Consider the following 144,179-nt stretch of genomic DNA (forward strand, 5'->3'; position numbering starts at 1 on the left):
GCTTTTGCGGAGAGAGGACGCAAGATGGGTGAGCTTTCACCAGGTTTGAAGTTATGCTGTTAAACTTCATGATTAAAGGCTAAGAAGATAAGGAACGCCTTTGTGTCTGAATTTATTACTGCAATTGCTTCACCGCTGTGTTTATCTCTGCTACCGGCAAGAGGGAGAGGCAGGAAGGATTTTTGGATCAGCACGGACAGACAGCAGAGCTGCGCAAAGGGAAGCGTGCTGGACTTCATGTTTGTTTTTCTTGGAACTCATGGCAACTTTGGCCTCTCCGTTGCCATAAGTACCACCTCAGTATGCAGACCTGGAAGAAGTTTTCAGTGAGAAAGAGGCGGATAGACTACCCCCTCACAGGCCCTTTGACTGTCAGATCAACCTACTCCCAGGGGCTCAGTTACCAGTGGGTAAGCTGTACGCCATGTCAGACAGGGAGATGCAGGAGTTGCGGAAGTTCATTGACAAGAACCTGAAGAGGGGCTTTATACGAGAATCAAGGGCGGTGGGGGGCAGTCCAGTGTTCTTTGTGGACAAAAGAGACTCCAAGGAGCCCCGCTTGGTCGTAGATTATAGGTCGGTCAACCGGGTATCGGAACCAGTGACCTTCCCTATGCCCAGAATTGATGACATTTTGGCCAGGGTAAGGAAAGGGAAGGTTTTTACCAAGTTGGACCTTCAAGGGGCATACAATTTGATAAGGATGAGGGAGGGGGATGAATGGAAAACCACGATGTTCACCCCTCTGGGGGCCTTTGAGTACCTCGTGATGCCCTTCGGATTACAATCGGGTTCCAGCACATTTCAAGCTTTCATGAACCACGTGTTGGGGTCCCTGCTGTACAAGAATTGTGTGGCCTTCCTGGACGACGTACTTATCTACTCAGAGAACGAGGAGCAGCATCTGAAAGATGTCAAGAAAGTGCTGAAAAGGCTGCAGGAGCATCAGCTGTGGGTCAAACTGGAGAAATGCCAATTCCACGCCCGAGAGGTGGGGGGAGAGCTTCCAAGATGGCGCCGGCAAGGGCAGCCCTGCTCTCAGCTCCATGCTAGTCGTGCAGTTTTTTATTAGTTTTTAACAGTTTTATTAATTTCTTTTTACCTGTTTTAATTGCTAGCTAAGGCATTTAAACCTACAAGTGACACAGCAATTTGTCTCCCTTGTTGGAAGGACACTGAATCACCGGCTACACAAGGAACTAGAAGGCAAGCGTTGGTTAAAATTACTCCCGGGCACTGGATCACCGCTGCTGTAGCTGTAGCCTGGAGACAGGGTCTGAGCGGAGTCTCAATACTTGGGGAAGGGAAAGAAGCCAAGCCGAAGTTTTGAAGCCAGGCCAGGGGAGGACCAGAGGAGACCATAGGAGTCCTCAGGTGCCTGGACAAGCAGCTGAACCCGACGGGCTTGAGGACCCAGCCTCCCTCCCGAGCCGCTTTCTCCAGCTGCACTTCGTCATCCTACCAGCTAGTGTGGAAAGCTGTGAGGCTGTGAGGCTTCGGGTTGCTGAAATTACACTTTGAGAGGCGAAGAAGAAGTCTACGGCAGAGAGAGGTGAGAAGAAAGGAGACGGAAGTTCCAATTAAACAAAACAAAAGCCTGGAAGTTCGCAAAGCGGTGAGACCCTTCTGTTTTAAGTAAAGCCTGCCTTCACTTACCCCAGAGACCGAATAGGGGAGGGACGGGGGACCGGATAAAGATTTAAATTGAGAGCCCTTGACTTGTATAATTAACCGTGAAGAGGGCTGAGCTGGAGAAGATTTACTAGAGCCCTCAACAGGAGTAAATCTCTATCGGAATTTTACTCTTATTATAGCTCTTCAACGAACTGTGGAGAAATCCCTGGAGTTAAATACTCAGCTGCACAGCTAAATCACTGACTGTGGTAGGAAGTTCCCTTCTTCTCTCCTGTATTATTTATATTATTTAGTTCATATCTACTGTGGCTATGGGCAAGAGGAAACGCCTCAGAGAAGCAGAGGAATTACTGCTTCTCCCTAGCCCCAAGCTACAAGCTAAGGGAAGAAGAGTCCAGTCAAATCCTCAAGCAGCAGTTACTACACACAATAGATTTCTTCCACTAAGTGACTTGGATGTAGCCATTCCCAAGCCCCAAAATACCATCTTACACACTTGTAATCTAACGAGCACTCCCATTAAAGGTGGGTCCGACGTGGATGGAAAAAAGATCCAGGATAAAGAGAACCAGCTGGGAAATGAGTCCTCCCATTTACAATTAGTCATTAGGACACTGGACTGTATATTTAAAAAGATAGACTTTCTGACGTGCTCAATTTCCAAGCTAACTGAAAAAGTGATGGATATGGATGCCAAAATTGCCCTCAAAAATAACTACCAGAGGGGACCTCCACGGATAGCCCCACCAAAATCTGGGGCAAAGGGGATGAGAAAATACAAACTAAACAATCTCATGTGTAAGCAAAATCTAACACTGCAACCAAAGAAGGTGTGCCTAACGATAAGGTCAGAGATATGGGACTTGTCAAGCTTAGAAGGAGCTAAAATTGCCCTAAGTAAAATCCTGAGAATAAGCACAGTTCATATCGATCTTCGTGCTTTACTTCCGCTAACTCAATCAAATGGCCCTTACAAAGTTATTTTAGCCTTCCATTCGCTGAGATTACCCTTATTAATAATAAGAGAAAAATGGAAATTCATAAAAACAAAAATCATACCCACAAGGGTTTTTGCGGACAGCATAGTAAATCCACTACTTGTGGAAAAAGGGAAAGAGACATTAGATTCAGAAACAAGCTCTATAAAATCGCCAGACAAAGAGATCTTGCTCTCCCCACAGAGAACGGAGGAGATCGTCTGCAGCCCACAACTAGGAATGAATTTGGGTAGTTCCAGAATATCCAGTGGTGAAAGCGCCCTTATGAATTCATTTGATGAATTACAATCACAAGAAAAAGAAAAAATAATAAATAAATTAGACAAATTAAGAGAGAAGATGTTTCAGGCCAAAAGTAAAATAGGAAACAAAGAAATTCAAACAAACAGGGCCATTGAAGGCTCGGTGGACCTTCTCCAATTTAGCCCACAGCCCCAAAATAGGTCTATAAAATCCAAGGCAACGATACAGACAATCGTCCCGCCACCTTCATTAGTTAATTTGGAACCAGCTCATCCTGTACCAACCGGAATGGATATATCTACTAAAGAACAGCAAAATGTAAACAAAATTTCGACACATTCCTCAATGCCTGACCTGGAGTCATCATTATCGGACGGAGAATCCCTAGCTGATGATCTAGAAGTTCAATCTGTTATCGATACGGACTGGACAGAAGACCCCTTGGGCCATATAAATAAGATGATATACCCATGGAAGGAAAATCTAATAATAGCTAAAACTTGTACCGACCTAATCTCTGCCCCCCTAGGTGATAAGCTCTCTGATAAAACAAGGGATTTCAGAGAGGAGATCAGACCAAACCAGGACACTACCCCTATAGGACCGAGCGAGCAGAGCATAATTATAAACAGCTCAAGAGGCACACCTGCGTCAAAAGGAGAGAAGTCATCTACTATTAGTCAAAGGAAAATTACTGACTTCTTTAAATCTGACAACCCAAGATCAGCGTTCCCCCCTTCTCCATTGTGACTACCCAAACCCCAGTCAAATCTCTCCCCCCCCCCCCCCGTTCTCCTTTTTAAGCTGGAACATAGCAGGTTGGAAGGGGAAAAAATCTGACCCGGACCTTGTAAAACTAATAAACTTACACCAAGTAATTCTTTTACAAGAAACATGGGAAGAGGGGAGAGTAGATATTAATGGTTTTGATGTTACATCATTACCGGCATGCCCGTCTACTAAAGGAGGCCGGCCTAGTGGAGGATTAGTTATAGCAATTTCCTTGAAAATACAGGCAAAACTCACGCTTGTAAATGCTTCCACCTTTGCAATTACAGCCCTGATTACGGGGAAAAATTTTGAACTTGTTATAACAAATGTCTATCTTCCTCCTGGAGGCAACACTGCAGACTTATACAATAAATGGGGAATTTTGGAGGAACATCTTACTCTTTGTCTCTCCAAATACCCCAATATACCCAATGTTATAGCAGGGGACTTCAATGCTCGCATTGCAACAAACTGGGAGTCTTTAATCAAAGCCAAATGGTGGATAACTCCAGAATTCATTAATGACCTCGCCCTCCATACTCAAAGACTTTCCAAAGACAAAAGGGTAAATGAAGCAGGAACCCTTCTTTACCAATTGGTACTACGTCTAAACTTAGTGATTCTAAACGGGAACTGCCCGCCAGACGTACCGGGTGATTTTACACACATAAGCTCCTCTGCAAACAGTGTCCTGGATTATATGTTAGTATCTCATGACATTTTCCCAAGCATATTCAGGCTTAATTGAGGACTACTACGATTATGACCAAACTCTAAGACTATTCTCGAATCTGTCAGAAGATCTATCGTCCTTTTTCTCTGTTCCGACGCATAAAATAAATCGAACACAAAGGAAGATAGGTGCATTGTGGTTCAATAGTGCTTGTAAACAGGCTAGACAACTTCTTGGTAACATCTACAAAGAATATAAAGCAACGGTCCTGCCAAAAGAATATTTCCAAGCAAAATCGGCCTACAAGCAAATTCAAAAGGGAGCTAGACAGGAATGGCAAGTGAATCAATGGCGGGCAATCATAGAAGCCTCATCATTACGGAACTCCAGACAATTTTGGCTCCTGGTAAATCAAAGAACTAAAAGATACCCTTTAACTATTATTCCTGCCCCGGTTTGGGAATCATACTTAAAAAATTATTTTGCCACAACTGACTGTACTGCTAACACAAGAGATGAATTTCAAGAACAGCTTCCCCTCTGGCCCCCCACTGATCCGGAGGACATCCATGATTTGATCGTTAAACTCAAAACAGGGAAAGCGCCTGGGCCAGACCTGATCCCGGCAGAAGCTATAAAATACCATGCGGACTGGTGGGCTTAAGTCCTGGCGACCATTTTTGATGCCGTTAACAACTCTGGAATGATCCCGGAAGTATGGAAGGACGCTATTATCGTTCCAATCCACAAAAAGGGCTCACCAGACGACCCAGGAAATTATAGAAATATCAGTCTGCTCTCAATAGTGGGGAAACTGTATGCCCGCTTCCTGTTGAACAGACTTACCCAATGGGCCGAAGAGAAAAAATTAATTGGGCCCGAACAAGCTGGATTTCGCCCAAAACAGTCAACAATTAATCATATTCTAATTTTACAGCATCTTGCCTGGAAATATTCCACCCCAAAGGGTGGCCAACTCTGTGTGGCATTCATTGATCTAAAGGCAGCATTCGATAGTATCCCCAGGAACATCCTCTGGGAAAAACTCACCCGCTGGGGCATCGACAGAAGGCTTCTCTGGCTAATAATTAAACTCCATGAGAACTCAGTGGCCAGAGTGAGACTCACTCCGGAGGGCGATCTCACCAATTCAATTCCCATTAACAGAGGTGTCCGACAGGGCTGTATATTGGCTCCATTCCTGTTTAATTTATTCATAAGCGACATGAGGACTCCCCTAACAGAGGCTCAAGAAAGGATTCACGCACCCCGCCTAGCACTTTATCGTTGCCCTCTGTTAGTATATGCGGATGACGCAGTCATCCTCTCCTTTTCTAGAGTAGGTCTCAGGAGGGCCTTAAAATTTTTTGGATCATATTGTAACACAAATTCCCTTACGATTAATTATGGAAAATCTAAGATCCTAGTTTTCTCAAAGAGCCGGAAACTCCATAATTGGAGAATTGATGGGAGAGTCATCGAACCAGTTTATAGATTCCAATACTTGGGAGTTTGGTTACAACATAACCTTAGATGGAAGGCCCATGTAGCTTATGTTACAAACAGAGCCAAAGCTATCTCCTTGGCGATCTTGCGATTCTTCTTCACCGATGGAGCCCTCCACATCCCATCGGCGTTGAAAGTGTTCAAGGCCAAGGTGATCCCGACAATTGCTTATGCCATCTCAACTTGGGGGACTTTTGTCAACCTATCTCACCTACAGGTTATTCAAAATCAGTTTTTAAGAGGGATATTGAAACTGCCCAACTGTGTAAGTAATACAGCGTTACACATGGAACTCAATATTGTATCCCTGGAAAACGCCCTGTGGAAGCACATACTCTGTCACTGGTTATCTCTATGGCACAATCTCCCAAACTTGTATTTGATACAATGTATGTGGAGAGATGATTTCCAGAGCCCATGGGTAAAAAATTTACAACTGAAAATTACGGCAATGGGAATCTCCCCATCTAAATTACTAGAGCAGGACATAGTTCCAGCTAAAAGAACAGTAACCTGTAAACTAGAGGAGATGGATTTGCAGCAGAAAATGGTGTTGGGCAATGGTACCTGCTCACCTCAAAACCTTGGTTTATTACCCCTCTTAAGGCTCCCAAACTATTTGAATTCCTTAACTTCTTTGACTCATAGATATGCCTTTATAAAGGCAAGATTCAACGCCTTCCCATCGAACATGCTGAGAAATAGATTTTCCAATGGACAGATATCGCTCTTATGTGATTGTAATTGTGGGGCACCGGAATCGTTGCATCACATAATCTTTGATTGTGCTTCTCACTCATCGGCCAGGAGCAAGTTTCTTGATCCATATCTAAAGGGAATCGCCGATGATTGGAATGAAGCCAAACTGAGATATCTACTAAATGATGAAGATCCCCTAAGATCACTCACGGTTGCCAGATTCTTGATCAGCGTCCTATCCCTAAAGAAGAAAAACGGACTCCTGTGTGGCTCGGATGACCCTTTTAAACCATGATATATGTTTTAGGATGTAACTAGGTGATATCACCACTGATGTCTTTTATTAATTTATGAGCAGAAGACGATGTCTATGTTGCAAATTTATTGTAATGTATGTTGTTGGGTCTTTTGCTTATTTTGCTTTGGTTCTTGTCTGTTCTTGTAAGTTTTTAGCTGTTTTAAATTTGGAGGTTTAAGTATATATATGTTGGTGGGAAACTGTCGTGTGACGGGCCAATGGCCGTAATAAATATCAATCAAGAATGGAAATAAAAAGTCCATTGTATAAAATACATTTGAGGGTCACTTGAGCAGGAAGCACGTGAGGCGCAGCAAAACACAGGCCGATAAACAGTAGACAAAGCCCATCTTTCCCAAACATCGCAGGAAAAGGCCAGAATTTACGAAGCGCATGAACCATCACAGCTTTCCTCAATGATGAAGCAATTGCTAATATATAATCATAGAACTAGGGAGTTTGAAAGGGCCACGAGGCTCATCTAGGCTTACCCCCTGCAATGTGGGAATCTTTGCCAAAGAGCTTCCCTCTTGTGGCTCATCCCCACAACAGATACTGACTTTGGGTTTTAGTCAAGCAAACAGTCTAATCCAGGCATTCCCAACCTGCGGCCCTCCAGATGTTTTTGTCCTACAACTCCCATGATCCCTACCTCACAGGACCAGTGGTCAGGGATGATGGGAATTGTAGTCCAAAACATCTGAAGGGCCGATGGCTGGGGATGCCTGGTCTAATCTGTCAGTGCCTAAATGATCTCAAGTGTCAGAACAACTTGACTGCCATCAGGAAATTTCCCACCGTCCCATTTCGACTCTCCAGCACCTGATCTGCATCACCAAGCAATCCCAAAATGCTGACAGCTTTGAACCTTGCAAGATCAAATGTCTCGCCCTGGACTGGACTCGAGGGACGATTCCGACAGATTCCACATGGGAAACGCTCATGTCCCATGTAGCACCAAATCAGTAGTGCATGTGCTTTATAAAAAGCCTTGAGGAGATGATTGTGTTGTTGTTTAGTCGTGTCCAACTCTTCGTGACCCCCTGGACCAGAGCATGCCAGGCACTTCTGTCTTCCACTGCCTCCCGCAGTTTGGTCCAACTCATGCTGGTAGCTTCGAGAACACTGTCCCACCATCTCGTCCTCCGTTGTCCCCTTCTCCTTGTGCCCTCCATCTTTCCCAACACCAGGGTCTTTTCCAGGAAATCCAGGAAATGCTGGGTGAGATCCCATGGACAGTAATACTAAAAGGAAAGGGAGTTCATGATGGCTGGGAGTTTGTTAAGAGGGAGATAGTAAAAGCACAACGTCAGGCAATACCAATGAGACGGAAACATGGAAGGTGCCTAAAGAAGCCAGGGTGGCTATCTAAAGAACTTTTAACTGAGTTAAGATTAAAAAAGGATGTGTACAAAAACTGGAAAAGGGGGGAAACCACCAAAGAGGAATTCAAACAAATAGCCAGCACGTGTAGACACAAAGTCAGAAAAGCTAAAGCACAGAATGAACTCAGGCTGGCTAGAGAGGTTAAAAGCAACAAAAAAGGCTTTTATGGGTATGTTCGTAGCAAAAGGAAGAACAAAGAAACAGTGGGGTCACTCAGAGGAGAAGATGGTGAAATGCAAACAGGGGACACAGAAAGGGCTGAACTCCTCAATGCCTTCTTTGCCTCAGTCTTCTCCGATAAAGAAAACAATGCCCGACCTGAAGAATTTGGAGCAAATGACTCAGCAGAGGAAACACAGCCCAGAATAACTAAGGAGATAGTACAAGAATACTTGGCTAGTTTAGATGTATTCAAGTCTCCAGGGCCAGATGAACTTCATCCAAGAGTATTAAAAGAACTGGCAGATGTGATCTCAGAACCACTGGCAGTCATCTTTGAGAATTCCTGGAGAACAGGCAAAGTCCCGGCAGACTGGAGGAGGGCAAATGTTGTCCCCATTTTCAAAAAGGGGAAAAGAGAGGACCCAAATAATTATCGCCCAGTCAGTCTGACATCAATACCAGGGAAGATTCTGGAGCAGATCATTAAGCAAACAGTCTGTGAGCACCTAGAAAGGAATGCTGTGATACCAATAGTCAGCATGGATTTCTGAAAAATAAGTCATGTCAGACTAACCTGATCTCCTTTTTTGACAGAATTACAAGCCTGGTAGATGAAGGGAATGCAGTGGATGTAGCCTACCTTGATTTCAGCAAGGCATTTGACAAGGTGCCCCATGATATTCTTGTAAAGAAGCTGGTAAAATGCGGTCTTGACTATGCTACCACTCAGTGGATTTGTAACTGGCTGACTGACCGAACCCAAAGGGTTCTCATCAATGGTTCCTCTTCATCCTGGAGAAGAGCGACTAGTGGGGTGCCACAGGGTTCTGTCTTGGGCCCGGTCTTATTCAACATCTTTATCAACGACTTGGATGATGGATTCAAGGGCATCCTGATCAAATTTGCAGATGACACCAAACTGGGAGGGGTGGCTAACACCCCAGAGGACAGGATCACACTTCAAAACGACCTTGACAGATTAGAGAACTGGGCAAAAACAAACAAAATGAATTTTAACAGGGAGAAATGTAAAGTATTACACTTGGGCAAAAAAAATGAGAGGCACAAAAACAAGATGGGGGACACCTGGCTTGAGAGCAGTACATGTGAAAAGGATCTAGGAGTCTTGGTTGACCATAAACTTGACATGAGCCAACAGTGTGACGCAGCAGCTAAAAAAGCCAATGCAATTCTGGGCTGCATCAATAGGAGTATAGCATCTAGATCAAGGGAAGTAATAGTGCCACTGTATTCTGCTCTGGTCAGACCTCACCTAGAGTATTGTGTCCAGTTCTGGGCACCACAATTCAAGAAGGACACTGACAAACTGGAACGTGTCCAGAGGAGGGCAACCAAAATGGTCAAAGGCCTGGAAACGATGCCTTATGAGGAACGGCTAAGGGAGCTGGGCATGTTTAGCCTGGAGAAGAGGAGGTTAAGGGGTGATGTCCTGCTGTTGTCCTGCCGGTGAGTCTTGGGGAGGACCGCTCCCCCTGCAAGCCCATTCTCCACCTTGGGCCTGGGGGCGGGCCCCATACTCCACCTCAGCATATAAGGCCCCAAGGAGGCCTCGGGACATCGCTGCTGCCGCTTTGCCGGTGAGTCTTGGGGAGGACCGCTCCCCCTGCAAGCCCATTCTCCACCTTGGGCCTGGGGGCGGGCCCCATACTCCACCTCAGCATATAAGGCTCCAAGGAGGCCTCGGGACATCGCTGCTGTTGTTCTGCCAGTGAGTCTTGGGGAGGACCACTCGCCCTGCAAGCCCATTCTCCATCTTGGGCCTGGGGGCGGGCCCCATACTCCACCTCAGCATATAAGGCCCCAAGGAGGCCTCGGGACATCGCTGCTGCCGCTTTGCCGGTGAGTCTTGGGGAGGACCGCTCCCCCTGCAAGCCCATTCTCCACCTTGGGCCTGGGGGCGGGCCCCATACTCCACCTCAGCATATAAGGCTCCAAGGAGGCCTCGGGACATCGCTGCTGCCGCTTTGCCGGTGAGTCTTGGGGAGGACCGCTCCCCCTGCAAGCCCATTCTCCACCTTGGGCCTGGGGGCGGGCCCCATTCTCCACCTCAGCATATAAGGCCCCAAGGAGGCCTCGGGACATCGCTGCTGCCGCTTTGCCGGTGAGTCTTGGGGAGGACCGCTCCCCCTGCAAGCCCATTCTCCACCTTGGGCCTGGGGGCGGGCCCCATACTCCACCTCAGCATATAAGGCTCCAAGGAGGCCTCGGGACATCGCTGCTGTTGTTCTGCCAGTGAGTCTTGGGGAGGACCGCTCCCCCTGCAAGCCCATTCTCCACCTTGGGCCTGGGGGCGGCCCCCATACTCACCACCGCCACAACTCTAAGGACACTGCTGCGGCGGCAGCAAATGTTTAAACGTTTTATATATTTTAAAGTGTTTTAAAAGTGTTTTTATTTTTTACTCTGTTGTGTCACCAGAAACGGTGGTTTTTATCCATGTATTTTTATTTTGTTTTGTTTTATTTTGGGTTGGGGTGGGATGGTTGCTGAGTGGGGTGGGGATTGGTTTTGTTTTGATGTAATTGTTTCTTTGTTTGTTTGCTTGCTTTTATAATTTGTAAATGGAGGCGAGTATGAGGCTTGGGATTCCTACTGTGGAGGGGCGAGGGAGGTATGGCGGTGGGGGCAGATGTCATAGGCGAAGGGGATCGAGATACGGATATGCTCGTACCCCTTCCAATCTGCGCCCCATCCCGAGAGACGAGGGTAGGGTGAGCAAGGATTACTCACCTCCGTCACTGGTGTTGTGCAATGCCAGGTCTATAGGCAACAAAACCGCCACCCTGCGAGATCTCATCATCTCGCAGGGGGTCGACCTGGCTTGTGTGACGGAGACCTGGGTGCGCGAAGGGGATACTGTTACCTTACGAGAGATGGCGCCCCCGGGTTTTTCCGTCCTCCACCAGTCACGGACTGTGGGCCGGGGGGGAGGGGTGGCACTATTAATCCGGGAAGATTGTTCTTTCAGGGCTCTACCACCGCCATCGATCCCCGGCATTGAATGTGTTGGCCTAGTGTGGGGCTCCGAGGTGAGCTTGGCTGTCTGGCTGGTGTACCGGCCACCTAGCGCACCAGCAGCCACCCTGTCAGGCCTGCTAGAGGCGGTGGCCGGCTGGGCCTTGGAGTTCCCTAACCTATTGGTATTGGGGGACTTCAACATCCATGCCGATGCCACTCCCTCCTCACAGGCTCTGGACCTGGTGTCTTCCATGGCGACACTAGGGCTCTCCCAGTTTGTTTCGGGCCCCACACATCAAGCAGGCCACACGCTGGATCTGATCTTTGGCGTCGGTATAGATGTGATCATGTTTCCTTCGATGAAGGTGCCATGGTCTGATCACTACGCTCTGAAAGCCAGGATTGATGTTCCACCCCCACCCTGCTTAGGTGGTGAGCCAATTTGGGCTCGCCCGCGGAGGCTGATGGACCCTGAGAGATTCCGTCAAGCCTTGCGGGACCTTTCTCCCCCTGGCGACTCATTGACTGAGCTTGTTGAGGGCTGGAATACCCAGCTCCTGGCAGCCATCAATGAGATCGCACCTAAGCGCCCTCTGCGACCCCGCAGAAACCGGGCTCCCTGGTTTACTGAGGAGCTCCGGAAAATGAAGCGGGACCTCAGACGGCTAGAGCGAGTATGGCGGGGTGCCCGTGACGGAGCCTCAAGAACATCTTATAGGGTTTTTATGAAAACCTACGAGATGGCAGTGAAGGCCGCTAAGAAGTCTTACTTCTCGGCCTCCATTGCATCCGCTAGCTCTCGCCCGGCACAATTATTTAGTATAATTCGGTCTTTAACGTCCCTCGAAGGACAGCCAAATTTAAATAACAATTCGACACACAGCTGTGAGGCATTTGCGAGCTTTTTTGCGGAGAAGGTCCTGTCGCTCCGCCATGACCTCCCTGCCAATTTGGATACAATAAAGGAACTGGAGGCCCCTCGACTGTCCTCGGGTCCAGTATTGGACCACTTTGACCGGATATCCCCAGCCGATGTGGACAGATTCCTCCGAGCTGGAAAACCCACCACTTGTCCTCTCGACCCGTGCCCGTCTTGGCTGATTAGAGCGTGTCCAGACGAGGTGCGGGCCCCCCTGGGGGATATCATCAATTTGTCCCTTGGCACCGGGACATTCCCAGGGGAACTGAAGGAGGCAGTGGTGCGTCCGCTCTTAAAGAAAACATCATTAGATCCCTTAGATCTATCCAATTACCGCCCAGTTTCGAATCTTCCATTCCTGGGTAAGGTGATTGAGAGAGCGGTTGTTGAACAGCTTGGTAGGTTTCTGGATGAAACATCGGCTCTGGATCCATTCCAGTCCGGCTTCCGCGCTGGTCATGGGACCGAGACGGCTCTGGTCGCCCTAACAGATGATCTTCGTAGACAGCTGGACCGAGGCGGGTCGGGGCTGCTGATTCTTCTAGATCTGTCAGCAGCTTTCGACATGGTCGATCACGAACTTCTGGACCACCGCCTCGCCGACGTGGGGATCCAGGGCGCAGTCCTTCAATGGCTGCGCTCGTTTCTCTCTGGTCGGGGACAGAGGGTGGCGCTTGGGGGGGAACTGTCATCCCGCCACTCCTTGGTGTGTGGAGTGCCTCAGGGTGCGATTCTCTCCCCGATGCTTTTTAACATCTTTATGCGCCCCCTCGCCCAGCTTGTCCGGAGTTTTGGGCTGGGCTGCCATCAGTATGCTGATGACACCCAACTCTATCTGTTGATGGATGGCCATCCTGACTCGGCCCCAGACACACTGATCAGATGCTTGGAAGCTGTGGCTGGATGGTTACGTGGGAGCCGGTTGAAGTTAAATCCTTCGAAGACAGAGGTCCTCTGGCTGGGACGGGACGATATGGGATTGAGGGGGCAACTCCCATCTCTTGCGGGGGTGCAATTAGTGCCAGCACCGTCCGTTAAGAGTTTGGGTGTAATCTTCGATACCTCCCTCTCCATGGAGGCGCAGATTGCAGCTATAACAAAGGCGGCATTTTTTCATCTCCGCCAAGCTAAGCAGTTGGCTCCTTACCTCTCTCGCCCTGACCTAGCCACTGTGATCCATGCGACGGTCACCTCCAGACTGGATTATTGTAACTCGCTCTACGTGGGGCTGCCCTTGAGACTGACCCAGAAACTCCAGCGGGTGCAGAATGCCGCAGCGAGACTCCTTACGGGGTCTTCGCTGCGGGATCACATTCATCCGGTGCTATACCAGCTGCACTGGCTCCCGGTGGAGTACAGGATCAGGTTCAAGGTGCTGGTTTTAACCTTTAAAGCCCTATACGGCCTAGGACCCTCGTACCTACGGGACCGCCTCTCCTGGTATGCCCCACAGAGGAACTTACGGTCCTCAAATAAAAACATCTTGAAGGTCCCAGGCCTCAGAGAGGTTAGGCTGGCCTCAACTAGAGCCAGGGCTTTTTCGGCTGCGGCTCCAACCTGGTGGAACGCTCTGTCCCAAGAGACCAGGGCCCTGCAGGACTTGACATCTTTCCGCAGGGCCTGCAAGACAGAGCTGTTCCACCAGGCCTTTGGCCAGGGCACAGCCTGACTCCCTCCTTTGGCAATCTTTACAATACTTTAGTTTATGGTTGCCATCAATTTTGATTTTAATTAATTCTTATGATGTTTTTATAATGTGGCACTATTTTAGTGTTGTTAGCCGCCCTGAGCCCGGCTTCGGCTGGGGAGGGCGGGATATAAATAAAATTTATTATTATTATTATTATTATATGATAGCCATGTTCAAATATATAAAAGGATGTCACATAGAGGAGGGAGAAAGGTTGTTTTCTGCTGCTCCAGAGAAGCGGACACGGAGCAATGGATCCAAACTACAAGAAAGAAGATTCCACCTAAACATTAGGAAGAACTTCCTGACAGTAAGAGCTGTTTGACAGTGGAATTTGCTGCCAAGGAGTGTGGTGGAGTCTCCTCCTTTGGAGGTCTTTAAGCAGAGGCTTGACAACCATATGTCAGGAGTGCTCTGATGGTGTTTCCTGCTTGGCAGGGGGTTGGACTCGATGGCCCTTGTGGTCTATTCCAACTCTATGATTCTATGATTCTCTTCTCATGAGGTGGCCAAAGTCTTGGAGCCTCAGCTTCAGGATGTGTCCTTCCAGTGAGCACTCTGGGCTGATTTCCTTCAGAATGGATAGGTTTGATCTTCTTGCAGTCCATGGGACTCTCAAGAGTCTCCTCCAGCATCATAATTCAAAAGCATCAATTCTTCGGCGATCAGCCTTCTTTATGGTCCAGCTCTCACTTCCATACATCACTACTGGGAAAACATAGCTTTTACTATACTGACCTTGTTGGCAAGGTGGAGTCTCTGCTTTTTAAGATGCTGTCTAGGTTTGTCGTGAGATGATTACCCCTCCTTTATTGCCTGTTCCGGGTTGCCCAACCACTACCCCAGAGTCCTCTCTTGGCAGATCAAGAGGAGCAGGTGACGGCAAAGGCGGCCGGGTTTTGAGCTGGGGCAGTCAGAATAAGGTCCACTCTCGATTCAAAACCCTCAAATGTATTTGATATCATTGATTTTTCATTTCTATTCCTTGCAGATCATCTCGTTGTTTTATTGCTACAACCAAGGGCTGATGCAAATTAAGAGGATAATGATAATAATAATAATAATAATAATAATAATAATAATAATAATAATAATAATAATAAACTTTTATTTGTATCCTGCCCTCCCCGTCCGAAACCGGGCTCAGGGAGGCTAACACCAAATATGTAACACTGGTATAAAATCAAGCAATAACGAAATTACCTCCTGAAAACAAGCCAGGATCAAATTCAAATCCAATTAGATGGCTTTCCGCAGGATTAGGGTTGGGAACAGTAAACGCTCATCAGGCCCAACTCTTATATGGGCCTGTGAGAACACTGGGAGGCCTCTTTCATACTAGTCCTTACACAAAAAGAGAAGGGGAGTCAGGTTGAACCAAAGGCCCGGCGGAACAACTCCATCTTACAGGCCCTGCAGAAAGATGTCAGATCCCACAGGGTCCTGATCTCTTGTGGCAGAGAGTTCCACCAGGCCGGGGCCAAGGCTGAAAAGGCCCTGGCCCTGGTCGAGGCCAGCCTAATCTCCCTGAAGCCCAGGACCTCTAACATTTTTTTATTTGCAGACTGTTAGATCCTCCGTGGAGAGGCGGTCCTAGGCTGTATTCATTCGTTTGGCCCAACGTGGGGCTCGTACCCATGACCCCAAGATTCAGAGTCTCAGCGCTCTGCCGCCTGAGCTACTCACACAGCTGCCCTCTTGTGCACCTCACCTCAAATTTGTCCGAATTGTGCATGCCTGGGATTGACTGCATGAGATGGGAGGTGGGGTGGTTCCCAAAGTCAGAGCTCATGTAGCCAACGCGGAGCCGGCCCTCACTGCCTTTCAGGTCCTTGGGGTGCTCGTAAGGCGGCTTGTGGAGCACGTTGATCTAGCAAGGGGATTCAAGAAAGCCGGGTTACGGAAATGACATGGGGGTGGGGGACATGAGGCCACATCTTTGAAGTTGTTCCAATGTTACAAATATACATACCTTTGACTTGACAGCCCAAGAAAGACACGCAGAAAATCTATGCTTTAACCGACTCTCCTCATTCCGCCATTTGAACGAATTTGGGCTCCACCTCCCTCCATGAGCCAAGAAGCAGGAAGTCATGTAGGCAGCAGGAACAGGGCATCCCGCCAGAATTCCCCAAGCCTGAGAGCACATACACGGCACCCCACCGAGGGAGGGACCAAGGGGGCAACCATAGACATCTGCCAAGGCAGTTTAGCAAGGCAGGTGTTCTGAATGCCCATCTCCAGACAAGTCCAGTGGGAAAGGACGTGTCAAGAGTTTTATTGTTCTTTCAGTGATGGAGATTTAAGGGGTCTGATAAAGGGACCTCATAGTGAATGCATAACCCTTGTATACCCCTCCTCATTTGTGATGTGCTAGTGATGTAGTGATGATGTATCAACGATGCTGCTTGAAGTGTATTCTGGGGGGAAGAAGGAAGTTTTAAAAGTTGACATTGCCCCATGCTCGGGGTTCTTACTCCTGGGCAGACCTGTGGTGCAACAGTAAGAATCATGGTCTACTGACCACTGTTTTGCTCCAAATTACCGGGCTGGGACTTCCTCCTTTTACTGACAGCATGGACCCATGGGGGAAAAGTGCCCCGGTGAGCTAGGCTGTCAAGGAGTCACTCACCCTGGAATTTTTTCGCTTAACAGCCATTGGCGCCAATACAGAGCAGGCTTCCTAAACCTTGGCCCTCCAGCAGTTTTCAAACTACAGTGCCCATCATCCCTGACCACTAGACCTGCTAGCTAGGGACCATGGAGCTGTAGGCCAAAAGCATCAGGAGGGCCAAGGTTGAGGAAGCCTGATAGAGAGCTCTACCTCTCTTTCAAATCAGAGCCGGCAAAGGCGGTGGAGTTCCTGCGCGGGTGCCTCGAGGCGGTTGGAGGGTGGATGGCAGCTAACTGGTTGAGGTTGAATCCTGACAAGACTGAAGTTCTGTGGTGTGTGGGCGGGTGGGGGGGACTCCCTGGTCCTGAACGGGGCAACTGTGCCCCTGAAGGACCAGCTGCACAGTCTGGGGGTCATTTTGGACCCATGGAGGCACAGGTCTGTTCTGTGTCCAGGGCAGCTCTATCTGGGATGCAGGATAAGACCCTCCCTGCCCACGGACTCTCTTGCCAGAGTGGCGCATGCTCTTGTTATCTCCAGCTTGGACGACTGCAATGCGCTCTATGTGGGGCTACCTTACTGCAATTAATCCAGAATGTGGTAGCCAGACTGGGGGCCGTGAACAGCCGCAGAGACCACATAACACCAGTCTTGAAAGACCTGCATTGACTCCCAGTACGTTTCCGGGCACAATTCAAAGTGTTGGTGCTGACCTTGAAAGCCCTAAACAGCCCAGCAGATGAAACTTTCCTCTGGTTGTCAATATTAAGAGGATGCCAGCAAGATCAAACCTTTCTGTAAAATAAAGGATTTAAATCCAGTCTGACTGAGACCACATACCACCGGTCCCAAGAGATCTGCTTTGGCTCCCAGTACGTTTCCAAGCACAATTCATAGTGTCGGTGCTGACCTTGAAAGCCCTCAATGGCCTCGGCCCAGTAGACCTGAAGGAGCATCTCCACCCCGGACACCGGGGTCCCTCTCCCGAGGGCCTTCTGGCGCTTCCCTCCCTGCAAGAAGCCAAGTTACAGGGAAGCAGGCAGAGGGCCTTCTCGTGGTGACGGCCGCCCTGTGGAACGCCCTTCCATCAGATGTCAAAGAAATAAGCAATTATCTCACTTTTAAAAGACATCTGAAGGCAGCCCTGTTTAGGGAAGTTTTTAAATATTTAATGCTGTCTTGTGTTTTTAATATTTGGTTGGCAGCCACCCAGAGTGGCTGAGGATACCCAGACAGATGGGCAGGGTAGAAATAATAAATTATTATATATTATTATATATCCAAAGCCAACATGAAAGCATTCAAACTCTGACAGAACGGAGCGGCACACACCTCTTCACAGCATAGACCCACCTTGTCCAGGCAAAGGTTCCCATGTCTCTCGGCAATAGCCTTTCGGAAGCCGTGAGACAGTGGATACAGCATGCTGTGATGCGGGTGCACCGAAGGGAGCCGGTTCTTCTCCAGCTGGTCAGCCACAATACTGACAAGCTTCTTCATTCTCTCGTCATAATCGGTCCAATCACAGACGATCTGAAAGGGGGCAAAGAAAACCAGGGTTCTAGATTCAGGTAGGTAGCCGTATTGGTCTGATGAAGTCAAAATATATTAAAATTGTCCAGTAGTGCCTTACAGACCAACAAAGTTTGTTCTTGGTATAAGCCAGGCACCCCAAGCCTTCGGCCCTCCAGATGTTTTAGACTACAATTCCCATCATCCCCGACCACTGGTCCTGTTAGCTAGGGATCATGGGAGTTGTAGGCCAAAACATCGGGGGGGGGGGCGCAGGTTGGGGATGCCTGATATAAGCTTTTGTGTGCATGCACACTTCTTCAGATACACTGAAGCGGAAGTCCCCAGACCCTGATATACAGAGGGAGAAGTCCCCAGACCCTGCTATATAAGAGTAAGGAGAAGCCCCCAGACCCTGATATATAGTGGGAGGGTGAGTTGGGGTTTTTCTCCGAAGGGTAGTAGGAGTCAATGGGTATGGTCCACCTGCTGGCAACTGTGAATGACTGAAAAAACAAGGGATGGTACACAGATGACCTGAAATAGTTTTAGGATATGTAATGAGACACAGTCGTCCACAGGTTGACCATACCGATTGAGTCCTACTACCGTTCAGAGAAATACCCCGCCCCACCCTCCCTCTAAATATCAGGGTGTGGGGACTTCCGCTTCAGTGTATCTGAATAAGTCTGCCTGCACATGAAAGCTTAGACACAGAACAAACTGAGTTGGTCTCTAAAGTGACATTGGACAATTCCTGAATTAGGTGACGCTTTTACCATTACCGTGGTACCTTGGGACTCAAACGCCTCGGTTCCCAAATGCCGGAAACCCTGGGAGTGTTGGTCCTTAAAACTCTGCCTCACCTGCAAACAGTGCGCCAGGTTGCAGTAAGCGTCAGGAAAATCCGGCTTCAGTTTCAAGGCGGTGCGATACGAAGCAATTGCCTCTGGGATGTTTCCGGAATCCTAGAAAGGGAGGGATATTTCAGCAATTGCCACTAGCTTTTTTTCTCAACCATCAAAACCAAAGATGAAGAACAGACAGAAGGCACGATGATCCACACCTGGTAGACTTATAAAGTAACATTCAACAATCATTGGAATAGAACAGGGGTCGGCAAACTTTTTCAGCAGGGGGCCGGCCACTGTCCCTTAGACCTTGTGGGGGCCAGACTAGATTTTGGGGAGGGGGGAAAAGGAACACATTCCTATGTCCCACAAATAACCCAGAGGTGCATTTTAAATAAAAGGACACATTATACTCGTGTCAAAACATGCCGACTCCCGGCTAGATTGAGAAGGCCATGGGGCCGTAGTTTGCCTCCCCATGCTATAGAATAATATTGAGTATCAGCATGTAAAAATTCAATAGAAACCTACTCTTAACAATTACAATAAATTGTAATTAATCGTACAATAAATGAATATTACAATGAATGATTATTGTAATTGATCATAGAATAAATGTTACAATAAATGGTTATAAAACAATGGCAAGTCACAGTGTCTACAATAGCCGCAGCGAGAATCTTAACAGACAAAGGATGGAAAGGAGAATCCCATCCCTACTAAGTTGGCGTAGCTAGCAAAAAGGCTAAAATACGCAGAATTAGCAAGATTATAATACAGGCAGAATTACGAGAGGTTTTGGAAGAAACATTTCATAGAGAACAGGACACTTGCAGAGTACAGTGGTACCTCTGGATGTGAATGGGATCCGTTCCGGAGCCCCGTTCGCATCCTGAAGTGAATGCAACCCGCATCTGCACATCGCAATTCGCCGCTTCTGCGCATGACATCATTTTGAGGGTCTGTGCATGCGGCGAAACCCGCAAGTAACGTGCTCCGTTACTTCTGGGTCACTGCGGAGCGCAACCCAAAAATATTCATCCTGAAGCATATTTAACCCGAGATAGGACTGTATTGTCTAAATTTACAGGGGTGCCCAAATTTTCCCAAAGAGGGCCAGATTTGACATGAGGGCGGGGCAAATTTGTTGAGCTGTTTTAGGATTTAACCCCAAGGTTGTTGAGCTCTTTTTAGGATTGAAGTTGTTGAGCATTTGGGGGGGGGGTTGCCCCAGTAAGTAAACCAGGTTACGCTCCCCGGCCACACGCTGGACATGTGTGGTCTAAAAAAAAATGTTGGGAAAATTTAAATTCTTTGGCAGGTGTGGATTGACAAAGGACAGCAGGAAATATGACAAAACCTTGGAAGCCAGGAGGTCCGTTGGCCCTCCGCCGTCTCTGCCCAGAGGGCAAGGGAGCTGCCTCCTGGTCTCTAAGGACACTTAAAGTCCTTCTGATCCGAGTCACGGCACCAGAAATGAAAGGGACTTCAGAAATACAGACCAGGAATGTAAAAATCAGGCAGCAAAGTTTCTTAAAGAAAAAGTTTTTTATTTGGTTTTGTCAGACAAAAGCAAATGTGGGTGCATTTAGGAAAATGAGAAAATGCCCACCTCTCCTTGGGGGCAGCTTACCTATATACCTTTCTGCAAAGCATAGTTCAGCCCCTTGGCATCCCTTTAGCCAATGATTGACAATTTCCTATGGTCATTGATGCATATTCATTAAAGCCCAACCAATTAATAAATTGGTGTGTCCTTTCGGTTCCAAGTTGCCTATTCCACTAGGTGGCGCTACTGGCTTATAATCTACTTAACCTCTTTACTAATTCCAGGAAGTACCCCTGAACCCCTTGCTTCCAAGAAATGTACTTGTGGTTTAGCCACTTCACACCTAAGAGTTATATCTGGACCCTGGCGGTCAGCAAACATCCTGCTACTTGCCTTTGTCAGGGGTCGTTTCTCAGAAATGGCTTAACCTCAACTGGCAAACTTCCTGCAGGGGCAAGCTAGCTGCACCTGCAGAATCTACTTGCTGTTTGCAAAGCTTGCTGTTTGCAAGGCAAGAGAGAGAAAAATAGTTTTAGCTGCTTGCGTTTATGAAATGGCTTTTAGAGGTTAAACCTGGCTCTGGCCTGGCTCTCAACTGGTCATTCTGACCTTCACCCCTCCATTCCCCCCTTTCCATCACGAAAATGCTGACCGGTCACGGTTCTCCATTTTCGCTTGATGGACCTATAGGTACAATATCATAGAGAGCCAGGATATAGGTACGTGTTGCTGCATTAACTGAGCGGCTTACCATTTGGCGTACAATCTGAATAAGGCAAGGCAAAAAGCATGATAAGAGTAATACGGTAACGAAGAGAAGTAAAATCACAAGCAAAATCTCTTTTAACCATGACCAACCTGGGAGCTAAGAACTAATTCAACTACATACACTGGGGAGACCTGCACCATCTAGACTAATTTTGTGGTACAAATCAGCCTGTAACACTCAGACCTGTTCAGGCTCTTAGCTACAGCTGTTGTCATATTCAGGAAGGTGTTTTCCTTCCACCCTGTGGCCATTTGAGAGGTGAGAACCATCAGGAGGCAGGGTATGATCCACATCCTGATGCGAGGGATGTTCGGTGCCCCAGAACAAAGAACTGTACCACCAACACAGAAATACCACAAAAAGGGTAATACCACAAGCCAAAGGGATGGGGGCCCACGAAGGCCAGGTCATGTGGGCCTCTAACTCCTGGCCCTACTGAGGCGTGAACAGCGTCTACACACAAAACGTTCCCACTCTACACATGGAAAAGTGGCCGTCTGGGACTGATACACTGTTAGGCCTCGGGAGCTATAGGGATGGCAATAGACTCTGTAAAGTTCAAAGGCTGGTCCTACTGGGTGGAGGTCACCTACGTGGTCTCTGACCAGGGCAAATGGAGGCTGAAGCCTGGGGTGGCAACCCTTATGTAGCCACAAGAATACCCTACCACATTCAAGGGTATTATGTGTGGAGTTACCAGGCCAGGTATTCTTCTGGGATTATGGGAGGCTCGAGCCACCACGACAACCACAGGTGGGGCTGCAGGATTTACTGGCACTTGTTCAGCAATTTCAATGCACACCTGGTTCAGGCTCCCTCCCCTGCAATATTTGCATTAAGATAGGCTCTGTCCCATGCAACACCTGGATTAAGATTAGGACCTGGTCTACCAGATGGGGTTGGTACAGTGCTCTACCCCCCCAAGTGACAGTTGGTTACCCCCCCCCCACAACAGCAAGAGCTGTCCAGAACTCGATAGATTTCGACCGTCTCTGCAACTTCCCGTAGGAGCAGTACCCATGTGCGCTGGACAGTGGTGTGGAAGAGAAGCCACAGTGGGGTAGTGGGATGTTTCAATACGGCAACCTCATCAAAGCCCTGTTCCCAATAGCCAATGAGCACGCCATTTCTTACCACTGGCAAGACGATCCAGTCATAGCAGAGGTCCGCAGGCCAATAGGGTCGGTATGGCTCAGTGGGGTCAGGACAATAGGACATAGAGCAAAAAGGGCAGTAGGACATAGAGCAAATCAATACAGAACATAATAGAGAAAAGGGGAAAGTCCTTGTGAAAGTCCTTGTGATGATCAGTCGCAGGATCTTGTTGCCCGTGGCCCAACGCGTTCCCGGTAGCGTCAGACACAAGGTGATGATCAGACGCGTGTGATGCACCCAGGGAATCACGTCGGCTACTCTCACCGCAGTTGGGATGGAGAGGAGGACGGTATACGGGCCTCGCCACTTAGGGATGAGGGGGTTGCGCTTCCACGCTGTCACCCGGCTGGAACTGGTGGACCGGCTCAGCGAGACTGCACGGTGTAGCCTCGAGGTAGTACCTGGAAAGGGAAGCAAACACACACGGGGACAGGAATTGCACTTGTTCCTGAGTGATGTGATCTCCCACCCGCCCCAAACTGGCGGGGATGTCTCGGACGAAAGGGGTTGGTCTGCCATACAAAAGTTCAAAGGGTGATAGTCTCAGTCTCTTGGTTAGAGCGCTCCGAATCCGAAACAAGGCAATGGGCAGAACATCTATCCAGTGTAGTCCCGACTCCTGGGTCAGCTTGGCCAAGTGGGTCTTCAAGGTGCGATTCATACGCTCAGGTTTTCCCGAACTCTGGGGTCTGTAGGCTGCGTGTAGCCTCCAGTTGGGTATGACTTCATTCAGCAGTTTCTTGGTCACCTCACAAGCCTTCTCTATCCTAGTGGGGTACGCCTCTGTCCAGCCCGTCAGCATGAAGACAAACACAAGCAGGTATTTGATACCCCTAGCTGGAGGCAATTCAGTGAAGTCCACAATCAGGCTCTCCATAGGGGTGAAGCCCACGTGTTGTACGCCCGGCGGAGGGAGGTGGCCTTGTCTGGGGGTGTTCTTGGCGCACAGGACACACCTCTGGGATATAGCAGCAACTAGTTGAGAAAGGTTAGTGATATAGAAAAGTCTCCCAAGGTGTGCTCTGGCAGCTGGACCCCCTACATGAGTGGACTCGTGGTAATTCTTCACAATCACGGTAGCCAGATGTTGGGGCACAAAAACACGGTTTTCTGGTAGACGGAACCATCCCTCCTGGAGTGTTGCTCCTTCCTGGCGTGCCCACTGTTGCTCCTCCGGTGTGTAGCGTGGTTCCACATCGTCTGGAGTGAGTTGTGGGATGAGGGCTGCGTTGAGTGCTGGTGGAGGTTTCAAAGCTGCTTCACGAGCTGCGTTGTCTGCCTTCCGGTTGCTCCTAGTGACCATGTCCCGGCCTCTCCCATGGCCTTTGCAGTGCATCACGGCAATCTCTTCGGGGCCCCATACTGCTTCCAGTAACATCTCAACTTCTGGATGTTAGCCTTGCATCTAGCTGCCAATTGCAGGGCAATGCCTTTTGCTGTTGGACTTCGCCTCAGAGCACAAACAACTCTTGGAGACTTTGGCTTTCTTAGAACTCTTGGAACGGCTTGCCTGGCTTGCCTGGCTTGCACCCCCACTTCTGGGTGCTCTGCTGCCTGAGGAACAACTTGTAACTGCCTTCCTCTTCCCAGGTCTCAGCCTCTCTCTAGCCCACAGTCCATCATACAGATTTATTGAAGCGTAGAAACAGCTTCCCAAAACAGCCTCAGCCCCCTCTGGGCTTGGTACTTTTTCTGGGCATCCTCTAGTCCCCTCTGGGCTTTCTGGGCGTCCTACAGCCCAGCCCCCTCTGGGCTGGCTGCCACTGTGGCCTGACATGCTGTCTTCAGTTCCTGCCACGCGACCCAGGGCTTCCTCCCTTGGAGTATTGGCAACAGCCAAGAATCAAGGCTGGCCCTTAAAATGGCTAGGACCCTTTGGTCTCTCTAGACCATCAGGCACGTCTGTTTCACAAACTTCCACTGCGCCTGCAGACTTCTCAATGGGTTGGGCAAAGCCTGTTTCAGCCTCCTTATATTCCATAAGGGTGAGAACCGAATGGGGAACATTCACATGCATCTCCTGGCCAGACATGAACTTGTCTGCTTCTTCCACTAGTGTGGCGGTGGCAGTGACAGCCCACAGACAGGGTGGCCAGCCTTTCACTGTGGAATCTAATTGCTTGATAGTCTCAAAGGCTTCTTGTTGGGCCGGTCCCCACTCAAAGGGGTCTCTTTCCCTTCCTCTGGTAACTTCATTTAGAGGTTTTGCTCTTTTAGGGATATCACAATCTCTGCCTTTTCTTGCAGTGACCTTTTGACAATTTCTAGATGGTCAGTATGTTCAGCAAGTTGTCTGGATAAATTAGCTAAATCTTCATCCCCTTTTTTTGCATTTTGTAAAGTGAACTGGTTGTGTGAATCTTTCACTGATTTCAGTTCATTCACAAAACTTTGTTCTTTGTTTTTCTTTTAATTTTAGTAACTTGTTCAATTTCTCCTTTACAGAGATATGTTCATCGACCTGGGATTTAAGATGGTCTGTTCCTCCTTACATTCTATTTCTGTTTCTTGCAATTTTTAGCTGATTTACTTATTTGTTCTTTAAGCAATTTAATTTGTGAGTCACACTCCATGAGTTTGTTGTTGTAAGTAACATCACAAGTCTTAATTGCAGAATGAAGATCTTTAACTGTTTGGCTAGTCTCTTTGATTTGCCTAACAAATTCTTCATTCTCTTTTGTTTTACTAGCGTTTTCAATTTTTTTTTCCTCAGCCAGTTCTGATTTTATTGCACTTAACTGTTCAGAAAGTTCTGAAAGCTTTCTGCCTCCACTGTTCACACCTTTGGTTTGTAGATCTTTCAGTAACTGGACTTCCCTTTCAGCCTTAGACAACACTATTTCCCTGTCTTGCATTTCATCCTCTTTGCACTTGATCTGACATTTCAGAATATTAATCTGCTCAGAATACACATTTGTATTTGAAATAATAGCAGAAATTTCTTTGTCTTTCTCAGCTAAAACCTCTCTGAGGTTGTCAAATTCTCTTCCATGCCTCTGGAGGTCTTGAATTAGTTGAGACCTCTCTTCTAAATGACTTGTGTTTAATCTATTAAGTCCTTCATTTGTCTGTTCAAGATCCTGTTACATTAATTCTATAGCAGCATCCTGTTTCATGCTCTTTTCTTTTATTTTCCTCTGTTAATGCAGTAATAAGTGCTTACTGTTCTGTACACTCTTCTCCATAAACACTGCACTTCTTCTGGACGTCTTCCCTCTCCAAAAGTTGACATGAGGGAGCTGTCCCTGTCCTCCCAAGGGGGGGGGCCACCACGGCCTCTGGAACATATGGGGCTGGGGCCAGGACTTCTGCCTCGGGTCCCTGATAAATGGGCTTCTTGAGACATCTTCCTGCCTGCCCTCCTCTAATTTCAGCCCTAAGGGCCATGACTTTGCAATGTTCAGTCCTGCATTTCTTCAACCGGGGGGGGGGTGTCATCTACCACCTTCAGTCAGTTGTCTATATAGGGGATCTGGTCAGAATGTCCCCCCTGGTCTATGCCATAGTCTCCGCTGAATCCTTTCTTAAAGTTGTTTAACATGCATTGAAGGGGAATTACTGGACCTTTCAAGGCTTTCGAGCCTCCCCCTCCCATTTTCAGTATGGCCCTGTACAGCGTCCCCACACCAAACACTCACACATTCACTTCGCAAGGAGTACTTATTGCTACGACCCCAGGGGAATGCCCTGGGGTAACACACATACATGCACAAAATGCCTCTTTCGCTGGACGGTTGTACCATACGCTAACCACCCTGTGCCCCCCCTTTCTCTCCTTCCTAATACTAAAGCGTGGGTGGTTGTCAGGGGTCAACCCTTCTCCTTAATGCCACTATCCACGCTGGAGATTTGATCAGGATCTCCCTTCTCCTTAATTAAAAGGAGGATTTCCTATCCCCTCAGGGCTTGTTGCCATGTACTCACCCCAGCCGGCTGTTCTCTGCCCTGTCCTCCCAACCTCGGCTCTTCAAATCCGTTGTCCTCTGTCCCAGGATACAGCAAGAGGGTCAAGTTGCCTTCTGTCCCCCTCCGAAGAAAAAGTTCGGTGTGCACTTGGAAGCCAGGAGGTCCAGGACCAGCTGCCTCCTGGTCTCTAAGGACACTTAAAGTCCTTCTGATCCGAGTCACGGCACCAGAAATGAAAGGGACTTCAGAAATACAGACCAGGAATGTAAAAATCAGGCAGCAAAGTTTCTTAAAGAAAAAGTTTTTTATTTGGTTTTGTCAGACAAAAGCAAATGTGGGTGCATTTAGGAAAATGAGAAAATGCCCACCTCTCCTTGGGGGCAGCTTACCTATATACCTTTCTGCAAAGCATAGTTCAGCCCCTTGGCATCCCTTTAGCCAATGATTGACAATTTCCTATGGTCATTGATGCATATTCATTAAAGCCCAACCAATTAATAAATTGGTGTGTCCTTTCGGTTCCAAGTTGCCTATTCCACTAGGTGGCGCTACTGGCTTATAATCTACTTAACCTCTTTACTAATTCCAGGAAGTACCCCTGAACCCCTTGCTTCCAAGAAATGTACTTGTGGTTTAGCCACTTCACACCTAAGAGTTATATCTGGACCCTGGTGGTCAGCAAACATCCTGCTACTTGCCTTTGTCAGGGGTCGTTTCTCAGAAATGGCTTAACCTCAACTGGCAAACTTCCTGCAGGGGCAAGCTAGCTGCACCTGCAGAAACTACTTGCTGTTTGCAAAGCTTGCTGTTTGCAAGGCAAGAGAGAGAAAAATAGTTTTAGCTGCTTGCGTTTATGAAATGGCTTTTAGAGGTTAAACCTGGCTCTGGCCTGGCTCTCAACTGGTCATTCTGACCTTCACCCCTCCAGTACCTTATTACTGCACTTGACCTTGCCAGTTCTATAAATTCAATTAGTTTCTTTATCCAGTCATCCTTTGTGGGTATATATTTCCTGTTCCAGTTTTGTGCAAGGAGTAGCCTTGCTGCAGCTGTCGCCTATAAGAATAATATCTTCCCATCTTGTGGTATTTCTTTACCTCTTATACTCAGTAAATATGCCTCTGGTTTTCCCCTCTAAATTAATTCTGATCATCTTTTTTATTTCCTCATGAATTTTTTAACGTTTCTGTAGCCCCACCATAAACGTATTGGCGTGCCCTTTGCCTCCTCACACTTCCAGCATAAATTCCAATTCTCCCCTTTTTCTTTTTGTGCCCCATCTCGGTTTGGGACGGCTTTTGCCAGTTGTTTTCCTTTTGTAAAAACTAAGATTCCCCTGCTGCCCCCCCCCAAGTTGTTTTTTTAAAATAGATTTAGCAGAGACACAAAGCTTACCTTATGGATGGAAGCGAGGTTGCTGTGGGCATCGGCAAACGCAGGATTTATCTGGATTGCTCTTGTGTAGCATTGCAGAGCTCCCTGGACGTCTTGCATTTCCTTCAAGGTGTTCCCCATGTTGGAATAGGCGTCTGCAAAAGTGGGACTGATTCTGACATGGAGGGCGAGAGAAAAAGTGCCATTTTGGTACAAAAATACTCTGAAGTTACGCTGGAAATGTAAGGGTCAAGAAGGCTCTTTCTATCCTATACGGTGGTCTTTAGGGCAGTTCATTAAAAAAACTTTTTTAAAAAATGCCTTCTCCAAAGCCTTCACAAAATAGGAAAACGTCCAAGAAAACAGCTATTTTCATGGAGGGTTGAGATATTAACTGATATGCACAAAATTTCAGATATAGCTATATAATCCCTAGTGTAGTAAGATAAGACCTTGGGAGCAGGCATCTTCAAAAAAGTGTTTTTTATGAACCACCCTAGTGGTCATGTGAGACAGTGAGACCTTGGTTCTCAAATGTTTTTTATACAGGTTTCTTTATACAGAAGGTTTTTTATACAGAAAGGTTCAGCATTGTGGCATCCTCTTCATACGGACAAGCAGCACTTTCCTTTTGGGAAATTCCATGCTCCTCAATTCTGGCAATTATTAATCACTCTCAATTCCACCCTAATAATTGCCACCTGCCCGGATTTTAACTTGTCTGAATTAATTTTTATTTGAATTACTTGATGTCTGCTTTTAGGCTCGTTGTGTTGTTTTTATGATGTTAGCTGCTCTGAGCCCAGCCTTGGCCGGCGAGGGTGGGATACAAACAAAAACAAATTATTATTATTATTATTATTACTACTACTCAAACGCTTTGGTTCCCAAATGCCGAAAACCCAGAAAAAGTGTTCCAGTTTCCAGGCGTTTTTCGGAAGCCAAACATCAAATTTGGCTGTCAGCTATTCTTTCTGGGGCGCCTGCACCAATCAAACAGACTTCGGGAACAGATTAAGTTTGGTGCTTTGGTTTTTGCAATTTATGTGGTGTTTTTGTTTCGGAGGCTTTTTTGGTTCATTTGTTTTTGCGACTGTGCGGATCCCAGTTTAGTTACTGATTGATTGATTGATTGATTGAGTGATTGCAGAAACGGATAGAAGCCCCGGTCCCCATCCGAACAATGACTATCATCAGTGCAGGTGAGGAAAAAAAATAATTTTCATTTTTATCATTTACAAGACTGTTGTATTTATTTTAGAGTACAGTACATGGATGACTGCTTTCATTTTAGGGATCAGTGGTCTCGTTAGATAGTAAAATTCATGTTAAATGGCTGTTTTAGGGATTGTTTTTCAAAGTCTGGTACGGATTAATCCGTTTTGCATGACTTTCTATGGGAAAGTGCACCTTGGTTTTGGAACACATTCAGTTTGAGAACCAAGGTACCACTGTATAATTAACTGGGGGGGGGGGAGAGAACATTTGTGTAAAAACCAGAAGCCTTTCTAATAGGTTTAACGGGTGAAGAAATACCAAGAGACCTAAAAAGACAGTGTATTCTATTTATGCCAGAATGTTCTTAGCCCGGATGTGGAAGGAAGAGAAGGTCCCAACAAAAGAAGAGTGGATTATCAAAATGACTGTGAAGATCAGACATCAAGATGATAGGAAATTTAAGCAAAGAAAAAAGTTAAAAGGACAAAATGGGGAAAATAATGAAGATGAAATGTGAAAAAGCATGGTGCAAAAACCTTAAGGATATAACCATCGTTAGTTCAAAGATGGCAAAATTAAGGGAGAATGAGATAGGCAGGAGAAGTAAATATTTAAAAAACCAGAAGAGGGAAGCTGGGGGAGATTGGGATTCATCTATGCTGTCTGCAAGAATGATGTTTGTGTTGAATATAAAATGCTAAAACTTAATAAAAACTATTTATATATATAAAAAAATTAAACAAGAATGGGAAAAATTTATTGAATACCTTAAAGATACATATTTAGAAATAATAATAATAATAATAATAATAATAATAATAATAATAATAATAATAATAATAATAATAATAATTGTATCCCGCCCTCCCTGGCCGAAACCGGTCTTAGGGCAGCTAACATCAAATATATAACATTAGTATAAAATCAAACAATAATTAAATTACCTCCTAAAAACAAATCGGGATCAAATTAAAATCGAATTAGATGGTTTTCCACAGGCAGGATTGATATAACATTGATGAAGCCAAAGTAGCAAATAAGGAAATGGAATAGAACGAATCATTGTAATTACATGCAAGAAAAGATGGCAAAATATGGAAACGGGGGGTGGGGGGGTGGGGAAGAGTCCAAGGGGTTTGTATAATCCCAGTATTGTATATATTGAAAATGTTTGGAGTGTATGGAAATAAAATGATAAAATAAAAAAACTGAATAATAATAATAATAATAATAATAATAATAATAATAATAATAATAATAATAATAATAATAATAATAAATTTTATTTATATCCTGCCCTCCCCAGCCGAAGCCGGGCTCAGGGCGGCTAACAACAATCAAAATAGTCCAACATTTTAAAACATTCATTATAAAATTAATTAAATCAAATTAAAATCAAATTAATGGCAACCATCAAGCAAAATTCTGTGCAGGTTGCCAGAGGAGGGAGTCAGTCTGCGCCCTGACCAAAGGCCTGGTGGAACAGCTCTGTCTTGCAGGCCCTACGGAAGGATGTCAGGTCCCACAGGGCCCTAGTCTCTTGTGACAGAGCGTTCCACCAGATTGGAGCCGCAGCCGAGAAGGCCCTGGCTCTAGTTGAGGCCAACCTAACCTCTCTGTGACCTGGGATCTTTAGGGTGTTTTTATTTGCAGACCGTAAATTTCTCTGTGGGACATACCAGGAGAGGCAGTCCCATAGGTACGAGGGTCCTAGGCCGTATAGGGCTTTAAAGGTTAAAACCAGCACCTTAAACCTGATCCTGTACTCCACCGGGAGCCAGTGCAGCTGGTACAGCACCGGATGGATATGATCTCGCAGCGAAGACCCCGTAAGGAGTCTCGCCGCGGCATTCTGCACCCGCTGGAGTTTCTGGGTCAGTCTCAAGGGCAGCCCCACGTAGAGCGAGTTACAATAATCCAGTCTGGAGGTGACCGTCGCGTGGATCACAGTGGCTAGGTCAGGGTGAGAGAGATAAGGAGCCAACTGCTTAGCTTGGCGGAGATGAAAAAATGCCGCCTTTGTTATAGCTGTAATCTGCGCCTCCATGGAAAGGGAGGTGTCGAAGATTACACCCAAACTCTTAACAGACGATGCTGGCACTAATTGCACCCATGCAAGAGATGGGAGTTGCCCCCTCAATCCCATATCGCTCCGTCCCAGCCAGAGGACCTCTGTCTTCGAAGGATTTAACTTCAACCGGCTCCCACGTAACCATCCAGCCACAGCTTCCAGACATCTGGTCAGTGTATCTGGGGCCGAGTAAGGATGGCCATCCATCAACAGATAGAGTTGGGTGTCATCGGCATACTGATGGCAACCCAGCCAAAAACTCCGGACAAGCTGGGCGAGGGGGCGCATAAAGATGTTAAAAAGCATCGGGGAGAGTATCGCACTCTGAGGCACTCCACACACCAAGGAGTGGCGCGATGACAATTCCCCCCCAAGCGCCACCCTCTGTCCCCGACCGGAGAGAAACGAGCGCAGCCATTGAAGGACTGTGCCCTGGATCCCCACGTCGGCAAGGCGGTGGTCCAGAAGTTCGTGATCGACCATGTCGAAGGCTGCTGACAGGTCTAGAAGAATCAGCAGCCCCGACCCGCCTCGATCCAGCTGCCTGCGGAGATCATCTGTTAGGGCGACCAGAGCCGTCTCGGTCCCATGACCAGCGCGGAAGCCGGACTGGAATGGATCGAGAGCAGATGTTTCATCCAGAAACCTACCAAGCTGTTCAGCAACCGCTCTCTCAATCACCTTACCCAGGAATGGAAGATTCGAAACCGGGCGGTAATTGGATAGATCTAAAGGATCTAATGATGTTTTCTTTAAGAGCAGACACACCACTGCCTCCTTCAGTTCCCCTGGGAATATCCCAGTGCCAAGGGACAAATTGATGATATCCCCCAGGGGGGCCCGCACCTCGTCTGGACACGCTCTAATCAGCCAGGACGGGCACGGGTCAAGAGGACAGGTGGTGGGCTTTCCAGCTCGGAGGAGTCTGTCCACATCGGCTGGGGATATCCGGTCAAAGTGGTCCAATACTGGACCCGAGGACAGTCGAGGGGCCTCCAGTTCCTTTATTGTATCCAAATTGGCAGGGAGGTCATGGCGGAGCAACAGGACCTTCTCCGCAAAAAAGCTCGCAAATGCCTCGCAACTGTGTGTTAGATTGTTATTTAAATTTGGCTGTCCTTCAAGGGACAAAAAATAAAATAAAAATAAAAATAAAAAATAAAAAATAAAAAAACCTAAAAGAAAAAGAGAAAGTGCTTTATCCACAAGAGGAGTAATAATAATTATTAACAACAGCAACAATAATTTATTATTTATACCCAGCCACTCTGGGCGGCTTCCAGCAAAAGATTAAAATACAGTAAGGAGGAGCTCTTTCAATCTATTTTCCCCATGGCTTTGGAAGCTCACCTGATGGCCTCCTTGTAGTGCATGAGGGCCTCCTGGAGCTTCCCCTGCTGTTGCAAAACACTGGCTAAATTTGAATGCGCAGCTGCAAACTCCGGGAAGACCTGCGGGGAAGAAGCTCACTCTTAGTTTCCCTGAGAAGCATTCTAAAGAGACGGAGGCTGCTCTTTGAGGCTCAAAGGTTGTGGGCGTGAAATAAATCCTCATTTGGATTGACTTGCAAAAATTAAGGAGGAGGAGGAACCTATGGACTGCCTTTTTAGCATGCATAGGAAATACTGTTGGGAGATCAGACTGTCAAATGACCAATGCCGTATTTTAAAGAGCCCCTCTTTGATGCTCAAATGTGGCAGGGGCTGGCTGCAAAATAAATCACCGTTTGGAATGATTTGTGGTAATGATAATAATAATAATAATAATAATAATAATAATAATAATAATAATAATAATAATAATAATGGGCCTATGAACTGCCTTTTTCGTACGCATAGGAAATACTGTTAGAAAATAAGACTGTCAGGGGTCAAGCTCAGCCGACACAGAGAACAGCATGTGCCCAGCTTTTATTTCAATTTCTGTACCGTTCCTTAACACCTTGCATTGTTCTTCTGATGAAAAAGCAGATTTTTGGTCATTCCAGGAGGCCTAGGAATATAAAAAGGGGGACAGACCCTCTTCCTTCCAAAAGGGACTTATCGGACCATGCTTTGTCGAGCCTCAAAATGCTACTTCACTTTCACTTCTTCACCATTATTTCCGTTATTGATCAAGAAAAATTTGATCGGCGATTTTTAAAAAGACCCAGACTAGGAGTCCAGGGTACGCATGCCTAACCCTTATATGTCAATTTAATTGTTGTAATTCTCCACGCACGTACCTCAAGAGCTTTCCGGTAGAGGCGGACAGCCTTCTCGATATTCCCTTGTTCTCGCTTGATGTTCGCCAGGTTATTAAGAGAATCCGCGTGAGTCGGACATAAACGGAGAGCTGTATTGTAGCATTCCTCGGCTTCGGCAACCTTCGAAACACAAAACAGAGTTTTTACACGAATATTAGTATGTCTTTCACAGGAGCCCAAAAGGCTGCTCTGTGATGTGATGGCTGGATTGAGGTTTGATACGGCCCCTCAGCTCCTGACGGTAACTTGGTATTAGAGCGGTTCATAAAAAACTCTTTTTTTGAAAATGCCTGCTCCAAAGTTCTTCTCTTACCAACAGTAGAGATTATATAGCTATATCTGGAATGGCATGCATATCAGTTAATATCTTTTATATATATATGCCAGCTGTCCTTTGTCAACAACCAATTGTTGCTGTTTTTTATATTGAATATATGCTATATGGTAACTGTTGCACCTCATAGGTAACTCAAGCCTTCTGCACGTCACAAAAGATGTATTTTATCAAAGTCATTGTTGAACTGAAATACAATTAAGAAGTATATTAATAGTGAAATGCAATTAAGAAGAAGCATATTAACAGTAAAACCCCACAATTGTTGAGCCTTTTTTAAGGATTTGACCCCAGAGGTGCTGACTTTTTTTTAGGATTAAAGTTCTTGAGCTTTTTGGGGGGAAGTTTTGCCCTAGTAAATAAACCGCCACGAGGGCCGGATTAAATCGACCAGAGGGCCAGATTAGGCCCCTGAACTGGACTTTGGACATGCCTGGTCTAAAAGAACATTGGGAAAATTTAAATTCTTTGGCAGGATAGCAGGAAATATGACAAAACCAATGCATTTTGAGATCTAGGAGAGATGGGTGGAAGGCCCCCAAAGTGGACTTTGGACATGCTTGGTTTAGGGGAACATAAATACAAGAGCAGACTAATCCGATTCAAACTCTCTTTCCCGCACACTTACCGTCTTTTGCAAGATGTATTTAAGGAAGACAGTAAGGGAAATGGTTTTGGTCATACTAAATCAAAATTAAGAGACAGAGTTGCTAGATAGTAAAAGAAAATCATTGCCAAAAACGTATAAGAATGGCATACAAAGGATGAAGAAGTTAAGTCGGTTATGATTAAATGGGCTCAAGATTTTGGTCATAACATTGAATTAGATAAGTGGGAAAGATTATGGGCAAAAACAATTTATTGAATGTACAGCACTAATTAAAAATTTAATGAAGGTGACGTATAGGTGGTATTTGACGCCGACTAAACTTGCTAAAATATATATAACTCAAGATAAGGCACGCTAGAAATGCAAGGAGAAGGAAGGGAATTTCGTCCATAGGTGGTGGATGTGCACTAAAGTCAAAGTCTACTGGGATATGATTTACAAAGAATTGAAAAAGATCTTTAAATATACTGTTATTAAAAAAACCAGAGGCTATTCTATTGGGTATTGTCAGGGAACTGCCATCGGAGCATCAGGTGGTGGAGGGGCTCAGGGAGGAAGAAAGAGACTCAACAGCTGAAGCAGGAACCAGCAGGGGGAGGAGTGGATCTCTGAGGGAATGCGAGCAGGAGGGAGGGCTCAGAGACGCTTCCAGCGAGAACAGTGGGGAGGTATCTGAGTCTCCCATAGGGAGACCCACACCTCGCCGGAAACTGTCACGCCGTGAGTCCAGGAGACGCGTTTCCGTTAAGGAGCTTCTTTGCTGGAAGCGCTTCCGCAGACAGCCACTGTCAGACTCTACGAGTGACTAAGAGCAGACATGTTTGAGGAGCTCTGTCACACACAGAGGTTTGTGGAGCCGCACAAACTCTGAGGGAGCACGATTTTACGCACAAGCAGCTAATCATCCCATTACAGCAGTCTGACAGTGTCTGTACGCTGCCTGTGCAGGAGAAAGCATCATGAGCGACCCAGCCGGAACCGGAGGAGCAGGGGTTGGAGCTGGTCCAAGCTTGGAAGAAAGATACCGAGCGTTGGAAGTCCAACTTGCGCTGCAGACGGCGAGGCTTGAGGAGAGAAGGGCTCAGGATGCAGACAAGAAGGGGAGAGCCACTCAATTCCCCAGAAAGGTACCAGGATTGGTGCAGAAGTTTGGGGGGGACCCCAAGGATTACCATGCCTTTAGGACAGAGATGCAATATGCCATTAATGTGCAGTTTGATGAGTTCCCTGATGAGGAATCGCGAGTTGCTTTCGTAATTGGGCATCTTGAGAAAGGGGCGCGGGACTGGGTTCGACCCCTAATGGCAACGCACAATGACGTCCTAAAGGACACGATGAAGTTCTTTCGTGCAATGGATATCATGTTTTCCAGCGATATTGAGGAAGGGGTGGTGCGCAGACAGCTAATGGCTTGCAAGCAGGGAAGCCGATCTGTCCGTGAGTACTGGACTGAGTTTACCATGCTGGTTCACAGATTGGGTTGGGATTTATCGGCGGCACCCATTCAGATGCTATTTGAAGAAGGTCTTTCTTCGGCTGTGAAAGACGAGCTGTCCCGGAGCCCCAGGGCGGTGTCTATGGATCAGCTGACCAAATCTGCGCTGACCATAGGAGCGCGTCAGGAGGCAAGAGCCTTGGAAAGGCGGGAAGGGAGAGGGGAACGTTGGAAGGAGTTCCGCATTCCAGACATTCCTGAGCCAGCTTTCCCGCCGGCAGAGCCGATGGAAATCGGAACAGCGCGCGCGCGCGCATTTTCAAAACCCAGTGAGGGGGCTAAGAAGGAGGGAAAGGGCGCCCGGAAATGCTATCTCTGCCAACAGCCAGGCCACTTTGCCAGAGTCTGCCCCCAGAGGAAGGAATGGCAAGGGATGGTGGGAGCTGTTGAGGGAGGAGAGCAGGGAGAAACAGAGCAGGTAAAAGCCAACGCCTGGTTGCCACAGTCGGGGCACTGCAGCCAGGCCAAAGAGCAGTGAAAGTGCCCGTGCCAGACGCTCCTCAACCTGCTCTAGTGATTGAAGTATCGCTAGAGCTGCAAAATGGACACCCCCTAAAGATAAAGGCGCTGTTGGACTCAGGCAGCTCCTGCAATTTTATGAGCAAGGAGTTTGCTGCTGAACACCAGATACAGACGATCCCTTTAAGCAACCCCCTGCAGGTGACCACGATCGATGGCAGGGAGTTGTTGGGAGGAGGAGTCAGCTTGCAGACCGTCCCAATGATAATGAGGGTGGCAAGGCACACAGAACTGATAGCGTTTAATGTGGCCACCTTGGGAGGCGCTCCCATTATTTTGGGAATGAGCTGGCTAGCGCTACATGATCCGCTGGTGGGCTGGCATCAAAGAGTGGTTTCCTTTGGTTCAGCACATTGCTTAGAACTCTGCAAAGGGGAAAAGGGTTCAGCAGGGGCCCACGCCACCCTAGCAGGGACGGAAGTAATGGAGAAGGTGAAGGTACCACCACAGTATGCAGATCTCAGCGACGTGTTCAGCGAGAAGGAAGCTGACCAACTACCCCCGCATAGGCCCTTTGATTGCCAGATCAATTTACTCCCTGGAGCACAGCTTCCTGTAGGCAAGTTGTATGCCATGTCAGACAGAGAAATGCAGGAGTTGCGAGAGTTCATTGACAAGAACCTGAAGAGAGGCTTCATCAGAGAGTCCAAAGCAGCGGGGGGTAGCCCAGTGTTTTTTGTGGATAAAAAGCACACGGACAAGCCGAGACTTGTATGTGATTTCAGGCGGTTAAATGCAGTGACAGAACCAGTGGCTTTCCCTATGGCCAGGATTGATGATATTTTGACCAGGGTGCGGAAGGGAAAGATTTTTACAAAGCTGGATCTAAGGGGGGCGTACAACTTGATACGTATAAGGAAAGGGGATGAATGGAAAACCACCATGTTTACCCCTTTGGGGGCATTTGAATATCTCGTTATGCCTTTTGGATTACAAGCAGGCTCAGCGTGCTTTCAATCTTTTATGAACCACGTACTGGGTCCTTTGCTCTACAAGAATTGCGTGGCCTTCCTAGATGATGTATTGGTGTATTCGGAGAATGAGGAGCAACATGTGAGAGACGTCAGAGAAGTGTTGAGCAGGCTGCAAGCCAACAGGCTGTGGGTGAAACTGGAGAAGTGTCAGTTTCATACCAAGGAGGTGGAATTCCTGGGGTACCGCCTGTCAGACAAGGGATTGGCCATGGATCCCGGCAAGGTGCAGGCAGTGCTGGAATGGAAAACACCCAAAACCAAGAAGGATGTGCAGAGGTTCCTAGGGTTTGGAAACTTTTATCGTAAGTTCATCCGAAACTTCGCCCACCTGACGGCGCCCATTACGGACTGTCTCAGCAGTAAAAAGAAGTTTGTATGGACGGCGGAGGCGGAGCGAGCGTTTGAGGAACTGAAAAGGGCCTTCGCCTCAGAAGAACAACTTCTGCATGTGGATTTACAAAGGAAGCTGAGGGTCGAAACAGACGCATCTGACAGAGCCATAGGGGCGGTGCTTCTTCTGCAGCCGGGGAAGGAGGAGTCAGAGTGGCGACCGTGTGCCTTCTTTTCGCGAAAGCTGAACAAATCCGAGAGGAACTACACGGTGTACGACCGGGAACTTCTTGCTATTCATGAGGCTTTCCGGAAATGGAGGCACCTGCTAATTGGTGCACAACATAAGGTGCAAGTGTGCACGGACCATAAGAATCTAGAGTATTGGAGAACTGCGCGAGTGCTCAACCAACGGCAGTTGAGATGGGCCCAGGAGTTCTCCAAGTTTAACTTTGAGATTTGTTACGTGCCAGGCCCAGAGAACGTTAGGGCGGACGCTCTCTCACGCAAACCTGAATATTTGGAGGGGGAGGGAGCACCCGAAGAGACCCATGTCATTCCAGAGGACCGCTGGGTGTGTGGGGCGGCATTGGTGGGGCAAAGGGAATTGGTAGAGGGAACGGTGCATGATGAATACGCCCAGGACAAACTCAGGGGTCTCAGGAGGGAGGGAGACAAACCCGGAGGTTTTGAGGAGAGAAACGGGGCATTGTACTACAAGGGAGCGTTATATATACCCGAAGGGGAATTGAGGGAGAAGGTACTCAAGCAACTGCACGATAGCCCCACAGCAGGGCATTTTGGGCAACACAAAACCATGTGGCTGGTTACCAGGGAATTTCGGTGGCCCAAGGTCAGGGAAGATGTGCGGGAGTATGTGAGAGGGTGTGACCAATGCCAACGAGCCAAGGGGGAGAGGCGGGCACCGGCAGGTTTATTAGAACCACTACCCACACCTGAAAGACCATGGGAAGCAGTGGCAATAGATTTCATGACTGATCTGCCAAGGTCTAGAGGGAAAACAGCCATCATGGTTGTGGTAGACCTGTTAACTAAAATGGCCCACTTTATAGCCTGCTCACATGCGGTCACAGCAGAATAAACAGCTAAATTGTTTGTAGAAAATGTGTTTAGGTTGCATGGCGCCCCCTTGAGGGTGGTTTCAGACCGAGGGAAACAATTTACTTCCAGGTTCTGGAGGAAGCTCATGAGCTTACTGCATGTAGAGGTTAATTTCTCAACGGCCCGTCATCCAGAAACCAACGGGCAGGCGGAAAGAGCTAATGGTGTTCTCCAGCAATATTTGAGGTGTTATGTGAATGACAGAGAGAATGATTGGGTGGAGAAGCTGGCGTTGGCAGAATTTGCCTACAACAATGCAGAGAACGTGTCCACGGGAATGAGCCCCTTTTTGGCTAATCACGGGTGCCATCCTAGAGCCTTCCCAGGGGGGGGAGGGGAGAACTGGAGCGTTCCAGCTGCAGAACAGTTCGTTGAAGAAATGGAAGCGATCCATCGCCAGCTCCAACTCAACTTAAACAGGGCTAAGGAGGAATATAAGAGGCAGGCAGACAAAAACAGAAGGGAAGGTGAAAGCATTAGGGTGGGGGACCAGGTGTGGCTGTCAACCCAAGGGTTGCCATTCAAAGGGGGTTGTAAGAAGTTAAGACCCAAAAGGCTGGGCCCATTTGAAGTCATGCAGCAGGTCAACCCAGTGGCTTTCAGACTCCGGTTACCGAACCACATGAAGCTGCACCCAGTTTTCCACAGGTCGTTGCTGTCACCGTATAAAGGGGACAGAGAAGGGAGGGTCACTAGGGGGCCAGCAATGGAGGAGAAGGAACACAGCTACCATGTAGCGGAGATCCTCGATTCCAGGTGGAAGGGAGATCAAGTAGAGTATTTGGTAATGTGGGAAGGGGAACCGGAGTCGGAAAACACCTGGGTTAGGGCAGAGGATGTCAATGACGAAGTTTTAATAGAAACTTTTCATCAGAGGTTCCCACGTAAACCTCAGCCTGTAGCGAGGTTCCGGAGGGAATACTTTGCCACCACCGACGAAGAAGAGGAGTTGGAGGGGTTCACAGATTCCGAAGAGGAGGAGGATTCAGCGAGCCAGGACGGCGATCGATGGAGGGAATTGTTCGAGACGTCTGAAGATGAAGAAGATTCTTTTCGGGGTTTTAACCCTTCACCTCCCAGAGGAGAGGAAATGGGAGGGGGTGAGGGGGGCCCTGGAGGGGAGGTGGATGTCAGGGAACTGCCATCGGAGCATCAGGTGGTGGAGGGGCTCAGGGAGGAAGAAAGAGACTCAACAGCTGAAGCAGGAACCAGCAGGGGGAGGAGTGGATCTCTGAGGGAATGCGAGCAGGAGGGAGGGCTCAGAGACGCTTCCAGCGAGAACAGTGGGGAGGTATCTGAGTCTCCCATAGGGAGACCCACACCTCGCCGGAAACTGTCACGCCGTGAGTCCAGGAGACGCGTTTCCGTTAAGGAGCTTCTTTGCTGGAAGCGCTTCCGCAGACAGCCACTGTCAGACTCTACGAGTGACTAAGAGCAGACATGTTTGAGGAGCTCTGTCACACACAGAGGTTTGTGGAGCCGCACAAACTCTGAGGGAGCACGATTTTACGCACAAGCAGCTAATCATCCCATTACAGGTATTGTGGGAGAAGAAATTCCAAAAGTAGACTTATGTATGCTACCATAGCTGTAAGGACATTTTTAGCCCAGAAAGGCAAGCGGCAGGAACTTCCAATTTTGGAAGAATGGCAGACAAAAACAATTGAATATGCAGAACTGGCAAAGCTGGCAGTGAAAATCCGAAATCGGCGCGACAAACTGTTTGAAAAGGACTGGAGTAAATTTATAAAAGATGTGAAAGAACATCTGAGAATGTTTGCTGGTTTGATTTAAAATATTTTGTCATGATAATTTTTGAAAGTGATTTACAAATGCGGAAGTAAATTGTTTTAAGTAGAGTAAGAAGGTAAATAGGGCGATATATGTTCAGGTAGGCAGCTGTGGTGGTCTAACGCAGTTGAAATATATAAAAAATATATAAATTGTCCAGTAGCACATTGCAGACCAACTCAGTTTGGTCTTGGTAGAAGCTTTTGTATCTGAAGAAGTGGACCTGCATACAAAAAATTATACCAAGAAGAAGCCAAGTTTAGCAAGCCCTGTTTAGGGAAGCTTTTAATGTTTGATGGACTATTGTATTTTAATATTTTGTCGCCAAGAGTGGCTGGGGAAACCCAGCCAGATAGGCGGGGTATAAATTTTATTTTTATTATTATTATTATTATTATTATTATTATTATTATTATTATTATTATTATTATTATCATCATCATCAGGTGCTACTGGACAATTTTTAAAGGGTGATATAGAAATGCTAAGAGGATCGTGACTGCTTAAGAAAGCCAGGGAGTGGGAGCGGGGGAGGGGGGAGGGGAGTCGACGCTTGGTATGAGCAAAGTTGTATGTGACGATATGACAAAGGAAAAAATAAAAGAGGACTTCTTCTAGGTTCTGTACCCCAAATCCCCCCCCCAAAGAGCCCAATTTCGAGGTCACCATCATCCGGAAGGCTTTTTTCAGCAAACCCTCTGACATACAGAAAGCAAAAGGGACCGGTTTCATTTTCTTTTTTTAATTTTTATTTTATTTATAACATAGTCCACAACAACTCATACATACAAACAGACCCACCACCATTGACTAATTATCAAAATTAAACTCCTATCCCCTTACACAAAGAAAACATAACATAAAAATAAAAGACTTTATTCTGTTAAATGGCCGCCTTATTTACCTCTTGTATACTATTTCTTTTGTATGGGATTATTACAATTTTTCCTAATTATGACTTAAACCACAAAGTCTCCTGTAGAAATTAATTGAAACAAGTCCAAGTGTATATTTTGGGGCACTGTTTGGTAAAGTATTCTCTGCATTTTCCCCATTCCTTTTGGAATTCTTGTCTGGGTTGTGCCCTAATTGTCTCTGTTAATCTGCCCAATTCAGCATGGGGTAAAAGCCTAAGAAAAAGCTAAACAACTTCAATCCTAAAAAAAGTTCAACAATTTAAACCCTAAGAAAAGAGCTCAACAACTTCAATCCTTAAAAAAAGTAAACAACTTTGGTCGGCCCTTATGGCCCTTCACTTCATCAAATCTGGCCCTCTTTGAAAAAAGTTTGGACACCACTGCCTAATAGGAAAGTTTCTGTATTTTTTTTTCACAGGCCCACCAGAAATGTATAAGTGTCCCTTCTTCTTTACTGCACCTCCAGCACAGTTTTTTTGTTTTATACATTTTAGCTATTTTGGCAGGTGTTAAGTACCATCTATAAAACATCTTTTATATAGATGTTCCCCCCACCCCAAGGCAAAAGGGACCAGTTTCTTACGCTGCCTTTCTCTTTCAGCGCGTTGGCCAGGTTGCAGTAGGCGTCAGGGAAGTGGGGCTGGAGCTCAATGGCCCTCTTGTAGGTATCGATTGCCAGATCGATCAGCCCCTGTTCGTAATACACACATGCCAGGTTGCCGTGGACAACAGCGTGGTTGGGACTCAGGCTCAGGGCCCGTAGGTAGGCTGCAACGGCTCTGAAATGAGATCAAGGACTGGTTCAGTTTCATTGTCACCAGGGTGGATAAAAATCTGTTTTTTAAAAAATAAAATGCTTTGGGAGGACGATTAAGAGGATCGAGGCGGGCCGGGACTGCTGATTCTTTTAGATTTGTTAGCGGCCTTCGACATGGTCGATCACAAACTTTTGGACCACCGCCTTGCCAACGTGGGGATTCAGGGCACAGTCAGACAATGGCTGTGCTCCTTTATCTCAGGTCGGGGACAGAGGGTGGCGCTAGGGAGGGAGTTGTCGCTGCGGCACTCCTTGTTGTGTGGAGTGCCGCAGGGCACAATCCTTTCCCAGATGCTTTTCAATATCTTTATGCGCCCCCTTGCCCAGATTGTCCGGAGTTTAGGGCTGAGTTGTCGTCAATATGCTGATGACACCCAACTTTATCTGTCAATGGACTCGGCCCCAGACACACTGACCAGATGCTTGGAAGCCGTGGCTGGGTGGCTGCGTGGGAGCCAGTTGAAGTTAAATCCTTCGAAGACAGAGGTCCTCTGGCTGGGTCAGGACAACATGGGGTTGGGGGGCCAACTCCCATCTCTTGTGGGGGCGCAATTAGTGCCAGAGCCTTCTGTCAAGAGCTTGGGTGTAACCTTCGATGCCTCTCTTTCCATGGAGGCACAGGTTGCAGCCACAGCAAAGGTGGCATTTTTCCACCTCCGCCGTATTAAGGAATTGGTTCCTTACCTTTCTCGCCCTGATCTGGCCAGTGATCCATGCGATGGTCACCTCCAGGCTTGATTATTTTAACTCGCTCTATGCTTAGACTCACTCTGACACCCTATATGGGATTTGGTATATAAATTTTCCCGTGGCTTTTTTGCTGGCCCATGTAGCACCAGCATGGATAGCTGGCTTGGGTGAATAGCTGATGTTTCCTCCCTTTGTAGTCTTGATGAGGCTGCATTTTAAGCTGTATTTTAATTAACTGGGGTTTTTTTCTATTCTATTTTATTGTAATTTATATTTGGTGTTAGCCGCCCTGAGCCCGGCCCTGGCCAGTGAGAGCGGGGTAGAAATAAATAAATAAATAAATAAATAATTCGGGGAAGAATTATTTGTTTTAAGTTTTTCATGTGTGCGAAAACTCAGTCCAAGTTTTTCTTGGGGAAAAAATGTTTCAGCACATCAGTTAAGCAACATGGATACATATGCTACCATGTTACTGTTTTAGTGAAATAAATTGCTTAAATTGTTATGAAGGAAATGTTTCTTTTCTCCTTCCAATCAAGTACAGCAGAAAAGTTGTTCAAATAAAAAGTGTTCACTTATTAAAACTCACCATCATTTCGTCACAATCGGGCTGTATATAGCAGAACCAAATCATTTTGATATAACTGTAGAAAAGACTCTGAAGTTAGGATTCCAAAAAGGAAACCTGCCTCCGATTGTCAATATTAAGAGGATGCCAGCAAGGCTGAACCTTCCGGTAAAAGGGGGATTTAAATCAAGTCTTATGGATTTGGGATTTAAATCAATTTGCTTTAAATAAAATCAACCCTCTAGGCAACAATGGGAGTTAGTTTGGGTATGGGTGCAACCACTAAACTGAGAATATAAGACGTAATGTGATTATACGCAAAACCAATAAAAAACATTTATATAAAAAAGAGAATATAAGCTCTATGCCTATTTGCTTACCTGTCAAATATACGCGCCTCCTTCAAGACGTTCCCCAGATTAATGTAAGCATCCAGGAAGTTGGGGTCCAGGGTCACCGCCTGAAAATATTTAAGATAATAGATTTTTGTTACTAATACAGTCATACCTCAGGTTGAAGTAGCTGCGGATTAAGCATTTTCGGGTTGTCCTCCGTGGCGACCTAGAAGTAACAGAGCGCGTTACTTCCGGGTTCTGCAGCTTGCGCACGTGCAGACACTCAAAATGATGCCACACGCATCTACGGAAGCAGCAAATTGTGACCCGAGCATGTTCGCTTCAGGATGCGAACGGGGCCCGGAACGGATCCCGTTCGCATCCAGGGGTACCACTGTATAACAGCATGGTTACTTTTAAATAAGTGGGTCAACTTTGACCTAGGCTGCCTCCTACCTACCTTCCTACCTTATCGATCTACCGACTTTATCTTATTATCTATCTACTTGCCTACCTATCTTATCTATCTATCTACCTACCCTATCTATCAAATCTATCTACCTACCTACCATCTAATCCAGGTGTGGCCCAACTTGGCCCTCCAACCCCCATCATCCCTACCTAACAGGACCAGTGGTCAGGGACAATGTGAGTTGTAGTCCCAAAACAGCTGGAGGGCCAGGTTTGGCCATGCCTGAATCTATCTACCTACTCAATCAATCAATCTAACTAATCTATCTATCCATCTACCAACCTTTCTTATATATGTATCTATCTAATCTACCTACCTAATCTATCTATCTAATCTAATCTAATCTAACTATCTATCATCTATCTAATCTATCTATGCAAGGAATATCAACTGTACGAGAAATGGTACCAACTAATGGTACTAACAGGACACCGGAGGCCCATTGCAGCTGAAAAAATGCCTCCAGTTTTAATATAAAAAAGAATGGGAAACGTTTATTGCATATTGACAAAAGCAGTGCACACAGGTTAATACATTAGCAGGATTAATTTTTTTAAAAAAACCCACCTGTAATGGTTAAATTTAAAGTAGAATCATAGAATCATACAGCTGGAATAGACCACAAGGGCCATCGAGTCCAACCCCCTGCCAAGCAGGAAACACCATCAGAGCACTCCTGACATATGGTTGTCAAGCCTCTGCTTAAAGACCTCCAAAGTAGGAGACTCCACCACACTCCTTGGCAGCAAATTCCACTGTCAAACAGCTCTTACTGTCAGGAAGTTCTTCCTAATGTTTAGGTGGAATCTTCTTTCTTGTAGTTTGGATCCATTGCTCCGTGTCCGCTTCTCTGGAGCAGCAGAAAACAACCTTTTTCCCTCCTCTATGTGACATACTTTTCTATATTTGAGCATGGCTATCATATCACCCCTTAACCTCCTCTTCTCCAGGCTAAACATGCCCAGCTCCCTTAGCCGTTCCTCATAAGGCATCGTTTCCAGGCCTTTGACCATTTTGGTTGCCCTCCTCTGGAGTAAGGACAGTCCCCGGATTTACAAATCAGTCCCCATACAAAATCCATTTAAGTTGAAAAGTATCCCCGGACTCATTGAAAAAAAATCTGATAACCTTAAATTAGTGATGATGATTTTATTGAAGAAGAAGAAGAGTTTGGATTTGATATCCCGCCTTTCACTCCCTTTAAGGAATCTCAAAGCGGCTAACATTCTCCTTTCTCTTCCTTCCCCACAACAAACACTCTGTGAGGTGAGTGGGGCTGAGAGACGTCAGAGAAGTGTGACTGGCCCAAGGTCACCCAGCAGCTGCATGTGGAGGAGTGGAGACGCGAACCCGGTTCCCCAGATTATGAGTCTACCGCTCTTAACCACTACACCACACTGGCTCTCCAGTGATGATAATGAATGATGATAATACAAAGGAACCAGGGGAGGCAAGTCAAATAATCCCATAATGTGGGATTAACATTGATTGTGTATACAGTTGTTTTTTAAAAAAATATTATTTAATTTAATGATTTGGTTTTTTGTGAAAACTAAAAAAATATTATACAGTGGTAGCTTGGGTTAAGTACTTAATTCGTTCCGGAGGTCTGTTCTTAACCTGAAATTGTTCTTTTTTTAAATAATAATAATAATTTTTATTAAATTTTCCTATTTACAAATTCGCCATCCCAAACAGTATTCACAAATTTCAACTTTTTGGACTTCCACAAGCTTTTCCACCAATCCATATTTTCTATTTTTATGCATTCTCTAAATTTATATTGCCATTTAATATTATCCTTTCAGTTCTATTTCTTTTTTACAATACATCTTTAACTTTCACAAAGCCTCTTTAAATCCCACTAGCGTTGTCTGTTCGTCACATATGCTTTTCCGATAATCTGTAAACTTTCCCGAGTCCTCGATGAACTTGTGATCCCATTGATATCTAATCTTCCCAGTCAGTTTATCCAGTTCTGCATAGTCCATAAGTTTCATTCTCCACTCTTCAAGGGTCGGTAGCTCCTCTTGTTTCCATTTTTGGGCCATTAATATTCTTGCCGCTGTTACTGCGTATTGGAAAAGTTTGTAATCCTTTCTATTTATCTCTCTTCCAGTTATTCCTAACAAAAAGGCTTCTGGTTTCCTTACAAATGTGTATTTAAGCATCTTCTTCAACTCATTATATATCATTTCCCAGAAACCCTTTACCTTCTTACATTCCCACCACATATGGAAAAAAGATCCTTCTTTTTCTTTACATTTCCAACACTTATTACATGTTTTGAACATTTTTGCTAACTTAACCGGTGCTATGTACCATCTATATACCATTTTCATAATATTTTCCTTTTTCCATTTTCATAATATTTTTCCCAGTCAGCCAATTGTATATTATAACCAAAGTCTCTGGCCCAATGTATCATAACCGACTTTACCTCCTCGTCCATCGTTTGCCAATCCAACAACATTTTATACATTTTTGACAATATCTTATAATCATTGTTTATCATCTCTATTTGAAATTTCGATTCTTTTTCCGTATATCCACTCTTTTAAATCCTTTTTAAACATTTCATTTACCTGAAAATAATGCAACCAATCAAACACATGTTCTTTTACTTGTTCATATGGCTTCATTTTCCATTTCCCCCCTTCTTTAATTATTAGCTCTCCGTAAGTGATCCAATTCCCTCTCATATTGATTTTCTTTACACTCATAACCTCTAATGGAGACAACCAGTGTGGAACTTTGGGTTCTAATATATTTTTATACCTATCCCATATTTCTATTATGGAGCTCCTGAAAATGTGATTCTCAAAACCCTTGTGACTTTTCTTCTTCTCCAACCACAAATACACGTGCCACCCAAATCTATTATCAAATCCTTCTAACTCTAACAGTTTATTGTTTTTTAATTTTATCCATTCCCTTAACCAGCAGAGACAAGACGCTTCATAATATAATTTCAAATCTGGCAGCGCAAAGCCTCCTCTTTCCTTTGCATCTGTCAATAACTTACATTGTATTCTTGGCTTTTTGCCCTGCCAGATATATCTTGAATTTGCCACTCTTTGAAAGTCGTTGTCCCCCTAATTATAGGAATCATTTGGAACAAAAATAACATCTTTGGAAGCACACTCATTTTGATCGTTGAGATTCTACCCCCAAAAGAAAGTTTCATCCTTCCCCAAACTTACAAAACTTTTTTGATTCTGTTCCACACCGGTATATAGTTGTTTTGAAATAAATCAATATTTCTTGGAGTTAACCATATTCCCAGATATTTTACCTTCTTCGCCACTTCAATCCCTGATTCTCGTTGCATTACTTCTATTGCACTTTGGTCCATATTCTTAATCATTACTTTGGTTTTTTTCTTATTTAATTGTGGGAGCCAGGAAGTCATGGAAAAGGTTTGTAGTGCCACCTGGTGCCTTGCTGACCTCGGTGACCAGCACTCTGAGCTTACAATGTATTAGAATGTATTGACCCTATAAGGAGTTAGGTTCCCCCCTCTGGGCACTGTAACCCTATATGGTTTGTGGGTGGGTTAAAGCTTGACCGGATGAGGTAACGTGAGACATTGGAATGCAGCCATGCGGCTGGAGAGAACAAAGGATAATAAAATCGGAGGAGAGAGAGGAAGGAGCTTTTTTGCCCTCCGTCCATGGAGACATTTGCCTTTGTGTGTTTTTTTTCTTTGCCTTGCACCCCAAAATGACGGCTGGTTTCCGTCAACTGGTTCCCACAAGTGGTGCCCTCTCTGAGGCAGAATGAAAGGATACGGCTGAGGTTTTTAAAAGGGAAAAAAGAAGCAACTGGAAGCAAACAGTCTGAGGCAGACTAAGAGGATTTTAAAAGAAACTGTGAGAGGATTTTTGATCCAAGCAGTGGTTATCATCGACTCACTACGTCCGGCAAGGATTGCAAAGCGCTCTACATCTTTAAAAAAGATCCCGGTGAGTTCGATCCCTTCTATTATATTGATTTTTGAAAAATGGGCAGCTCTTTGACTACTGCCCAACAGAAATTTTTAAAAGACTTAAAATTTCTCCTCTCCTCCAACAAACTGGAAGTTCCCGAGGGTGATTTGATACAGCTCATTCTGGCCATTGATGAACATTCTCCCTGGGACTTGGGTGTAATTGCAAATGGGACTTGGGAACTGAAACTTTGGGACAAGATTGGTGAACATTTTCATGAGCTCCCCAGCATCAGTACTCGGATTTTAAATGCATGGTGCAAGGTTCATTACGCTATGGGCTCTTTATCACCAAAAAATATCTCCCTGGCTGCATTGCCATCACAACCTCCAGCTTCTTTAATCCAGTCTGCTGTGTTAGAGTTTGTTCCAATCCTTGCCCTGCCAGCAGCTCCAGAACCCAAGCCTCCAGATTATAGTTCCTCACTAGAGGACCCAATCCTGCAAAAATATCGTGGTCTGGCTGGAAATGACCCTGCTCTTTCAGCAGCAGAACCAGCTACCCCCTTTCAACGTGCAGCCCTTGCCTGTTCCTTATCTCAGGATACCATGGCATTCCCTGTTATTGTGCCCCCTGCTGGTGCTCCAGCAGGAACTCAAGCCCAGCACCAACCTTTTGACTTTAAAATCTTGAAAGAGCTCCAATTGTCAGTCAGGACAAATGGACTGCAAGCACCATTCACACAGGCTCTTTTGGAAGCCACATTAGCCCAGCTGTTGGTTCCAGATGACATCAAGCTTTTGGCACGTACAGTTTTACCTCCATCAGCTGGTGTATTATTTGCTCATGAATGGGAAATCGCCTGTCGTGGTTATGCTCCTGCCTTACTGCAACAAGCAAGAGGGAATAATCCTAATATTACCCTCGCAGATGTGATGGATGCTATGATGGGGCGTGGGCCCTTTGCTCAGGCTTCAGTACAAGCCACACTGCTGCAGATTTTATTGAGGGATACTGCTCTTGCTGCTCAACAAGCAATGAGAAAAATCCCAGAACCCACCAGTATTCAATCAAGGTGGGGTTCAATCAGGCAAGAGGCAAGAGAATCATATTCTTCCTTTATGGACAGGCTGATTACAGCAGTGAGTAGACAAATTGAAAATCCTGAAGCCAAACAAATAATTATCAAACAATTGGCCTTTGAATATGCCAAAGAGGATTGTAAGGTTGCGTTAAGACCGATAATACACAATCCTGCCACAGACACAGCAGCCATGCTTCGCATTTGTCAGTCTGGTGATACAGCCACCCACAAGATTCATCTGCTAGCAGCAGCGCTCAATGAAAACCAGCCTGTAGCCACCGATACAACGTTTCCAGCATGGCAAACCAGGATCACCGATACCTCAGTGTGGGTAGAACGGTGGCCTCCACCAAAAGAAAAATCCGCAGCAATGGCACCATCCTGTTTCTGAACAGCTTATCTCTGAACAATTGACTTTCGGCCACATTGAACCATCTTCATCCCACTGGCTCCAGCAGACAAGGAACAGTTTGCTTTTACATTGCCAGTATATCACGATTCGCAACATTATCAGTGGATTGTCCTCAAGGCATGTGAAACTCCCCTACACTTTGTCAACATTTTGTGGGTGAAGCATTGAAACCTTTCCACATGCGCCACCTAGAGGTGCTGCACACGAGCTGCACCTGGCCGTATTTGCTACATCGTTGCCAACAGGAATTTTATATGCTCAGGCGGAACAAGAAGAAGACTATCTGCATTATAGAATGGTTACATCTACCACATACCCCACCAAAGAACATTTATTCAGTAATTGAATCCACATCAGACATTGTTATCAAAGGACGTTCACGTGCAAATTGCTTTAGCTGATTTTATAGGTGTCATCATTTTTAACCCTCCAAAGGATGACCGTTTGACATTTCTGACACAGGTCACCTATGTTTGGCTACCCCCTTGTCTCTCACACCTCTCCCCTCTGCACTAACCCTCTTCACGGATAGAACAAGAAGTAGGGGGGTGGTGACATGGGAGGAGGGAGGAAAATGGAAATGTTTATATACCCCTCCACAGTCTTCTGCCCAGTGAGCTGAGCTAGCAGCTGTGATTCTTGCCTTTCAATCCTTTCCTACTCAACCTTTCAATCTTATTGTGGATACTCAGTATGTATATCGCCTTTTTGCTAGTTTACCAATATCTTATATAACTCCTTCCTTGGATTCTGACTTGTTTTCCTTGTTTCTTGGCCTGCAGGCCTTACTTCAGCACAGAGAGTTATCTTATTATGTTGCACATCTTCGCTCCCACACATCACACCCAGGGTATTTAGCAGAGGGCAATGCAAGAGCAGATGTGGCTCTGAGGGACATTTCTACCTTTTCTCTCTTTTCTGACCCTATACTAGGTCATAACACCTTTCACCTTCCTGCGAAAGCATTGGCAAAGCATTTTTCTATTCCTTTGGCCCAAGCAAGGGATATAGTTTCCCAATGTGCTTCTTGTTCTAAATCTCAGCTGGCCATTCCTTTTGATGCTGTCAATCCTAGGGGCACGTCTGCATTGGCGTGTTGGCAGATGGATGTCACACACACACCTGTGTTGGCTCCACTCTCCAAGGTTCACCTCACGGTGGACACCCACTCTGGATTCATATGGGCTACGCCCATGAGGGGGGAAACAGCTTGGCATGTCATTCAGCACACTATCCGCTGTTTCTCAGTCATGGGTAAACCTGCGCGTATCAAAACTGATAATGGTCCAGCATATATTTCTAAAACATTTTCGGAATTTTGTATGTTGTGGAATGTGAAATTAACTCATGGCATACCCTTTAACTCCACAGGTCAAGCTATAGTGGAAAGAGCACACCTGACGTTCAAAACACTATTGCTTAAACAGCTTGGCGGCCGAAGCATACCAACGGCAGATATCCCTTCGGCTGTTCACCAAGTTCTTTTTGTACTTAACCATCTTTTATATCCACATAATAGGACCCATACTCCCGCGGAATTGCATTTTAGGAAGGAGGAGGCACTCCCCCACCCCTTGGTGGTGTACCGACGCTTGCCTGATCCCGCGTGGCATGGACCTGTTCCGCTGATCACGTGGGGACGAGGGTACGCGGCAGTGGACGTCGAGGACAAGCCTTTGTGGGTTCCAGCTCGATGCGTGCGGCCATGGCGAGTCCCTTCAACTACAGAAGTGCCTTCCTAACCATTTGCCTTGCCATCTTTTGCTGCATCATTATACAAGGAAGAGAAGCAGACGACACAATCCAGTTGCAGCCACCATATTTCACCTTATCGGCTGGCAAGCAGCTGTCGCCTGAATCCTACTCTGGCTGGCAGTATCCACGGCTCAGCCACTCTCGAACTATAAGAACAGCATTGTTGAATAAGACTTTTAGGGGAGAAAATTATCATAAGATATGGAGGAATAATATTTTTGTACAAGATATGATTAAGTTTACCAGTTTATTGCATGCTTCTAAATGTTGGTTATGTATGCACATGCCGCCCTTTGCCAGTCATTCAGGCATAATGCTTCATGGCGTGCCTGTCAATGGATCTTTTCAATTTACTAATATTATATCCCCTAAGCAAACTTTTTGGCCTCCAGTACAATTGACCCTCCATGAGCCTGCCCCCATTTGTTTTCAAATTAAAGAGGGGAAAGAATCATGGGGCATATATCCAAACTGTCAATATACATTGAAATTCATGTTTAATAGCTCTTGTTCTCTTACAGGAACATACAGTGACCAATCTCAGTGCTTTAGAAGCGATACCAGTGCATGGCTAAAAACTAGGAAAGAAACCTACCATGCAAATTGGAGTCTGAATTCTTCTATCCCTGGCTTAGCAAATGCCACAGATGAGCAATTTCATATCAGTTCCTGTCAGGGAACTGCCATCAGAGGAACAGGTGGGGAGAGGGCTCACGGAGGCTGGGAGGGACTCAGCAGCGGAAGCAGGGACCAGCAGGGGGAGAGATGGGTCTCTGGAGGAAGGTCTCACGAATGCTGAGAGAGACGCAGCAGCTAAAGCAGGAACTAGCAGGGAAAGGGGAGGATCTCTGAGGGAAAGCGAGCAAGAGGGAGGGCTCAGGGACACGTCCAGCGAGAACAGTGGGGAGGTGTCAGAAGCTCCCATAGGGAGACCCATTCCTCGCCGGAAGCTGTCACGTCGTGAGTCCAGAAGACGTGTTTCCGTTAAGGAGCTTCTATGCTGGAAGCGCTTCCGAAAACAACCACTGTCGGAATCTGCAAGTGACTAGGGCAGACATGTCTGAGGAGCTCTGTCACACACAGAGGTTTGTGGAGTTGCACAAACTCTGAGGGACCACGATTTTACGCACAAGCAGCTAATCATCCCATCACAGCATTCCGACAGTCTTTGTAAGCTGCCTGTGCAGGAGAAGGCATCATGAGCGACCCAGCCGGAACCGGAGAGGCAGGAGTTGGAGCGGGTCCAAGCTTGGAAGAAAGGTACCGAGCGTTGGAAATCCAACTGGCGCTGCAGACGGCGAGGCTTGAGGAGAGAAGGGCTCAGGATGCAGACAAGAAGGGGAGAGCCACCCAGTTCACCAGAAAGGTACCAGGATTGGTGCAGAAGTTTGGGGGGGGACCCCAAGGACTACCATGCCTTTAGAACAGAGATGCAATATGCCCTCAATGTGCAGTTTGATGAATTCCCTGACGAGGAATCGCGAGTGGCTTTTGTGATTGGGCATCTTGAAAAAGGGGCGAGGGACTGGGTTAGACCCCTGATGGCAACACACAATGACGTCCTAAAGGACACCATGAAGTTCTTTCGTGCAATGGATCTCATGTTTTCCAGCGATATTGAGGAGGGAGTGGTGCGCAGACAGCTAATGGCTTGCAAGCAGGGAAGCCGATCTGTCCGTGAGTACTGGACTGAGTTCACCATGCTGGTTCACAGATTGGGGTGGGACTTATCGGCGGCACCCATTCAAATGCTATTTGAAGAAGGCCTTGCTTCGGCTGTGAAAGACGAACTTTCCCGGGGTCCTAGGGCGGATTCTATGGATCAGCTGACTAAATCTGCGCTGACCATAGGAGCGCGCCAGGAGGCGAGAGCTTTGGAGAGGCGGGAAGGGAAGGGGGGACGCTGGAAGGAGTTCCGCATTCCTGACATTCCAGAGACAACTTTCCCGCCGGCAGAGCCGATGGAAATCGGAACAGCGCGCGCGCGCGCAGTTTCAAAGCCCAGTGAGGGGGGAAAGAAGGAGGGAAAAGGCGCCCGGAAATGCTATCTCTGCCAACAGCCAGGTCACTTTGCCAGAGTCTGCCCCCAGAGGAAGGAATGGCAAGGGATGGTGGGAGCTGTTGAGGGAAGAGAGGAGGGAAAACCGGAGCAGGTAAAAGCCAACGCCTGGTTGCCACAGTCGGGGCACAGCAGCCAGGCCAAAGAGCAGTGAAAGTGCCCATGCCAGAAGCTCCTCAACCTGCCCTAGTGATTGAAGTGTTGCTAGAGCTGCAAAATGGACACCCCCTAAAGATAAAGGCGCTGTTGGACTCAGGCAGCTCCTGCAATTTTATGAGCAAAGAGTTTGCAGCTGAACACCAGATACAGACTATCCCTTTAAGCAACCCCCTGCAGGTGACCACGATCGATGGCAGGGAGTTGTTGGGAGGAGAAGTCAGCTTGCAGACCGTCCCAATGATAATGAAGGTGGCAAGGCACACAGAACTGATAGCGTTTAATGTGGCCACCTTGGGAGGAGCTCCTATTATTTTGGGGATGAGCTGGCTAGCGTTACATGATCCGCTGGTGGGCTGGCATCAGAGAGTGGTTTCCTTTGGTTCAGCACATTGCTTAGAACACTGCAAAGGGGGAAAGGGTTCAGCAGGGGCCCAAGCCACCCTAGCAGGGACGGAAGTAATGGAGAAGGTGAAGGTACCACCACAATACGCAGATCTCAGCGACGTGTTCAGCGAGAAGGAAGCTGACCAACTACCCCCGCATAGGCCCTTTGACTGTCAAATCAATTTACTCCCTGGGGCACAGCTTCCTGTAGGCAAGTTGTATGCCATGTCAGACAGAGAAATGCAGGAGCTAAGAGAGTTCATTGACAAGAACCTGAAGAGAGGCTTCATCAGAGAGTCCAAAGCAGTGGGGGGTAGCCCAGTGTTTTTTGTGGATAAAAAAAACACAGACAAGCCGAGACTTGTGTGTGACTTCAGGGCGTTAAACGCAGTGTCAGAACCCTTGGCTTTCCCTATGCCCAGGATTGACGACATTTTGACCAGGGTGCGGAAGGGAAAGATTTTTACAAAGCTGGACCTAAGGGGGGCGTACAACCTGATACGTATAAGGAAAGGGGATGAATGGAAAACCACCATGTTCACCCCTTTGGGGGCATTTGAATATTTAGTTATGCCCTTCGGTCTACAAGCAGGCTCGGCGTGCTTCCAATCGTTTATGAACCACGTACTGGGGCCTTTGCTTTACAAGAATTGTGTGGCCTTCCTAGATGACGTGTTGGTGTATTCTGAGAATGAGGAGCAGCATGTGAGAGACGTCAGAGAAGTGTTGAGCAGGCTGCAAGCCAACAGGCTGTGGGTGAAACTGGAGAAGTGTCAGTTTCATACCAAGGAGGTGAAATTCCTGGGGTACCGCCTGTCAGACAAGGGATTGGCCATGGATCCCGGCAAGGTCCAGGCAGTGCTGGAATGGAAAACACCCAAAACCAAGAAGGATGTGCAGAGGTTCCTAGGGTTTGGGAACTTTTATCGTAAGTTCATCCGAAACTTTGCACACCTGACGGCGCCCATTACGGACTGTCTCAGCAGTAAGAAGAAATTTGTTTGGACTGAGGAGGCGGAGCGAGCGTTTGAGGAACTGAAAAGGGCCTTCGCCTCTGAAGGACAACTTCTGCATGTGGATTTACAAAAAAAGCTGAGAGTCGAAACAGACGCATCAGACAGAGCCATAGGGGCGGTGCTTCTTCTGCAGCCAGGGAAGGAGGAGTCAGAGTGGAGACCGTGTGCCTTTTTTTCGCGAAAGCTGAACAAATCTGAGAGGAACTACACGGTGTACGACCGAGAACTTCTTGCTATTCATGAGGCTTTCCGGAGATGGAGGCACCTGCTAATTGGTGCACAACATAAGGTGCAAGTGTGCACTGACCACAAGAACCTAGAGTATTGGAGAACGGCGCGAGTGCTCAACCAACGGCAGTTGAGATGGGCCCAGGAGTTCTCCAAATTTAACTTTGAGATTTGTTACGTGCCAGGCCCAGAGAACGTTAGGGCGGATGCTCTCTCACGCAAACCTGAATATTTGGAGGGGGAGGGAGCACCCGAAGAAAGACATGTCATTCCAGAGGACCGCTGGGTGTGTGGGGCGGCATTGGTGGGGCAAAGGGAACTGGTAGAGGGAACGGTGCATGATGAATACGCCCAGGACAAACTCAGGGGTCTCAGGAGGGAGGGAGACAAACCCGGGGGTTTTGAGGAGAGAAACGGGGCGTTGTATTACAAGGGAGCGTTATATATACCTGAAGGTGATTTGAGGGAGAAGGTACTCAAGCAACTGCACGATAGCCCCACAGCAGGGCATTTTGGGCAACACAAAACCATGTGGCTGGTTACCAGGGAATTTTGGTGGCCCAAGGTCAGGGAAGATGTGCGGGAGTATGTGAGAGGGTGTGACCAATGCCAGCGAGCCAAGGGGGAGAGGCGGGCACCGGCAGGGTTATTAGAACCACTACCCACACCTGAAAGACCATGGGAAGCAGTGGCAATAGATTTCATGACTGATCTGCCAAAGTCCAGAGGGAAAACAGCCATCATGGTTGTGGTAGACCTGTTAACCAAAATGGCCCACTTTATAGCCTGCTCACATGCTGTCACGGCAGAAGAAACCGCTAAATTGTTTGTAGAAAATGTGTTTAGGTTGCATGGCGCCCCCTTGAGGGTGGTTTCAGACCGAGGGAAACAATTTACTTCCAGGTTCTGGAGGAAGCTCATGAGCTTACTGCATGTAGAGGTCAATTTTTCGACTGCCCGGCATCCTGAAACCAACGGGCAGGCGGAAAGAGCCAATGGCATCCTCCAGCAATATTTGAGGTGTTATGTGAATGACAGAGAGAATGATTGGGTGGAGAAGCTGGCGTTGGCAGAATTTGCCTACAACAATGCAGAGAACGTGTCCACGGGAATGAGCCCCTTTTTGGCTAATCACGGGTGCCATCCCAGAGCCTTCCCAGGGGGGGAAGGGGAGAACTGGAGCGTTCCAGCTGCCGAACAGTTCGTAGAAGAAATGGAAGCGATCCATCGCCGGCTCCAACTTAACTTAGACAGGGCCAAGGAGGAATATAAGAGGCAGGCAGACAAAAACAGAAGAGAATGTGAAACCATTAGGGTGGGGGACCAGGTGTGGCTGTCAATCCAAGGGTTACCATTCAAAGGGGGTTGTAAGAAGTTAAGACCCAAAAGACTGGGCCCATTTGAAGTCACGCAACAGGTCAACCCAGTGGCTTTCAGACTCCGGTTACCGAACCACATGAAGCTGCACCCAGTTTTCCACAGGTCGTTGCTGTCACCGTATAAAGGGGACAGAGAAGGGAGGGTCACTCGGGGACCAGCAATGGAGGAAAGGGAACACAGCTACCATGTAGCGGAGATTCTCGATTCCAGGTGGAAGGGAGATCAAGTAGAGTATTTGGTAACGTGGGAAGGGGAACCGGAGTCGGAAAACACCTGGGTCATGGCAGAGGATGTCAATGACGAGGTTTTAATAGAAACTTTTCATCAGAGGTTCCCACGTAAACCTCAGCCAGTGGCGAGGTTCCGGAGGGAATACTTTGCCACCACCGACGAAGAAGAAGAGTTGGAGGGGTTCACAGATTCCGAGGAGGAGGAGGATTCAGCGAGCCGGAACGGCGACCGATGGAGGGAAATGTTCGAGACGTCTGAAGATGAAGAGGATTCTTTTCGGGGTTTTACCTCCTCACCGCCCAGAGGAGAGGGAATGGGCGGGGGTGAAGGGGGTCCTGGAGAGGAGGTGGATGTCAGGGAACTGCCATCGGAGGAACAGGTGGGGAGAGGGCTCACGGAGGCTGGGAGGGACTCAGCAGCGGAAGCAGGGACCAGCAGGGGGAGAGATGGGTCTCTGGAGGAAGGTCTCACGAATGCTGAGAGAGACGCAGCAGCTAAAGCAGGAACTAGCAGGGAAAGGGGAGGATCTCTGAGGGAAAGCGAGCAAGAGGGAGGGCTCAGGGACACGTCCAGCGAGAACAGTGGGGAGGTGTCAGAAGCTCCCATAGGGAGACCCATTCCTCGCCGGAAGCTGTCACGTCGTGAGTCCAGAAGACGTGTTTCCGTTAAGGAGCTTCTATGCTGGAAGCGCTTCCGAAAACAACCACTGTCGGAATCTGCAAGTGACTAGGGCAGACATGTCTGAGGAGCTCTGTCACACACAGAGGTTTGTGGAGTTGCACAAACTCTGAGGGACCACGATTTTACGCACAAGCAGCTAATCATCCCATCACAGTTCCTTATTTACTGAAGCCTTTAATTGGTCCCAACAGAGTAGTAATATCAGCTATTTACTCCAAAGAGAGTTATGGTTGCTTTGTGGCGAAAAAGCATACAAAGCCATTCCTCGAAACCTCACAGGCACATGTACATTGGGTCTCGTGGTTCCGTTGTTGTATAAGGTTGATAAGTTACCATCTTCTCTTAGACTACGAAATCGTCGGGAGGTAAATTCACCCATAAATCAATATATCGGTACCCAGGTCTCTCGGGCCTTGCTGCCCTCGGTGGGTGCAGCAATGAACTATAGGGACCTCCATCGACTAGCAAATTGGACTGAAGGATTATTCAATGATACCATAAAAGCTTTGAAGGAACTCAACCAGGAGGTGTCTGCAATGAGAGAAGTGGTTTTACAGAATCGTTATACTTTGGATGTGATTTTAGCTTCAAAAGGAGGAGTTTGTGCGCTTGTTCATTCTCACTGTTGCATGTTTATTCCTGATAATAATGTCAGCATATCTGCGACAATTGACCATATGGAAACCATGGTAGCCCACAATCCGTTTGCCCCCCCTCCTTCCGTTGATCCATGGGCATGGTTATATTCTTGGCTTCCGGATGGAAGTTGGCTTCGACATTTATTGATTTTAGTGATCATTATAGTAGTTATTTGCATTATTTTGTGTTGCTGTATACAATGTATTCCTTCTTTAATTTCTGTATGTACTGCATGGTTCTCCAGTCCGCGGCCCGCTTCCGGTCTCACAAGAGTCGCCTATCGCGCTCGATATAACCGTATTGGTACTGACATATATGACTCTGATTAAATAAATAAAGAAAGAGGGCATGTGGGAGCCAGGAAGTCATGGAAAAGGCTTGTAGTGCCACCTGGTGCCTTGCTGACCTCGGTGACCAGCACTCTGAGCTTACAATGTATTAGAATGTATTGACCCTATAAGGAGTTAGGTTCCCCCCTCTGGGCACTGTAACCCTATATGGTTTGTGGGTGGGTTAAAGCTTGACCGGATGAGGTAACGTGAGACATTGGAATGCTGCCATGCGGCTGGAGAGAACAAAGGATAATAAAATCGGAGGAGAGAGAGGAAGGAGCTTTTTTGCCCTCCGTCCATGGAGACATTTGCCTTTGTGTGTGTTTTTTCTTTGCCTTGCACCCCAAAATGACGGCTGGTTTCCGTCAACTGGTTCCCACATTTAATATAAACCCGGCCACCTTGCCAAATTCCATCTCCACATTTAAACTCTTTAAAGGATCTTCTATCGTTATTACCAGGTCATCAGCAAAGGCTTTAACTTTATATTCGTTTTGACCTACTGTCACCCCTTTTATTAATTCATTTCGTCTAATTGCACTCAAGAGGACTTCCAGAACCATTATGAATAACAGTGGCGAGAGAGGACAACCCTGTCTTATACCCTTCCATATCTTCACTTCTTCTGTTATTACATTATTCACAATCAATTTAGCTCTTTGCTCTGTATAAATCGCCCTTATTCCATTATAGAAATCGTTCCCCACCTCCATAAATTCTAAATTTTTTAACACAAATTCCCATGATATACAGTGGTGCCTCGCAAGACGAATGCCTCGCAAGACGGAAAACCCGCTAGACGAAAGGGTTTTCCGTTTTGGAGGCGCTTCGCAAAACGAATTTCCCTATGGGCTTCCTTCGCAAGACGAAAGCCCATAGGGAAATCTCCGGGACAGCGGGGAAGCGCAGCGCGTCTTCCCCACTGCCCTCGGACCTCCTCCGAAGGCTGGCGGTGGTGTGGAGACCTCCTCCCGCCGCCAGCCTTCGGAAGGCTGCTCTGAAGCCTGGCGGTGGGGTGGAGAAACCTCCTCCCGCCGCCAGGCTTCGGAAGGATGCTCCGAAGCCTGGCGGCGGGAGGAGGTCTCTCCGCCCCACCGCCAGCCTTCAGAAGGCTGCTCCGAAGCCTGGCGGCGGGAGGAGGTCTCTCCGCCCCACCGCCAGCCTTCGGAAGGCTGCTCCGAAGCCTGGCGGCGGGAGGAGGTCTCTCCGCCCCACCGCCAGCCTTCGGAAGGCTGCTCCGAAGCCTGGCGGTGGGGCGGAGAGACCTCCTCCCGCCGCCAGGCTTCGGAAGGCTCTCCGAAGGCTGGCGGTGGGGCGGAGAGACCTTCTCCCCGCGCCAGCCTTCGGGTGGCTGTCCTGAAGACTTGCGGTGGGAGGAGGGTTTTCCTTCCCACCGCCAACATTCAGAATGCTGTTCTGAATGTTGGCGGTGGGGAGGAAAAACCCTCCTCCCACCGCAAGCCCCGGGAACAGAGGAGAAGCGCTGCGCCCCTTCCCCTCTGTTCCCGTATCTGTCCTGAAGGCTTGCGGTGGGGAGAAAAGCCCTTCTCCGCACCGCCAGCCTTGAAAGCGGTTTCCATAGGAACACATTAATTGATTTTCAATGCATTCCTATGGGAAACGGTGCTTCGCAAGAAGAAAAACTCGCAAGAAGAAAAAACTTGCGGAATGAATTAATTTCGTCTTGCGAGGCACCACTGTATTATCAAATGCCTTCTCCGCATCTACAAACATTAGTATAGCTTGTTTCTCATTCCTAGCAGACAGATATTCCAAAACATTTATTATATTTCTCACATTATGTTTCATCTGCCTGCCTGGAAGAAACCCTGCTTGATCATCGTGAATAAATTCTCTCAATACCTTTTTTAATCTTTTTGCTAATATTCCAGCAAAAATCTTATAGTCTGTGTTTAACAATGAGATCGTGTGTTAAATCAGAATCTTGCTTGGGAATAAGTATGATGAAGGCTTCTTTCCAAGTTTCCAGAATATCTTTTTCCTTCAAAATATTATTCATAACTTCTTTCAGTGGTACCGTCAGGGTGTGCCTCAATTCTTTGTAATAACTGGCTGGAAATCCATCTGGTCCTAGAGCCTTTCCTTTTTTCAATTCTTTTATGACCTCTATTATTTCCTCATTCTCAATTGGGGCATTCAGTCTGTCTTTCTTTTCTGTCGGGATCTTTTGCACCTTTTTTTCTTTTAAATATCTTTCTATTCTCTTCAAATTGTTCTTTTCTCTGTTGCTGTACAAATGATTATAAAAGTCCAAGAATCCTTTTCTAATGCCTTTCGGGTTCTCAATCTCTTCTCCATCCACAATAATTTTGTTGATTATGTTTTGTTCCTTTCTTTTCTTAATTTGCCACGCGAGCCATTTACCTGACTTATTGGCATTGTCCATAAAATATTCCATCAACTTCTTTTGCGCCTCTTGTATGATTTTTTGATCACCCAAGAGGTAATCGTTAATTCTCCATCTAAATGATCTTTCTTCATAACCTTTAATTTCCAATTTTATTGGACTGTGGTCTGAAATTACTCTTGGCTGAATTTCAATTTGCCGAATTCTTGGAGTTAGTTCATTCGAGACCCAAATTTGATCTATTCTTGACATTGACTGATTTGGTTCCGAATAAAATGTAAACTGTTTCTCCAGTGGATGTCTAGTCTCCAAACATCAATTAGATTACAGTTTTTCGTCATTGAAAAGAAAGTCTTGGGTAGTTTTCCTTCTTTGCTAACCTGAAATTGTTCTTAACCTGAACTTTAGCTAATGGGGCCTCCTGCTGCCATTGAGCCGCCAGAGCACGATTTCTGTTCTCATCCTGAAGCAAAGTTCTTAACCTGAAGCACGATTTCTGGGTTAGCGGAGTGTATAACCTGAAGTCTATGTAAAACGAGGTACCACTGTATATATTTAAAAATTGCATCCAATTTTGACAGTGTTATTACAAACCACTTCATTCAGCCCTGCAACATCTTGCGAAGCAGCGATATACTAATATGCATCTGTTATTATGTGACATTGGTCAAGGCTTTCTGGGAAATAATATATGATGAGTTTAAAGAAAATGTTTGAAAATACATTTGTCAAAAAAGCCAGAAGCCTTCTCACTAGGTATAAGACTTCTTATGTCTGCAACGACGGCAGCAAGAATGCAACTAGCCCAATGGGGCTTAAATTGGATTGTTATGAATGAAAAAAATTAGTAAAAAAATATTTCAAAAGAGAATGCTACTTGCCCAATTAATGGGGCTTAGATCAGGTTATTCATGAAAGAAATGATAAAAAAATATTTAAAAGAAGAGAGAATGCTACTAGCCCAATTAATGTGGCTTATATTTGATTGTTATTAATGAAAAAATTAATAAAAAATAATTTAAAAAGAGAATGCCACTAGCCCAATTAATGGGGCTCATATGGGATTGTTATTAATGAAAAAATTAATGAAAAAATAATTTACAAAGAGAATGCCACTTGCCCAATTAATAGGGCTTAAATCAGATTGCTATGAATGAAAATAATAAATTCTTTAAAAGAAGAAGAGAGAACGCTACTAACCCAATTAATGGGGCTTCTATTGGATTGTGATTAATGAAAAATTAATAAAACATTATTTAACAGAAGAAGAGAGAACGCTACTAGCCCAATTAATGGGGCTTATATTGGATTGTTATCATTATCATTATTTTTCCAGGCCTTCCCATCTAGAGCCCAGAAACTCTGTAACAGTTACCTTCTCAAAGTGATGAATCGCCAGCCAGATTTCCCCTTGCGCATTGAACACACAGCCGAGGTTACTCCATGCCACAGCAAAGTTGGGTTGGGTCTCGATGGCTTTCAGGTAGCAGGCCTTGGGAGGGTCGAGAGGTAGGTAGGTACAGGGGGAAGGGGGTATTTGCACAAAAGAAAAGCAAGAGAAAAGTCCCAGTTAGTATCCCTCCTCTGACCGGCCAAAAGTGATCCTGCGGTAGAGGCTCGCTCGCTGGCGCCAAAACTAGCGTGCTGGCGGGTGATGCTGCGCCAGCGCAAACCAGGACCCGAGTGCAAATCCACCATTGTCAGTTATGCTGACCCTTCGATATATAGCAATTCTTTCCTAGCAAGCAATTCCTTGGCCAAGGCCAGGACAGTTGCTTTCACACTCGCAATCGGCTTCCAATACGCCGCCGTTTGGATTGCAACAGTTTGGATTGTGACACAGTTTGGATAGCATCCTGGCTGAGGTCAGATGATCTTGGGGCCAGTCTCTCCCAAATATTCTCCAGTTGTCAAAATGACAGCAGGGCCTTGGTTCTCAAACGCCGAAAACCTGGAAGGAAGCTTCAAATTCTTCTTTTACAGCAGCCTTTCTCAACCTTGGGTCCCCAGATGTTGTTGGACTACAACTCCCATAATTCCTAGCCAGCATGACCTGTGGTCAGGGATGATGGGAGTTGTAGTTCAAGAACATCTGGGGACCCAAGGTTGAGAAAGGCTGTTTTACAGGAAGGCTCAACTTTTACTGGCATCCTCTTCACACGGACAAGAGGAGGTTTCATTTCGGGAGCCACAAAATCCCTGCTACTCAAACGCCGAAAACCCAGAAGGAAGGGTTAATCCTTCTTTTACAGAAAGGTTCATATGGACAATAGGGCAGTTTATGAAAAAGAAATTTTGGAAAATGTCTGCTGCAGAGATCTTATCTTACTACACTACGGATTATATAGCTATCTCTGAAATTTCATGCATTATCAGTTAATATCTTGACCCTACTCCACTGAAAAGCATTGGGTGTTCAGTAGGGCGGTTCAAAAAAAACTTTTTTTAAAAAAAATGCCTTCTCCAAAGGTACTACACCAGGGACCCTCCTTCATGAAAATAGCCGTTTTCCTATATCGTGAAGGCTGAAATGTCAATTCAGTGGAGCTGGGTCAAGATATTAACTAATATGCATGAAATTTCAGATATAGCTATATACTGTAATCCCTAGCGTAGTATGAAAATACCTTTGGAAAAGGCATTTTCAAAAAAAAAAGTTAATATGAACCGCCCTAATGGATAGGCGCAGGTTTCCTTTTGGGAGTCACAAAATCCCTGCTACTCAAACACCTTGGTTCCGAAACGCCAAAACCCCGGAAGGAAGCGTTCCTGTTTCTGGAGCTTCTTGGAAGCCAGATGTCTGACGCAGCTGTCGGCGATTGTTTCTGGGGCGCCTGCACCAATCAGAAGCTGCGCCTTGGTTTCCAAACATTTTGGAAGTCCAACAGGCTTCCGGAATGGATTAAGTTTGGCGCTTTGGTTTTTGCAATTAATTTTGTGCTTTTGTTATTTCTTGTATAGTACAGTACATTATCGCTTTCATTTTATGGATCAATGGTCTTGTTAGATAGCAGAATTCGTGTTCAATGGCTGTTTTTGTAAAAGTCTGGAACGGACGAATCCATTTTGCATTCCTTTCCATGGGAAAGCACGCCTTGGTTTTGGAACGCTTTTGAAACGGACTTCCAGAGCGAATGAAGTTTGAGAACCGTGGTAACCGGTCGTTAAAAACTTCCCTAAAGGTTCAGCCTTGCCGGCATCCTTGGTTTTGGAACGGATTCCGTTTCAGAACCAAGGGACTACTGTAAGTAGAAATTACATTAGAAGATCCAGAATACCCCATGAAAGACACGGTCTCTCTTTTTAAAGAGCAGAAACTTGGCTCTCCAACCCTGAACTCACCTGTGCAGGACGCACATCTGAATGTTACTTTCACAACCTCAAATGACAGCTTTGCACAAAGGTCCCGGTCCCTGCAATGCGAGCGCGAGAAGTCGCCAGCGCCCCCTAACAGCACGCCGCTCGCGCCCTCGCTGCCAACTGCCGCGCTTTGCCGCAACGCCCCTGGGTGCTATGAGTGGCCAACCAGACTGATTCATCTGCCGGACAGGCCCATGCAGAAACTCAGGGGGGTGGGGAGTCTTAAATTTGTGCCAGAAACCTCAATGCATTGCAACCCAATTTTGCTGAGAGGCCTAGAGGAGCCGCCCACATGGAGATGAATCGTCTAGTCCACCATTCACAAGGGCCCCATCACACGCCGTGCGCATTTCCGCTGCGCCGCCCTTGCGCTACCGCAGGACCACAGCGCGTCATCGGCAGAGCAGAACGCTGCAATCCAAACAAAGAAGGAAAAAGGATAAAAAATGAACCACCGGGAAGAGTTAGATACTTTTAACTAAGTCCTTTCCCAATTATCTCTTTTAAATCTTAAGGTACTTTTTTTACGTTTATTTCTCGGAAAGAAACGTGGCTAGGACTATCAATTGCTCTCTAACGTTACTCGCTTGTACAGAAAATACTTATGGGTAGCCGTGTTGGTCTGCCATAGTCCAAATAAAAAAATTCCTTCCTGTAGCACCTTAAAGACCAACTAAGTTAGTTCTTGGTATAAGCTTTCGTGTGCATGCACACTTCTTCAGATACACTGAAACAGAAGTTGCCAGATCCTTCTATATATTGAGAAGGTGGGGAGGGGTATTACTCAGAAGGGTGGTGGGAATCGGAGATTGGCAGATAGCTGAGATAAGCCTGTTGACGACTCTTAACGACTGTAATAGGTCTTACAGGAAAAGGCAAGGGGTGAGGAGGTGAGAGATGGCTTAGTCATGTATAATGAGATAAGAATCCAATGTCTCTATTCAGACCAGGTCTCTCCATTGTTTTAAGTTTGGTAATGAGTTGTAATTCAGCAGCTTCTCTTTCCAGTCTATTTCTGAACAGGTGAGTTCAGGGTTGGAGAGCCAAGTTTCTGCTCTTTAAAAAGAGAGACCGTGTCTTTCATGGGGTATTCTGGATCTTCTAATGTAATTTCTACTTACAGTAGTCCCTTGGTTCTGAAACGGAATCCGTTCCAAAACCAAGGATGCCGGCAAGGCTGAACCTTTAGGGAAGTTTTTAACGACCGGTTACCACGGTTCTCAAACTTCATTCGCTCTGGAAGTCCGTTTCAAAAGCGTTCCAAAACCAAGGCGTGCTTTCCCATGGAAAGGAATGCAAAATGGATTCGTCCGTTCCAGACTTTTACAAAAACAGCCATTGAACACGAATTCTGCTATCTAACAAGACCATTGATCCATAAAATGAAAGCGATAATGTACTGTACTATACAAGAAATAACAAAAGCACAAAATTAATTGCAAAAACCAAAGCGCCAAACTTAATCCATTCCGGAAGCCTGTTGGACTTCCAAAATGTTTGGAAACCAAGGCGCAGCTTCTGATTGGTGCAGGCGCCCCAGAAACAATCGCCGACAGCTGCGTCAGACATCTGGCTTCCAAGAAGCTCCAGAAACAGGAACGCTTCCTTCCGGGGTTTTGGCGTTTCGGAACCAAGGTGTTTGAGTAGCAGGGATTTTGTGACTCCCAAAAGGAAACCTGCGCCTATCCATTAGGGCGGTTCATATTAACTTTTTTTTTTGAAAATGCCTTTTCCAAAGGTATTTTCATACTACGCTAGGGATTACAGTATATAGCTATATCTGAAATTTCATGCATATTAGTTAATATCTTGACCCAGCTCCACTGAATTGACATTTCAGCCTTCACGATATAGGAAAACGGCTATTTTCATGAAGGAGGGTCCCTGGTGTAGTACCTTTGGAGAAGGCATTTTTTTTAAAAAAAGTTTTTTTTGAACCGCCCTACTGAACACCCAATGCTTTTCAGTGGAGTAGGGTCAAGATATTAACTGATAATGCATGAAATTTCAGAGATAGCTATATAATCCGTAGTGTAGTAAGATAAGATCTCTGCAGCAGACATTTTCCAAAATTTCTTTTTCATAAACTGCCCTATTGTCCATATGAACCTTTCTGTAAAAGAAGGATTAACCCTTCCTTCTGGGTTTTCGGCGTTTGAGTAGCAGGGATTTTGTGGCTCCCGAAATGAAACCTCCTCTTGTCCGTGTGAAGAGGATGCCAGTAAAAGTTGAGCCTTCCTGTAAAACAGCCTTTCTCAACCTTGGGTCCCCAGATGTTCTTGAACTACAACTCCCATCATCCCTGACCACAGGTCATGCTGGCTAGGAATTATGGGAGTTGTAGTCCAACAACATCTGGGGACCCAAGGTTGAGAAAGGCTGCTGTAAAAGAAGAATTTGAAGCTTCCTTCCAGGTTTTCGGCGTTTGAGAACCAAGGCCTTGCTGTCATTTTGACAACTGGAGAATATTTGGGAGAGACTGGCCCCAAGATCATCTGACCTCAGCCAGGATGCTATCCAAACTGTGTCACAATCCAAACTGTTGCAATCCAAACGGCGGCGTATTGGAAGCCGATTGCGAGTGTGAAAGCAACTGTCCTGGCCTTGGCCAAGGAATTGCTTGCTAGGAAAGAATTGCTATATATCGAAGGGTCAGCATAACTGACAATGGTGGATTTGCACTCGGGTCCTGGTTTGCGCTGGCGCAGCATCACCCGCCAGCACGCTAGTTTTGGCGCCAGCGAGCGAGCCTCTACCGCAGGATCACTTTTGGCCGGTCAGAGGAGGGATACTAACTGGGACTTTTCTCTTGCTTTTCTTTTGTGCAAATACCCCCTTCCCCCTGTACCTACCTACCTCTCGACCCTCCCAAGGCCTGCTACCTGAAAGCCATCGAGACCCAACCCAACTTTGCTGTGGCATGGAGTAACCTCGGCTGTGTGTTCAATGCGCAAGGGGAAATCTGGCTGGCGATTCATCACTTTGAGAAGGTAACTGTTACAGAGTTTCTGGGCTCTAGATGGGAAGGCCTGGAAAAATAATGATAATGATAACAATCCAATATAAGCCCCATTAATTGGGCTAGTAGCGTTCTCTCTTCTTCTGTTAAATAATGTTTTATTAATTTTTCATTAATCACAATCCAATAGAAGCCCCATTAATTGGGTTAGTAGCGTTCTCTCTTCTTCTTTTAAAGAATTTATTATTTTCATTCATAGCAATCTGATTTAAGCCCTATTAATTGGGCAAGTGGCATTCTCTTTGTAAATTATTTTTTCATTAATTTTTTCATTAATAACAATCCCATATGAGCCCCATTAATTGGGCTAGTGGCATTCTCTTTTTAAATTATTTTTTATTAATTTTTTCATTAATAACAATCAAATATAAGCCACATTAATTGGGCTAGTAGCATTCTCTCTTCTTTTAAATATTTTTTTATCATTTCTTTCATGAATAACCTGATCTAAGCCCCATTAATTGGGCAAGTAGCATTCTCTTTTGAAATATTTTTTTACTAATTTTTTTCATTCATAACAATCCAATTTAAGCCCCATTGGGCTAGTTGCATTCTTGCTGCCGTCGTTGCAGACATAAGAAGTCTTATACCTAGTGAGAAGGCTTCTGGCTTTTTTGACAAATGTATTTTCAAACATTTTCTTTAAACTCATCATATATTATTTCCCAGAAAGCCTTGACCAATGTCACATAATAACAGATGCATATTAGTATATCGCTGCTTCGCAAGATGTTGCAGGGCTGAATGAAGTGGTTTGTAATAACACTGTCAAAATTGGATGCAATTTTTAAATATATACAGTGGTACCTCGTTTTACATAGACTTCAGGTTATACACTCCGCTAACCCAGAAATCGTGCTTCAGGTTAAGAACTTTGCTTCAGGATGAGAACAGAAATCGTGCTCTGGCGGCTCAATGGCAGCAGGAGGCCCCATTAGCTAAAGTTCAGGTTAAGAACAATTTCAGGTTAGCAAAGAAGGAAAACTACCCAAGACTTTCTTTTCAATGACGAAAAACTGTAATCTAATTGATGTTTGGAGACTAGACATCCACTGGAGAAACAGTTTACATTTTATTCGGAACCAAATCAGTCAATGTCAAGAATAGATCAAATTTGGGTCTCGAATGAACTAACTCCAAGAATTCGGCAAATTGAAATTCAGCCAAGAGTAATTTCAGACCACAGTCCAATAAAATTGGAAATTAAAGGTTATGAAGAAAGATCATTTAGATGGAGAATTAACGATTACCTCTTGGGTGATCAAAAAATCATACAAGAGGCGCAAAAGAAGTTGATGGAATATTTTATGGACAATGCCAATAAGTCAGGTAAATGGCTCGCGTGGCAAATTAAGAAAAGAAAGGAACAAAACATAATCAACAAAATTATTGTGGATGGAGAAGAGATTGAGAACCCGAAAGGCATTAGAAAAGGATTCTTGGACTTTTATAATCATTTGTACAGCAACAGAGAAAAGAACAATTTGAAGAGAATAGAAAGATATTTAAAAGAAAAAAAGGTGCAAAAGATCCCGACAGAAAAGAAAGACAGACTGAATGCCCCAATTGAGAATGAGGAAATAATAGAGGTCATAAAAGAATTGAAAAAAGGAAAGGCTCTAGGACCAGATGGATTTCCAGCCAGTTATTACAAAGAATTGAGGCACACCCTGACGGTACCACTGAAAGAAGTTATGAATAATATTTTGAAGGAAAAAGATATTCTGGAAACTTGGAAAGAAGCCTTCATCATACTTATTCCCAAGCAAGATTCTGATTTAACACACGATCTCATTGTTAAACACAGACTATAAGATTTTTGCTGGAATATTAGCAAAAAGATTAAAAAAGGTATTGAGAGAATTTATTCACGATGATCAAGCAGGGTTTCTTCCAGGCAGGCAGATGAAACATAATGTGAGAAATATAATAAATGTTTTGGAATATCTGTCTGCTAGGAATGAGAAACAAGCTATACTAATGTTTGTAGATGCGGAGAAGGCATTTGATAATACAGTGGTGCCTCGCAAGACGAAATTAATTCATTCCGCAAGTTTTTTCTTCTTGCGAGTTTTTCTTCTTGCGAAGCACCGTTTCCCATAGGAATGCATTGAAAATCAATTAATGTGTTCCTATGGAAACCGCTTTCAAGGCTGGCGGTGCGGAGAAGGGCTTTTCTCCCCACCGCAAGCCTTCAGGACAGATACGGGAACAGAGGGGAAGGGGCGCAGCGCTTCTCCTCTGTTCCCGGGGCTTGCGGTGGGAGGAGGGTTTTTCCTCCCCACCGCCAACATTCAGAACAGCATTCTGAATGTTGGCGGTGGGAAGGAAAACCCTCCTCCCACCGCAAGTCTTCAGGACAGCCACCCGAAGGCTGGCGCGGGGAGAAGGTCTCTCCGCCCCACCGCCAGCCTTCGGAGAGCCTTCCGAAGCCTGGCGGCGGGAGGAGGTCTCTCCGCCCCACCGCCAGGCTTCGGAGCAGCCTTCCGAAGGCTGGCGGTGGGGCGGAGAGACCTCCTCCCGCCGCCAGGCTTCGGAGCAGCCTTCTGAAGGCTGGCGGTGGGGCGGAGAGACCTCCTCCCGCCGCCAGGCTTCGGAGCATCCTTCCGAAGCCTGGCGGCGGGAGGAGGTTTCTCCACCCCACCGCCAGGCTTCAGAGCAGCCTTCCGAAGGCTGGCGGCGGGAGGAGGTCTCCACACCACCGCCAGCCTTCGGAGGAGGTCCGAGGGCAGTGGGGAAGACGCGCTGCGCTTCCCCGCTGTCCCGGAGATTTCCCTATGGGCTTTCGTCTTGCGAAGGAAGCCCATAGGGAAATTCGTTTTGCGAAGCGCCTCCAAAACGGAAAACCCTTTCGTCTAGCGGGTTTTCCGTCTTGCGAGGCATTCGTCTTGCGAGGCACCACTGTATATCATGGGAATTTGTGTTAAAAAATTTAGAATTTATGGAGGTGGGGAACGATTTCTATAATGGAATAAGGGTGATTTATACAGAGCAAAGAGCTAAATTGATTGTGAATAATGTAATAACAGAAGAAGTGAAGATATGGAAGGGTATAAGACAGGGTTGTCCTCTCTCGCCACTGTTATTCATAATTGTCAGGGTTGCTTCCAGATCCTAGCTCACAGAGGATCACGCTAGCCAGCGATCATTAATTAAAAGTCTTTATTGAGTTAGTTTCCATTCTCAAGCTGCTGCGTGCAACTCTACGTCTTATGCTTAGATCGGCGAAGCTTCGTCTGAATCTCCGCCCCTTGTGCACCAATTTAATATCCTATCCCTGCTCCACCTTTTCCGCCTGACTGTTCTTCTCTGGGTCCCTCTGCCCCCAGGGGTCTCTTCCTTCCGGGATTCCTCTGACGCGGACCCCCCGGACCCTCCTATCTCCTTGCGCCGGGCTTTAGGACCTGGCTCCCTCTCCGGGCTGCCTACTGCGCCACCTTCCTGTGCATTTGAACTTGGCGCGCGCGCCCAACCTTCCACCTTCCGTCTAACCGTCTCTTCGCTCCCCGATGGAGGTGTGGCCACTCCTGACTCATGCCCTCCCTCCTGTTGTGAGCTGCCAGCGCTTGATCCCTGGCTCCTTTCCTCTTCCCTACTCTCTGGCGGTGACGCTGGTCCTGATTTCCAACTGCTCTCCTCTGAGTCCCCTCTGGCTCTATCTCCCTGGGGTGTCCCCCTAGTCTCCCCCCTTGCCCTGGCCACTGGTGCTCCTTTCTGTGAATCTTCTGATTCACTGGAAAGACTCGGAGATCTCGGGTCGTCGTCATCACTCATCTTTTCTTCTGCTTCCTCCCCCTCGCTCTCTGTTTCCTCCCTTGCCCTTGCCTCTGCTCCAAGGTCGTCCCCGAAAACGTCCATGTCCGTCTCTCCCTCACTGCCTCCTGGCGGCGTTGCTCGTCCGGGACCTTCCAGCCACCTCTTGCGCCACTGCTCCTCTGGTCTATCGTCCCACCAATACGAGGGTTCCGAGGCAGATCCCGAGGGCGACCCCTCCGGGGAACGGGCATCTCGTATCGGGTCCTCGTCCGAGTCGAACCCCCGGAACGTGCTTGCAGAAAGTGTGGGAGTGAAAAGCCAGTCGTCGAAAAGGTCTGCTGGCATTGGTCTATGTGGGAAGAGGGCATGAAACTCGTCCTTGAGCAGAGGTTCGTCCAAGGCGTAGCCCGGCACCCAGCTGTTCGCACTGGCCGGGGTGCCCTCCTTGGCGAGAAGGTATTCTACTCCCTCTTCCCCCCACCTGGAGTCCAAAATCTCCGTGACTTCATTGATGCGCTCCTCCTGTGCCACTCCCGCGTGCCCGGTTCTTTCTCTGAGCGGACTCGGCGCCGTTCCGGGTTCCTGAAACCTGTGCGGTGCCTTGTAGGGAGTGAGCACCGATCTGTGGAACACCGGATGCATTCTGGAACCCTCCGGAAGCGCCAGCCTGAAAGCCACCGGGTTGACCTGCTCTTCGACTTGGTAGGGCCCCAGTTGCTTATGCCCTAGTTTCTTCTTGGCCAACGACCTGGTCGGCACTGCGTGGGCTGCTAACCAGACCCAGTCCCCGACATGGATCTCTTCGCCAACCCTTCTGTGTTTGTCCGCCTGCACCTTGTATGCGTGTTTGGCCAGCTCCAGGTGCCGCCGCAGCTGATCGTGGACCTCCTGCAACTCCGACGCGAACGCATCTGCTATCTGCGGCTCCCCCTCCACCATTCTTTCTAGTCCCGGGAAGGTTCTGGGATGCCTCCCGTTGTTGGCGAAGAACGGCGTGACCCCCGTGGACACGTGCTTCGTGTTGTTGTAGGCGAACCCGGCGAGAGGCAGGTAATCCACCCATGTCGCAGGCTGTTGATTCGCATAACATCTCAGGTACTGCTGCATGACGGCATTGGCCCGCTCCGCTTGTCCGTTGGTCTGCGGGTGTCTCGCCGACGCCAGGTTGATCTTGACGTTCAGGAAGCCCATCAGCTTTTGCCAGAAGTTCGAGATGAACTGTCGCCCTCGGTCGGACAGAATAGACCGCGGCAGACCGTGAACCTTGAACACGTGGTCTATGAACAGTTTGGCGGTTTGTTCCGCCGTGGCCACCTTCGCACACGGAATGAAATGTGCCATCTTGGAGAACAAGTCGACCACCACCAGCACAGCCGTCTTGCCCCTCGAGCTGGGCAGATCCGTGACAAAGTCCAGGGCCACTCTGTCCCATGGTTCGCACGGAGTTTGCAGCGGTTCCAGCAGTCCGGCCGGCGGTCTGTGTACTGGTTTGGCCCTCTGGCAGGTGTCACACCTCGCCACATAGTCCGCGACTTCCCCTCTCATTCCGGGCCACCAGAAGTCTCTGGCGACTAATTCCACCGTCTTCTCCTTGCCAAAGTGCCCGGCCGTGGGCGCGTCGTGCAGCTGCTGCAGTACCTTGGCGCGAAGTTCATCTCCCGGCACGTAGATGGCCCCTTTATGGAGGAGCAATCCATCTCGCAGTTGGAACTCGTCGGTCGCCGCCGTGCCCCTGTGCACCTCTGCCATTTTTGCTTGCGCGAAGGAGTCATCCTGCAACGCTCGTCGCACCGCCTCCAGGTCAACTGTCGCCGCAGCGCACGCCCACACTGTCGGTGCGAAGATGTGCATGGCGGCCGCTGGCGTTGCCTCCTCCAGATACTGTGGCTTACGGGAGAGAGCATCCGCCATGATGTTGGTGTCCCCCGGGACATACTCTATTCGGAAGTCGAAGTTCGCAAAGAACTCAGCCCAACGTATTTGCCTCTGGTTCAGGAACTGTGCCGTGCGCCAGTGCTCCAGATTCTTGTGGTCTGTGCAGACCTGCACCGTGTGCTTGGCTCCGATCAGGAAGTGCCTCCATGCTTTGAATGCTGCATGAATGGCTAGCAACTCCCTGTCCCAGATGGTGTAGTTCTGTTCGGACTTGCTGAGCTTCCTGGAGTAAAACGCTCCCGGCCTCCAAACCCCCTGCGGGTCCTTCTGCAGCAGGACTGCTCCGACGGCTCTGTCTGAGGCGTCTGTTTCAACCCTCATCGGCCTGCTGGGGTTGACATGAAGCAGCTGTTCTTCCGACGCGAAGAGACGCTTGAGTGCCTGAAATGACTGCTCTGCCTGCGCTGTCCAGATGAACTTCTTTTTCTTGGAGCTGAGCGTGTCCGTGATGGCCGCTGTCTGCATAGCAAAGCCTTTGATAAACTTGCGATAGAAGTTCGCGAAGCCGACAAACCGTTGGACCTCCTTCCGGTTGCGTGGGCTTTTCCAATCCAACACCGCTCGAACCTTGGCGCTGTCCATGGCGAGTCCCTTGTCAGACAACTTGTAGCCTAGGAAATCCACCTCCGTTACGTCGAATTGGCACTTCTCTAGCTTGGCATAAAGCCTATGCTGCTGTAGCCTGCTCAGCACTTCCCTGACGTGTCCGTCATGCTCCTGCTGCGATTCCGAAAAGATCAGGATGTCATCCAAGAAACAGACGCACGTCTTGTAGAGGAGCCCCGCCAACACGTGATGCATGAAAGCTTGAAAAACGTGGGAGCCATTTTGCAATCCAAAAGGCATAACTCTATATTCGTAGGTGCCCAGGGGCGTGAACATGGCTGTCTTCCACTCATCTCCTTCCCGCATGCGAATGAGGTTGTACGCCCCTCGCAGGTCCAACTTGGTGAACACGCTGCCCTTGCGTACCTTTGCGAGGAGGTCGTCGATTCGGGGCATGGGGAAGTCCGATGGCTTGGTCACACTGTTCAAAATGCGGTAGTCCACTACGAGTCTTTTCTGGGGCGTGTCTCGCTTTTTAACAAAGTATACCGGACTGCCCCCCGCTGCCTTGGACTCTCGGATGAAACCGCGCTCCAAATTATGATCTATGAACTCCTTGAGGTCCTGCAGTTCGTCCTCAGACATGGAGTACAGCTTCCCTTTGGGCAGCGCCGCCCCCGGCAGCAGGTCAATTTTGCAGTCATATGGTCTGTGGGGGGGTAGCCTGTCTGCCTCCTTCTCGCAGAACACCTCCAAAAATTCTGCGTACTTGTGGGGAACTGCTTGCAGCGTGCCGAGCTGCAGCTGTGACTCCTCCTCCTCCCCGTCCTGCCGGGGCACGATGCAGTGTTCAGCGCAAAAGGAAGAGCCGAAGGTTAGCTGCCTCTGGTACCAAGCCAGCGTCGGGCTGTGCTTGTCCAGCCAACTCATGCCCAATACAATGGGCGTGTCCGACAGTTGAGTGACGTTGAAGCTGATGACTTCCCTGTGATTCCCAAGTCGCATCACCATTGGTGGCGTTTGCTTCACCACTTGCCCCCCCAGCAGCTCCCTGCCATCCACCGTGACAACCTGCAGGGGCAGCGTGGCAGGCAGTAACTGTATAGCGTGCCTGTCGACAAAGTCTTGCCCTATGAAGTCCGCATTGCTTCCCGAGTCGATGGTGATTGGCACGTCTAGGGTGATCCCATTGGGCAGCTGGAGAGACGCGGTGAGCCTTACTACTGGTTTGGGCGGGAGGGGGTCCATGGGCTGTAAAATCTCTGGGGACTGCTTTACTGAGACGTCTGGCTGGGCCCCAGTGCCTCTTCCTCCAGCCAGACTGCGTCGTTTCCCTGCTGTGGTTCTCCTTGCTGCGTTGCTGCAGTTACCATTGCTGAGGCTGCAGTGTGCTTGTGGAGCCTCCGGGGACACTCTTTCGCCATATGACCTGGCTCCTCACAGATGTAACACTTCCTGTTCCCTCTAGGAGGCTTCGCTTTCACTGCTGCCGGTGCTAGGGCTCTGGCTGCTGACTGAGCCCTTGCACCTCCCACCTCCATAGGTTCCGTCCCTCCTCCGGGCGGAGGCGTGGATTGCGCACGCGCTGCTTCTCTGGGAAGGAAGGAGGAGCCCCTGGCTGGTTCGCGCCCTCCACGCCCTTCGTCCCTGCTCCACGGACGTTCTTCCAGCCGCACCCCCACCGCCAGCGCCCTCTGAACGATCTCCTGCGTGGTCCGGGGTCTCTCCCCCCTCGCAATTTCATCTTTAACCGAACTGTGCAATCCCTCCCAAAACAGGTCTCTTACAGGGGCCGAATCTCTGTCCCATTCCAGGGCACTGACCAAAGCGAAAAAGCGGGCATGGTACTGCCTTACGCTGGCTCTCCCTTGCCTTAGTCCATGCACCTCCTTCCGGGCAAGATCCACGTCAATGCTTGATAAAAAACACCCATCCATCGCTTTAATAAAGGCATCCGCATTTTGGAGCGCAGGATCCTTATCTCTCCACAAATTGCGCAGCCATGCTTTAGCATCTCCATGCAAATGTGACATGATGAACCCCACCTTCTCTTCTTCATCTCTAAAGTCTTTGTGCAGCAGTTGCAGTGCACACATTACATCTGCTCTAAAGTTGGGGTACTGTTGCAAATTCCCATCAAAGTGAGAGACCAGACCGCCTGTGCGTCTCCCCAACCCAATCCCCTCCGGTTTGGGTGTCTGTTGCCCTTGCTTCGTAAGCACTTCCAACCTGACCTGGAGATCCCTGTAGGCGGCAGCTGCGTCCTCCTCTCTCTTCCTGGATGCCAGAGCCTCGGCATTCAGTCGCGATACTGCTTCTCTGAGTTCTGCTATTTGCTGTTCGGCCGTCATATTGTCTGCCGTTCGTGAGCTCGTTAGTAGGCACCCGCTTTCTCTCCTCTCCGCGAGGCCGTGGATGCCCACAATTTAATGAGACGAAGCTTACTGTCAGGGTTGCTTCCAGATCCTAGCTCACAGAGGATCACGCTAGCCAGCGATCATTAATTAAAAGTCTTTATTGAGTTACAGTTTCCATTCTCAAGCTGCTGCGTGCAACTCTACGTCTTATGCTTAGATCGGCGAAGCTTCGTCTGAATCTCCGCCCCTTGTGCACCAATTTAATATCCTATCCCTGCTCCACCTTTTCCGCCTGACTGTTCTTCTCTGGGTCCCTCTGCCCCCAGGGGTCTCTTCCTTCCGGGATTCCTCTGACGCGGACCCCCCGGACCCTCCTATCTCCTTGCGCCGGGCTTTAGGACCTGGCTCCCTCTCCGGGCTGCCTACTGCGCCACCTTCCTGTGCATTTGAACTTGGCGCGCGCGCCCAACCTTCCACCTTCCGTCTAACCGTCTCTTCGCTCCCCGATGGAGGTGTGGCCACTCCTGACTCATGCCCTCCCTCCTGTTGTGAGCTGCCAGCGCTTGATCCCTGGCTCCTTTCCTCTTCCCTACTCTCTGGCGGTGACGCTGGTCCCGATTTCCAACTGCTCTCCTCTGAGTCCCCTCTGGCTCTATCTCCCTGGGGTGTCCCCCTAGTCTCCCCCCTTGCCCTGGCCACTGGTGCTCCTTTCTGTGAATCTTCTGATTCACTGGAAAGACTCGGAGATCTCGGGTCGTCGTCATCACTCATCTTTTCTTCTGCTTCCTCCCCCTCGCTCTCTGTTTCCTCCCTTGCCCTTGCCTCTGCTCCTGAACCCCTGACAATAATGGTTCTGGAAGTCCTCTTGAGTGCAATTAGACGAAATGAATTAATAAAAGGGGTGACAGTAGGTCAAAACGAATATAAAGTTAAAGCCTTTGCTGATGACCTGGTAATAACGATAGAAGATCCTTTAAAGAGTTTAAATGTGGAGATGGAATTTGGCAAGGTGGCCGGGTTTATATTAAATGTGGGAACCAGTTGACGGAAACCAGCCGTCATTTTGGGGTGCAAGGCAAAGAAAAAACACACACAAAGGCAAATGTCTCCATGGACGGAGGGCAAAAAAGCTCCTTCCTCTCTCTCCTCCGATTTTATTATCCTTTGTTCTCTCCAGCCGCATGGCAGCATTCCAATGTCTCACGTTACCTCATCCGGTCAAGCTTTAACCCACCCACAAACCATATAGGGTTACAGTGCCCAGAGGGGGGAACCTAACTCCTTATAGGGTCAATACATTCTAATACATTGTAAGCTCAGAGTGCTGGTCACCGAGGTCAGCAAGGCACCAGGTGGCACTACAAGCCTTTTCCATGACTTCCTGGCTCCCACATGCCCTCTTTCTTTATTTATTTAATCAGAGTCATATATGTCAGTACCAATACGGTTATATCGAGCGCGATAGGCGACTCTTGTGAGACCGGAAGCGGGCCGCGGACTGGAGAACCATGCAGTACATACAGAAATTAAAGAAGGAATACATTGTATACAGCAACACAAAATAATGCAAATAACTACTATAATGATCACTAAAATCAATAAATGTCGAAGCCAACTTCCATCCGGAAGCCAAGAATATAACCATGCCCATGGATCAACGGAAGGAGGGGGGGCAAACGGATTGTGGGCTACCATGGTTTCCATATGGTCAATTGTCGCAGATATGCTGACATTATTATCAGGAATAAACATGCAACAGTGAGAATGAACAAGCGCACAAACTCCTCCTTTTGAAGCTAAAATCACATCCAAAGTATAACGATTCTGTAAAACCACTTCTCTCATTGCAGACACCTCCTGGTTGAGTTCCTTCAAAGCTTTTATGGTATCATTGAATAATCCTTCAGTCCAATTTGCTAGTCGATGGAGGTCCCTATAGTTCATTGCTGCACCCACCGAGGGCAGCAAGGCCCGAGAGACCTGGGTACCGATATATTGATTTATGGGTGAATTTACCTCCCGACGATTTCGTAGTCTAAGAGAAGATGGTAACTTATCAACCTTATACAACAACGGAACCACGAGACCCAATGTACATGTGCCTGTGAGGTTTCGAGGAATGGCTTTGTATGCTTTTTCGCCACAAAGCAACCATAACTCTCTTTGGAGTAAATAGCTGATATTACTACTCTGTTGGGACCAATTAAAGGCTTCAGTAAATAAGGAACTGTGATGGGATGATTAGCTGCTTGTGCGTAAAATCGTGGTCCCTCAGAGTTTGTGCAACTCCACAAACCTCTGTGTGTGACAGAGCTCCTCAGACATGTCTGCCCTAGTCACTTGCAGATTCCGACAGTGGTTGTTTTCGGAAGCGCTTCCAGCATAGAAGCTCCTTAACGGAAACACGTCTTCTGGACTCACGACGTGACAGCTTCCGGCGAGGAATGGGTCTCCCTATGGGAGCTTCTGACACCTCCCCACTGTTCTCGCTGGACGTGTCCCTGAGCCCTCCCTCTTGCTCGCTTTCCCTCAGAGATCCTCCCCTTTCCCTGCTAGTTCCTGCTTTAGCTGCTGCGTCTCTCTCAGCATTCGTGAGACCTTCCTCCAGAGACCCATCTCTCCCCCTGCTGGTCCCTGCTTCCGCTGCTGAGTCCCTCCCAGCCTCCGTGAGCCCTCTCCCCACCTGTTCCTCCGATGGCAGTTCCCTGACAGGAACTGATATGAAATTGCTCATCTGTGGCATTTGCTAAGCCAGGGATAGAAGAATTCAGACTCCAATTTGCATGGTAGGTTTCTTTCCTAGTTTTTAGCCATGCACTGGTATCGCTTCTAAAGCACTGAGATTGGTCACTGTATGTTCCTGTAAGAGAACAAGAGCTATTAAACATGAATTTCAATGTATATTGACAGTTTGGATATATGCCCCATGATTCTTTCCCCTCTTTAATTTGAAAACAAATGGGGGCAGGCTCATGGAGGGTCAATTGTACTGGAGGCCAAAATGTTTGCTTAGGAGATATAATATCAGTAAATTGAAAAGATCCATTGACAGGCACGCCATGAAGCATTATGCCTGAATGACTGGCAAAGGGCGGCATGTGCATACATAACCAACATTTAGAAGCATGCAATAAACTGGTAAACTTAATCATATCTTGTACAAAAATATTATTCCTCCATATCTTATGATAATTTTCTCCCCTAAAAGTCTTATTCAACAATGCTGTTCTTATAGTTCGAGAGTGGCTGAGCCGTGGATACTGCCAGCCAGAGTAGGATTCAGGCGACAGCTGCTTGCCAGCCGATAAGGTGAAATATGGTGGCTGCAACTGGATTGTGTCGTCTGCTTCTCATCCTTGTATAATGATGCAGCAAAAGATGGCAAGGCAAATGGTTAGGAAGGCACTTCTGTAGTTGAAGGGACTCGCCATGGCCGCACGCATCGAGCTGGAACCCACAAAGGCTTGTCCTCGACGTCCACTGCCGCATACCCTCGTCCCCACGTGATCAGCGGAACAGGTCCATGCCACGCGGGATCAGACAAGCGTCGGTACACCACCAAGGGGCGGGGGAGTGCCTCCTCCTTCCTAAAATGCAATTCCGCGGGAGTATGGGTCCTATTATGTGGATATAAAAGATGGTTAAGTACAAAAAGAACTTGGTGAACAGCCGAAGGGATATCTGCCGTTGGTATGCTTCGGCCGCCAAGCTGTTTAAGCAATAGTGTTTTGAACGTCAGGTGTGCTCTTTCCACTATAGCTTGACCTGTGGAGTTAAAGGGTATGCCATGAGTTAATTTCACATTCCACAACATACAAAATTCCGAAAATGTTTTAGAAATATATGCTGGACCATTATCAGTTTTGATACGCGCAGGTTTACCCATGACTGAGAAACAGCGGATAGTGTGCTGAATGACATGCCGAGCTGTTTCCCCCCTCATGGGCGTAGCCCATATGAATCCAGAGTGGGTGTCCACCGTGAGGTGAACCTTGGAGAGTGGAGCCAACACAGGTGTGTGTGTGTGACATCCATCTGCCAACACGCCAATGCAGACGTGCCCCTAGGATTGACAGCATCAAAAGGAATGGCCAGCTGAGATTTAGAACAAGAAGCACATTGGGAAACTATATCCCTTGCTTGGGCCAAAGGAATAGAAAAATGCTTTGCCAATGCTTTCGCAGGAAGGTGAAAGGTGTTATGACCTAGTATAGGGTCAGAAAAGAGAGAAAAGGTAGAAATGTCCCTCAGAGCCACATCTGCTCTTGCATTGCCCTCTGCTAAATACCCTGGGTGTGATGTGTGGGAGCGAAGATGTGCAACATAATAAGATAACTCTCTGTGCTGAAGTAAGGCCTGCAGGCCAAGAAACAAGGAAAACAAGTCAGAATCCAAGGAAGGAGTTATATAAGATATTGGTAAACTAGCAAAAAGGCAATATACATACTGAGTATCCACAATAAGATTGAAAGGTTGAGTAGGAAAGGATTGATAGGCAAGAATCACAGCTGCTAGCTCAGCTCACTGGGCAGAAGACTGTGGAGGGGTATATAAACCTTTCCATTTCCCTCCCTCCTCCCATGTCACCACCCCCCTACTTCTTGTTCTATCCGTGAAGAGGGTTAGTGCAGAGGGGAGAGGTGTGAGAGACAAGGGGGTAGCCAAACATAGGTGACCTGTGTCAGAAATGTCAAACGGTCATCCTTTGGAGGGTTAAAAATGATGACACCTATAAAATCAGCTAAAGCAATTTGCACGTGAACGTCCTTTGATAACAATGTCTGATGTGGATTCAATTACTGAATAAATGTTCTTCGGTGGGGTATGTGGTAGATGTAACCATTCTATAATGCAGATAGTCTTCTTCTTGTTCCGCCTGAGCATATAAAATTCCTGTTGGCAACGATGTAGCAAATACGGCCAGGTGCAGCTCGTGTGCAGCACCTCTAGGTGGCGCATGTGGAAAGGTTTCAATGCTTCACCACAAAATGTTGACAAAGTGTAGGGGAGTTCCGCATGCCTTGAGGACAATCCACTGATAACGTTGCGAATCGTGATATACTGGCAATGTAAAAGCAAACTGTTCCTTGTCTGCTGGAGCCAGTGGGATGAAGATGGTTCAATGTGGCCGAAAGTCAATTGTTCAGAGATAAGCTGTTCAGTCTTTTAAAAATTTCTGTTGGGGAGTAGTCAAAGAGCTGCCCATTTTTCAAAAATCAATATAATAGAAGGGATCGAACTCACCGGGATCTTTTTTAAAGTTGTAGAGCGCTTTGCAATCCTTGCCGGACGTAGTGAGTCGATGATAACCACTGCTTGGATCAAAAATCCTCTCACAGTTTCTTTTAAAATCCTCTTAGTCTGCCTCAGACTGTTTGCTTCCAGTTGCTTCTTTTTTCCCTTTTAAAAACCTCAGCCGTATCCTTTTATTCTGCCTCAGAGAGGGCACCACTTGTGGGAACCAGTTGACGGAAACCAGCCGTCATTTTGGGGTGCAAGGCAAAGAAAAAAACACACACAAAGGCAAATGTCTCCATGGACGGAGGGCAAAAAAGCTCCTTCCTCTCTCTCCTCCGATTTTATTATCCTTTGTTCTCTCCAGCCGCATGGCTGCATTCCAATGTCTCACGTTACCTCATCCGGTCAAGCTTTAACCCACCCACAAACCATATAGGGTTACAGTGCCCAGAGGGGGGAACCTAACTCCTTATAGGGTCAATACATTCTAATACATTGTAAGCTCAGAGTGCTGGTCACCGAGGTCAGCAAGGCACCAGGTGGCACTACAAACCTTTTCCATGACTTCCTGGCTCCCACAATTAAATAAGAAAAAAACCAAAGTAATGATTAAGAATATGGACCAAAGTGCAATAGAAGTAATGCAACGAGAATCAGGGATTGAAGTGGCGAAGAAGGTAAAATATCTGGGAATATGGTTAACTCCAAGAAATATTGATTTATTTCAAAACAACTATATACCGGTGTGGAACAGAATCAAAAAAGTTTTGTAAGTTTGGGGAAGGATGAAACTTTCTTTTGGGGGTAGAATCTCAACGATCAAAATGAGTGTGCTTCCAAAGATGTTATTTTTGTTCCAAATGATTCCTATAATTAGGGGGACAACGACTTTCAAAGAGTGGCAAATTCAAGATATATCTGGCAGGGCAAAAAGCCAAGAATACAATGTAAGTTATTGACAGATGCAAAGGAAAGAGGAGGCTTTGCGCTGCCAGATTTGAAATTATATTATGAAGCGTCTTGTCTCTGCTGGTTAAGGGAATGGATAAAATTAAAAAACAATAAACTGTTAGAGTTAGAAGGATTTGATAATAGATTTGGGTGGCACGTGTATTTGTGGTTGGAGAAGAAGAAAAGTCACAAGGGTTTTGAGAATCACATTTTCAGGAGCTCCATAATAGAAATATGGGATAGGTATAAAAATATATCAGAACCCAAAGTTCCACACTGGTTGTCTCCATTAGAGGTTATGAGTGTAAAGAAAATCAATATGAGAGGGAATTGGATCACTTACGGAGAGCTAATAATTAAAGAAGGGGGGAAATGGAAAATGAAGCCATATGAACAAGTAAAAGAACATGTGTTTGATTGGTTGCATTATTTTCAGGTAAATGAAATGTTTAAAAAGGATTTAAAAGAGTGGATATACGGAAAAAGAATCGAAATTTCAAATAGAGATGATAAACAATGATTATAAGATATTGTCAAAAATGTATAAAATGTTGTTGGATTGGCAAACGATGGACGAGGAGGTAAAGTCGGTTATGATACATTGGGCCAGAGACTTTGGTTATAATATACAATTGGCTGACTGGGAAAAATATTATGAAAATGGAAAAAGGAAAATATTATGAAAATGGTATATAGATGGTACATAACACCGGTTAAGTTAGCAAAAATGTTCAAAACATGTAATAAGTGTTGGAAATGTAAAGAAAAAGAAGGATCTTTTTTCCATATGTGGTGGGAATGTAAGAAGGTAAAGGGTTTCTGGGAAATGATATATAATGAGTTGAAGAAGATGCTTAAATACACATTTGTAAGGAAACCAGAAGCCTTTTTGTTAGGAATAACTGGAAGAGAGATAAATAGAAAGGATTACAAACTTTTCCAATACGCAGTAACAGCGGCAAGAATATTAATGGCCCAAAAATGGAAACAAGAGGAGCTACCGACCCTTGAAGAGTGGAGAATGAAACTTATGGACTATGCAGAACTGGATAAACTGACTGGGAAGATTAGATATCAATGGGATCACAAGTTCATCGAGGACTCGGGAAAGTTTACAGATTATCGGAAAAGCATATGTGACGAACAGACAACGCTAGTGGGATTTAAAGAGGCTTTGTGAAAGTTAAAGATGTATTGTAAAAAAGAAATAGAACTGAAAGGATAATATTAAATGGCAATATAAATTTAGAGAATGCATAAAAATAGAAAATATGGATTGGTGGAAAAGCTTGTGGAAGTCCAAAAAGTTGAAATTTGTGAATACTGTTTGGGATGGCGAATTTGTAAATAGGAAAATTTAATAAAAATTATTATTATTATTTTAAAAAAGAACAATTTCAGGTTAAGAACAGACCTCCGGAACGAATTAAGTACTTAACCCAAGCTACCACTGTATAATATTTTTTTAGTTTTCACAAAAAACCAAATCATTAAATTAAATAATATTTTTTTAAAAAACAACTGTATACACAATCAATGTTAATCCCACATTATGGGATTATTTGACTTGCCTCCCCTGGTTCCTTTGTATTATCATCATTCATTATCATCACTGGAGAGCCAGTGTGGTGTAGTGGTTAAGAGCGGTAGACTCATAATCTGGGGAACCGGGTTCGCGTCTCCACTCCTCCACATGCAGCTGCTGGGTGACCTTGGGCCAGTCACACTTCTCTGACGTCTCTCAGCCCCACTCACCTCACAGAGTGTTTGTTGTGGGGAAGGAAGGGAAAGGAGAATGTTAGCCGCTTTGAGATTCCTTAAAGGGAGTGAAAGGCGGGATATCAAATCCAAACTCTTCTTCTTCTTCAATAAAATCATCATCACTAATTTAAGGTTATCAGATTTTTTTTCAATGAGTCCGGGGATACTTTTCAACTTAAATGGATTTTGTATGGGGACTGATTTGTAAATCCGGGGACTGTCCTTACTCCAGAGGAGGGCAACCAAAATGGTCAAAGGCCTGGAAACGATGCCTTATGAGGAACGGCTAAGTGAGCTGGGCATGTTTAGCCTGGAGAAGAGGAGGTTAAGGGGTGATATGATAGCCATGTTCAAATATAGAAAAGTATGTCACATAGAGGAGGGAGAAAGGTTGTTTTCTGCTGCTCCAGAGAAGCGGACACGGAGCAATGGATCCAAACTACAAGAAAGAAGATTCCACCTAAACATTAGGAAGAACTTCCTGACAGTAAGAGCTGTTTGACAGTGGAATTTGCTGCCAAGGAGTGTGGTGGAGTCTCCTACTTTGGAGGTCTTTAAGCAGAGGCTTGACAACCATATGTCAGGAGTGCTCTGATGGTGTTTCCTGCTTGGCAGGGGGTTGGACTCGATGGCCCTTGTGGTCTATTCCAGCTGTATGATTCTATGATTCTACTTTAAATTTAACCATTACAGGTGGGGTTTTTTAAAAAAAATAATCCTGCTAATGTATTAACCTGTGTGCAGTGCTTTTGTCAATATGCAATAAACGTTTCCCATTCTTTTTTATATTAAAACTGGAGGCATTTTTTCAGCTGCAATGGGCCTCCGGTGTCCTGTTAGTACCATTAGTTGGTACCATTTCTCGTACAGTTGATATTCCTTGCATAGATAGATTAGATAGATGATAGATAGTTAGATTAGATTAGATTAGATTAGATAGATAGATTAGGTAGGTAGATTAGATAGATACATATATAAGAAAGGTTGGTAGATGGATAGATAGATTAGTTAGATTGATTGATTGAGTAGGTAGATAGATTCAGGCATGGCCAAACCTGGCCCTCCAGCTGTTTTGGGACTACAACTCACATTGTCCCTGACCACTGGTCCTGTTAGGTAGGGATGATGGGGGTTGGAGGGCCAAGTTGGGCCACACCTGGATTAGATGGTAGGTAGGTAGATAGATTTGATAGATAGGGTAGGTAGATAGATAGATAGATAGATAGATAAGATAGGTAGGCAAGTAGATAGATAATAAGATAAAGTCGGTAGATCGATAAGGTAGGAAGGTAGGTAGGAGGCAGCCTAGGTCAAAGTTGACCCACTTATTTAAAAGTAACCATGCTGTTATACAGTGGTACCTCTGGATGCGAACGGGATCCGTTCCGGGGCCCCGTTCGCATCCTGAAGCGAACATGCTCGGGTCACAATTTGCTGCTTCCGTAGATGCGTGTGGCATCATTTTGAGTGTCTGCACGTGCGCAAGCTGCAGAACCCGGAAGTAACGGGCTCTGTTACTTCTAGGTCGCCACGGAGCACAACCCGAAAATGCTTAACCCGCAGCTACTTCAACCTGAGGTATGACTGTATTAGTAACAAAAATCTATTATCTTAAATATTTTCAGGCGGTGACCCTGGACCCCAACTTCCTGGATGCTTACATTAATCTGGGGAACGTCTTGAAGGAGGCGTGTATATTTGACAGGTAAGCAAATAGGCATAGAGCTTATATTCTCTTTTTTATATAAATGTTTTTTATTGGTTTTGCGTATAATCACATTACGTCTTATATTCTCAGTTTAGTGGTTGCACCCATACCCAAACTAACTCCCATTGTTGCCTAGAGGGTTGATTTTATTTAAAGCAAATTGATTTAAATCCCAAATCCATAAGACTTGATTTAAATCCCCCTTTTACCGGAAGGTTCAGCCTTGCTGGCATCCTCTTAATATTGACAATCGGAGGCAGGTTTCCTTTTTGGAATCCTAACTTCAGAGTCTTTTCTACAGTTATATCAAAATGATTTGGTTCTGCTATATACAGCCCGATTGTGACGAAATGATGGTGAGTTTTAATAAGTGAACACTTTTTATTTGAACAACTTTTCTGCTGCACTTGATTGGAAGGAGAAAAGAAACATTTCCTTCATAACAATTTAAGCAATTTATTTCACTAAAACAGTAACATGGTAGCATATGTATCCATGTTGCTTAACTGATGTGCTGAAACATTTTTTCCCCAAGAAAAACTTGGACTGAGTTTTCGCACACATGAAAAACTTAAAACAAATAATTCTTCCCCGAATTATTTATTTATTTATTAATTTCTACCCCGCTCTCACTGGCCAGGGCCGGGCTCAGGGCGGCTAACACCAAATATAAATTACAATAAAATAGAATAGAAAAAAACCCCAGTTAATTAAAATACAGCCTCATCAAGACTACAAAGGGAGGAAACATCAGCTATTCACCCAAGCCAGCTATCCATGCTGGTGCTACATGGGCCAGCAAAAAAGCCACGGGAAAATTTATATACCAAATCCCATATAGGGTGTCAGAGTGAGTCTAAGCATAGAGCGAGTTAAAATAATCAAGCCTGGAGGTGACCATCGCATGGATCACTGGCCAGATCAGGGCGAGAAAGGTAAGGAACCAATTCCTTAATACGGCGGAGGTGGAAAAATGCCACCTTTGCTGTGGCTGCAACCTGTGCCTCCATGGAAAGAGAGGCATCGAAGGTTACACCCAAGCTCTTGACAGAAGGCTCTGGCACTAATTGCGCCCCCACAAGAGATGGGAGTTGGCCCCCCAACCCCATGTTGTCCTGACCCAGCCAGAGGACCTCTGTCTTCGAAGGATTTAACTTCAACTGGCTCCCACGCAGCCACCCAGCCACGGCTTCCAAGCATCTGGTCAGTGTGTCTGGGGCCGAGTCCATTGACAGATAAAGTTGGGTGTCATCAGCATATTGACGACAACTCAGCCCTAAACTCCGGACAATCTGGGCAAGGGGGCGCATAAAGATATTGAAAAGCATCTGGGAAAGGATTGTGCCCTGCGGCACTCCACACAACAAGGAGTGCCGCAGCGACAACTCCCTCCCTAGCGCCACCCTCTGTCCCCGACCTGAGATAAAGGAGCACAGCCATTGTCTGACTGTGCCCTGAATCCCCACGTTGGCAAGGCGGTGGTCCAAAAGTTTGTGATCGACCATGTCGAAGGCCGCTAACAAATCTAAAAGAATCAGCAGTCCCGGCCCGCCTCGATCCTCTTAATCGTCCTCCCAAAGCATTTTATTTTTTAAAAAACAGATTTTTATCCACCCTGGTGACAATGAAACTGAACCAGTCCTTGATCTCATTTCAGAGCCGTTGCAGCCTACCTACGGGCCCTGAGCCTGAGTCCCAACCACGCTGTTGTCCACGGCAACCTGGCATGTGTGTATTACGAACAGGGGCTGATCGATCTGGCAATCGATACCTACAAGAGGGCCATTGAGCTCCAGCCCCACTTCCCTGACGCCTACTGCAACCTGGCCAACGCGCTGAAAGAGAAAGGCAGCGTAAGAAACTGGTCCCTTTTGCCTTGGGGTGGGGGGAACATCTATATAAAAGATGTTTTATAGATGGTACTTAACACCTGCCAAAATAGCTAAAATGTATAAAACAAAAAAACTGTGCTGGAGGTGCAGTAAAGAAGAAGGGACACTTATACATTTCTGGTGGGCCTGTGAAAAAAAAATACAGAAACTTTCCTATTAGGCAGTGGTGTCCAAACTTTTTTCAAAGAGGGCCAGATTTGATGAAGTGAAGGGCCATAAGGGCCGACCAAAGTTGTTTACTTTTTTTAAGGATTGAAGTTGTTGAGCTCTTTTCTTAGGGTTTAAATTGTTGAACTTTTTTTAGGATTGAAGTTGTTTAGCTTTTTCTTAGGCTTTTACCCCATGCTGAATTGGCCAGATTAACAGAGACAATTAGGGCACAACCCAGACAAGAATTCCAAAAGGAATGGGGAAAATGCAGAGAATACTTTACCAAACAGTGCCCCAAAATATACACTTGGACTTGTTTCAATTAATTTCTACAGGAGACTTTGTGGTTTAAGTCATAATTAGGAAAAATTGTAATAATCCCATACAAAAGAAATAGTATACAAGAGGTAAATAAGGCGGCCATTTAACAGAATAAAGTCTTTTATTTTTATGTTATGTTTTCTTTGTGTAAGGGGATAGGAGTTTAATTTTGATAATTAGTCAATGGTGGTGGGTCTGTTTGTATGTATGAGTTGTTGTGGACTATGTTATAAATAAAATAAAAATTAAAAAAAGAAAATGAAACCGGTCCCTTTTGCTTTCTGTATGTCAGAGGGTTTGCTGAAAAAAGCCTTCCGGATGATGGTGACCTCGAAATTGGGCTCTTTGGGGGGGGGATTTGGGGTACAGAACCTAGAAGAAGTCCTCTTTTATTTTTTCCTTTGTCATATCGTCACATACAACTTTGCTCATACCAAGCGTCGACTCCCCTCCCCCCTCCCCCGCTCCCACTCCCTGGCTTTCTTAAGCAGTCACGATCCTCTTAGCATTTCTATATCACCCTTTAAAAATTGTCCAGTAGCACCTGATGATGATGATAATAATAATAATAATAATAATAATAATAATAATAATAATAATAATAAAAATAAAATTTATACCCCGCCTATCTGGCTGGGTTTCCCCAGCCACTCTTGGCGACAAAATATTAAAATACAATAGTCCATCAAACATTAAAAGCTTCCCTAAACAGGGCTTGCTAAACTTGGCTTCTTCTTGGTATAATTTTTTGTATGCAGGTCCACTTCTTCAGATACAAAAGCTTCTACCAAGACCAAACTGAGTTGGTCTGCAATGTGCTACTGGACAATTTATATATTTTTTATATATTTCAACTGCGTTAGACCACCACAGCTGCCTACCTGAACATATATCGCCCTATTTACCTTCTTACTCTACTTAAAACAATTTACTTTAGCATTTGTAAATCACTTTCAAAAATTAGCCTCTGTTTTTTTTAATAACAGTATATTTAAAGATCTTTTTCAATTCTTTGTAAATCATATCCCAGTAGACTTTGACTTTAGTGCACATCCACCACCTATGGACGAAATTCCCTTCCTTCTCCTTGCATTTCTAGCGTGCCTTATCTTGAGTTATATATATTTTAGCAAGTTTAGTCGGCGTCAAATACCACCTATACGTCACCTTCATTAAATTTTTAATTAGTGCTGTACATTCAATAAATTGTTTTTGCCCATAATCTTTCCCACTTATCTAATTCAATGTTATGACCAAAATCTTGAGCCCATTTAATCATAACCGACTTAACTTCTTCATCCTTTGTATGCCATTCTTATACGTTTTTGGCAATGATTTTCTTTTACTATCTAGCAACTCTGTCTCTTAATTTTGATTTAGTATGACCAAAACCATTTCCCTTACTGTCTTCCTTAAATACATCTTGCAAAAGACGGTAAGTGTGCGGGAAAGAGAGTTTGAATCGGATTAGTCTGCTCTTGTATTTATGTTCCCCTAAACCAAGCATGTCCAAAGTCCACTTTGGGGGCCTTCCACCCATCTCTCCTAGATCTCAAAATGCATTGGTTTTGTCATATTTCCTGCTATCCTGCCAAAGAATTTAAATTTTCCCAATGTTCTTTTAGACCAGGCATGTCCAAAGTCCAGTTCAGGGGCCTAATCTGGCCCTCTGGTCGATTTAATCCGGCCCTCGTGGCGGTTTATTTACTAGGGCAAAACTTCCCCCCAAAAAGCTCAAGAACTTTAATCCTAAAAAAAGGTCAGCACCTCTGGGGTCAAATCCTTAAAAAAGGCTCAACAATTGTGGGGTTTTACTGTTAATATGCTTCTTCTTAATTGCATTTCACTATTAATATACTTCTTAATTGTATTTCAGTTCAACAATGACTTTGATAAAATACATCTTTTGTGACGTGCAGAAGGCTTGAGTTACCTATGAGGTGCAACAGTTACCATATAGCATATATTCAATATAAAAAACAGCAACAATTGGTTGTTGACAAAGGACAGCTGGCATATATATATAAAAGATATTAACTGATATGCATGCCATTCCAGATATAGCTATATAATCTCTACTGTTGGTAAGAGAAGAACTTTGGAGCAGGCATTTTCAAAAAAAGAGTTTTTTATGAACCGCTCTAATACCAAGTTACCGTCAGGAGCTGAGGGGCCGTATCAAACCTCAATCCAGCCATCACATCACAGAGCAGCCTTTTGGGCTCCTGTGAAAGACATACTAATATTCGTGTAAAAACTCTGTTTTGTGTTTCGAAGGTTGCCGAAGCCGAGGAATGCTACAATACAGCTCTCTGTTTATGTCCGACTCACGCGGATTCTCTTAATAACCTGGCGAACATCAAGCGAGAACAAGGGAATATCGAGAAGGCTGTCCGCCTCTACCGGAAAGCTCTTGAGGTACGTGCGTGGAGAATTACAACAATTAAATTGACATATAAGGGTTAGGCATGCGTACCCTGGACTCCTAGTCTGGGTCTTTTTAAAAATCGCCGATCAAATTTTTCTTGATCAATAACGGAAATAATGGTGAAGAAGTGAAAGTGAAGTAGCATTTTGAGGCTCGACAAAGCATGGTCCGATAAGTCCCTTTTGGAAGGAAGAGGGTCTGTCCCCCTTTTTATATTCCTAGGCCTCCTGGAATGACCAAAAATCTGCTTTTTCATCAGAAGAACAATGCAAGGTGTTAAGGAACGGTACAGAAATTGAAATAAAAGCTGGGCACATGCTGTTCTCTGTGTCGGCTGAGCTTGACCCCTGACAGTCTTATTTTCTAACAGTATTTCCTATGCGTATGAAAAAGGCAGTTCATAGGCCCATTATTATTATTATTATTATTATTATTATTATTATTATTATTATTATTATCATTACCACAAATCATTCCAAACGGTGATTTATTTTGCAGCCAGCCCCTGCCACATTTGAGCATCAAAGAGGGGCTCTTTAAAATACGGCATTGGTCATTTGACAGTCTGATCTCCCAACAGTATTTCCTATGCATGCTAAAAAGGCAGTCCATAGGTTCCTCCTCCTCCTTAATTTTTGCAAGTCAATCCAAATGAGGATTTATTTCACGCCCACAACCTTTGAGCCTCAAAGAGCAGCCTCCGTCTCTTTAGAATGCTTCTCAGGGAAACTAAGAGTGAGCTTCTTCCCCGCAGGTCTTCCCGGAGTTTGCAGCTGCGCATTCAAATTTAGCCAGTGTTTTGCAACAGCAGGGGAAGCTCCAGGAGGCCCTCATGCACTACAAGGAGGCCATCAGGTGAGCTTCCAAAGCCATGGGGAAAATAGATTGAAAGAGCTCCTCCTTACTGTATTTTAATCTTTTGCTGGAAGCCGCCCAGAGTGGCTGGGTATAAATAATAAATTATTGTTGCTGTTGTTAATAATTATTATTACTCCTCTTGTGGATAAAGCACTTTCTCTTTTTCTTTTAGGTTTTTTTATTTTTTATTTTTTATTTTTATTTTTATTTTATTTTTTGTCCCTTGAAGGACAGCCAAATTTAAATAACAATCTAACACACAGTTGCGAGGCATTTGCGAGCTTTTTTGCGGAGAAGGTCCTGTTGCTCCGCCATGACCTCCCTGCCAATTTGGATACAATAAAGGAACTGGAGGCCCCTCGACTGTCCTCGGGTCCAGTATTGGACCACTTTGACCGGATATCCCCAGCCGATGTGGACAGACTCCTCCGAGCTGGAAAGCCCACCACCTGTCCTCTTGACCCGTGCCCGTCCTGGCTGATTAGAGCGTGTCCAGACGAGGTGCGGGCCCCCCTGGGGGATATCATCAATTTGTCCCTTGGCACTGGGATATTCCCAGGGGAACTGAAGGAGGCAGTGGTGTGTCTGCTCTTAAAGAAAACATCATTAGATCCTTTAGATCTATCCAATTACCGCCCGGTTTCGAATCTTCCATTCCTGGGTAAGGTGATTGAGAGAGCGGTTGCTGAACAGCTTGGTAGGTTTCTGGATGAAACATCTGCTCTCGATCCATTCCAGTCCGGCTTCCGCGCTGGTCATGGGACCGAGACGGCTCTGGTCGCCCTAACAGATGATCTCCGCAGGCAGCTGGATCGAGGCGGGTCGGGGCTGCTGATTCTTCTAGACCTGTCAGCAGCCTTCGACATGGTCGATCACGAACTTCTGGACCACCGCCTTGCCGACGTGGGGATCCAGGGCACAGTCCTTCAATGGCTGCGCTCGTTTCTCTCCGGTCGGGGACAGAGGGTGGCGCTTGGGGGGGAATTGTCATCGCGCCACTCCTTGGTGTGTGGAGTGCCTCAGAGTGCGATACTCTCCCCGATGCTTTTTAACATCTTTATGCGCCCCCTCGCCCAGCTTGTCCGGAGTTTTGGGCTGGGTTGCCATCAGTATGCCGATGACACCCAACTCTATCTGTTGATGGATGGCCATCCTTACTCGGCCCCAGATACACTGACCAGATGTCTGGAAGCTGTGGCTGGATGGTTACGTGGGAGCCGGTTGAAGTTAAATCCTTCGAAGACAGAGGTCCTCTGGCTGGGACGGAGCGATATGGGATTGAGGGGGCAACTCCCATCTCTTGCATGGGTGCAATTAGTGCCAGCATCGTCCGTTAAGAGTTTGGGTGTAATCTTCGACACCTCCCTTTCCATGGAGGCGCAGATTACAGCTATAACAAAGGCGGCATTTTTTCATCTCCGCCAAGCTAAGCAGTTGGCTCCTTATCTCTCTCACCCTGACCTAGCCACTGTGATCCACGCGACGGTCACCTCCAGACTGGATTATTGTAACTCGCTCTACGTGGGGCTGCCCTTGAGACTGACCCAGAAACTCCAGCGGGTGCAGAATGCCGCGGCGAGACTCCTTACGGGGTCTTCGCTGCGAGATCATATCCATCCGGTGCTGTACCAGCTGCACTGGCTCCCGGTGGAGTACAGGATCAGGTTTAAGGTGCTGGTTTTAACCTTTAAAGCCCTATACGGCCTAGGACCCTCGTACCTATGGGACTGCCTCTCCTGGTATGTCCCACAGAGAAATTTACGGTCTGCAAATAAAAACACCCTAAAGATCCCAGGTCACAGAGAGGTTAGGTTGGCCTCAACTAGAGCCAGGGCCTTCTCGGCTGCGGCTCCAATCTGGTGGAACGCTCTGTCACAAGAGACTAGGGCCCTGTGGGACCTGACATCCTTCCGTAGGGCCTGCAAGACAGAGCTGTTCCACCAGGCCTTTGGTCAGGGCGCAGACTGACTCCCTCCTCTGGCAACCTGCACAGAATTTTGCTTGATGGTTGCCATTAATTTGATTTTAATTTGATTTAATTAATTTTATAATGAATGTTTTAAAATGTTGGACTATTTTGATTGTTGTTAGCCGCCCTGAGCCCGGCTTCGGCTGGGGAGGGCAGGATATAAATAAAAATTATTATTATTATTATTATTATTATTATTATTATTATTATTATTATTATTATTATTCAGTTTTTTATTTTATCATTTTATTTCCATACACTCCAAACATTTTCAATATATACAATACTGGGATTATACAAACCCCTTGGACTCTCCCCCACCCCCCACCCCCCGTTTCCATATTTTGCCATCTTTTCTTGCATGTAATTACAATGATTCGTTCTATTCCATTTCCTTATTTGCTACTTTGGCTTCATCAATGTTATATCAATCCTGCCTGTGGAAAACCATCTAATTCGATTTTAATTTGATCCCGATTTGTTTTTAGGAGGTAATTTAATTATTGTTTGATTTTATACTAATGTTATATATTTGATGTTAGCTGCCCTAAGACCGGTTTCGGCCAGGGAGGGCGGGATACAATTATTATTATTATTATTATTATTATTATTATTATTATTATTATTATTATTATTATTATTATTATTTCTAAATATGTATCTTTAAGGTATTCAATAAATTTTTCCCATTCTTGTTTAATTTTTTTATATATATAAATAGTTTTTATTAAGTTTTAGCATTTTATATTCAACACAAACATCATTCTTGCAGACAGCATAGATGAATCCCAATCTCCCCCAGCTTCCCTCTTCTGGTTTTTTAAATATTTACTTCTCCTGCCTATCTCATTCTCCCTTAATTTTGCCATCTTTGAACTAACGATGGTTATATCCTTAAGGTTTTTGCACCATGCTTTTTCACATTTCATCTTCATTATTTTCCCCATTTTGTCCTTTTAACTTTTTTCTTTGCTTAAATTTCCTATCATCTTGATGTCTGATCTTCACAGTCATTTTGATAATCCACTCTTCTTTTGTTGGGACCTTCTCTTCCTTCCACATCCGGGCTAAGAACATTCTGGCATAAATAGAATACACTGTCTTTTTAGGTCTCTTGGTATTTCTTCACCCGTTAAACCTATTAGAAAGGCTTCTGGTTTTTACACAAATGTTCTCTCCCCCCCCCCCAGTTAATTATACAGTGGTACCTTGGTTCTCAAACTGAATGTGTTCCAAAACCAAGGTGCACTTTCCCATAGAAAGTCATGCAAAACGGATTAATCCGTACCAGACTTTGAAAAACAATCCCTAAAACAGCCATTTAACATGAATTTTACTATCTAACGAGACCACTGATCCCTAAAATGAAAGCAGTCATCCATGTACTGTACTCTAAAATAAATACAACAGTCTTGTAAATGATAAAAATGAAAATTATTTTTTTTCCTCACCTGCACTGATGATAGTCATTGTTCGGATGGGGACCGGGGCTTCTATCCGTTTCTGCAATCACACAATCAATCAATCAATCAATCAATCAGTAACTAAACTGGGATCCGCACAGTCGCAAAAACAAATGAACCAAAAAAGCCTCCGAAACAAAAACACCACATAAATTGCAAAAACCAAAGCACCAAACTTAATCTGTTCCCGAAGTCTGTTTGATTGGTGCAGGCGCCCCAGAAAGAATAGCTGACAGCCAAATTTGATGTTTGGCTTCCGAAAAACGCCTGGAAACTGGAACACTTTTTCTGGGTTTTCGGCATTTGGGAACCAAAGCGTTTGAGTAGTAGTAATAATAATAATAATAATAATAATTTGTTTTTGTTTGTATCCCACCCTCGCCGGCCAAGGCTGGGCTCAGAGCAGCTAACATCATAAAAACAACACAACGAGCCTAAAAGCAGACATCAAGTAATTCAAATAAAAATTAATTCAGACAAGTTAAAATCCGGGCAGGTGGCAATTATTAGGGTGGAATTGAGAGTGATTAATAATTGCCAGAATTGAGGAGCATGGAATTTCCCAAAAGGAAAGTGCTGCTTGTCCGTATGAAGAGGATGCCACAATGCTGAACCTTTCTGTATAAAAAACCTTCTGTATAAAGAAACCTGTATAAAAAACATTTGAGAACCAAGGTCTCACTGTCTCACATGACCACTAGGGTGGTTCATAAAAAACACTTTTTTGAAGATGCCTGCTCCCAAGGTCTTATCTTACTACACTAGGGATTATATAGCTATATCTGAAATTTTGTGCATATCAGTTAATATCTCAACCCTCCATGAAAATAGCTGTTTTCTTGGACGTTTTCCTATTTTGTGAAGGCTTTGGAGAAGGCATTTTTTAAAAAAGTTTTTTTAATGAACTGCCCTAAAGACCACCGTATAGGATAGAAAGAGCCTTCTTGACCCTTACATTTCCAGCGTAACTTCAGAGTATTTTTGTACCAAAATGGCACTTTTTCTCTCGCCCTCCATGTCAGAATCAGTCCCACTTTTGCAGACGCCTATTCCAACATGGGGAACACCTTGAAGGAAATGCAAGACGTCCAGGGAGCTCTGCAATGCTACACAAGAGCAATCCAGATAAATCCTGCGTTTGCCGATGCCCACAGCAACCTCGCTTCCATCCATAAGGTAAGCTTTGTGTCTCTGCTAAATCTATTTAAAAAAAAAAACTGGGGGGGGGCAGCAGGGGAATCTTAGTTTTTACAAAAGGAAAACAACTGGCAAAAGCCGTCCCAAACCGAGATGGGGCACAAAAAGAAAAAGGGGAGAATTGGAATTTATGCTGGAAGTGTGAGGAGGCAGAGGGCACGCCGATACGTTTATGGTGGGGCTACAGAAACGTTAAAAAAATTCATGAGGAAATAAAAAAGATGATCAGAATTAATTTAGAGGGGAAAACCAGAGGCATATTTACTGAGTATAAGAGGTAAAGAAATACCACAAGATGGGAAGATATTATTCTTATACGCGACAGCTGCAGCAAGGCTACTCCTTGCACAAAACTGGAACAGGAAATATATACCCACAAAGGATGACTGGATAAAGAAACTAATTGAATTTATAGAACTGGCAAGGTCAAGTGCAGTAATAAGGTACCAATCAAACTGGAAAATAAAAATATAATGGAAATGGTTTGAAGATTATGTGTTCAAGTACTGTTCAAAAACTAACATGTTGATATGTTTGGTTTAATGTTTGTAAATCTGGTTTATAATAATAATAAATAGTAAGTTAAAAGAGTTAAGAAATATAAATTTAGATAAAAATTGCAATGTGAATGTGAGTGAAGGAAGTCACGTGGGTATTTGGGTAAATGCTGAGTTGTGTATAGGGTTAGATGTGGGGAATCCATATATGTAATGTATAGTGTTGAAAATGTACGGCAACTAGCATGTAAAATGAAATCAAAAATAAATAAATAAATGGGGGGAAATAAAAATGGCAATGTGAAATATTATATAGGAGGGTGAGGGGCGGTGGAGGGAAGCCACGAGGGTGGTTTTAATGTCTGAAATTTTGGGTGGTAGGGTAATACGAATTTTGTTTTGTGTCTATGTGTTTGTTTGTAAATAATTTTTTTAAAAGGAAAATGAAAAAATTGCTATTTTTACTTTGAAATAAAAATGGGGGGGGGGGAGGTCTTATACGGGTGATTGGGTGGGTGAATGGCTCATTTTCTTAAATTTGAGCCCCCCCCAAATAGAGGGTGGCTTATATAGACGGAAAGTATGGTGGAGTTCCACACCCAAAAATCTCATTGTGACTTCCAATCACCCCTACGTCACATTTCCGATGGCGCCCTTTTGCTCGTCTCTCCTAGATCTCAAAATGCATTGGTTTTGTCATATTTCCTGCTGTCCTTTGTCAATCCACACCTGCCAAAGAATTTAAATTTTCCCAACATTTTTTTTTAGACCACACATGTCCAGCGTGTGGCCGGGGAGCGTAACCTGGTTTACTTACTGGGGCAACCCCCCCCCCCCAAATGCTCAACAACTTCAATCCTAAAAAGAGCTCAACAACCTTGGGGTTAAATCCTAAAACAGCTCAACAAATTTGCCCCGCCCTCATGTCAAATCTGGCCCTCTTTGGGAAAATTTGGGCACCCCTGTAAATTTAGACAATACAGTCCTATCTCGGGTTAAATATGCTTCAGGATGAATATTTTTGGGTTGCGCTCCGCAGTGACCCAGAAGTAACGGAGCACGTTACTTGCGGGTTTCGCCGCATGCACAGACCCTCAAAATGATGTCATGCGCAGAAGCGGCGAATTGCGACGTGCAGATGCGGGTTGCATTCACTTCAGGATGCGAACGGGGCTCCGGAACGGATCCCATTCACATCCAGAGGTACCACTGTACTCTGCAAGTGTCCTGTTCTCTATGAAATGTTTCTTCCAAAACCTCTCGTAATTCTGCCTGTATTATAATCTTGCTAATTCTGCGTATTTTAGCCTTTTTGCTAGCTACGCCAACTTAGTAGGGATGGGATTCTCCTTTCCATCCTTTGTCTGTTAAGATTCTCGCTGCGGCTATTGTAGACACTGTGACTTGCCATTGTTTTATAACCATTTATTGTAACATTTATTCTATGATCAATTACAATAATCATTCATTGTAATATTCATTTATTGTACGATTAATTACAATTTATTGTAATTGTTAAGAGTAGGTTTCTATTGAATTTTTACATGCTGATACTCAATATTATTCTATAGCATGGGGAGGCAAACTACGGCCCCATGGCCTTCTCAATCTAGCCGGGAGTCGGCATGTTTTGACACGAGTATAATGTGTCCTTTTATTTAAAATGCACCTCTGGGTTATTTGTGGGACATAGGAATGTGTTCCTTTTCCCCCCTCCCCAAAATCTAGTCTGGCCCCCACAAGGTCTAAGGGACAGTGGACGGCCCCCTGCTGAAAAAGTTTGCCGACCCCTGTTCTATTCCAATGATTGTTGAATGTTACTTTATAAGTCTACCAGGTGTGGATCATCGTGCCTTCTGTCTGTTCTTCATCTTTGGTTTTGATGGTTGAGAAAAAAAGCTAGTGGCAATTGCTGAAATATCCCTCCCTTTCTAGGATTCCGGAAACATCCCAGAGGCAATTGCTTCGTATCGCACCGCCTTGAAACTGAAGCCGGATTTTCCTGACGCTTACTGCAACCTGGCGCACTGTTTGCAGGTGAGGCAGAGTTTTAAGGGCCAACACTCCCAGGGTTTCCGGCATTTGGGAACCGAGGCGTTTGAGTCCCAAGGTACCACGGTAATGGTAAAAGCGTCACCTAATTCAGGAATTGTCCAATGTCACTTTAGAGACCAACTCAGTTTGTTCTGTGTCTAAGCTTTCATGTGCAGGCAGACTTATTCAGATACACTGAAGCGGAAGTCCCCACACCCTGATATTTAGAGGGAGGGTGGGGCGGGGTATTTCTCTGAACGGTAGTAGGACTCAATCGGTATGGTCAACCTGTGGACGACTGTGTCTCATTACATATCCTAAAACTATTTCAGGTCATCTGTGTACCATCCCTTGTTTTTTCAGTCATTCACAGTTGCCAGCAGGTGGACCATACCCATTGACTCCTACTACCCTTCGGAGAAAAACCCCAACTCACCCTCCCACTATATATCAGGGTCTGGGGGCTTCTCCTTACTCTTATATAGCAGGGTCTGGGGACTTCTCCCTCTGTATATCAGGGTCTGGGGACTTCCGCTTCAGTGTATCTGAAGAAGTGTGCATGCACACAAAAGCTTATATCAGGCATCCCCAACCTGCGCCCCCCCCCCGATGTTTTGGCCTACAACTCCCATGATCCCTAGCTAACAGGACCAGTGGTCGGGGATGATGGGAATTGTAGTCTAAAACATCTGGAGGGCCGAAGGCTTGGGGTGCCTGGCTTATACCAAGAACAAACTTTGTTGGTCTGTAAGGCACTACTGGACAATTTTAATATATTTTGACTTCATCAGACCAATACGGCTACCTACCTGAATCTAGAACCCTGGTTTTCTTTGCCCCCTTTCAGATCGTCTGTGATTGGACCGATTATGACGAGAGAATGAAGAAGCTTGTCAGTATTGTGGCTGACCAGCTGGAGAAGAACCGGCTCCCTTCGGTGCACCCGCATCACAGCATGCTGTATCCACTGTCTCACGGCTTCCGAAAGGCTATTGCCGAGAGACATGGGAACCTTTGCCTGGACAAGGTGGGTCTATGCTGTGAAGAGGTGTGTGCCGCTCCGTTCTGTCAGAGTTTGAATGCTTTCATGTTGGCTTTGGATATATAATAATATATAATAATTTATTATTTCTACCCTGCCCATCTGTCTGGGTATCCTCAGCCACTCTGGGTGGCTGCCAACCAAATATTAAAAACACAAGACAGCATTAAATATTTAAAAACTTCCCTAAACAGGGCTGCCTTCAGATGTCTTTTAAAAGTGAGATAATTGCTTATTTCTTTGACATCTGATGGAAGGGCGTTCCACAGGGCGGCCGTCACCACGAGAAGGCCCTCTGCCTGCTTCCCTGTAACTTGGCTTCTTGCAGGGAGGGAAGCGCCAGAAGGCCCTCGGGAGAGGGACCCCGGTGTCCGGGGTGGAGATGCTCCTTCAGGTCTACTGGGCCGAGGCCATTGAGGGCTTTCAAGGTCAGCACCGACACTATGAATTGTGCTTGGAAACGTACTGGGAGCCAAAGCAGATCTCTTGGGACCGGTGGTATGTGGTCTCAGTCAGACTGGATTTAAATCCTTTATTTTACAGAAAGGTTTGATCTTGCTGGCATCCTCTTAATATTGACAACCAGAGGAAAGTTTCATCTGCTGGGCTGTTTAGGGCTTTCAAGGTCAGCACCAACACTTTGAATTGTGCCCGGAAACGTACTGGGAGTCAATGCAGGTCTTTCAAGACTGGTGTTATGTGGTCTCTGCGGCTGTTCACGGCCCCCAGTCTGGCTACCACATTCTGGATTAATTGCAGTAAGGTAGCCCCACATAGAGCGCATTGCAGTCGTCCAAGCTGGAGATAACAAGAGCATGCGCCACTCTGGCAAGAGAGTCCGTGGGCAGGGAGGGTCTTATCCTGCATCCCAGATAGAGCTGCCCTGGACACAGAACAGACCTGTGCCTCCATGGGTCCAAAATGACCCCCAGACTGTGCAGCTGGTCCTTCAGGGGCACAGTTGCCCCGTTCAGGACCAGGGAGTCCCCCCCACCCGCCCACACACCACAGAACTTCAGTCTTGTCAGGATTCAACCTCAACCAGTTAGCTGCCATCCACCCTCCAACCGCCTCGAGGCACCCGCGCAGGAACTCCACCGCCTTTGCCGGCTCTGATTTGAAAGAGAGGTAGAGCTCTCTATCAGGCTTCCTCAACCTTGGCCCTCCTGATGCTTTTGGCCTACAGCTCCATGGTCCCTAGCTAGCAGGTCTAGTGGTCAGGGATGATGGGCACTGTAGTTTGAAAACTGCTGGAGGGCCAAGGTTTAGGAAGCCTGCTCTGTATTGGCGCCAATGGCTGTTAAGCGAAAAAATTCCAGGGTGAGTGACTCCTTGACAGCCTAGCTCACCGGGGCACTTGTCCCCCATGGGTCCATGCTGTCAGTAAAAGGAGGAAGTCCCAGCCCGGTAATTTGGAGCAAAACAGTGGTCAGTAGACCATGATTCTTACTGTTGCACCACAGGTCTGCCCAGGAGTAAGAACCCCGAGCATGGGGCAATGTCAACTTTTAAAACTTCCTTCTTCCCCCCAGAATACACTTCAAGCAGCATCGTTGATACATCATCACTACATCACTAGCACATCACAAATGAGGAGGGGTATACAAGGGTTATGCATTCACTATGAGGTCCCTTTATCATGTTAGGGTGTGAAACCTAAGACGCTGGGAAGTTAGCAATGTCATGTGACTTTAAGTAGTCAAGCTCGTTAAGTTGTTAAGTTGTTAAGTTGCTCAGTATATAAAGAGTGTTTGTTTTCTCTGTGTTTGGGGCGTGAAGCAAAAATGTCCGAAAGCTCTGGAGGTGTTTCTGTTATCTTTCTGCAATAAACCTGTCTTTGGAAAGACAGGCTTCCCTGTGTCGTTATTTCTTTGCTGCTGAGACTCTGAAGCTTGTACTGCAACAAGAATCTCTGCACTGGACTTAATTAATACTCTGCAAAGAGAGCTGTTGCGGGTGGCACAGCGGAAGCGTTTACTGGACCAGTACACAAACTCTCTTAGGTTATGGATCCTTCTACGTTTCTACAGTTGTATTGTGTGCAGAGAAAGTGAAAGCAGCTTTTGGATGAGAGAAGACCGGCTTGGTCGTAAATCCAGCTCTTAAAGGCTTCAGAGGAGGCTGGAGGCGTCTGAAAAGTGAGTAAGACAAATCCCAAGGGGAAAGAGAAGCAAGGGCACACAGAGGGAGTAGCAGCAGACCCCAAGAATGGCAGTGGAAAATTTCCAGGTTCCCTTTACAAAGTTGAACTCTGCTAATTACGTGCAGTGGTCTAAGAGGGCTCAAGTCTGGTTGGAAGCCAAAGAAGTGTGGGCTGACTATGTCCAGAGGCGAAAGCCGTTTGTGGCTGTTGCAGCAGATGCCACAGCAGAGCAACAGGCTGCTGCACATGCCCAGAACAGGGAACATGATAAAATGGACACTAAAGCTAGATGCATGTTGATGGTATCGATAGACGATTCCCAATTACCTCATGTGGAAAATTTAAGGTCTGCATTTGAAATTTGGGAAGCTCTTAGGCGAATTCACCATAGAGCCACGCCCGGAGAGAAGGTGAACATTATACGTGCTTTGTATGAGTTGAAATTGAAGCCAGGGGATAGTGTGGTTGAACACACGTCACAGATGACTGAGTATTTCAACCGACTGTCATCTTTAGGTGTGAATTTTCCTGAAAATATTAAAGTTTATACTCTGCTTAGCAGCCTGCATGCAGGGTTTGAAAACTTAGTACTAACTTTACAAGTTTTGCCAGAGGACCAGCTGAATATGAATTATGTGACTGGTAGATTGTGTGAACAAGAATATCAACATCATCGAAAACGTATTGATAATTCAAATACCCCAAGGGCTGGATGTTCAGATAATTCCCAGCGTGGGGAAACTAGCAGGCAGAGCTGTAAGGAAGCCTCACAAGTGTCTGCTATGGCCAGCAAGTCATGTTTTCGATGTGGCAGCAGGTTTCATTTGATAGCAAAGTGTCCAGAAAAGCAACAGGAATTTCAACAGTCCAAGGCCAGTTTCCGGAGTTACAGGGGAAGACAACGTGAGAACTACAAGAATCAACGATCCAGAGGGGGAGCAGGTGCTGATAAGGGACTATCTGCAATGGCAGCACAACAGAGTCCTAAAAGGAGCCAACAAACCTTGAAGTGGATAATTGACAGTGGAGCAAGTCACAGTTTAGTTCCAGCGACATCTAGTGGCCGCTTGATGAACTGCAAGACATTGCCAGTTGCAAAAACCGTGACTATAGCAGACAATAGTAAACGAGAAATGAACCTTAAAGGCACAATTTTTGTTAACTGTTTGCAAACTAACCTTCCTGTTTTTGTTCTTCCAGGAATGAAGAATGGACTTTTGAGTGTGTCATGCCTGGTAAAAAGTGGTTTTAAGGTTGAGTTTGAAAATGATGTGTGCACCATTTCGAAAAAGGGAAAGGAGCTAGTTAAAATTCCCTGTGAGGATGGGCTTTTTGTTTTGGATGAAGAGCAGTTAGCAGCAGGTAGATGTTCAACAGGTGAAGCACAAGCTAAGTGTGTAAATAAGGCTCCTCATACAGGTTGTGCACATCTGCTACACAGAAGGTTAGCTCATATATGCTTTAAGTATGTAAGCAAGATGCCAGATTTAGCTGAGGAGTGTAACATTAAACCCTGTCCAAATTTTCTGGATTGTTGTGCTTGTAAACATGCTAAGGTTAAGACATGTAACTATCCTAGATCTGATAGAGTAAGCAAGAAACCCTTTGAACTTGTGCACACAGACGTGTGTGGCCCTATGCCAGTCAAATCGCTTGGAGGTGCGAGATTTATGCAAATTTTGGTGGATGATTTTTCAAGGGCTAGTTGGGTTTTCTTTCTGAAAGAAAAATCACAAGCAGCTTCCATCCTAATGGATTGGATTGAAGAAGTCGAATGTAAATTTGACACCAGGGTACGTAAAATACAATCAGATCGTGGTGGGGAATATGTGAACCACACGCTGGAGACGTGGTTAAAAAGGAAAGGTATAGTTCATAGACTTACCAATCCCTATTCACCACAGGAGAATGCAGTTGCCGAAAGAAAATTTCGAACATTACAGGAAGCCATTGCTGCTTTGCTGTTTGATTCTGGACTTCCACAGCGTTTTTGGGCTGAGGCTGCACTGTATGCGAATTATACTTTTAACAGAGTGTACAATAGCACAGTAGGCAACACTCCTTACTTCATGCTATTTGGGAAAAAACCAAAAATTGATCATCTAAGAGTTTTTGGATGTCGTGCTTATGTGCTGGTGCCTAGGGCACAACGTAGGAAAGGCGATCCTAGGTCTAAAGAAATGTTTTTCTGTGGTTATCAAGCAAACACAAAAGGTTGGAGATTTGTGAATGTAGAAGGCAATCAAACAAAAATCACAATCAGCAGAAGTGCAGAATTTTGTGAACAGGATGGTTGGAATAAAATTCATGGAAATCCTGACATACTATTTGATGTGGTGAACAGTAGCAATGAAACTCAGGCCCCAGGGCAGGTATTAGTTCCAGAACAGACTGAGGAATTTGAGTCTGAGGACAAGGGTGAGAAATCGCCTAGTTCACCCAAGTCTGTAAAGTCAGAATCTTCTAGCTCTAAAAGTTCACCTGTACAGCAAGAGAGACGTGTAAAGTCAGAATCAGAAAGTTCTTCAACTACTAGTGACAAACAGGTGACGACTAGTGATTCTGGGTCAGAGGGGGAAACTGAAGGAACATCACAGGAACTGTTAAGGCGTTCTCAGCGTACCAACAAAGGTAAACCTCCTGAAAGGTACCAAGCTATTAGTGTTTGGGCTGGTTTGGCAAATTGCGAACCTGAAAGTTTTGAGGAGGTTGAGCAATTACCCCAGGAGGAGGCCAGTAGATGGCGTGAGGCCATGCAAAAGGAGTTGAATTCTATGAAAGAACTGGGTGTGTTTTCCATCACCAAACTGCCAGAAGGTACCAAGGCAGTAAGTTGTAGGTGGGTGTACAGGATAAAGACAACAGCGATGGGGAAACCAGAGTACAAAGCAAGGCTTGTAGCTCGAGGTTTTACGCAAAGAAAGGGGTTACATTATTCCGAAGTCTATGCACCCACTTCAAGGAGTGAAACCCTACGGGCACTATTAGCAGTTGCTGCTCAGAAAGGGTTCAAAGTGAATCAATTTGATGTCTCTACAGCTTATCTTCATTCAGACTTGGCTGAAGAGCTCTATATGGAGCTACCGCCAGGATTGAAAGTTGGTAAATCAAATCAGGTATGGAAACTACATAAATCTATTTATGGACTCAAGCAATCTGCTCATAATTGGAATGAGTGTTTGAATGACGTTTTGGTAGGCATTGGTTTTAGCAGGAGCAAGGCTGACAATTGCTTATATTTCAGAAATTCAGGAGATGCTAAAGAATCTTTGCTTGTCTATGTAGATGACCTGATTTATACTTCAAAGACACAAGAACAAGTAAAAAAACTAGCCAAAGAGTTAAATAAGCACTTCAAAGTTAAGAATCTTGGTGATGTGAAGGTCTATCTTGGTGTTCAGATAGATAGGACCAAAAATGGCAGTTTTCTACTTAATCAAAAAGGCAAGATCTTGCAAATGTTGAAAAAGTTTAACATGACGGAGTGTGCAGGTGTTAGAACACCAATGGAAATGGGTTTTGTAAAAGACAATGAGTTCAAGGATAGTGCTGAATTCAAGCGTGCTGAAATCTTTCAGTCAGCACTGGGAAGCTTACTTCATCTTTCGCAATGGAGTAGACCAGATATTGCTTACGCTGTTAACTTACTCAGCAGAGAAGCTTCGAAACCTAGTGTAAATGCATGGAAAGGAATTCAAAGAGTGTTAAGATATTTACAATACACCAAAGATTTTTGCCTTGAATTATCTTCGGAAGGACAAGCACAGATTACTTGTTGGGCAGATAGTGATTGGGCAAATTTAAAAGATAGAAAATCAGTGTCTGGCTGTGTAATAAAATTTGGTAACTCTCTGATTGGGTGGAGATCCAAGAAACAGAACCTGATTGCTTTGTCATCAACAGAAGCTGAGTTCTGTGCCTTATCTGAGTTATGTAGAGATCTAGAATTTTACAAATGCTTGGCACAAGAGATGTATGAAAAGGCCATCACTCCAATCACTGTATGGGGTGATAATCAACCGTGTCTTAAGTTAGCACAAAATGGGCAGTTTAAAGGTCGTACAAAACATTTGGATATCCGCTTTCAAAATGTTTGTCAAACGGTAAAAGCAGGAATTGTTAAATTAAATTACTGTCCCAGTCATGAAAATCAAGCTGATGGTTTTACAGAACCGCTTGGGTTTCAGCGGCATGAAAACTTTTGTGAAGAAATGGGTCTGAAGTAATTTTGTTTTTTGTATTGCCAGCGAGAGGGGGTGTTAGGGTGTGAAACCTAAGACGCTGGCAAGTTAGCAATGTCATGTGACTTTAAGTAGTCAAGCTCGTTAAGTTGTTAAGTTGTTAAGTTGCTCAGTATATAAAGAGTGTTTGTTTTCTCTGTGTTTGGGGCGTGAAGCAAAAATGTCCGAAAGCTCTGGAGGTGTTTCTGTTATCTTTCTGCAATAAACCTGTCTTTGGAAAGACAGGCTTCCCTGTGTCGTTATTTCTTTGCTGCTGAGACTCTGAAGCTTGTACTGCAACAAGAATCTCTGCACTGGACTTAATTAATACTCTGCAAAGAGAGCTGTTGCGGGTGGCACAGCGGAAGCGTTTACTGGACCAGTACACAAACTCTCTTATATCAGACCCCTTAAATCTCCATCACTGAAAGAACAATAAAACTCTTGACACGTCCTTTCCCACTGGACTTGTCTGGAGATGGGCATTCAGAACACCTGCCTTGCTAAACTGCCTTGGCAGATGTCTATGGTTGCCCCCTTGGTCCCTCCCTCGGTGGGGTGCCGTGTATGTGCTCTCAGGCTTGGGGAATTCTGGCGGGATGCCCTGTTCCTGCTGCCTACATGACTTCCTGCTTCTTGGCTCATGGAGGGAGGTGGAGCCCAAATTCGTTCAAATGGCGGAATGAGGAGAGTCGGTTAAAGCATAGATTTTCTGCGTGTCTTTCTTGGGCTGTCAAGTCAAAGGTATGTATATTTGTAACATTGGAACAACTTCAAAGATGTGGCCTCATGTCCCCCACCCCCATGTCATTTCCGTAACCCGGCTTTCTTGAATCCCCTTGCTAGATCAACGTGCTCCACAAGCCGCCTTACGAGCACCCCAAGGACCTGAAAGGCAGTGAGGGCCGGCTCCGCGTTGGCTACATGAGCTCTGACTTTGGGAACCACCCCACCTCCCATCTCATGCAGTCAATCCCAGGCATGCACAATTCGGACAAATTTGAGGTGAGGTGCACAAGAGGGCAGCTGTGTGAGTAGCTCAGGCGGCAGAGCGCTGAGACTCTGAATCTTGGGGTCATGGGTACGAGCCCCACGTTGGGCCAAACGAATGAATACAGCCTAGGACCGCCTCTCCACGGAGGATCTAACAGTCTGCAAATAAAAAAATGTTAGAGGTCCTGGGCTTCAGGGAGATTAGGCTGGCCTCGACCAGGGCCAGGGCCTTTTCAGCCTTGGCCCCGGCCTGGTGGAACTCTCTGCCACAAGAGATCAGGACCCTGTGGGATCTGACATCTTTCTGCAGGGCCTGTAAGATGGAGTTGTTCCGCCGGGCCTTTGGTTCAACCTGACTCCCCTTCTCTTTTTGTGTAAGGACTAGTATGAAAGAGGCCTCCCAGTGTTCTCACAGGACCATATAAGAGTTGGGCCTGATGAGCGTTTACTGTTCCCAACCCTAATCCTGCGGAAAGCCATCTAATTGGATTTGAATTTGATCCTGGCTTGTTTTCAGGAGGTAATTTCGTTATTGCTTGATTTTATACCAGTGTTACATATTTGGTGTTAGCCTCCCTGAGCCCGGTTTCGGACGGGGAGGGCAGGATACAAATAAAAGTTTTTTATTATTATTATTATTATTATTATTATTATTATTATTATTATTATTATTATTATCATCATCATTATCCTCTTAATTTGCATCAGCCCTTGGTTGTAGCAATAAAACAACGAGATGATCTGCAAGGAATAGAAATGAAAAATCAATGATATCAAATACATTTGAGGGTTTTGAATCGAGAGTGGACCTTATTCTGACTGCCCCAGCTCAAAACCCGGCCGCCTTTGCCGTCACCTGCTCCTCTTGATCTGCCAAGAGAGGACTCTGGGGTAGTGGTTGGGCAACCCGGAACAGGCAATAAAGGAGGGGTAATCATCTCACGACAAACCTAGACAGCATCTTAAAAAGCAGAGACACCACCTTGCCAACAAGGTCAGTATAGTAAAAGCTATGTTTTCCCAGTAGTGATGTATGGAAGTGAGAGCTGGACCATAAAGAAGGCTGATCGCCGAAGAATTGATGCTTTTGAATTATGATGCTGGAGGAGACTCTTGAGAGTCCCATGGACTGCAAGAAGATCAAACCTATCCATTCTGAAGGAAATCAGCCCAGAGTGCTCACTGGAAGGACACATCCTGAAGCTGAGGCTCCAAGACTTTGGCCACCTCGTGAGAAGAGAATCATAGAATCATAGAGTTGGAATAGACCACAAGGGCCATCGAGTCCAACCCCCTGCCAAGCAGGAAACACCATCAGAGCACTCCTGACATATGGTTGTCAAGCCTCTGCTTAAAGACCTCCAAAGCAGGAGACTCCACCACACTCCTTGGCAGCAAATTCCACTGTCGAACAGCTCTTACTGTCAGGAAGTTCTTCCTAATGTTTAGGTGGAATCTTCTTTCTTGTAGTTTGGATCCATTGCTCCGTGTCCGCTTCTCTGGAGCAGCAGAAAACAACCTTTCTCCCTCCTCTATGTGACATCCTTTTATATATTTGAACATGGCTATCATATCACCCCTTAACCTCCTCTTCTCCAGGCTAAACATGCCCAGCTCCCTTAGCCGTTCCTCATAAGGCATCGTTTCCAGGCCTTTGACCATTTTGGTTGCCCTCCTCTGGACACGTTCCAGTTTGTCAGTGTCCTTCTTGAATTGTGGTGCCCAGAACTGGACACAATACTCTAGGTGAGGTCTGACCAGAGCAGAATACAGTGGCACTATTACTTCCCTTGATCTAGATGCTATACTCCTATTGATGCAGCCCAGAATTGCATTGGCTTTTTTAGCTGCTGCGTCACACTGTTGGCTCATGTCAAGTTTATGGTCAACCAAGACTCCTAGATCCTTTTCACATGTACTGCTCTCAAGCCAGGTGTCCCCCATCTTGTTTTTGTGCCTCTCATTTTTTTTGCCCAAGTGTAATACTTTACATTTCTCCCTGTTAAAATTCATCTTGTTTGTTTTTGCCCAGTTCTCTAATCTGTCAAGGTCGTTTTGAAGTGTGATCCTGTCCTCTGGGGTGTTAGCCACCCCTCCCAGTTTGGTGTCATCTGCAAATTTGATCAGGATGCCCTTGAATCCATCATCCAAGTCGTTGATAAAGATGTTGAATAAGACCGGGCCCAAGACAGAACCCTGTGGCACCCCACTAGTCGCTCTTCTCCAGGATGAAGAGGAACCATTGATGAGAACCCTTTGGGTTCGGTCAGTCAGCCAGTTACAAATCCACTGAGTGGTAGCATAGTCAAGACCGCATTTTACCAGCTTCTTTACAAGAATATCATGGGGCACCTTGTCAAATGCCTTGCTGAAATCAAGGTAGGCTACATCCACTGCGTTCCCTTCATCTACCAGGCTTGTAATTCTGTCAAAAAAGGAGATCAGGTTAGTTTGACATGACTTATTTTTCAGAAATCCATGCTGACTATTGGTATCACAGCATTCCTTTCTAGGTGCTCACAGACTGTTTGCTTAATGATCTGCTTCAGAATCTTCCCTGGTATTGATGTCAGACTGACTGGGCGATAATTATTTGGGTCCTCTCTTTTCCCCTTTTTGAAAATGGGGACAACATTTGCCCTCCTCCAGTCTGCCGGGACTTTGCCTGTTCTCCAGGAATTCTCAAAGATGACTGCCAGTGGTTCTGAGATCACATCTGCCAGTTCTTTTAATACTCTTGGATGAAGTTCATCTGGCCCTGGAGACTTGAATACATCTAAACTAGCCAAGTATTCTTGTACTATCTCCTTAGTTATTCTGGGCTGTGTTTCCTTTGCTGAATCATTTGCTCCAAATTCTTCAGGTCGGGCATTGTTTTCTTTATCGGAGAAGACTGAGGCAAAGAAGGCATTGAGGAGTTCAGCCCTTTCTGTGTCCCCTGTTTGCATTTCACCATCTTCTCCTCTGAGTGACCCCACTGTTTCTTTGTTCTTCCTTTTGCTACGAACATACCCATAAAAGCCTTTTTTGTTGCTTTTAACCTCTCTAGCCAGCCTGAGTTCATTCTGTGCTTTAGCTTTTCTGACTTTGTGTCTACACGTGCTGGCTATTTGTTTGAATTCCTCTTTGGTGGTTTCCCCCCTTTTCCAGTTTTTGTACACATCCTTTTTTAATCTTAACTCAGTTAAAAGTTCTTTAGATAGCCACCCTGGCTTCTTTAGGCACCTTCCATGTTTCCGTCTCATTGGTATTGCCTGACGTTGTGCTTTTACTATCTCCCTCTTAACAAACTCCCAGCCATCATGAACTCCCTTTCCTTTTAGTATTACTGTCCATGGGATCTCACCCAGCATTTCCTGGATTTCCTGGAAAAGACCCTGGTGTTGGGAAAGATGGAGGGCACAAGGAGAAGGGGACAACGGAGGACGAGATGGTGGGACAGTGTTCTCGAAGCTACCAGCATGAGTTGGACCAAACTGCGGGAGGCAGTGGAAGACAGAAGTGCCTGGCATGCTCTGGTCCAGGGGGTCACGAAGAGTTGGACACGACTAAACAACAACACAATCATCTCCTCAAGGCTTTTTATAAAGCACATGCACTACTGATTTGGTGCTACATGGGACATGAGCGTTTCCCATGTGGAATCTGTCGGAATCGTCCCTCGAGTCCAGTCCAGGGCGAGACATTTGATCTTGCAAGGTTCAAAGCTGTCGGCATTTTGGGATTGCTTGGTGATGCAGATCAGGTGCTGGAGAGTCGAAATGGGACGGTGGGAAATTTCCTGATGGCAGTCAAGTTGTTCTGACACTTGAGATCATTTAGGCACTGACAGATTAGACCAGGCATCCCCAGCCGTCGGCCCTTCAGATGTTTTGGACTACAATTCCCATCATCCCTGACCACTGGTCCTGTGAGGTAGGGATCATGGGAGTTGTAGGACAAAAACATCTGGAGGGCCGCAGGTTGGGAATGCCTGGATTAGACTGTTTGCTTGACTAAAACCCAAAGTCAGTATCTGTTGTGGGGATAAGCCACAAGAGGGAAGCTCTTTGGCAAAGATTCCCACATTGCAGGGGGTAAGCCTAGATGAGCCTCGTGGCCCTTTCAAACTCCCTAGTTCTATGATTATATATTAGCAATTGCTTCATCATTGAGGAAAGCTGTGATGGTTCATGCGCTTCGTAAATTCTGGCCTTTTCCTGCGATGTTTGGGAAAGATGGGCTTTGTCTACTGTTTATCGGCCTGTGTTTTGCTGCGCCTCACGTGCTTCCTGCTCAAGTGACCCTCAAATGTATTTTATACAATGGACTTTTTATTTCCATTCTTGATTGATATTTATTACGGCCATTGGCCCGTCACACGACAGTTTCCCACCAACATATATATACTTAAACCTCCAAATTTAAAACAGCTAAAAACTTACAAGAACAGACAAGAACCAAAGCAAAATAAGCAAAAGACCCAACAACATACATTACAATAAATTTGCAACATAGACATCGTCTTCTGCTCATAAATTAATAAAAGACATCAGTGGTGATATCACCTAGTTACATCCTAAAACATATATCATGGTTTAAAAGGGTCATCCGAGCCGCACAGGAGCCCGTTTTTCTTCTTTAGGGATAGGACGCTGATCAAGAATCTGGCAACCGTGAGTGATCTTAGGGGATCTTCATCATTTAGTAGATATCTCAGTTTGGCTTCATTCCAATCATCGGCGATTCCCTTTAGATATGGATCAAGAAACTTGCTCCTGGCCGATGAGTGAGAAGCACAATCAAAGATTATGTGATGCAACGATTCCGGTGCCCCACAATTACAATCACATAAGAGCGATATCTGTCCATTGGAAAATCTATTTCTCAGCACGTTCGATGGGAAGGCGTTGAATCTTGCCTTTATAAAGGCATATCTATGAGTCGAAGAAGTTAAGGAATTCAAATAGTTTGGGAGCCTTAAGAGGGGTAATAAACCAAGGTTTTGAGGTGAGCAGGTACCATTGCCCAACACCATTTTCTGCTGCAAGTCCATCTCCTCTAGTTTACAGGTTACTGTTCTTTTAGCTGGAACTATGTCCTGCTCTAGTAATTTAGATGGGGAGATTCCCATTGCCGTAATTTTCAGTTGTAAATTTTTTACCCATGGGCTCTGGAAATCATCTCTCCACATACATTGTATCAAATACAAGTTTGGGAGATTGTGCCATAGAGATAACCAGTGACAGAGTATGTGCTTCCACAGGGCGTTTTCCAGGGATACAATATTAAGTTCCATGTGTAACGCTGTATTACTTACACAGTTGGGCAGTTTCAATATCCCTCTTAAAAACTGATTTTGAATAACCTGTAGGTGAGATAGGTTGACAAAAGTCCCCCAAGTTGAGATGGCATAAGCAATTGTCGGGATCACCTTGGCCTTGAACACTTTCAACGCCGATGGGATGTGGAGGGCTCCATCGGTGAAGAAGAATCGCAAGATCGCCAAGGAGATAGCTTTGGCTCTGTTTGTAACATAAGCTACATGGGCCTTCCATCTAAGGTTATGTTGTAACCAAACTCCCAAGTATTGGAATCTATAAACTGGTTCGATGACTCTCCCATCAATTCTCCAATTATGGAGTTTCCGGCTCTTTGAGAAAACTAGGATCTTAGATTTTCCATAATTAATTGTAAGGGAATTTGTGTTACAATATGATCCAAAAAATTTTAAGGCCCTCCTGAGACCTACTCTAGAAAAGGAGAGGATGACTGCGTCATCCGCATATACTAACAGAGGGCAACGATAAAGTGCTAGGCGGGGTGCGTGAGCCTCTGTCAGGGGAGTCCTCATGTCGCTTATGAATAAATTAAACAGGAATGGAGCCAATATACAGCCCTGTCGGACACCTCTGTTAATGGGAATTGAATTGGTGAGATCGCCCTCCGGAGTGAGTCTCACTCTGGCCACTGAGTTCTCATGGAGTTTAATTATTAGCCAGAGAAGCCTTCTGTCGATGCCCCAGCGGGTGAGTTTTTCCCAGAGGATGTTCCTGGGGATACTATCGAATGCTGCCTTTAGATCAATGAATGCCACACAGAGTTGGCCACCCTTTGGGGTGGAATATTTCCAGGCAAGATGCTGTAAAATTAGAATATGATTAATTGTTGACTGTTTTGGGCGAAATCCAGCTTGTTCGGGCCCAATTAATTTTTTCTCTTCGGCCCATTGGGTAAGTCTGTTCAACAGGAAGCGGGCATACAGTTTCCCCACTATTGAGAGCAGACTGATATTTCTATAATTTCCTGGGTCGTCTGGTGAGCCCTTTTTGTGGATTGGAACGATAATAGCGTCCTTCCATACTTCCGGGATCATTCCAGAGTTGTTAACGGCATCAAAAATGGTCGCCAGGACTTAAGCCCACCAGTCCGCATGGTATTTTATAGCTTCTGCCGGGATCAGGTCTGGCCCAGGCGCTTTCCCTGTTTTGAGTTTAACGATCAAATCATGGATGTCCTCCGGATCAGTGGGGGGCCAGAGGGGAAGCTGTTCTTGAAATTCATCTCTTGTGTTAGCAGTACAGTCAGTTGTGGCAAAATAATTTTTTAAGTATGATTCCCAAACCGGGGCAGGAATAATAGTTAAAGGGTATCTTTTAGTTCTTTGATTTACCAGGAGCCAAAATTGTCTGGAGTTCCGTAATGATGAGGCTTCTATGATTGCCCGCCATTGATTCACTTGCCATTCCTGTCTAGCTCCCTTTTGAATTTGCTTGTAGGCCGATTTTGCTTGGAAATATTCTTTTGGCAGGACCGTTGCTTTATATTCTTTGTAGATGTTACCAAGAAGTTGTCTAGCCTGTTTACAAGCACTATTGAACCACAATGCACCTATCTTCCTTTGTGTTCGATTTATTTTATGCGTCGGAACAGAGAAAAAGGACGATAGATCTTCTGACAGATTCGAGAATAGTCTTAGAGTTTGGTCATAATCATAGTAGTCCTCAATTAAGCCTGAATATGCTTGTTTTAGCCCTTGTTGGAAATATGCTGAGTATTTTTGGGCCTGTAATTCGGACCATTTAACACTTTTGATTTGCAATACTGAGTTCGTAATCAGATGTGTTGGGTGCCTGTCTCCATCTGGGGTCCAGTCTATAGTCATTGTGGCGACCAACGGTAGGTGGTCGCTCAGTTGAATATTTTCAACTTTAAAATGGGAAAATTTGGGGAAAATGTCATGAGATACTAACATATAATCCAGGACACTGTTTGCAGAGGAGCTTATGTGTGTAAAATCACCCGGTACGTCTGGCGGGCAGTTCCCGTTTAGAATCACTAAGTTTAGACGTAGTACCAATTGGTAAAGAAGGGTTCCTGCTTCATTTACCCTTTTGTCTTTGGAAAGTCTTTGAGTATGGAGGGCGAGGTCATTAATGAATTCTGGAGTTATCCACCATTTGGCTTTGATTAAAGACTCCCAGTTTGTTGCAATGCGAGCATTGAAGTCCCCTGCTATAACATTGGGTATATTGGGGTATTTGGAGAGACAAAGAGTAAGATGTTCCTCCAAAATTCCCCATTTATTGTATAAGTCTGCAGTGTTGCCTCCAGGAGGAAGATAGACATTTGTTATAACAAGTTCAAAATTTTTCCCCGTAATCAGGGCTGTAATTGCAAAGGTGGAAGCATTTACAAGCGTGAGTTTTGCCTGTATTTTCAAGGAAATTGCTATAACTAATCCTCCACTAGGCCGGCCTCCTTTAGTAGACGGGCATGCCGGTAATGATGTAACATCAAAACCATTAATATCTACTCTCCCCTCTTCCCATGTTTCTTGTAAAAGAATTACTTGGTGTAAGTTTATTAGTTTTACAAGGTCCGGGTCAGATTTTTTCCCCTTCCAACCTGCTATGTTCCAGCTTAAAAAGGAGAACGGGGGGGGGGGGGAGATTTGACTGGGGTTTGGGTAGTCACAATGGAGAAGGGGGGAACGCTGATCTTGGGTTGTCAGATTTAAAGAAGTCAGTAATTTTCCTTTGACTAATAGTAGATGACTTCTCTCCTTTTGACGCAGGTGTGCCACTTGAGCTGTTTATAATTATGCTCTGCTCGCTCGGTCCTATAGGGGTAGTGTCCTGGTTTGGTCTGATCTCCTCTCTGAAATCCCTTGTTTTATCAGAGAGCTTATCACCTAGGGGGGCAGAGATTAGGTCGGTACAAGTTTTAGCTATTATTAGATTTTCCTTCCATGGGTATATCATCTTATTTATATGGCCCAAGGGGTCTTCTGTCCAGTCCGTATCGATAACAGATTGAACTTCTAGATCATCAGCTAGGGATTCTCCGTCCGATAATGATGACTCCAGGTCAGGCATTGAGGAATGTGTCGAAATTTTGTTTACATTTTGCTGTTCTTTAGTAGATATATCCATTCCGGTTGGTACAGGATGAGCTGGTTCCAAATTAACTAATGAAGGTGGCGGGACGATTGTCTGTATCGTTGCCTTGGATTTTATAGACCTATTTTGGGGCTGTGGGCTAAATTGGAGAAGGTCCACCGAGCCTTCAATGGCCCTGTTTGTTTGAATTTCTTTGTTTCCTATTTTACTTTTGGCCTGAAACATCTTCTCTCTTAATTTGTCTAATTTATTTATTATTTTTTCTTTTTCTTGTGATTGTAATTCATCAAATGAATTCATAAGGGCGCTTTCACCACTGGATATTCTGGAACTACCCAAATTCATTCCTAGTTGTGGGCTGCAGACGATCTCCTCCGTTCTCTGTGGGGAGAGCAAGATCTCTTTGTCTGGCGATTTTATAGAGCTTGTTTCTGAATCTAATGTCTCTTTCCCTTTTTCCACAAGTAGTGGATTTACTATGCTGTCCGCAAAAACCCTTGTGGGTATGATTTTTGTTTTTATGAATTTCCATTTTTCTCTTATTATTAATAAGGGTAATCTCAGCGAATGGAAGGCTAAAATAACTTTGTAAGGGCCATTTGATTGAGTTAGCGGAAGTAAAGCACGAAGATCGATATGAACTGTGCTTATTCTCAGGATTTTACTTAGGGCAATTTTAGCTCCTTCTAAGCTTGACAAGTCCCATATCTCTGACCTTATCGTTAGGCACACCTTCTTTGGTTGCAGTGTTAGATTTTGCTTACACATGAGATTGTTTAGTTTGTATTTTCTCATCCCCTTTGCCCCAGATTTTGGTGGGGCTATCCGTGGAGGTCCCCTCTGGTAGTTATTTTTGAGGGCAATTTTGGCATCCATATCCATCACTTTTTCAGTTAGCTTGGAAATTGAGCACGTCAGAAAGTCTATCTTTTTAAATATACAGTCCAGTGTCCTAATGACTAATTGTAAATGGGAGGACTCATTTCCCAGCTGGTTCTCTTTATCCTGGATCTTTTTTCCATCCACGTCGGACCCACCTTTAATGGGAGTGCTCGTTAGATTACAAGTGTGTAAGATGGTATTTTGGGGCTTGGGAATGGCTACATCCAAGTCACTTAGTGGAAGAAATCTATTGTGTGTAGTAACTGCTGCTTGAGGATTTGACTGGACTCTTCTTCCCTTAGCTTGTAGCTTGGGGCTAGGGAGAAGCAGTAATTCCTCTGCTTCTCTGAGGCGTTTCCTCTTGCCCATAGCCACAGTAGATATGAACTAAATAATATAAATAATACAGGAGAGAAGAAGGGAACTTCCTACCACAGTCAGTGATTTAGCTGTGCAGCTGAGTATTTAACTCCAGGGATTTCTCCACAGTTCGTTGAAGAGCTATAATAAGAGTAAAATTCCGATAGAGATTTACTCCTGTTGAGGGCTCTAGTAAATCTTCTCCAGCTCAGCCCTCTTCACGGTTAATTATACAAGTCAAGGGCTCTCAATTTAAATCTTTATCCGGTCCCCCGTCCCTCCCCTATTCGGTCTCTGGGGTAAGTGAAGGCAGGCTTTACTTAAAACAGAAGGGTCTCACCGCTTTGCGAACTTCCAGGCTTTTGTTTTGTTTAATTGGAACTTCCGTCTCCTTTCTTCTCACCTCTCTCTGCCGTAGACTTCTTCTTCGCCTCTCAAAGTGTAATTTCAGCAACCCGAAGCCTCACAGCCTCACAGCTTTCCACACTAGCTGGTAGGATGACGAAGTGCAGCTGGAGAAAGCGGCTCGGGAGGGAGGCTGGGTCCTCAAGCCCGTCGGGTTCAGCTGCTTGTCCAGGCACCTGAGGACTCCTATGGTCTCCTCTGGTCCTCCCCTGGCCTGGCTTCAAAACTTCGGCTTGGCTTCTTTCCCTTCCCCAAGTATTGAGACTCCGCTCAGACCCTGTCTCCAGGCTACAGCTACAGCAGCGGTGATCCAGTGCCCGGGAGTAATTTTAACCAACGCTTGCCTTCTAGTTCCTTGTGTAGCCGGTGATTCAGTGTCCTTCCAACAAGGGAGACAAATTGCTGTGTCACTTGTAGGTTTAAATGCCTTAGCTAGCAATTAAAACAGGTAAAAAGAAATTAATAAAACTGTTAAAAACTAATAAAAAACTGCACGACTAGCATGGAGCTGAGAGCAGGGCTGCCCTTGCCGGCGCCATCTTGGAAGCTCTCCCCCCACCTCTCGGGCGTGGAATTGGCATTTCTCCAGTTTGACCCACAGCTGATGCTCCTGCAGCCTTTTCAGCACTTTCTTGACATCTTTCAGATGCTGCTCCTCGTTCTCTGAGTAGATAAGTACGTCGTCCAGGAAGGCCACACAATTCTTGTACAGCAGGGACCCCAACACGTGGTTCATGAAAGCTTGAAATGTGCTGGAACCCGATTGTAATCCGAAGGGCATCACGAGGTACTCAAAGGCCCCCAGAGGGGTGAACATCGTGGTTTTCCATTCATCCCCCTCCCTCATCCTTATCAAATTGTATGCCCCTTGAAGGTCCAACTTGGTAAAAACCTTCCCTTTCCTTACCCTGGCCAAAATGTCATCAATTCTGGGCATAGGGAAGGTCACTGGTTCCGATACCCGGTTGACCGACCTATAATCTACGACCAAGCGGGGCTCCTTGGAGTCTCTTTTGTCCACAAAGAACACTGGACTGCCCCCCACCGCCCTTGATTCTCGTATAAAGCCCCTCTTCAGGTTCTTGTCAATGAACTTCCGCAACTCCTGCATCTCCCTGTCTGACATGGCGTACAGCTTACCCACTGGTAACTGAGCCCCTGGGAGTAGGTTGATCTGACAGTCAAAGGGCCTGTGAGGGGGTAGTCTATCCGCCTCTTTCTCACTGAAAACTTCTTCCAGGTCTGCATACTGAGGTGGTACTTATGGCAACGGAGAGGCCAAAGTTGCCATGAGTTCCAAGAAAAACAAACATGAAGTCCAGCACGCTTCCCTTTGCGCAGCTCTGCTGTCTGTCCGTGCTGATCCAAAAATCCTTCCTGCCTCTCCCTCTTGCCGGTAGCAGAGATAAACACAGCGGTGAAGCAATTGCAGTAATAAATTCAGACACAAAGGCGTTCCTTATCTTCTTAGCCTTTAATCATGAAGTTTAACAGCATAACTTCAAACCTGGTGAAAGCTCACCCATCTTGCGTCCTCTCTCCGCAAAAGCGAAACCAGACTGAAACTCTCAGAGTCAATCCACTCCCATAAGAGTTTCTAACCACGCCTCAGGTAAGAGACGTCACACAGAACTCCTTAACCCTGTGAGTTCTGAAACCAATAACAGTACTCTCACCTTTTCTCCCACCGCTATCCCTGCCACCCTGGCTACTGCCATCCTCGGGGCTTCCCCTTCGTGGCAGTGCTCTACGCAGTGAGCTGACCCAAAGGTGACTGTCCGCTGGTGCCACCCCACTACTGGATCGTGCAGTGCCAGCCAGCTCATTCCCAGTATGATTGGTGGCCCTGCTAATGTGGCAACGTGAAAGGCAATTGTCTCAGTGTGTCTGGAGACCCTCGTTTTCATGGGAGGGGTCTAGTGGGTCACTCCCCCCCAAGAGTTCTCTCCCATCAATGGTTGTTACTTGCAGGGGGTGTTCGAGAGGCACCACCTGGAGTTGGTGTTCTAGTGCAAAATCCCTGCTAAAGAAGTTGCAAGAGCTGCCAGAATCCAGCAATGCCTTCACCTTAATAGGGTGTCCGTTGGGGAGTTCTAACACCACCTCTATGGCTATTGCTGCCCGGGGGGGGGGTCTGGTTTGGGCACCTTCACTGGTTGCTCGCCTGGCTGCTGTGCCCGCTCTCCTGCAGCCAAGCCTTGCCGTTTCCCTGCTCCTGCTCTCCCCCCGCGGCCCCCACCATTCCTTACCACGCTTTTCTCTGAGGGCAGACTCTGGCAAAATGTCCCAGCTGTAGGCAGAGAAAACACTTCCTGGTCGTTTTCCCCTCTTTCTTGCGAACCTCGCCGGAGTTTGAAACCCCGCGCACGCGTGCTCCTCCAATTTCCATTGGTTCCGCGGGCAGCACGGGCGGTGCAGGTGGCCCAGGCACGTCTGGAATGCGATTGTCATGCCAACGCTCCACTCTCCCTTCCCGCCTTTCCAGAGCGCGCGCCTCTTGGCGTACTCCCACAGCAAGCGCCATTTTAGTCAGCTGGTCCATCGATTGCGGGCGGGGCGAGCGGGAAAGTTCATCTTTTACCCAAGAGGCTAAGCCTTCCTCAAATAGCATTTGCACTGGTTCTGAACCCAGTTCCCACCCGAGTTTGTGGATTAGCATTGCAAATCGTGACCAGTACTCTCTCACTGATTGGTTCCCTTGTTTGCACCCCATCAGCTGCTGGCGTGTCACGCTTTGCTCCACATCACTTGAGAACATATGGTCCATGGCGCTAAAAAATTTCCTCAAGTTCTTTAAGGCGGCATTCTCCGATGCCATTAAGGGCCTAATCCATTCTCTGGCCCCACCTTCCAGGTGCCCTATCACAAAAGCGACCCTCCCCCCATCGTCTGCAAAGTCCTCATACTGCAGGTCCAGTGCATATTGCACATCTGTCTTAAAAGCATTATAGTCTCTGGGGTTGCCTGAAAACTTCTGCACTAGTCCCGGTACCTTCCTTGCGATGGGGTTGGGCTTCCCCTGGGCATCCTGAGTCCGCCTTTCATCCAGCCGCGCCGCTACTATAGCCAGTTGCTGCTCCAACTCTCTGTTTCTCTCTTCGAGCGTTGGTTCCTTCCTGGCCCCCTCTCCGGCGCCTGCTCCTCCAGCTTGACTCATGACACTGCCTCTGCTGCTCTCCGCACAAGCAACAAGGGACTGACGGATTGCTGTAATGGGAATTGGGGTTGCTTGTGCGTAAACTGCAAACTGCTGCAAGCTAGTCGTATAGCTAAAACTTTCCCTGGTTTGACAGCCCTTGAAACGCGACTGTCTTAGTCACTGGCAGAATCCGTCAGTGGGTGTGACCTAAATTTCTTCCAACATAAAAGTTGCTTGACTCCAAGTCTCCTCCTAGATTCTCTGCGTGGAAGCCTTCTGCGCAGCGTGGGCGTGGCAAGCGGAGGTCCTGTGCTCTCTCCGCTGATTTCACTGGAAGCGTTATATGTCAGGGATGTGTATACCTGTGAAGAGATCCAAGATTTAGAACCTCAAAGCCAAAGTGAGAGCATTTGGGTCAAAATTAAGGGAGAGAAACATAACAGAGACCTCATTGTGGGAGTTTAGTATAGATCCCCAAGCCAAACGGAGGACATAGATGATGCCTTCCTGGAACAGATGGCCAAGCATGCAAAAGGAAGGGAGATAGTAGTAATGGGGGACTTCAGTTACCCAGATATTTGTTGGATTTCAAACCCGGCCAAGAGCATAAGGTCAAACAGATTCCTCACTGGCCTTGCAGACAACTTCATTGTCCAGAAAGTGGGAGAAGCAACAAGAGGAACAGCCATTTTAGATCTGGTCCTAACCAATGTTGATGACCTGGTTAGTGGGGTAGAAGTGGAAGGATCATTAGGCGCGAGTGATCATGCTCTTCTGAAGTTTACTATACAGCGGAAAGGAGCAGCCAAGCATACTAGGACTCAATTTCTTGACTTTAAGAAAGCCGACTTCATAAAACTTAGGGAAGTGCTGGGTGAGATCCCATGGACAGTAATACTAAAAGGAAAGGGAGTTCATGATGGCTGGGAGTTTGTTAAGAGGGAGATAGTAAAAGCACAACGTCAGGCAATACCAATGAGACAGAAACATGGAAGGTGCTTAAAGAAGCCAGGGTGGCTATCTAAATAACTTTTAACTGAGTTAAGATTAAAAAAGGATGTGTACAAAAAATGGAAAAGGGGGGGAACCACCAAAGAGGAATTCAAACAAATAGCCAGCACGTGTAGACACAAAGTCAGAAAAGCTAAAGCACAGAATGAACTCAGGCTTGCTAGAGAGGTTAAAAGCAACAAAAAAGGCTTTTATGGGTATGTTCGTAGCAAAAGGAAGAACAAAGAAACAGTGGGGTCACTCAGAGGAGAAGATGGTGACACAGAAAGGGCTGAACTCCTCAATGCCTTCTTTGCCTCAGTCTTCTCCAATAAAGAAAACAATGCCCGACCTGAAGAATTTGGAGCAAATGATTCAGCAAAGGAAACACAGCCCAGAATAACTAAGGAGATAGTACAAGAATACTTGGCTAGTTTAGATGTATTCAAGTCTCCAGGGCCAGATGAACTTCATCCAAGAGTATTAAAAGAACTGGCAGATGCGATCTCAGAACCACTGGCAGTCATCTTTGAGAATTCCTGGAGAACAGGCGAAGTCCCGGCAGACTGGTGGAGGGCAAATGTTGTCCCTATTTTCAAAAAGGGGAAACAAGAGGACCCAAATAATTACAGCCCAGTCAGTCTGACATCAATACCAGGGAAGATTATGGAGCAGATCATTAAGCAAACAGTCTGTGAGCACCTAGAAAGGAAAGCTGTGATCACCAATAGTCAGCATGGATTTCTGAAAAATAAGTCATGTCAGACTAACCTGATCTCGTTTTTTGACAGAATTACAAACCTGGTAGATGAAGGGAACGCAGTGGATGTAGCCTACCTTGATTTCAGCAAGGCATTTGACAAGGTGCCCCATGATATTCTTATAAAGAAGCTGGTAAAATGCGGTCTTGACTATGCTACCACTCAGTGGATTTTTAACTGGCTGACTGACCGAAACCAAAGGGTGCTCATCAATGCTTCCTCTTCATCCTGGAGAAGAGTGACTAGTGGGGTGCCACAGGGTTCTGTCTTGGGCCCGGTCTTATTCAACATCTTTATCAACAACTTGGATGATGGATTCAAGGGCATCCTGATCAAATTTGCAGATGACACCAAAGTGGGAGGGGTGGCTAACACAGGATCACACTTCAAAACGACCTTGACAGATTAGAGAACTGGGCCAAAACAAACAAGATGAATTTTAACAGGGAGAAATGTAAAGTATTGCACTTGGGCCAAAAAAATGAGAGGCACAAATACAAGATGGGTGACACCTGGCTTGAGAGCAGTACATGTGAAAAGGATCTAGGAGTCTTGGTTGACCACAAACTTGACATGAGCCAACAGTGTGACGCGGCAGCTAAAAAAGCCAATGCAATTCTGGGCTGCATCAATAGGAGTATAGCATCTAGATCAAGGGAAGTAATAGTGCCACTGTATTCTGCTCTGGTCAGACCTCACCTGGAGTACTGTGTCCAGTTCTGGGCACCACAGTACAAGAAGGACACTGACAAACTGGAACGTGTCCAGAGGAGGGCAACCAAAATGGTCAAAGGCCTGGAAACGATGCCTTATGAGGAACGGCTAAGGGAGCTGGGCATGTTTAGCTTGGAGAAGAGGAGGTTAAGGGGTTATATGATAGCCATGTTCAAATATAGAAAAGGATGTCATATAGAGGAGAGAGAAAGGTTGTTTTCTGCTGCTCCAGAGAAGCGGACACGGAGCAATGGATCCAAACTACAAGAAAGAAGATTCCACCTAAACATTAGGAAGAACTTCCTGACAGTGAGAGCTGTTCGACAGTGGAATTTGCTGCCAAGGAGTGTGGTGGAGTCTCCTACTTTGGAGGTCTTTAAGCAGAGGCTTGACAACCATATGTCAGGAGTGCTCTGATGGTGTTTCCTGCTTGGCAGGGGGTTGGACTCGATGGCCCTTGTGGTCTCTTCCAATTCTATGATTCTATGATTCTATGATTCAAAGATGATAAAGCTCTGATTGGGCTTTTTTCAAATTGGTGTTTTTGGGGTTAGAATGCACATTCAACCAAAAATCGCAGGTGACATGTTTGTTACCAGCCCAAATCAAGCATAGGTGTTTTGGTTCCATCTCAATAGTAAAAGGACGAATAAGCTTCGATTGCTCTTTCGGTGTTCATTCACCCACAAATAGCAAAGCGGTGCAATAAGCCTAAACAAAGCCAAACAGGTTGTTTTGTTTTCCAACTACATAGAAAAAAGAATTTTGGATTGCGTTTACTTCATTTCGTGTTTTTTGCTTTTAATGCACATTGACACAGAAATCGCAAAGTGTGTGTAATGAGACCAAAATAACACAACACCATCTTTTCGCTTCCATATGCATAGAGAGAAGACATATAAGCTTTGATTGGGCTTTTTTCAATTCGCATGGTGTTATTTGGGTGTGCGCCAGAATCACCCCAAACCAATGGAAAAAGGTATTTTGGGTTCCATCTACATAAAAAGAAGATGATAAAGCTCTGATTGGGCTTATTTCAAATTGGTGTTTTTGTTTGTTTTTTATGTTTTTTTTAAAGATATTTTATTAAATTTTCACAGTAAAAGACAAAAAAAGTACGAAATCACACAAAACAAAAAACAATACGATACAAAAATACAGACATAAAACATACAACATAGTTAAACCAAACTTCCATAACCCTCTTTCTTGACCCCCCTCGCCTCTCCCTTTCCTGTGTTCCCATTTACCAAATCATGTTCAGCAATGCTTCACCTTCTCTCAGAATTTGTTTTAAATTAAACATTTCAGCTATTATGTCTCCAATTTTACCCTTTGTTATCAAATATTTAGATATTTAAACTTGACATAATATTATTCAAATTTCATCTTTGTTCTTATAGTTCAGTTATTTTCATATTTCGTTCAACTAGGTTACTAATGCCATGTTGTCTTTATATCCTGCATCATTCTAACATTCATACATTTTACAGTACTTTTGCAAATAGTCCTTAATTTTTTTCCAGTCCTCTTCCACTGTCTCTTCTCCCAGGTCTCGCATTCTGCCAGTCATTTCTGCCAATTCCACGTAGTCAATCAGTTGCATCTGCCATTCTTCCAGAGTGGGCAAATCTTCTGTCTTCCAGTACTTTGCGATGAGTATTCTTGCTGCTGTTGTCGCATACATAAATAAAATTCTGTCCTTCTTTAGCACCCTCTGGCCAACAATGCCCAAAAGGAAGGCCTCTGGTTTCTTAGGGAAGGTATATTTAAATACCTTTTTTAGTTCATTATTGTCAGAGCTGCCCAGGGTCCCAGCTCACAAAGGACCAACGCCAGTCCGTTGTTATATACAAAAGTCTTTATTGAAGTTCAGTTTGTCTTTCACATCAGGAGCGTGCAGCTCTACGTCTGAGACTCTAGACCGCCGAAGCTCCGTCTGAGTTTCCTCCCTCCAGACACCAGTTTAAGACCCTAGCCTTGCTCCACCTCTTCCTTTGCTCTTTCCTCCTCTGGGTCCGCCTGTCAACTGGGGTCTCACCCTTCCTAGACTCTTCTGACGCTGAGTCCCCTGAGTCTTCCCCCTGCCTCCGGCGGGCTTTAGGACCTGGTTCCCCATCCGCGTTTTCTGCTGTCCCACGCGCCTGTACATTCGAACTTGGCGCGCGCGCCCAGCCGGCAACCCTCCTCCTGACCGTTACACTGCTCCTGTCACTGCTTCCCCCTTCGGGGAGGCCAGCTGGACCTGACCTCCCCTCTGTTCCCCCACTCTCCGACAGAGGCGTGGTCAGTCCCGACTCTTCTTCTCTCCCTGCTGGAGGAGACGCTGCCCCTGACACCTGGGACTCTTCCCCCCCACTATGCTCTGGTGGGGAAGCTGGTCCTGATCTCCAGCTGCTGCTTTGGGAGTCCCCGCTGGCCCCTTGTTTCTGGTGTGTCTCCCCTGGGACCCCCCCTTGCCCCCTACGCTGCCCTCAGATCCTTCCCCTTCGCTCTCCATCTCCTCTCTCCCCTGTACCTCTGCTCCTGAGCCCCTGACATCCATCCCGCCCTCGAAGCCCCCCTTCCCCCCTTCCCCTCTTCTGGGGCGGGTTCCGGGTGCTCCAGTGCTGTGGGGGTGAGTGCGGGATACAGTTCCTTCCCCTGGCGTGCAGCCGACCAGTTGGATCCGGCCCGCCCGTAATGGGCTCGCCGACGTCGATCTCCTCTGCTTCCATCTCTCTGCATTCGTGTTCGAACCCAAGGTCCTCCCCCAACACGTCCATGTCCGTCTCTCCCCCTGTTACCTCGGGTGATGCTGCGTGCCAGGGCCCCCTTAGCAGTTCCCTGCTCCACCCCACCTCCGGTTGAGTGTCCCACCAATAAGAGCGGTCCGTGGCAGACCCCAAGAGTGATCCCTCCGGGGAGCTTGTGTCTGGCGCCGTTTCCTCAGCAGATGAGAACCCCTGGAACGTGCTGGTTGAAAGTGTGGGTGTGAAAATCTGCCGGCATAGGTCTGTGCGGGAAGAGTGCATGGAACTCGTCTTTGAGGTAGTGCTCCTCCAAGGCATAGTCCGGCACCCACCTGTTGGCGCTGGCCGGGGTACCTTCCCTGGCAAGGAGATATTCAACTCCCTCTTTCCCCCATCTTGAGTCTAAAATCTCCGTGACCTCGTTGAGTGGCGCCGCCCTCGGTGACCCCTCCCCCGTTGGCGACTTTCTAAGTGGGCGAGGTGCGGTCCCTGGCGCCTGAAACCTGTGGGGTTCCTTGTAGGGTGTGAGGACTGACCTATGAAATACCGGGTGCATTCTGGAGCCCTCCGGGAGTGTCAACCGGAAGGCCACTGGGTTGATTTGTGCCTCGACTTGGTAAGGCCCTAACTGCTTGTGTTTGAGCTTCTTCTTAGCTAACGTTCTGGCCGGCACTGCCTGGGCCGCTAACCAGACCCAGTCCCCCACCTGGATGTCTTCCCCGACTCTCCTGTGCCTGTCTGCCTGCACTTTGTAGGCGTGTTTTGCTAGTTCCAAGGTCCTTCGGAGTTGCTCGTGGACCTCCTGTAACTCTGCTGCCAAGTGCTCTGCTCCCCGTGGCTCCCCCTCCCCCTTCGTCTCTAACCCCGGGAAGGTTCTGGGATGCCGCCCATTGTTGGCGAAGAACGGTGTCACCCCTGTAGACCCGTGCTTCGTGTTGTTGTAGGCAAACTCGGCCAGCGGTAGGTAGTCCACCCAGGTCGAGGGCTGTTGATTCGCGTAGCATCGCAGGTACTGCTGCATGATGGCGTTGACCCACTCCGCTTGTCCGTTGGTCTGCGGGTGTCGTGCCGACGCTAAGTTGATCTTGACGTTCAGGATGCCCAGCAGCTTCTGCCAGAAGCTCGAGACGAATTGGCGACCCCGGTCGGACAGGATGGACCGTGGTAAGCCGTGAACTTTGAACACGTGGTCTATGAACAGTTTGGCAGTCTGTTCCACTGTGGCCACCTTCGCGCAAGGAATGAAGTGTGCCATCTTGGTGAACAGGTCTACGACCACGAGTACCGCTGTTTTGCCTCACGAGCTGGGCAGATCTGTGACAAAGTCCAGGGCCACTTTCTCCCACGGTTCGAGCGGCGTCTGTAGCGGTTCCAGCAGTCCCGCCGGCTTCTTGTGCACTGGTTTGGCCCTTTGGCATGTGTCACACCTAGAGACGTAATCCGCGACTTCTCCCCTCATCTGGGGCCACCAAAAGTCTCTGGCCATCAATTCCGCCGTCTTGTCCTTGCCGAAGTGCCCAGCACTGGGCGCGTCGTGTAACTGCTGCAGGACTTTAGCTCGGAGGTCGTCCCCAGGCACGTAGAGAGCTCCTTTGCGGGTGAGCAGTCCGTCGCGTATCTGGAACTCGTCGTCCTTCGCTGTGCCTCTTCGCACCTCCTCCATCTTGGATTGTGCGAAGGCATCCGTCTGCAGTGCGCGACGCACTGCGTCCAGGTCCACGGTGGCTGAAGCGCATGCCCACGCTTTCGGTGCAAAAATGTGTTTGGCCACCAGTGCCGCTTCCTCGAGATACTGCGATTTCCTGGATAGTGCATCTGCCATGACGTTGTTGTCTCCCGGGATGTATTCTATCCGGAAGTCGAAATCCGCAAAGAACTCCGCCCAGCGGATGTGTCTCTGGTTCAGGAACCGCGCCGTGCGCCAGTACTCCAGGTTCTTATGGTCCGTGCGGACCTGCACAGTGTGTCTGGCTCCGATGAGGAAGTGCCGCCACGCCTTGAAGGCTGCATGAATGGCCAGCAACTCCCTGTCCCAGATGGTGTAGTTCTGTTCCGACTTGCTGAGTTTCCTGGAGTAGAATGCGCAGGGCCTCCAGTTCCCTTGCGGATCTTGCTGCAACAGGACCGCCCCCACCGCTCTGTCTGATGCGTCAGTCTCAACCCTCATTGGTTTGCCGGGGTTTACGTGTAGCAGCTGTTCTTCGGACGCGAAGAGATGCTTGTGTCTCCGAAAAGACTGTTCCGCCTGGTCCGTCCAGGTGAACTTCTTCTTCTTGGAGCTGAGGGTGTCCGTGATAGCCGCCGTCTCCTTCGCGAACCCCTTGATGAACTTGCGGTAAAAGTTGGCGAAGCCGACGAACTTCTGGACCTCCTTCCGATTGCGCGGGCTCTTCCAGTCCAACACCGAGCGGACCTTGGCGCTGTCCATGGCGAGTCCCTTGTCGGACAGCTTGTAGCCCAGGAAATCCACCTCCGTCACGTCGAACTGGCACTTCTCCAGTTTGGCGTAAAGTCTGTGCTCCCGTAGTCTCTGCAGGACCTCCTTGACATCTCCCTCGTGAGCCTCCTGCGATTCCGAGAAGATCAGGATGTCGTCTAGAAAGCATACGCACTTCTTGTAGAGGAGGCCCGCTAACACGTGGTGCATGAAGGCTTGGAAACAATGGGAGCCATTTTGCAGACCAAACGGCATAACTCTATATTCATAGGTGCCTAAAGGCGTAAACATGGCCGTCTTCCACTCATCGCCCTCCCGCATGCGTATAAGGTTGTACGCCCCTCGTAGATCCAACTTGGTGAAGATCCGTCCCTTCCTCACCGTCGCAAGCAGGTCGTCGATCTTGGGCATGGGGAATGCTGTGGGCTTTGTCCTGGAATTTATGATCCTGGAATCAACTACGATTCTCCGTTGGGGCGTGTCTTTCTTCTTCACGAAAAACAGGGGACTGCCCCCCACTGCTTTGGATTCAAGTTGTGATCTATGAACTCCCTGAGTTCTTGCAGTTCGTCCTCAGACATGGAATATAGTTTTCCAGTCGGCAGTGTCGCCCCCGGTAGGAGGTCAATCGTGCAGTCGTAGGGCAGGTGGGGAGGCAGCTTGTCCGCTTCCTTCTCGCAGAAGACCTCCAAAATTGCCTTGTACTTGTTGGGCACCGCCTGCACCATGCCTAGGTGTAGCTGCTGTTCATCTTCCTGTCCCTCCTCTTCCTGGCCGTTTCGGATGCAGTGTTCTGCGCAGTAAGAGGAGCAGAAGGTCAATTGCCGCTGGTACCATGCTAATGCCGGGCTGTGCCTATCCAGCCAACTCATGCCCAACACTATGGGCGTGTCCGACAGGTGGGTGACATTGAAGCTGATGACTTCGCAGTGATTTCCAATTTGCAGTACCATAGGCGGCGTTTGCTGTACCACCTGTCCACCCAGTAGCTCCCTGCCATCGACCGTGACAACGTTTAGGGGCATCGTGGCTGGTAGGAGCGCTATGCGATGTCGCCTGATGAAGTCCACCCCCACAAAGTCTGCATTACTACCAGAGTCAATGGTAATAGGGACTTCCAGGGTGAATCCATTTGGCAGCTGGAGTGATGCGGTGAGTTGCACCACTGGTTTGGGTGGGAGGGGGTCTGTGGGCTGCAAAATCTCTGGGGACTGCTTCACTGACTCGCCTGGCTGGGCCCCAGTGCCTCTGCCTGCAGCCAGGCTTCGTCGTTTCCCTGCAGCTGTTCCCCCTGCTGAACTGCTCCTCTTACTGTTGCTGAGGCTGCAGTGTGCTTCTGGATCCTCTGGGGACACTCTTTGGCCATGTGCTGTGCACTGTCGCAGATGTAACACTTCCTGCTCCCTCTAGGAGCCTTCGTCTTGACTGCTCCTGGTGTTTGGGCTCTGGTCGCTGTCTGAGCCTTGGCACCACCGATCTCCATCGGCTCTTCTCCCTCCCCCAGTGGAGGCGTGGAGTGCGCGTGCCCTGTTTCTCTGGGTATGAAGGGAGGTGTTTTGGCCGGTGTGCGTGCCAGACGACCCTCATCCCTGCCCCAAGGGCGTTCTTCCAGGCGTACCCCTATCGTCAGCGCTCTCTGGACGACTTCTGTGGTAGTGGTAGGTCTCTCCCCCCTCGCCAGCTCATCTTTCACGGGTCCATTTAGCCCCTCCCAGAACAGATCCCTCACAGCATCAGAGTCCTTCTCCCAGCCCAGCACATTTACCAACGCAAAAAAGCGGGAGTGATATTGTCTCACCATGGCTTTGCCCTGCTGCAGCCCGTGCGTTTCCCTCCTGGCCACATCCACATCTACCGTTGATTTAAAACAAGCGTCCATAGCCTCGATAAATGCGTTTGAATCCTGGAGGGCGGGATCATTTTCGCGCCTGTCAGGGCTACCTCAGGTCCCAGCTCACAAAGGACCAACGCCAGTCTCTCTTTATATACAGAAACGTTTATTGCAGTTCATTTTTCGTTTCACAGCCGAGGCGCGCAGCCCCACGTCCATAACGCTAGACCACTGAAGTCCCCTCTGAATCAGTCCCTCCCCTGCACCAGTTTAAGATGCTTGCTTTGCTCCACCTCCTCCTGTCTTTCCTTTTCCGCAGGGTCTTTCTGCCCGCTGGAGTTTCGCCCCTCCTGGATTCCTCTGACACTGAATCCCCAGATGGCTCTCCCTCCCTCCTGCGGGCTTTGGGACTTGGCTCCTCCCCCGGGCGCTCCGTTTCCCCTCGCGCTTGCACATTTGAACTTGGCGCGCGCGCCCAGCTTCCAACCTTTCTCCTGATCGTTACATCACTCCTCTCACTGCTCCCCTCCCCTTCCGGGAGGATAGCTTGTTCTGACCTCCCCTCCGTTCCTGCCGACGGAGCTGCTTCCCCTGACACACTGGAACCTCCCCCCCTTCGCTACGCTCTGGAGGGGAAGCCGGTCCCGATCTCCAGCTGCTGCTTCGGGATTCCCTATTTGCTCCTCCCCCCTGATGAGTCCCCCCTGGGGCTCCTCTTGTCTTGGCTACAGGCGCCCCCTCCTGGGAATCCCCCGATTCGCTGGAAAGGCTCATGGAATCCCTCGGGCCACCGTCCTCCTCTTCCTCGCTGTCCTCGGACTCTTCCCAATAGTCCTCCCTCTCCTGCCTCCCATGTGCCTCTGCTCCTGAACCCCTGACATCCATCCCCCCTCGAAGCCCCCCCTTCCCCCCTCCCGCTGCTCGGGTGCTGGTTCCGGGTGCTCCATTGCCGTGGGGGGTAATGCTGGAAACAGTTCATTTCCCCCGGTCTGCCGCCCCCCAACTGGATCCGGCCAGTCCTTGACGACCTCGTCTACGTCGATCTCCTCTGCTTCCAATTCAGTGTATGTGTGCTCGAACCCGGGCTCCTCCCCCAACACGTCCATGTCCGCCTCTCCCCCTGTTACCTCGGGCGATGCTGTTTGCCAAGGCCACCTTAGCCACCTCCTGCTCCACCCCACTTCTGGCTGATCGTCCCACCAGTAAGAGCGGTCCGTGTCCACCCCCGAGCACGATCCCCCCCTTGGAGACTTCCAGTCGGCGCCAGCGTTTAATGGCGGTCCTTTCTCCGAGCTCCGGAGAAGGACTGCTCCGTGAGTTCGGGTCTGACCCGCTACGGCAAGCGGGGGACCCCTAAAATCACAGGCGCAGAAGCCTGTGAACAAGGAGACTCGATGGGAACCAGAAGCGCCCCCCTTTACTGCGAAAGAGCCTTTTTAAAGGCTCCGGAACGGCATCGGGAGTGAGCGTGGTGCTGAGAGTCGCAACCCAGCCCGCGGAGTGAAGCCGCGTTGCCATGAACGGAGAGCGCCGATTCCTTCCTGTAAATTGAAATTCGACTGAAAAACCCGTGAGTAGGACTGAAAGATTATTTGGGACTTTAAAACTAAAATTTAAAATTCAGCCGGAAACAGGAAAGGCAAAAAATAAGGAAGTCTGCCTTCCCCCAACTGCATGACAGACTAAGCAACGAAAACACAAAGCTGCATCTGAAGGAAAATAATCTTATGACTGCTTAACCTTGGCATTGGACATGATCTCCTCTCTAGCAGGCAGGGGCAGAGGGGAGAAAAAGTGACTTTATAACCTGCATGACTTTTTAAAAGAGAAAAGTTTTCCGCTGCCTTAATCCCCTGAGACGGACTGTCAAAATAAGATACCAGGAACTGTATTTAGAACTTGATACAACTTGTTACAAAGTTATACTGTGGAAGCTCTGCTTGTTACAGTGTTGGAACTTTGCTGCAACAACTCTTTGGATAGTGTGGACAGAGTAATTATATAGAAAAAGTGTTGCAGCACTTATATTGAGGAATCCTGGTCTCTTTGTTCTTTGTTTCCTTCACTTGGACATTTTGGTTTGCTCCCTCTAGAGGGTTGAGAAGTAACAGTTGCAGAGCAACGGATTAAGACAGTGGGATTTTCCATCAGGAAACTGCTCCTGTGAGAACGTCCTTGGGACATGAGCGGCCCAGCAGATGAGATAACTACCAGAGCTAAAGCAAAACAACAACAACAAAAGAAAAGAGGCTCAATATCAAGCCTAACACCGACAGGAGCAGCTGGGCAAGAAAAAGTGACAGCTGTTTCAATGGATTCAATGACACAGGCGTTACTCAAGTTAAATCAATCTTTAGAAGCTTTGACAAAGCAGAGTACAGAAAATTCACAAAAATTAACAGCAAGGTTGGACTTGAATACGAAAAGTGTGACATCTAACATAGAATCTATAAATAAGCTGATTGAAGAAAACTCTGCAACACGTAAAATCGCAGAGGACGCCAGACATATTGCTGAAGAGACACAGGAAAAACTAGAACCAATCTCCAGAAAAGTGTATGAACATGATGCGACCTTGTCTTTGCTGGAATTACAGAGAAAGGAGAGAAACCTGAAATTAAGACTAGTTCCCGAAAGTGAAGGGGACAGCCTTGTGGAGTTCCTCACACAAGAGTTTTCTGACTTTTGGCAGGAAGAATTGCAGGAGGAAGAATTTAAGATAACAACAGCATTCAGATTGGGCAGGAGACAGAACAGAAAGACTCCGAGGGATTGCCTGATTACTTTTAGATCCAAGGAAGAAAGGGACAAAATATTAAAACTACATTGCCAAAAGGCCTTGGAAATTGAAAACTCTCATATACAAATCTTCAAGGACATCCCTAAATATATTCTTGAGGTGAGAACCTTCTATAAAGATCTGGTCTACCTGCTGAAAAGGAACAACATACTTTTTAGGTGGGAGTTCCCACAAGGACTGTCCTTTAACTACAAGGGAAAGAAGGTGAAAATAAAAACAATTCAAGACAAAGAGAAGTTTTTGGAGAAAAACCACGAGGATTTGCAGAAGGGAACGGTAGACCCAATTCCAGAGGTAAAAGGGGCGGTAGATATCTTGAATCTATCGTTTGGACTTAAACCACCATCAGAGGAAGAGCAGCAACTTGGAGCGGTAGGAGGAGTAAATGACAAATAACAAGATGGCCCTGCAATTCCTTAGCTGGAATTGTAATGGGCTGAACATGCCCAGGAAAAGACGTCAAGTTTTTCATATTCTGAAAAGAGAAAAATTGGATTTGATTTGCTTACAAGAAACCCATGTGACAAGGGTACACAGGAAATTACTTATAAATAAAAGACTAGGACAAGAATTCATCTCATCGGATAAAGTTAAGAAAAGAGGAGTGGTGATTTATGCAAAAGAGAAATTGGCCCCAAGAATGATGTTTAAAGACGAACAAGGAAGATATTTGGCAATTGAAATACAAATACAAGGAGAAAAACTGTTAATTGTTGGAATTTATGCACCAAATGAAGGGAAGGCGGAATTTTTTAAGAAGCTGCATGGAACTCTGATGGACTATTTGGACTATAATGTAGTAATCATGGGAGATATGAATGGTGTGGTTTCTACAAATATGGACAAGGCACAAAGACAGACAATCTCTAAGGAAGGGAGACTTCCGAAGACCTTCTTTGAAATGACTGAAAATATGGACTTGATAGATATTTGGAGAACAAGGAACCCACTCGAAAGAGAGGGAACTTTCTTTTCTCAAGCAATGATGACCTGGACCAGAATCGATCAAATCTGGATTACTAGTGGGCTGGCTCCAAAGATCAAGAATATAGAAATCTGCCCCAAGACTTGCTCTGACCATAACGCCGTGAAGATGGAAATGAAATTTATAACAACTGGTCAATTTAGATGGAGGATGAATGACACCCTGTTTCGAGATGAGGAGATCCACAGAAAGGCCCAAAAAACCTTAAAGGACTATTTTGAATTAAACCTAAAAACTGATGTAGAAAAAAGAGTGATCTGGGACGCAAGTAAAGCTGTGATGCGAGGATTCCTAATCCAACAAAATTCAGTAAAAAAGAGAAAGCAAAATGAGAAGAAGGAAAAGATTCTGGAAAAGATAAAAGAAGGAGAGAAGAAATTGAGATCAAAACCAAAGTCCCAGGAGATTTTGAGAGAGATCAAGTTATACCAGACACAATATATGGAACTGATGAACCAAGAGATTGAATGGAAGATAAAGCAAATGAGACAAAAGACATTCGAATCTGCAGATAAATGTGGTAAGCTTCTGGCTTGGCAATTGAAGAAAAGACAGAAACTAAATACAGTTACAAACCTAGAAGTGGATGGAAAGAATATATCCAAACCCAATGAGATTAGAAACTGTTTTTTGAGCTACTTTAAAAAATTATATTCACAAGGACCGCAGAAGGAAGAGGATATAGATGAATTCCTTAAAAAATATGGACTACAAAAAATCTCTCATCAAAGCAAGGTGGATCTAAACCAGAGAATAACAGAACAAGAGATAGAGGGTGCCATTCAGAACATGCAACTGGGCAAATCTCCAGGACCAGATGGACTGACTTCCAGATACTATAAAGCTTTGAAGGAGTGGTTGGTACAACCGTTAAAGGAAGTCTGTAACGAGATTCTAGAGGGGGAAAAGGCGCCAGAATCGTGGAAAGAAGCTTATATTACACTCATACCAAAGACAGAGACTGAAAAGACTCAGCTTAAGAACTACCGCCCAATATCATTACTCAATGTGGATTACAAAATCTTTGCAGACATTTTGGCAAAAAGATTGAAAAGAGTGTTGATGGAGAAGATTCACAAGGACCAAGCAGGCTTTCTCCCAAAAAGGCACTTATCAGACAACGTGAGGAACATAATAGACATTTTGGAACTATTGGAGGTGAATATAAACACTAAAGCAGTGCTGATATTTGTGGATGCGGAGAAAGCCTTCGACAATATTTCTTGGAGTTTTATGAAAAAGAATCTTCATGGGATGGGGGTAGGCCAAGGATTTGAGAATGGTATGGGTGCGATATATTCTGAACAAAAAGCTAAGTTGATTATAAATAATGTGATAACTGAAGAATTTAAGATAGAAAAAGGGACACGACAAGGGTGCCCAATTTCCCCATTGCTTTTTATATCAGTCCTGGAGGTTTTGCTAAATATGATTAGAGATGACCAGCAGGTTAAAGATGTACAGGTCGGAGCAAAACATTATAAGTTAAGAGTCTTTGCAGATGATTTGGTACTTACTTTACAAGAGCCAGATACTAGTACAAAGAGGGTGTTGGAGATAATTCAAGAATTTGGTCAGGTGGCCGGATTCAAACTGAACAAACAAAAGACTAAAGTTTTGGAGAAAAATTTAACAGGTATGGAGAGGGAGAAATTCCAGAATGAAACAGGTTTGACAGTGGTTAAGAAGGTGAAATACCTAGGGGTTCATCTGACATCTAAAAATCTGAATTTGTATAAAGACAATTATGAAAAATGTTGGTCAGAAATCAAAAAAGATCTAGAAATATGGTCAAATTTGAAACTGTCAATGTTAGGCCGAATTGCAGTTATTAAGATGAATGTATTGCCTAGAATGTTATTCTTGTTTCAAACTTTGCAGGTTCTTGACAAGATGGACTGTTTCAAGAGGTGGCAGAAAGACATTTCAAAATTTGTCTGGCAGGGCAAAAAGCCCAGAATAAAATTTAAAATATTGACAGATGCAAAAGAAAGAGGGGGATTTGCCCTGCCGGATTTAAAATTGTATTATGAAGCAGCAGCGTTTTGCTGGCTGAAAGAGTGGATGCTCCTCGAGAATACAGATATCTTGGATTTAGAAGGTTTCAATAATGCATTTGGTTGGCATGCATACTTATGGTATGATAAAATTAAAGTGCATAGGGCCTTTAAAAACCAGATTGTCAGAAAAGCATTATATAATGTCTGGATAAGATATAAAGACTTGCTGGAAAACAAAACCCCTAGATGGTTGTCACCCTTGGAGGCTAAGGCATTGAAAAAGCTCAATATGGAGGCCGAATGGCCAAAGTATTGGGAAATCTTGGAACAAGACGGAGATAAATTGAAGTTACAGAGTCATGAGAAATTGAAACCCAAAGTACGAGATTGGCTCCATTATTATCAAATAATGGAGGTGTACAAACAAGATAGGAAAATTGGCTTCCAGGTGGAGAAATCAAAATTAGAAACTGAATTGTTAGAACCCAATACTAAGAACTTATCAAGAATGTATAATTTGCTGCTGAAATGGAATACACAAGATGAAACAGTTAAATCAGCTATGATTAAGTGGGCACAGGACATTGGCCATAATATTATGTTTGCTGACTGGGAATGGTTGTGGAACACCGGGATAAAATTTACGGCATGTAATGCTTTAAAGGAAAATATTATGAAAATGATCTATAGGTGGTACATGACCCCAGTCAAGCTAGCAAAGATTTATCATTTGCCTGATAACAAGTGCTGGAAATGTAAAGAATCTGAAGGTACTTTCTACCACCTTTGGTGGACGTGCCCAAAGATTAAGGCCTTCTGGGAAATGATATATAATGAAATGAAAAAAGTACTTAAATGTACATTCCCTAAGAAACCAGAGGCCTTTCTCTTGGGCATTGTCGGCCAATTGGTGTTAAAGAAAGATAGAATTTTCTTTATGTATGCTACAACAGCAGCAAGAATACTTATCGCAAAGTATTGGAAGACACAAGATCTACCCACCTTGGAAGAATGGCAGATGAAAGTGATGGACTATATGACATTGGCTGAGATGACTGGCAGAATCCGTGATCAGAGGAAAGAGACGGCGGAAGAGGATTGGAAGAAATTTAAAATTTATCTTAAGAACTATTATAAAATTGATGAATGCTAAAATGTCGAGGTGTTGAGAAAGAAAAAGGGATTACAGTGACATAAGAATAAGTTGAAGAAAAGACTATGAGGACACATATTTGATAAAATTATTTAGAAGCTGCTGAAATAATCTTGGAAATTGGGATGCAGAAAGGGGAGGTATGGGGGAGTCTGAGAAATGAGGGTAATAAAAAAAGGTTAGGAAATTATACATGTTTGTTTGTCCTTTTATTTGTTTGTATTGTTTAAAAAATGCTGTAAAACCAATAAAAAAATTATATATATATAAAAAAAGAGCACAATCCCCTTGGAGGGCTCGATTCCGGCGTCGTCTCCTCTGCGGAGGAGAACCCCTGGAACGTGCTGGCGGAAAGTGTGGGCGTAAAAAGCCAGCTGTCGAAATAATCCGCTGGCATGGGCCTGTGTGGGAAGAGTGCATGGAACTCGTCTTTGAGAAGCGGTTCCTCCAGAGCATAATCCGGCACCCAACTGTTGGCGCTGGCCGGGGTACCCTCCCTGGCGAGGAGATATTCTACTCCCTCCTCCTCCCCATCTCGAGTCCAGAATCTCCGTGACCTCGTTGAATGTCGTGGCCCTCAGTGACTTCCCCCCCTCTGGTGACTTTCTGCGTGGGTCTGGTGCTGTCCCTGGCTCCTGAAACCTGTGTGGGGCCTTGTAGGGTGTGAGCACCGACCTATGAAAGACCGGGTGCATTCTGGAACCTTCTGGGAGAGTCAACCAAAAAGCTACAGGATTGATCCTGGCCTCAACTTGGTATGGCCCTAGCTGTTTGTGTCCTAGCTTCTTCTTAGCTAACGACTTGGCCGGCACTGCCTGGGCCGCTAACCATACCCAGTCCCCCACCTGGATGTCTTCCCCTGCCCTCCTGTGCCTGTCTGCCTGCTCCTTGTAGGCGTGTTTAGCTAGCTCCAAGTGCCGTCGGAGTTCCTCGTGGACCTCCTGCAATTCTGCTGCTAAGTGCTCAGCTCCCTGCGGCTCCCCCTGTGCCGTCGTCTCCAACCCCGGGAAGGTTCTGGGATGTCGCCCATTGTTGGCGCAGAACGGTGTCACCCCCGTTGACGCGTGCTTCATGTTGTTGTAGGCAAACTCGGCCAGCGGTAGGTAGTCCACCCAAGTCGCAGGCTGTTGATTGCCGTAACATCGCAGGTACTGCTGCATGATGGCGTTGACCCTCTCCGCTTGGCCGTTGGTCTGCGGATGCCTCGCCGACGCTAAGTTGATCTTGACGTTCAGGATACCCAGGAACTTCTGCCAGAAACTGGAAATGAATTGGCGGCCCCGGTCGGACAGGATGGACCGTGGCAAGCCGTGAACCCTGAACACGTGGTCTATGAACAGCTTGGCGGTCTGTTCCGCTGTGGCCACCTTCGCGCAAGGAATGAAATGCGCCATCTTGGTGAACAGGTCTACAACCACAAGTACCGCCGTCTTGCCTCGCGAACTGGGTAGATCAGTAACAAAGTCCAGCGCCACCCTCTCCCACGGCTGTAGTGGCGTCTCCAGCGGTTCCAGTAGTCCCGCTGGCTTCTTGTGCACTGGTTTGGATCTCTGGCAAGTGTCACACCTGGCGACGTAATCCGCGACCTCTCCTCGCATCTGGGGCCACCAAAAGTCCCTGGCTACTAAGTCCGCCGTCTTCTCCTTGCCGAAGTGACCCGCGCTGGGTGCGTCGTGCAACTGCTGCAGGACCTTCGCGCGGAGATCGTCCCCCGGCACGTAGAGAGCACCTTTGCGGGTTAGCAGGCCGTCGCGTATCTGGAAATCGCCGTCCTTTGCTGTGCCCCTCCACAGTTCCTCCATCTTGGATTGCGCGAACGGATCCGTCTGCAGCGTGCGACGCACCGCGTCCAGGTCCACGGCGGCTGAAGCACATGCCCATGCCTGCGGTGCGAAAATGTGCTTGGCCGCCACTGGTGCCGCTTCCTCGAGATACTGGGGTTTCCTGGAGAGTGCATCTGCTATGACATTGTTGTCTCCTGGGATGTACTCTATCCTGAAGTCGAAATCCGCAAAGAACTCCGCCCAGCGTATGTGCCTCTGGCTCTGGAGCTTCGCCGTGCGCCAATACTCTAGGTTCTTATGGTCCGTGCGGACCTGCACAGTGTGTCTGGCTCCGAAGAGGAAGTGCCTCCACGCCTTGAATGCTGCATGAATGGCCAGCAACTCCCTGTCCCAGATGGTGTAGTTCTGCTCCGACTTGCTGAGCTTTCTGGAGTAGAACGCGCAAGGCCTCCAGTTCCCTTGCGGATCTTTCTGCAAGAGGACCGCTCCCACCGCTCTGTCCGATGCGACAGTCTCAACCCGCATGGGCCTGCTGGGATTCACGTGTAGCAGCTGTTCTTCGGACACGAAGAGGCTCTTAAGTCTCCGAAAGGACTGCTCCGCCTGGTCCGTCCAGGTGAACTTCTTCTTCTTGGAGCTGAGAGTGTCCGTGATAGCTGCCGTCTCCCTGGCGAAAACCCCTGATGAACTTGCGGTAAAAGTTGGCGAAGCCGACGAACCTCTGGACTTCCTTCCGATTGTGTGGGCTCTTCCAGTCCAACACCGCACGGACCTTGGCGCTGTCCATGGCGAGTCCCTTGTCGGACAGCCTGTAGCCCAGAAAATCCACCTCCGTCACGTCGAACTGGCACTTCTCCAGTTTGGCGTAGAGTCTGTGCTCCCTTAGCCTCTGCAGGACCTCCTTTACGTCACTCTCGTGAGCCTCCGGCGATTCCGAGAAGATCAGGATGTCGTCGAGGAAGCATACGCACTTCTTGTAAAGGAGTCCCGCTAGCACGTGGTGCATGAATGCTTGGAAACAGTGGGAGCCATTTTGGAGGCCAAACGGCATAACTTTGTATTCATAGGTGCCCAACGGCGTAAACATGGCCGTCTTCCACTCATCACCCTCCCTCATGCGTATGAGATTGTACGCGCCGCGCAGATCCAGCTTGGTGAAGATCTTCCCCTTTCGCACCGTCGCGAGCAAGTCGTCAATCTTAGGCATGGGAAATGCCTTGGGCTTTGTCATCGAGTTTATGGCCCTAAAGTCTACGATGAGCCTTTTTTGGGGCGTGTCCTTCTTCTTCACGAAAAACACAGGACTGCCCCCCACTGCCTTGGATTCTTGGATGAATCCCCGCTTCAAATTGTGCTCTATGAACTCCCTGAGCTCCTGCATCTCGTCCTCGGACATGGAATACAGCTTCGCAGTCGGCAGCGTCGCTCCTGGCAAGAGGTCAATTGCGCAGTCGTAGGGCCGGTGGGGGGGCAACTGGTCAGCTTCCTTTTCGCAGAAGACCTCCAAAAACCCCCTGTACTTGTGGGGCACCGACTGCACCATGCCCAGGTGCAGCTGCTGCCCTTCCTCCTGGCCCTCCGCTTCCTGGCCGGGCTGGATGCAGTGCTGTGCGCAGTAGGATGAACCAAAGGTGAGTTGTCGCTGGTACCACGCTAATGACGGGCTGTGTCTATCCAGCCAACTCATGCCCAACACTATAGGCATGTCTGACAGGCGGGTGACGTTGAAACTGATGACCTCGCGGTGATTCCCAATCTGCATCACCATGGGTGGTGTCTGTTGTACCACCTGCCCGCCCAGCAGCTTCCTGCCATCGACTGTGACAACGTTTAAGGGCAGCGTGGCTGGTAGAAGCGCTATGCGATGTTCCTTGATGAACTGCACCCCCATGAAGTCTGCGTTGCTACCGGAGTCAATGCTAACAGGGACTTCCAGGGTGAGTCCATTAGGTAACTGGAGAGTTGCAGTGAGTTGCACCACTGGCTTGGGTGGTAGGGGGTCTGTAGGCTGCAAAATCGCTGGGGACTGCTTTACTGACTTGCCTGGCTGAGCCCCAGCATCTCTGCTTCCAGCCAGGCACTGTCATTTCCCTGAAACTGCTCTCCGTGGTGAGCTGCCTCTGTTACTGTTGCTAAGGCTGAAGTGTGCTTCTGGAGCCTCTGGGGACACTCTTTGGCCATGTGTTGCGCACTGTCACAGATGTAGCACTTCCTGCTCCCTCTAGGAGGCTTAGTCTTGACTGCTCCGGGCGCTGGGGCTCCGGCTGCTGTCTGAGCCTTGGCACCACCAAGCTCCATCGGTTCCTCCCCCTCCCTCAGCGGAGGCGAGGGATGCGTACCTCCCAGGTCCCTGGGAAGAAAAGGAGACGCTCTAGCCGGTGCACGCACCTGGCGACCCTCATCACTGTGCCAAGGGCGTTCTTCGTGGCGCACTCCTATCGTGAGCGCTCTCTGCACGACGTCTGCGAGGGTTTGAGGTCTGTCCCCCCTTGCCAACTCATCCTTTACGGAGCCATTGAGTCCCTCCCAGAACAAATCTCTCACTGCCACGGAGTCCTTTTCCCAGCCCAGCACATTCAGCAATGCAAAAAAGCGGGAATGGTACTGTCGTACTGTAGCCTTGCCTTGCCTCAATCCATGCATCTCGCGCCTTGCCACATCAATGTCCACGGTAGATTGGAAACAAGCGTCCATGGCCGCGATAAATGCGTCAGAATCCCTGCGGGCAGGACCATCTTCGCGCCATAAATTGCGTAGCCAGGCTTTAGCTTCCCCATGCAAGTGGGATACAATGAAGCCTACTCTCTCCTCCTCATCTCTAAAATCCTTCCGAAGCAAATGCAGCGCATATACGACGTCAGCTCTGAAACTGGGATAATGCTTCAGGTTCCCATCGAAGTGGGCTACTAAACTGCCCCCCTGCCAGCCGAGTCCAATTCCCTCTGACCTGGGCCCCGGGAACCCTTCTTTGCATGCACGCTCCCACCTGGCTTGCAGATCCTGGCATCGCGCTTCTGCTTCCCCTCCTGTCTTTTTGGAGATCAGTACTGCCGTGGAAAGCTCCGCTACTGCGTTTCGCAGTTCTGTTAGTTGCTCCTCCGCAGTCATCTCTGCCAACCTTCGTGAGCTTGCAAAAAAAAATTTTTTGCGTACAGAGAGGGGACTTACTGTCAGGGCTGCCTCAGGTCCCAGCTCACAAAGGACCAACGCCAGTCTCTCTTTATATACAGAAATTTTATTGCAGTTCATTTTTCGTTTCACAGCCGAGGCACGCAGCCCCACGTCCGTAACGCTAGACCGCTGAAGTCCCCTCTGAATCAGTCCCTCCCCTGCACCAGTTTAAGATGCTTGCTTTGCTCCACCTCCTCCTGTCTTTCCTTTTCCACAGGGTCTTTCTGCCCGCTGGAGTTTCACCCCTCCTGGATTCCTCTGACGCTGAATCCACAGATGGCTCTCCTGCGGGCTTTGGGACCTGGCTCCTCCCCCGGGCTCTGCGTTTCCCCGCGCGCTTGCACATTTGAACTTGGCGCGCGCGCCCAGCTTCCAACCTTTCTCCTGATCGTTACATCACTCCTCTCACTGCTCCCCTCCCCTTCCGGGAGGATAGCTTGTTCTGACCTCCCCTCCGTTCCTGCCGACGGAGCTGCTTTCCCCTTTTTTTATTATAATTTTTTTTATTGGTTTTACAATTTTTTTAAAAACAATACAAACATATAAAAAGACATACAAACACGTATAGTTTCATAATCTTTTTTTCATAAACCTTGTTTCTCAGACTCCCCCATACCTCCCCTTTCTGCATCCCGATGTCCAAAATTTTTAGCAACTTCTAATTATTTCTCTCAAGCCTCTGTCCTCTTAATCTTTCCTTCAGTCTAATCTTATATCACTGTAACCCTTTCTTTCTCAAAACCTCGACATTCTAACATTCATCAAGTTTATAATAGTCCTTAAGATAGATTTTAAATTTCTTCCATTCTTCTTCCGCCGTCTCCTTTCCCTGGTCACGGATTCTGCCAGTCATCTCAGCCAATGTCATGTAGTCCATCACTTTCATCTGCCATTCTTCCAGGGTGGGTAGATCTTGTGTCTTCCAATACTTTGCGATAAGTATTCTTGCTGCTGTTGTAGCATACATAAAGAAAGTTCTATCTTTCTTTGACACCAATTGGCCGACAATGCCCAAGAGAAAGGCCTCTGGTTTCTTAGGGAAAGTACATTTAAGTACCTTTTTCATTTCATTATATATCATTTCCCAGAAAGCCTTAATCTTCGGGCATGTCCACCAAAGGTGATAGAAAGTACCTTCAGTTTCTTTACATTTCCAACACTTGTTATCAGGCAAATGGTAGATTTTTGCTAGCTTGACTGGGGTCATGTACCACCTATAGATCATTTTCATAATGTTTTCCTTTAAGGCATTACATGCCGTAAATTTAATACCGGTGTTCCACAACCATTCCCAGTCAGCAAACATAATGTTATGACCAATGTCCTGTGCCCACTTAATCATAGCTGATTTAACTGTTTCATCTTGTGTATTCCATTTCAGCAGCAAATTATGCATTCTTGACAAATTCTTGGTATTGGGTTCTAACAGTTCAGTCTCTAATTTTGATTTTTCCACCTGGAAGCCAATTTTCCTGTCCTGTTTGTAAACCTCCATTATTTGGTAATATTGGAGCCAATCTCGTACTTTAGGTTTCAATTTCTCATGACTTTGTAATTTCAATTTATCTCCATCCTGTTCCAAAATTTCCCAATACTTTGGCCATCCGACCTCCATATTAAGTTTCTTCAGTGCCTTAGCCTCCAAGGGTGACAACCATCTAGGGGTTTTGTTTTCCAACAAATCTTTATATCTTATCCAAACATTAAACAACGCTTTTCTGACAATGTGATTTTTAAAGGCCTTATGCACTTTGATTTTATCATACCATAGATATGCATGCCAACCAAATGTATTATTAAAGCCTTCTAAATCCAAGATATCTGTATTCTCGAGGAGCATCCACTCTTTCAGCCAGCAAAACGCTGCTGCTTCATAGTACATGTCAGGGAACTGCCATCGGAGGAACAGGTGGGGAAAGGGCTCACGGAGGCTGGGAGGGACTCAACAGTTGAAGCAGGGACCAGCAGGGGGAGAGATGGGTCTCTGGAGGAGAGTCTCACAAAGGCTGAGAGAGACGCAGCAGCTAAAGCAGGAACTAGCAGGGAAAGGGGAGGATCTCTGAGGGAAAGCGAGCAAGAGGGAGGGCTCAGGGACACGTCCAGCGAGAACAGTGGGGAGGTGTCAGAAGCTCCCATAGGGAGACCTATTCCTCGCCGGAAGCTGTCACGCCGCGAATCCCGAAGACGTGTTTCCGTTAAGGAGCTTTTATGCTGGAAGCGCTTCCGAAAACAACCACTGTCGGAATCTGCAAGTGACTAGAGCAGACATGTCTGAGGAGCTCTGTCACACACAGAGGTTTGTGGAGTTGCACAAACTCTGAGGGACTACGATTTTACGCACAAGCAGCTCATCATCCCATCACAGCATTCCGACAGTCTTTGTAAGCTGTTTGTGCAGGAGAAGGCATCATGAGTGACCCAGCCGGAACCGGAGAAGCAGGAGTTGGAGCGGGTCCAAGCTTGGAAGAAAGGTACCGAGCGTTGGAAATCCAACTGGCGCTGCAGACGGCGAGGCTTGAGGAGAGAAGGGCTCAGGATGCAGACAAGAAGGGGAGAGCCACCCAGTTCACCAGAAAGGTACCAGGATTGGTGCAGAAGTTTGGGGGGGGACCCCAAGGACTACCATGCCTTTAGAACAGAGATGCAATATGCCCTCAATGTGCAGTTTGATGAATTCCCTGACGAGGAATCGCGAGTGGCTTTCGTGATTGGGCATCTTGAAAGGGGGGCGAGGGACTGGGTTAGACCCCTGATGGCAACGCATAATGACGTCCTAAAGGACACCATGAAGTTCTTTCGTGCAATGGATCTCATGTTTTCCAGCGATATTGAGCAGGGAGTGGTGCGCAGACAGCTAATGGCTTGCAAGCAGGGAAGCCGATCTGTCCGTGAGTACTGGACTGAGTTCACCATGCTGGTTCACAGATTGGGGTGGGACTTATCGGCGGCACCCATTCAAATG

General features: G+C 46.5%; 2 protein-coding genes across 2 annotated transcripts; one reads left to right on the forward strand and one right to left on the reverse strand.

The window, feature by feature from the left end:
* Nucleotides 1–15,600: 15,600 nt before the first annotated feature.
* LOC308577853 (uncharacterized protein) lies at nt 15,601–62,424 on the reverse strand (the record flags this gene model as incomplete). The annotated part of the gene is made up of 9 exons (XM_081178252.1): nt 15,601–15,829; nt 17,927–18,106; nt 18,952–19,053; nt 27,711–27,864; nt 32,329–32,429; nt 33,203–33,343; nt 41,899–42,094; nt 43,771–43,850; nt 62,230–62,424. Coding segments are annotated over 9 exons (1,341 nt in total), but the record flags the coding sequence as incomplete, so codon positions are not given.
* A 4,591-nt stretch (nt 62,425–67,015) lies between these two features.
* Nucleotides 67,016–106,774, forward strand: LOC308578054 (uncharacterized protein; the record flags this gene model as incomplete). Its single annotated transcript, XM_081178338.1, has 9 exons — nt 67,016–67,204; nt 85,403–85,482; nt 87,143–87,338; nt 90,126–90,266; nt 91,031–91,131; nt 95,589–95,742; nt 98,196–98,297; nt 99,142–99,321; nt 106,546–106,774. Coding segments are annotated over 9 exons (1,335 nt in total), but the record flags the coding sequence as incomplete, so codon positions are not given.
* Nucleotides 106,775–144,179: the final 37,405 nt, after the last annotated feature.

Source organism: Podarcis bocagei (assembly GCF_964188305.1).
Source record: "Podarcis bocagei genome assembly, chromosome: W".
Taxonomy (NCBI): Eukaryota; Metazoa; Chordata; class Lepidosauria; order Squamata; family Lacertidae; genus Podarcis; species Podarcis bocagei.